Below are 121,896 nucleotides of genomic sequence, written 5' to 3' on the forward strand. Positions count from 1 at the left end.
CCGAAGTTTTGAGGAGATGAATTGGGTCGGGGGATCCCGGTGAGTTGTACTGCTGGAGACTGAGACTGTAGCATTTGAGTCCCTGGACATTCATTCCCGTAATGGCGCCTCTTCCGTTAGCCCTGGAGGGGAGTGCACAGACTTAGCTGGAAAGAACTTGTCAGGAGTGCGTCTTTCAGTCGTTATCTAAGATGGGAGATCCTAGCGCCAAGTCTCTATTCCTAAACCAGAAGCAATCCAGCTTCTTCCCGCTGTGTTTCCAAAGGCTTCACGGGTGGGGCTACTTTCCATGCGGTTCTCTGCTCCACCGTGTGTCCCGCGTCCTCCTCTAATGAGCACCTGAGCCCTTTTCTGCCTTCTTCCCGCCCTGCCCCTCTTTCTTGGGAGGGGTTTCTTTTAGGTCAATATATAATCTTGGCATGAATTTGCGAAGTATTATGGAAGAGGACATTCCTTGAGGCCCTTAAATACATTGATGGGGGTGGGCACTATCAACCATAAAAATCCAATATAGTTTGTTTTAAAGTGAGGTAAAATAAATAGTTTTTACTTTAATAACTTACAGAGAATTTACAATGTACTTTGTATTTAGGAGTAATCACATAAAACATAATGGGTTGGCAATTTAGTTTTATATAACCTATTCATTGCTATTGACCTTGGAGTCCATTAGGATGGAAATCATGTGGGCCTATAATTTCATTTGATCAAATTCCTTGATGAAAAAAATTGTTTTGATTGAAACTCTAAGCCATTAAATACAATTTTTTTCACAAGTAGACCCAGGAGAGTGGTATATGGTTAGAATATAACACATTTAAATTCTAACGAATTTGTAAGAGGAAAGACAATTTTTGTATTCACCAAATATTGTAACTGTGCTCAATAATTTTAGCAGGCACATTTATCCTGTTGAAGAATATGTTAGCATTTTATTTTAGAAACTTATCTTGATTATTCCTGGCTAGTGTTCTACCATCAAACTTCCACTTTGGAGAAAAGTGAAAATTCATTTACAGGCTTCACAAGATTTAGTTGATATATGATTATAATTTCATACAATTTGATTATAATATTTTCTAAAATGTGAATATTAAATGAGTTATGAAGTCATTTTACAAATGCTTAAGCATTTAATGTGTTACATTTTAAGCATGAAAATGTAAAAGTGCTATTCTTATTCTGTTATATATCTCAAACTTCTGGTTATTCAGGGAGTAATATTTTAGATGCTATTGGGAGGATGTAAAAGCAGTAAACCACAGGAAACGTGTAGTCAAAGACTGTGTTTCTCAAAGTGAGGTAGTGCTGTACCTGGAGGTATTAGGTACCAGGGGGCTTAAGAAACCACAGAAGAAACATGACACATCTCCTTGGAGCATCAGATCTCCTCGGAGATCAGAGAAAAATATATTTTAAAATTTAAACTAACATGGATACATTATAGAGAAAAATACAAAACTCTTGTGAAATTTTAAGATACAATATGTAATTTAAAATAAATTTTCTTGTGTATGGTGGGGGTGCAGGGGGGTGAATGGGCTCCTTAGGGTCAAACTGCAGATTTGTAATGAAAAGATGAGTACCTCCACTTTCTACTATAACAGTTGGCAAGATTAGTTGATCATGGCATCTGATCATGAGACCCTAAAGGGCCTCAGAATCCCAGACAATGCTTAGTAATCACTAGCAGCTGATTGGAGCTACTATAGAATAGAAATTTAATTCTTATCCCAGACCATCCTGGAGTACTTGTTTCTTCCCCTCTGATGTTAGGATGATTTTGTGGTTGAAAATTTTGGGAACTGTTAGGAACTTAAAATATAGACAAGTGAAATAACTGGAGAACATTTACAGAGTCCCCTCAGAACAACTGCTCCCTTATAACATTCAACATTAAGTATTCAACAAGTATGTTTTTACATGCCTACATGTTTAGGACATTGTTAAGCTGTATGGGGGGATTCAGAAGTGAAAAGATATAATTTTGGCTCACAAAAAGAATATATGGTAGAATGGTGAGATTAGAATTAGGTAAATGACTCTAATACTAGATAAATAGCACTTAATATATAACAAGCACTGTTCTAAGTGCTTTTTGTATATTATTAGCTCATTTACTCTTAACAAGAACCCTATGAGGTATGTACAGATGTTATCCCTATTTTACTGGTGGGGAAACCATTAACGTTAAATGACTCACCCAAGGTCACCTAGCTAATCAGTGACAGAGGATTAGAGAACAATGTGCTTAACCACTACACAGTGCTATATAGAAACATGTGTATTGTAAAAGTGGCCTGTGGATAAATAAAGGGCTGCGGATATTTAGAGAATTGAGAAACAGGAAATTATGTTAAGCCTTGAAGGATAGCAGAACAAACACCACAGAGAAGCAATGAAATACAGGTTCTTAAAAGTTGAAAAGGATGTGAGATAAATAATTGATCAAGTTGGAGACCTAACCTTTAGGAAGAGTTCTTAGAAGAGATGGATTGGGAGGGGAGGTATTAAAGAACTTGAAAGGATTATTTTGCAGACAGTGTGTGGGGGGGTCTGCATAAGGACACGAAAACACTTAAGGGACTATACATTTTTGTCAAGGGAATGAATGAAGCAGGCTGTAGCAAGTTTACATTTTGGTCATAACAACTTGATTGTATACATTAAACTGAAGGAGAGTATTCTTGTATATTATAGGAACCTGATGTATGTTAAGTTTAATTACAGAATCATCTAATAGGAGCATCTTTATAGTTCCAAAGGTCTCTACAGTTTTTCTTGGCATTTGACTTTTTGCTGCTCTTCGGTTTAGGGACTCTACCAGTTATACATAAAATGTCTTTTGTGAGGGAAAGGGCTAGGGAAGAAGTAAGCTTCCCTTATTTTTCTTTTTAAATTACTTAACTTGGTTTGCCTTTAGTGTTATGGTTTGTGGACATCTTTGCAAGATGTCATAACATTTCATTTCAAACAAAGTCTCATTTAGGGTAAAGATATTTGATCTAAGCTGAAACTAATTTATACATCTCTGATAGCAGTTCCCAATCTACTGTCCCTGAAACTTGCTAATCAGTGATAATGTCAGGTTTTTCAATTTAAGGACTGTTCTAAAATTATATTCCTCTTACTTTTTTTGATTTTAAAGTGCCTCTCCCCCTTTAAGTCCTCTCTTGACAAAATTAAAATATCAGTAATTTGTCAGTCTTACCAATTAAAAAAATTATTTTTATTTGGGAATCATTGACCTAGAACTCTAATTTTTGTTTTATACTTTTTACAAGTCACCGCTGAGACCCTGTATTTTCCTAGTCAGGTTAAGGTGTAAATTTGAGAGAGGTCAGGTATAAGCACTGATTTTTTAAAATTTGGAAAAGGTTCTCTTTTATTTTACTTATTTATTGATTGGTGACTTGTTTCACCAAATTCATAGCCACCTCAGAAATGAGGGTGGTAGGATAGAGGAGAGGAAGTAGAATATAAAGATGTAACCAGTCTTTGGGCCAGAATATGCTATTCAGAATGAGATCACCTTTTTATAACTTAGATTGAAGAATGTGACCAGTGTCATAAGAAAGACACAGATTAAAATCTTGTTTAAATTTAGGTGAGGTAGAGGTTTGCATTTGTAAATGTAGGCCTAAAATGTTCACCTGTGCAAAACATTTGTTGAATGCTATGCACCAGGTGCTGTGCCAGGTCGAGGTACAAAATGACCGAAATTTAGTCTCTTTCTGATAGATTTATAGTTTATCGGGGGGAGGGGGAATATGACATGCTATTAAGCTTGAAAATGTTTAAGATCAGAGGCCAAAAAATGTGGTTTAAAAAATAGATACTGTGAATAATAGTAGAACATAGGATAGTTTTAGATAGGGTTTGGCAAATCAGAAACAAGTATGAAAGAAAGTTCAGATGGAGAAAGACAAAGAAGAAAATAAACATTACATAAGTAATTGGAGATAAGATTATATATTTAAATATTTTTAAATGTGTGTGGTATTTGCTTGACAGGTTGAAAGACAGACTGAGAAGTTGAAATTTGATCTGTTATTGAGGACTCATTCAAATTTAGAAGTAATGCAATGAAAGTGGTATTTTATGACTATTTGTGATATTAGTGGTGTGTAGGTTGGAATATAGCAGGGAAAGACTCCAAGATAGGAATACTAGTTAGGATTCTGCTTGGGGGAGGAGGGGGAAACAACTAATACTAATTTTTCATTTTCTGATATGACTGTATATTCTCCAAATCAAATCAATACCAGTGCTAACTCATTTTAGGTACTGTGGGCTATGTGAATTTGGGTTAATTACTAAACCTCTGTACAGGGGCAGATCCATGTTGTAAGGAGCCCTCTTTATGGAAAAAGAATACAAAATTGTGACTACAAAATTATGTACAGGGCTTGGAAAGGGCATGCATATTCAGGTGAAGTGCCCTGAAGCTTAAGCTTTACAATAAATTGTCTTCACAGTAAATTAGCCTCTGTCTCTATACATCTCTTTCTTCATCTGTTAAATGGGGATAATACTTAAATGTACAGTGAACATCATCTCAGTTGCTTGGGACAGTCATGGTTTATGCCTGTGGTCCTGGTGGCATGCCCAGTTCAGCTTTGGTCTTGGAGTTTTTTTGTTTTGTTTTGGTTTTATTTTTTATTTTTATTTTTTTAAAATAGATACATGTCAAAGATTTTATTTAACCAATTTTTATCTCATTCATTATTTTTTTTTTTTGCATGTGTCCATCATAAATTTTTTTTTTTAAACATCTTTATTGAAGTATAATTGCCTTACAATGGTGTGTTAGCTTCTGCTTTATAACAAAGTGAATCAGTTATACATATACAATATGTTCCCATATCTCTTCCCTCTTGCATCTCCCTCCCTCCCACCCTCCCCATCCCACCCCTCTAGGTGGTCACAAAGCACCGAGCTGATCTCCCTGTGCTATGCGGCTGCTTCCCACTAGCTATCTATTTTACATTTGGTAGTGTATATATGTCCATGACACTCTCTCACCCTGTCACATCTCACCCCACCCCCTCCCCATATCCTCAAGTCCATTCTCTAGTAGGTCTGTGTCTTTATTCCCGTCTTGCCACTAGGTTCTTCATGGCCTTTTTTTTTTTTTTTCCCTTAGATTCCGTATATATGTGTTAGCATACTGTATTTGTTTTTCTCTTTCTGACTTACTTCACTCTGTATGACAGACTCTAACTCCATCCACCTCATTACAAATACCTCCATTTCATTTCTTTTTATGGCTGAGTAATATTCCATTGTATATATGTGCCACATCTTCTTTATCCATTCATCTGTCGATGGACATTTAGGTTGCTTCCATGTCCTGGCTATTGTAAATAGTGCTGCAATGAACATTTTGGTACATGACTCTTTTTGAACTATGGTTTTCTCAGGGTATATGCCCAGTAGTGGGATTGCTGGGTCGTATGGTAGTTCTAGTTGTAGTTTTTTAAGGAACCTCCATACTGTTCTCCATAGTGGCCGTATCAATTTTTAATTGAAGTATAGTTAATTTACAATGTTGTGTTAGTTTCTGGTGTACAGCAAAGTGATGATTCAGTTACACACATATATATACACACACACATATTCTTTTTCATATTCTTTTCCATTGTGGTTTATTATAGGATATTGAATATAGTTCCCTGTGCTATACAGTAGGACCTTGCTGTTTATTTTATCAGCACTTGCTGATAAAAATTAAATGTGCTGGGACATGAGCAGCTTGGGGCAACTAACTTGCTGCATTGGGTGGGAAGTATTTAATGCTGCTATCCTTGCTGGCCGCTTGTTGTACCAGCTAGTTGTGCCATTGCATGCTAAGGTCGGAGAGATTTGTCCAGCCACCATGGCTGGGGTTGGGAAATTTTAGATTAGGTGTCAGTGAAATATCTATAAGGAATTGGGGCCTTTCAGTCCTGTGATAGAACATACAAAGAGTAGTAGGACTGTTGCTGCTATAGTGGTTTTGCCAACAATTATTTTCTTTTTTTCTATTTTTTGGTAATGCTTTTGTAATCTTTTTGGCAGCAGGGAGCTTAGATAAAGAAAAATAAATACTTAATGATAAATTAAGTTCTGATATTTTGTTTTTCAGTTAAGCTGATGTGAATCTGTAACTTGTGTACAAGATGTGTGCCAACATTTATCATCTCTCATGGTTATGTCATTGACCACATGAAAATCTGAAGCCACAAACCTACTGAAAAGCATCAGGATTTACTTTCAGATATAGTAGTTATTTTAAGGCGATTATAGCTGCAGACAGTAATTTGACACAAGGAACTGAAAAACATTAAAGATAAAATTACTTCTGCAGTAATAATATGAATACAAATTTGATGTATCATAGCATCATGGGTAAAACAGGGTTCTTACTAAATTATGTACCTATGTAGCCAAGATATACCTGGAATTGGTTGTGGTTTACATATATTTCATAGTTGCATCCAAAGAGGCTTTATATTTTACCAAACAGAAGCTGCAGTTGTCACAGTTTCAAACAATTTTATATATGCACAGTTAATGTAACTGAATTACAGTGTTTTTGAGACAATACTAATGTTGAATACAAAAAGAATACTTCGGCATATCATTAAAAGCTTTCTCTCTTTGCTGCCTTTCCTTAATTGAATTTCATGAACATTTGAGTCCTTTAAGAATTACTTTATAAATCAGTCTGTTTGTCCTACATTGTTATTGAACATTTTTATAAGCAAGTCCTCTAAATTTTGATGACATTTTGTTCAAAAACAGTTGGAAATTTTTATTCAAAGTAGTCCCTAAATGGAGGGAAAAAACCAACTTTTGAAGGTTTTAGTGAATTATAATTATTGAAAATAATGTTTTTAAAACTTAATTGTGAATAGCCTAAAATATACACCTATGTTGAGGTATCATTCACATTCTAAAATCTCTTCCACTGTGTGACTCAAGAGATGGCGGCTCATGCTTATCATTACAGCCTGTAACTGTGAAACATTGTTTTCTGTGTGAAAATACTATAAGAATTCAGTCTCTTAAGAACTTACTTTTAATTAGCCTCTGTATTCTGAGTATTAGATGGATTTCTGCCTGTTGATTTGCCAATTTTTTTTCACAATACTTTACCTTTTGTAATTCATACATCTAAAAACTTTTTTCTTGTATTACAAGAGAAGAATTTATTTAAAGCTATAATATTCTAAAATATATCATTACTATTCTTAACACATCAGGTAGACCTGCTTTAGTTTTGTGGAAAGCCAACGTAAGTACTTTTTCTAGGCTAGTTACTGCCCTGAATCTTAGTAAGTCTGCTAGCTAACAGTGCTAGATTATGATGTTTTCGGTTAATATTAATTTCGGTGTAACACGAACCATAAAATATTATTTTTCATTTTTTAGTTTTTGCTCTATTAATTTTATTTACATTTTCCACTTTTAATTACATGTAAGGTATTATAAAATTTTAACAATCTAGAAACAGTTTCTCTTGCATGGTATCATGCCACTGAAAAAAATAAACTAAGCAGCAAACTAAAAAGCAAAACAAAATAAAAGAAACAAAAAAGAACAATTTAAGACTAACTGACAATTAAGGCATAAGACACCCGTAGTTTTTAATCCCTAATGTAGTTTCAATATATCCTGCATATTCCATGTAAAATGTACTTCAGTATTCTTTTTGATATTACTTTGACAGCCTTATTACTTTTGTCTTTTTTTTTTGAAAGAAAGTATTTCTTTAACATTTCCTTTAAATCTTTTCCTATTAGAAAGAATTGCAAGGGGCAGAATGCCTTGATACATTTCTGTAGTCAGCATGGTTCATTTTTTTTTTTTAATATCTTTATTGGGGTATAATTGCTTTACAATGGTATGTTAGTTTCTGCTGTATAACAAAGTGAATCAGCTATACATATACATATATCCCCATATCTCCTCCCTCTTGCCTCTCCCTCCCACCCTCCCTATCCCAGCCCTCCCTGTGTTACGCAACTGCTTCCCACTAGTTATCTGTCTTACATTTGGTAGTGTATATATGCCCATGCCACTCTCTCACTATGTCCCATCTTACCCTTCCCCCTCCCCATGTCCTCAAGTCCATTCTCTGTGTCTGCGTCTTTATTCCTGTCCTGCCCCTAGGTTCTGCAGAAACTTTTTTTTTTTTAACATTCCATACATCTGTGTCAACATGTGGTATTTGTTTTTCTCTTTCTGACTTCACTCTATATGACAGTCTCTAGGTCCATCCACCTCACTACAAATAACTCAACTTTGTTTCTTTTTATGACTGAGTAATATTCCATTGTATATATGTGCCACATCTTCTTTATCCATTCATCTGTCGATGGACACTTAGGTTGCTTCCATGTCCTAGCTATTGAAAATAGAGCTACAATGAATATTGAGGTACATGACACTTTTTGAATTATGGTTTTCTCAGGGTGTATGCCCAGTAGTGGGATTGCTGGGTAGTATGGTAGTTATATTTTTAGTTTTTTAAGGAACCTCCATACTGTTCTCCATAGTGGTTGTATCAATTTACATTCCTACCCACAGTGCAAGAGTGTTCCCTTTTCTCCACACCCTCTCCAGCATTTGTTGTTTGTGGATTTTTTGTTAATGGCCATTCTGACTGGTGTGAGTTGATACCTCATTACAGTTTTGATTTGTATTTCTCTAATGATTAGTGATGTTGAACATCCTTTCATGTGTTTGTTGGCAATCTGTATATCTTCTTTGGAGAAATGTCTATTTAGGTCTTCTGCCCATTTTTGGATTGGGTTGTTTGTTTTTTTGATACTGAGCTGCATGAGCTGGTTGTAAATTTAGGAGATTAATCCTTTGTCAGTTGCTTCATTTACAAATATTTTCTCCCATTCTGAGGGTTGTCTTTTCATCTTATGGTTTCCTTTGCTGTGCAAAAGATTTTAAGTTTCATTAGGTTCCATTTGTTTATTTTTGTTTTTATTTCCATTTCTCTAGGAGGTGGGTCAAAAAGGATCTTGCTGGGATTTATGTCATAGAGTGTTCTGCCTATGTTTTCCTCTAAGAGTTTTATCATGTCTGGCCTTACATTTAGGTCTTTAATCCATTTTGAGTTTATTTTTGTGTATGGTGTTAGGGAGTGTTCTAATTTCATACTTTTACATGTACCTGTCCAGTTTTCCCAGCACCACTTATTGAAGAGGCTGTCTTTTCTCCATTGTATATGCTTGCCTCCTATATCAAAGATAAGGTGACCATATGTGCGTGTGTTTATCTCCGGGCTTTCTATCCTGTTCCATTGATCTATATTTCTGTTTTTGTGCCAGTACCATACTGTCTTGATTACTATAGCTTTGTAGTATTGTCTGAAGCCAGAGAGTATGATTTTTCCAGCTCTGTTTTTCTTTCTCAAGATTGCTTTCGCTATTGGGAATCTTTTGTGTTTCCATACAAACTGTGAATTTTTTTGTTCTAGTTTTGAGAAAAATGCCATTGGTAGTTTGAGATGGATTGCACTGAATCTGTAGATTGCTTTGGGTAGTATAGTCATTTTCACAATGTTGATTCTTCCAATCCAAGGACATGGTATATCTCTCCATCTATTTGTATCATCTTTAATTTTTTTCATCAGTGTCATAGTTTTCTGCATACAGGTCTTTTGTCTCCTTAGGTAGATTTATTCCTAGGTATTTGATTCTTTTTGTTGCAATGGTAAATGGGAGTGTTTCCTTAATTTCTCTTTCAGATTTTTCATCATGAGTGTATAGGAATGTGAGAGATTTCTGTGCATTAATTTTGTATCCTGCTACTTTACCAAATTCACTGATTAGTCCTATTAATTTTCTGGTAGCATCATTAGGATTCTCTATGTAGAGTATCATGTCATCTGAAAACAGTGACAGTTTTACTTCTTCTTTTCTGATTTGGATTCCTTTTATTTCTTTTTCTTCTCTGATTGCTGTGGCTAAAACTTCCAAAACTATGTTGAATAATAGTGGTGAGAGTGGGCAACCTTGTCTTGTTCCTGTTCTTAGTGGAAATGGTTTCAGTTTTTCACCATTGAGAATGATGTTGGCTGTGGGTTTGTCATATATGGCCTTTATTATGTTGAGGTAAGTTCCCTTATGCCTACGTTCTGGAGGGTTTTTATCATAAATGGGTGTTGAATTTTGTCGAAAGCTTTATCTGCATCTGTTGAGATGATCATATGGTTTTTCTCCTTCAATTTGTTAATATTTTGTATCACAGTGATTGATTGCATGTATTGAAGAATCCTTGCATTCCTGGGATAAACCCCACTTGATCATGGTGTATGATCCTTTTAATGTGTTGTTGGATTCTGTTTGCTAGTATTTTGTTGAGGATTTTTGCATCTATGTTCATCAGTGATATTGGCTTGTAGTTTTCTTTCTTTGTGACATCTTTGTCTGGTTTTGGTATTAGGGTGATGGTGGCCTTGTAGAATGAGTTGGGGAGTGTTCCTCCCTCTGCTATATTTTGGAAGAGTTTTGAGAAGGATCGGTGTTAGCTCTCTTGTAAATGTTTGATAGAATTTGCCTGTGAATCCATCTGGTCCTGGGCTTTTGTTCATTGGAAGATCTTTAATCACAGTTTCAATTTCATTCCTTGTGATTAGTCTGTTTATATTTTGTATTTTTCCTGGTTCAGGTTGTGCTTTTCTAAGAATTTCTCCACTTTTTCCAGGTTGTCCATTTAATTGGCATATAGTTGCTTATAGTAATCTCTCATGATCTTTTGTATTTCTGCAGTGTCAGTTGTTACTCCTCCTTTTTGATTTCCAATTCTTTTGATTTGAGTCTTATCTCTTTTTTTCTTGATGAGTCTGGCTATGGTTTATCAATTTTGTTTATCTTCTCCAAGAACCAGCTTTTGGTTTTATTGATCTTTGCTATTGTTTCCTTCATTTCTTTTTCATTTATTTCTGATCTGATTTTTATGATTTCTTTCCTTCTGCTAACTTTGGGGTTTTTTTGTTCTTCTTTCTCTAATTGCTTTAGGTGTAAGGTTAGGTTGTTTATTTGAGATGTTTCTTGTTTCTTGAGGTAGGATTGTATTGCTATAAACCTTTCTCTTAGAACTGCTTTTGCTGCATCCCATAGGTTTGGGGCTATCGTGTTTTCATTGTCATTTGTTTCTAGGTATTTTTTGATTTCCTGTTTGATTTCTTCAGTGAACTCTTGTTTATTTAGTAGTGTATTGTTTAGCCTCCATTTGTTTGTATTTTTTACTGTTTTTTTCCTGTAATTGATATCTACTCTTATAGTGTTGTGGTCAGAAAAGATACTTGATATGATTTCAATTTTCTTAAATTTACCAAGGTTAGATTTGTCACCCAGGATATGATCTATCCTGGAGAAAGTTCCGTGAGCCCTTGAGAAGAAAGTGTATTCTGTTGTTTTTGGATGGAATGTCCTGTAAATATCAATTAAGTCCATCTTGTTTAATGTGTCATTTAAAGCTTGTGTTTCCTTATTTATTTTCATTTTGGATGATCTGTCCATAGGTGAAAGTGGGATGTCAAAGTCCCCTACTATTATTGTGTTACTGTTGATTTCCCGTTTTATGGCTGTTAGCATTTGCCTTCTGTATTGAGGTGTTCCTATGTTGGGTGCATAAATATTTAAAATTGTTATATCTTCTTCTTGGATTGATCCCTTGATCATTATGTAGTGTCCTTCTTTGTCTCTTGAAATAGTCTTTTTTTCTTTCTTCAATTTTATTTTTTTAAAAATCTATATTGGAATATAATTGCTTTACAATGGTTTGTTAGTTTCTGCTTTATAACACCGTGAATCAGCTATACATTTACATATATACCCATATCTCCTCCCTCTTGTGTCTCCCTCCCACCCTCCCCATCCCACCTCTTGTAATCGTCTTTATTTTAAAGTCTATTTTTTCTGATATGAGAATTGCTACTCCAGCTTTCTTTTGATTTCCATTTGCATGGAATATATCTTTCCATCCTCTCACTTTCAGTCTGTATGTGTCCCTAGGTCTGAAGTGGGTCTGTTGTACACAGTATACATACGGGTTTTGTTTTTGTATTCATTCTACCAGTCTTTGTCTTTTGCTTTGAGCATTTAATCCATTTACATTTAAGGTAGTTACCAATATGTATGTTCCTATTATCATTTTCTTAATTGTTTTGGGTTTGTTTTTGAAGGTCTTTTCCTTCTCTTGTGTTTCCTGCCTAGAGAAGCTCCTTTAGCATTTGTTGTAAAGCTGCTTTGGTGGTGCTGAATTCTCTCAGCTTTTGCTTGTCTGTAAAGCTTTTAATTTCTCCTTCGAATCTGAATGAGATCCTTGCTGGGTAGAGTAATCTTGGTTGTAGGTTTTCCTCTTTCATCACTTTAAATATGTCCTGCCACTCCCTTCTGGCTTGCAGAGTTTCTGCTGAAAGATCAGCTGTTAGCCCTATGGAGATTCCCTTGTATATTATTTGTTGCTTTTCCCCTACTGCTTTTAATATTTTTTCTTTGTTTTAATTTTTGATAGTTTGATTAAAATTGTCTTGGCATGTTTCTCCTTGAATTTATCCTGTATGGGACTCTCTGCACTTCCTGACTTGATTGACAATTTCCTTTCCCATATTAGGGAAGTTTTCAACTGTAATCTCTTCAAATATTTTCTCAGTCCCTTATTTTTTTCCTCTTCTTCTTCTGGGGCCCCTATAATTTGAATGTTGGTGCGTTTAATGTTGTCCCAGAGGTCTCTGAGACTGTCCTCAATTCTTTTCATTGTTTTTTCTTTATTCTGCTCTGCAGTAGTTATTTCTACTATTTTATCTTCTAGGTCACTTATACATTCCTCTGCCTCAGTTATTCCGCTATTGTTTCCTTCTAGAGATTTTTGATTTCATTTATTGTGTTGTTCATCATTGTTTGTGTGCTCTTTAGTTCTTCTTGGCCCTTGTTAAATGTGTCTTGTATTTTCTCCATTCTATTTCCAGGATTTTGGATCATCTTTACTATCATTACTCTGAATTATTTTTCAGGTAGATTGCCTATTTCCTCTTCATTTGTTTGTTCTGGTGGGTTATTACCTTGCTTCTTCATCTGCTGTGTATTTCTCTGTCTTCTCATTTTGCTTAACTTACTGTGTCTGGGATCTCCTTTTCACAGGCTGAAGGTTCATATTTCCCGTTATTTTTGGTGTCTGCCTCCAGTGGGTAAGGTTTTTTCATTGTGTTGTGTAGGCTTCCTGGTGGAGGGGACTGGTGCCTGTGTTCTGGTCGATGAGGCTGGATCTTGTCTTTCTGGTGGGCAGGACCACGTCCGGTGGTGTGTTATGGGGTGTTTGTGAACTTACTATGATTTTAGGCAGCCTCTCTGCTAATGAATGGGGTTGTGTTCCTGTCTTACTAGTTGTTTGACATAGGGTGTCCAGCACTGTAGCTTGCTGGTCGTTGAGTGGAGCTGGGTCTTAGCATAGAGATGGGGATCTACGGGAAAGCTCTTGCCATTTGATATTATGTGGGGCCGGGAGGTCTCTGGTGGACCAATGTCCTGAACTCGGGTCTCCCACCAAAGAGGCTCAGGCCTGACACCCGGCCAGAGCACCAAGACCCTGTCAGCCATACAGTTCTGAAGAAAAAGGAGAAAAAAAGAAAGAAAGAAAGAAAAAAATAAATAAAATAACATAATTTTAAAATATATGTTATTGAAGAGTAAAAGAAATAGAAAAGTAATTAAAAAAAAGAAAGAAAAAAGCAGAGGGCAACCAAACCAAAAAACAAATCTACCAATGATAACAAGCGCTAAAAACTATACAAAAAAAAAAAAAAAGGATAGACAGAACCCTAGGACAAATGGTAAAAGCAAAGCTATACAGACAAAATCACACAAAGAAGCATATGCATACACACTCACAAAAAGAGGAAAAGGAAAAAACATATATGCATTTATATATATTAAAAAAAAGGGAAGAGAACAACCAAATCAATAAACAAATCTACCGATGATAATAAGCTCTAAATAATAAATTAAGATAAATATAAAATCAGAAACAAATTTGATGCAGAAAGCAAACCCCAAGTCTACAGTTGCTCCCAAAGTTCACCACCTCAATTTTGGGATGATTTGTTATGTATTCAGGTATTACGCAGATGCAGGGTACATCAAGTTGATTGTGGAGATTTAATCCACTGCTACTGAGGCTGCTGGGAGAAATTTCCCTTTCTCTTCTTTGTTCTCACAGCTCCTGGTGTTCAGCTTTGGATTTGGCCCCGCCTCTGTGTGTAGGTTGCCTGAGGGCATCTGTTCCCTGCCCAGACAGGACAAGGTTAAAGTAGCAGCTGATTAGGGGGCTCTGGCTCACTCAGGCTGGGGGAATGGTAGAGTACGGAATGCGGGGTGAGCCTGTGGCAGGCAGAGGCCGGCGTAACGTTGCAACAGCCTGAAGCACGTCATGTGTTCTCCCGAGGATGTTGTCCCTGGATAACAGGACCCTGGCAGTGGCAGGCTGCACAGGCTCCCAGGAGGGGAGGTGTGGATAGTGACCTGTGCTTGCACACAGGCTTCTTGGTGGCTACAGCAGTACCGTTAGTGTTTCATGCCTGTCCCTGGTGTCTGCGCTGATAACTGTGCCTCACACCCATCTCAGGAGCTCGTTTAGGCGGTACTCTGAATCCCCCCTCCTTGTGCACCCTGAAACAATGGTCTCTTGCCTCTTAGGCAGGTCCAGACTTTTTCCCGGGCTCCCTTCTGGCTAGCTGTGGCACACTAGCCCCTTTCAGGCTGTGTTCACGCAGCCAACCCCAGTCCTTTCCCTGGGATCTGACCTCCAAAGCCTGAGCCTCATCTCCCAGCCCCTACCCGCCCTGGCAGGTGAGCAGACAAGCCTCTCAGGTTGGTGAGTGCTGGTTAGCACTGATCCTCTGTGTGGGAATCTCTGCACTTTGCCCTCTGCACTCCTGTTGCTGCGCTCTCCTCTGTGGCTCCGAAGCTTCCCCCCACCCACTCCCCACCCCTGTCTCCACCAGTGAAGGGGCTTTCTAGTGTGTGGAAACTTTTCCTCCTTCACAGCTCCCTCCCAGAGGTGTAGGTCCTGTACCTATTCTTTTGTTTCTGTTTTTTCTTTTTTCTTTTGCCCTACCCAGGTATGTGGGGAGTTTCTTGCCTTTTGGGAAGTCTGAGGTCTTCTGCAGGCATTCAGTAGGTGTTCTGTAGGAGTTATTCCACGTGTAGATGTATTTCTGATGTATTTGTGGGGAGGAAGCTGATCTCCACGTCTTACTCCTCCGCCATCTTGAAGGTCCCTCCCAGCATGGTTTTATTTCTTTCTGTATCTGTCTCTCTCTGCCCCTCCCTCACTCTCTCCCTTACTGTTTCCCCCTTTTTTCCCTACCTTCCCTCAATTAACCTTTTTTACACCTCTCTGTTTTACTTTATTCTTTTTGCTTAACAAAAAATAATGTAACAAATATCTATATTCTTTCTTCATATAATTGGTAACTTGTAGTGTTTTATGAAGAGGTTATGACCTACTGATTTTCTTTTTAGTATGTAGCTATAATGGCAACTAATAGTGTTCATTCAGGCGTTCATTGTAAGAGATGGTTACAGTATGTGACTTTAAAAATCCATTTTCTAGAATGAAATAATAATTGTTAAAAGGATGAGCCTCATTCCCATTTCCCCACTCCCAATTCTCTGGTAGTTAAAATTTCAAGGCAATATTAGAAAAACTCTTAAAGTTATTTTTTATAAAGTACATATAAATTTCATGAAGAAACTGGCATTTGAACGGGGTCTTGAAGGTCCTGAAAGTTTTGAATAAAAAAATGTGGTGGAAGAAGTATCTATATATGAAGAAGAGTAGTATATATTTTATTTTTTTAAACATCTTTACTGGAGTATAATTGCTTTACAATGTGTTAGTTTCTGCTGTATAACAAAGTGAATCAGTTATATGTATACATATATCCCCGTATCCCCTCCCTCTTGCTTCTCCCTCCTACCCTCTCTATCCCACCCCTCTAGGTGGTCACAAAGCACCAAGCTGATCTCCCTGTGCTATGCAGCAGCTTCCCACTAGCTATCTATTTTACATTTGGTAGTGTATATATGTCAGTGCTACTCTCTCACTTTGTCCCAGCTTACCCTTCCCTGCCGAGTCCTCAAGTCCATTCTATGCATCTGTGTCTTTATTCCTGTCTTGCCCCTAGGTTCTTCAGAACCATTTTTTTTTTAGATTCCATATATATGTGTTAGCATATGGCATTTGTTTTTCCCTTTCTGACTTAGAGAAGCATATATCTTAATTTGGTTGGGTGTTGGAATACATGAAGTGGAAGAATGGAAAACAAGGTTGAAATCTTAGTGATGGACAGGCTATGGAAGTCCTGTCCCTAAGTAATAATCAGTGCTGCATTTTATTGTGCTTACCATTATAGTAAAATATATTGGAGAATATTTGCATAAAATCCAGGAGACTTTAAAATATAAGTATGGTAGTTAGGTACATATTTAATATTGCAGTAGTCAAAGTAGCTAATGACTTCTGGGGATTCATATTTTATATATGGCAGGGTGTTTTAATTATGTGGACTTTTTCTTTTTTGTTAGATATAAAATTCCACGTAGTTTCCCCCATTATTTAGGGGTATTGTTCTCCCATTTTTTCTATCTTTATTTTTCTCTAGCTTTATTGAGTTAATAATTGACAAATATAAGATATTTAAAGTGCACAACATGATGATTTCATATATGTGAACATTGTGAAAGTAATCCCCTCGTCAAGTTAATAACTATATCCATCACCTCACAGATTTTTTTTTGAATTTTATTTTATTTATTTTTTATACAGCAGGTTCTTATTAGTTATCTATTTTGTACATGTTAGTGTGTATATGTCAATTGTCAATCCCAATCTCCCAATTCATCCCACCACCACCAACACCCCCCACCACCTTCCCCCCTTGATGTACATACGTTTGTTCTCTACATCTGTGTATCTATTTCTGCCCTGCAAGCCAGTTCATCTGTACCACTTTTCTATATTCCACATATATTCATTAATATACGATATTTGTTTTTTATATTTTTGCCTTAATTCACTCTGTATGACAGTCTCTAGATCCATCCACGTCTCTACAAATGACCCAATTTCGTTCCTTATTATGGTTGAATAATATTCCATTGTATATATGTACCACATCTTCTTTATCCATTCATCTGTCAGTGGGCATTTAGGTTGGTTCCATGACCTGGCTATTGTAAACAGTGCTTCAGTGAACATTCGGTGCACGTGTCTTTCTGAATTATGGTTTATTTTGGGTATATGCCCAGTAGTAGGATTGCTGGATCATATGGTAGTTCTATTTTTAGTTTTTTAAGGAAACTCCATACTGTTCTCCATAGTGGCTGTATCAACTTATATTCCCACCAACAGTGCAAGAGGGTTCCATTTTCTCCACACCCTCTCCAGCATTTGTTGTTTGTAGATTTTCTGATGATGCCCATTCTAACTGGTGTGACGTGATTCCTCATTGTAGTTTTGATTTGCATTTCTTTAATAATTAGTGATGTTGAGCAGCTTTTCATGTGCCAGTTGCCCATCTGTATGTCTTCTTTGGAAAAATATCTGTTTAGGTCTTCTGCCCATTTTTTGATTGGGTTGTTTCTTTTTTTAATATTGAGCTGCATGAGCTATTTATATATTTTGGAGACTAATCCTTTGACCGTTGCTTCGTTTCCAAATATTTTCTCCCATTCTGAGGGTTGTCTTTTCGTCTTGTTTGTAGTTTCCTTTGGTTTGCAAAAGCTTTCAAGTTTCATTAGGTCCCATTTGTTAATTTTTGTTTTTATTTCCATTATTCTAGGAGGTGGATCAAAAAAGATCTTGCTGTGATTTATGTCAAAGGGTGTTCTTCCTATGTTTTCCTCTAAGAGTTTTATAGTGTCCGGTCTTACATTTAGGTCTTTAATCCATTTTAAGTTTATTTTTGTGTATGGTGTTAGGGAGTGTTCTAATTTCATTCTTTTACAGGTAGCTGTCCAGTTTTCCCAGCACCACTTATTGAAGAGGCTGTCTTTTCTCCATTGTATATCCTTGCCTCCTTTGTCAAAGATTAGTTGACCATAGGTGTGTGGGTTTATCTCTGGGCTTTCTATCCTGTTCCATTGATCTATATTTCTTCTTTTGTGCCAGTACCATATTGGCCTGATTACTGTAGCTTTGTAGTATAGTCTGAATCAGGGAGTCTGATTCCTCCAGCTCCGTTTTTTTCCCTCAAGACTTCATTGGCTATTCGGGTCTTTTGTGTCTCCATACAAATTTTAAGATTTTTTGTTCCAGTTCTGTAAAAAATGCCACTGGTAATTTGATAGGGATTGCATTGAATTTGTAGATTGTTTTGGGTAGTATAGTCATTTTCACAATATTGATTCTTCCAGTCCGTGAACATGGTATATCTCTCCATCTGTTTGTGTCATCTTTGATTTCTTTCATTAGTGTCTTATAGTTTTCTGCATACAGGTCTTTTGTCTCCCTAGGTAAGTTTATTCCTAGGTATTTTATTCTTTTTTTTGCAATGGTGAATGGGATTGTTTCCTTAATTTCTCTTTCTGATCTTTTGTTGTTAGTGTATAGGAATTCAAATGATTTCTGTGCATTAATTTTGTACCCTGCAAATTTACCAAATTCATTGATTAGCTCTAGAAGTTTTCTGGTGACATCTTTGGGATTCTCTATGTGTAGAATCATGTCATGTGCAAACAGTGACAGTTTTACTTCTTCCTTTCCAATTTGTATTCCTTTTATTTCTTTTTTTTCTCTGATTGCCATGGCTAAGACTTCCAAAACTATGTTGAATAATAGTGGACATCCTTGTCTTGTTCCAGATCTTAGTGGAAATGCTTTAGTTTTTCACCTTTGAGAACGATGTTTGCTGTTGGTTTGTGGTATATGACATTTATTATGTTGAGGTAGGTTCCCTCTCTGCCCACTTTCTGTAGAGTTTTTATCATAAATGGGTGTTGAATTATGTCAAAAGCTTTTTCTGCATCTATTGAGATGATCATACTGGTTTTATTCTTCAATTTGTTAATATGGTGTATCACATTGATTGATTTGCATATATTTAAGAGTCCTTGCATCCCTGTGATAAATCCCACTTGATCGTGCTGTATGATCCTTTTACTGAGTTGTTGTATTCTGTTTGCTAGTATTTTGTTGCAGATTTTTGCATCTATATACATCAGTGATATTGGTCTGTAATTTTCTTTTTTTGTAGTATCTCTGTCTGGTTTTGGTGTCAGGGTGATGGTGGCCTCATAGAATGAGTTTGGGAGTGTTCCTTCCTCTGCAATTTTTGGAAGAGTTTGAGAAGCATGGGTGTTAGCTATTCTCTAAAAGTTTGATAGAATTCACATTTGAAGCCACCTGGTCCTGGACTTTTGTTTGCTGGAAGATTTGTAATCACAGTTTCAATTTCATTACTTGTGATTGGTCTGTTCATATTTTCTATTTCTTCCTCATTCAGTCTTGGAAGGTTATACCTTTCTAAGAACTTGTCCATTTTTCCAGGTTGTCCATTTTATTGGCATAAAGTTGCTTGTAGTAGTCTCTTATGATGCTTTGTATTTCTGCAGTGTCCATTGTAACTTCTCCTTTTTCATTTCTAATTTTATTGATTTGAGTCTTCTCTCTCTTTTACTTGATGAGTCTGGCTAAAGGTTTATCAAGTTTATTTATCTTCTCAAAGAACCAGCTTTTAGTTTTATTGATCTTTGCTGTTGTTTACTTTGTTTCTATTTCATTTATTTCTGCTCTGATCTTTATGATTTCTTTCCTTCTGCTAACTTTGGGTTTTGTTTGTTCTTTCTCTAGTTCCTTTAGGTGTAAGGTTAGATTGTTTACTTGAGATTTTTCTTGTTTCTTGAGGTAGTCTTGTATTGCTATAAACTTCCCTCTTAGGACTGCTTTTGCTGCATCCCATAGGTTTTGGATCGTCATATTTCTGGTGTAATTTGTCTCTAGGTATTTTCTGATGTCCTCTGATTTCTTCAGTGATCTCTTGGTTATTTAGTAATGTATTGTTTAGCCTCCATGTGTTCGTGTTTTTTCAGTTTTTTTCCCTGTAATTGATTTCTAATCTCCTAGCGTTGTGGTCAGAAAAGATGCTTGATATGATTTCAAATTTCTTAGATTTACCGAGGCTTGATTTGTGACCCAAGATGTGATCTATCCTGGAGAATGTTCTGTGTGCACTTGAGAAGAAAGTGTAATTTGCTGTGTTCGGATGGAATGTCCTATAAATATCGATTAAAGCTATCTGGTCTATTGTGTCATTTAAAGCTTGTGTTTCCATATTAATTTTCTGTCTGGATGATCTGTCCATTGGTATAAATGAGGTGTTATAGTCCCCTACTATTATTGTGTTACTGTCGATTTCCTCTTTTATAGCTGTTAGCATTTGCCTTATGTATTGAGGCGCTGCTATGTTGGGTGCATATATGTTTATAATTGTTTTATTTTCTTCTTGGATTGATCCCTTGATCATTATGTAGTGTTCTTCCTTGTCTCTTGTAACATTCTTTATTTTAAAGTCTATTTTATCTGATATGAGTATAGCTATTCCAGATTTCTTTTGATTTCCATTTCTGTGGAATATCTTTTTCCATCCCCTCACTTTCAGTCTGTATGTGTCCCTAGGTCTGAAGTGGATCTCTTGTAGACAGCATATATGTGAGTCTTGTTTTTGTATCCATTCAGTGAGCCTGTGTCTTTTGGTTGGAGCATTTAATCCATTCATGTTTAAGGTAATTATTGATATGTATGTTCCTATTACCATTTTCTTAATTTTTGGGGGTTTGTATTTGTAGGTCCTTTTCTTCTCTTGTGTTTCCCACTGATAGAAGTTCCTTTAGCATTTGTTGTAGAGCTGGTTTGGTGGTGCTGAATTCTCTTAACTTTTGCTTGTCTGTAAAACCTTTGATTTCTCCATCGAATCTTAATGAGATCCTTGCAGGGTAGGGTATTCTTGGTTGTAGTTTCTTCCCTTTCATCACTTTAAGTATATGATGCCACTCCCTTCTGGCTTGTAGAGTTTCTGCTGAGAAATCAGCTGTTAACCTTTTGGGGGTTCCCTTGTATGTTATTTGTCCTTTTTCCTTTATTCCTTTCAATAATTTTTCTTTGTCTTTAATTTTTCTCAATTTGATTACTGTGTGTCTCAGCATGTTTTTCCTTGGTTTATCCTGTATGGGACTCACTGTGCTTCCTGGACTTGGTTGGCTACTTCCTTTCCCCTGTTCGGGAAGTTTTTGACTATAATCTTTTCAAATATTTTCTCAGGTCCTTTCTCTCTCTCTTCTCTTTCTGGGACCTCTATAATGTGAATGTTGTTATGTTTAATGTTGTCCCAGAGGTCTCTTAGGCTGTCTTCATTTCTTTTCATTCTTTTTCTGTTTCGTGGCAGTGAATTCCACCATTCTGTCTTCCAGGTCATTTATCTGTTTTTCTGCCTCAGTTATTCTGCTATTGATTCCTTCTAGTGTATTTTTCATTTCAATTATTGTATTGTTCATTTCTGTTTGTTAATTCTTTAATTCTTCTAGGTGTTTGTTCTGTAATTCTTCTAGGTCTTTGTTAAACATTTCTTGCATCATCTCAATCTTTGCCTCCATTTTTTTTCTGAGGTCCTGGATCATCTTTACGATCATTATTCTGAATTCTTTTTCTGGAAGGGTGCCTATCTCCACTTCTTTTAGTTGTTTTTCTGGGGTTTTATCTTGTTCCTTTATTTGGTACATAGTCCTTCGCATTTTCATTTTGTCTATCTTTCTGTGAATGTGGTTTTCCTTCCACAGCCTGCAGAATTGTAGTTCTTCTTGCTTCTGCTATCTGCCGTCTGGTGGATGAGGCTATGTAAGAGGCTTGTGCAAGCTTCCTGATGGGAGGGACTGGTGGTGGGTAGAGCTGGCTGTTGCTCTGGTGGGCAGAGCTCAGTAAAACTTTAATCTGCTTGTCTGCTGTTGGGTGTGGCTGGGTTCCTACCCTGTTGGTTGTTTGGCCTGAGGCAACCCAGCAATGGAGCCTACCCGGCTCTTTGGTGGGGTTAACTGCAGACTGTGGGAGGGCTCATGCTAAGGAGTACTTCCCAGAACTTCTGCTGCCAGTGTCCTTGTCCCCACGGTGAGCCACAGTCACCCCCCCGCCTCTGCAGGAGACCCTCCAACACTAGCAGGTAGGTCTGGTTCAGTCTCCTATGGGGTCACTGTTCCTTCTCCTGGGTCCCGATGCGCACACTACTTTGTGTGTGCCCTCCAAGAGTGGAATCTCTGTTTTCCCCAGTCCTGTCAGAGTCATACAATCAAATCCCACTAGCCTTCAAAGTCTGATTCTCTAGGAATTCCTCCTCCCGTTGCTGGACCCCCAGGTTGGGAAGCCTGACATGTGGCTCAGAACCTTCACTCCAGTTGGTGGACTTCTGTGGTATAAGTGTTCTCCAGTTTGTGAGTCACCCACCCAGCAGTTATGGGATTTGATTTTATTGTGATTGTGCCCCTCCTACCATCTCATTGCAGCTTCTTCTTTGTCTTTGGATGTGGGGTATCTTTTTTGGTGAGTTCCAGTGTCTTCCTGTCTATGATTGTTCAGCAGTTAGTTGTTCTGTTCTCGCAAGAAGGAGTGAGCACATGTCCTTCTAATCTGCCATCTTAAACCAAACTCTTTTTTTTTTTTTTTTTTGGTGAAAGCATTTAAGTTCTCCTCTCTTAGCAAATTTCAGTTATACAGTACAATGTTATCAACTATAGTTACCATGGTATACAATAGATCCTCAGACTGTAGTCATCTTGTAACTGAAAATCTGTACCATTTTTACAGAGCTTTCCCTATTTCCCCCACCCTTCAGCAACCACTTTTCTATTCTCTGTTTCTGAGTTTGAACTTTTTGTTTAGATTCCACATATAAGTGTTACCATGTGGTATTTGTCTTTCTCTGGATCATTTTACTTATGATAATGCTCTCCAAGTTCATCCATATGATTGCAAATGACATGATTTCATTCTTTTTAAAAGCTGAATGACTTTCCATTGTGTATATATGTACCACATTTTCTTGATCCATTCTTTCATTGATGAACACTTAGGTTGTTTTTGTATCTTGGCTATAGTTAATAATGCTGCTATGAACATGTGACTAGAGCTATCACTTTGAGATATGGATTTCTCTTTGGATATACACCCAGAAGTGGTATTGCTGGATCATGTGGTAGTTCTATTTTTAATTTCTTGAGGAAACTCCATACTGTTTTCCATAGTGGCTGCATCAATTTACATTCCTACCAACAGTTTACAGGGGTTCCTTTTTCTCCACATCCTCCCCAGCGTTTATCTTTTTTATTTTTGATAAAAGTAGTCCTAACTGGTGTGTGGTGATAAATCATTGTCGTTTTGATTTGCATTTTCTTGATAATTGGTGATATTGAGCACTCTTTCATGTACCTGTTGGCCATTTGTATGTCTTCTTTGGAAAAATGTCTATTTAGGTCCTTTGCCAATCTTTAAGTTGGGTTATTTGGTTTTTTGCTATTGAGTAGTATGAGCTCCTTACATATTTTAGATATTGACCCCTTATCAGATATAAGATTTGCAAATATTTCTTCCCATTCCATAGGTTGCCTTTTCATTTTGTTGATGCTTTCCTTTACTGCGCAGAAGCTTTCTAGTTTGATGTAGTCTTACTTACTGATTTTTGCTTTTGTTCCTTATCCTTTTGGTGCCATATCCAAAAAATCACTACCAACACCAATATCAAGGAGTTTTTTCCTCTGTTTTCTTCCAGGAATCTTATGGTTTTAGGTCTCACATTCCAGTGTTTAATTCATTTTGAGTTAATTTTTGTGTATGGTGTAAAATAGTAGTTTAATTTTATTCTTTTGCACATGGCTGTGCAGTTTTCCCAACACCATTTATTGAAGAGACTATCCTTTCCTTATTGTATATTCTTGATTGTCATAAATTAATTGACCATATGTATGTACGTTTATCTCTGGGCTGTCTATTCTGTTCCATTTGTCTATGTGCCTGTTTTTATGCCAGTACCATACTGTTTGATTACCATAGCTTTGTAATGTTGTTTGAAATCAAGCAGTGTAATGCCTCCAGCTTTGTTCTTTCTCAAGATTGTCTTGGCTATTTGGGGTCTTTTGTGGTTCCATACAAATTTTAGGATTATTCCATTTCTGTAAAAGCTTTCACTGGAATTTTGATGGGGATTGCATTGAATCTGCAGATCACTTTGAGTAGTATGGACATTTAAATGATATTAATTATTACAGTCCATGAGCACTGAATATCTTCCGCTTTAGCTGTGTTTTTTGTAATTTCTGTCATCAGTGTCTAATAGTTTTTAGTATACACATGTTTCATCTCCTTGGTTAAATTTATTAAGTATTTTATTCTCTTTGCTGCCATTGTAAATGGGATTGTTTTCTTAATTTTTCTTTCTGATAGATCGTTGTTAATGCATAGAAATACAAGTGATTTTTGTACATTGATATTGTATCCTGAAACATTACTGAATTTTTTAGTTGTAACAGTTTTTGGTGGAATCTTTAGGGTTTTCTATCTATAATATCATGTTATCTGCAAATAAAGACAATTTTACTTGTTCCTTTCTATTTTGGATGCCTTTTATTTCTTTTTCTTGCCCAACTGCTCTGGCTAGTATTTCCTTACTGTGTTGAATGAAAGTGGTGAGATTGGGTGCCCTTGTTCCTGATCTTAGAGGAAAAGGTTTTAGTGTTTCACCATTGAATATTAGCTGTGGGTTGGAGTGGTAGATATGGAGTCCAAACCCTTTGCTCCTCAGGGAGAAGCTAGGAGTTGGGGGTTCTCTCCCAACTGTATGACAATGTGCTAGCATAGGGTTTATGGTAACAGTGTGTCTCAGCCTTTCCTATTCATTTTAATGTGGAAATTTTATCATTTGTCCAATGTGAAGGAGTCACTCACCTAGTTTCTGGATCTCTTTCATAGGGAATACTCCAAGTATAGCTGTACATTGGGTGTGTCTGTGCAAAGAGGGAAGCTTAGGAACTTCTTATATTGCCACTGTAAGGGAGCAAAATCTTCCACCCCAAAATGTCTCTTTGGCATGCGGATTATTTCAAGCTGAAAACATTCTAGGCCCAAAAGACTCAGGAAGAAACATTGACCTTCCTCCTAACTGCCTAAAAGAATTCAGATAGACGACCTGTTCCCAGAAGAGAGCTATCATCAGAGATATCTACAAATATCGCCTAGGTGTGGTGTGGGAAAATTGGCAGGACCTACAGATCAGAGTCCACTCTGTGTCCCATTGTCTGCATGGCCCAGCAAACATTTATGTACCAAACATTTGCTTTTCCATCTCCATATGAATGGCCTTTCTCCCCTTTGAAGTCCCAAACCACTACTCACAACATCCTCTTTTGTCTTTAGCTGAAGATGGTATTAAAGGTGAGAACTTTAGCCATTTTGGTGAGTTACTCAGTTTTCCTGGATCTCTGTCATGTATACATGTTATTAAACTTTTGTTTGGTTTCCTCCTGTTAACGTGTCTCATGTCAATTTAATTCTTAGACCAGTTATAAGACCCTGGAAGGGCAGAGGAAAATTTCTTCTTCTCTGACACAATCTTGGTTAACCCTTGGGGGCAAAAACTAACTTTGCTCTCTTATTTTAATGTTAATCTAAGCAAAACCATTAGAAGAAACTATTAGGAATATATATATATATATACTTCCAACATGCACACACATAAATATATACATACAAATCCATACCTGACATAGCCAACTAAAAAAATCACTTATTTTTTAAGATTTTTAGAAATTTCATATAATGTCTGAAACATTTATATTAACACATTTCCATACATATTTCCATACAAATACAAATATAAGATTTTTAGAAATTTCATGTAATGTCTGAAACATTTATATTAACATATTTCCATACAAATAACCCAATGAAAGTTTAGTATTAGTTGTTTTGTTTGTTTGTTTTTTTATACTGCAGGTTCTTATTAGGCATCAATTTTATACACATCAGTGTATACATGTCAATCCCAATCGCCCAATTCAGCACACCACCATCCCCACCCCACCACAGTTTTCCCCCCTTGGTGTCCATATGTCCATTCTCTACATCTGCGTCTCAACTTCTGCCCTGCAAACCAGCTCATCTGTACCATTTTTCTAGGTTCCACATACATGCATTAATATACGATATTTGTTTTTCTCTTTCTGACTTACTTCACTCTGTATGACAGTCTCTAGATCCATCCACTTCTCAACAAATGACTCAGTTTCGTTCCTTTTTATGGCTGAGTAATATTCCATTGTATATATGTACCACCTCTTCTTTATCCATTCGTCTGTTGATGGGCATTTAGGTTGCTTCCATGACCTGGCTATTGTAAATAGTGCTGAAATGAACATTCGGGTGCATGTGTCTTTTTGAATTACGGTTTTCTCTGGGTATATGCCCAGTAGTGGGATTGCTGGGTCATATGGTAATTCTATTTTTAGTTTTTTAAGGAACCTCCATATTGTTCTCCATAGTGGCTGTATCAATTTACATTCCCACCAAAAGTGCAAGAGGGTTCCCTTTTCTCCACACCCTCTCCAGCATTTGTTGTTTGTAGATTTTCTGATGATGCCCATTCTAACAGGAGTGAGGTGATACCTCATTGTAGTTTTGATTTGCATTTCTCTAATAATTAGTGATGTTGAGCATCTTCTCATGTGCTTCATGGCCGTCTGTATGTCTTCTTTGGAGAAATGTCTATTTAGGTCTTCTGCCCATTTTTGGATTGGGGTGTTCGTTTCTTTAATATTGAGCTGAATGAGCTGTTTATATATTTTGGAGATTAATCCTTTGTCCATTGATTCGTTTGCAAATACTTTCTCCCATTCTGAGGGTTGTCTTTTCATCTTGTTTATGGTTTCCTTTGCTGTGTAAAAGCTTTGAAGTTTCATTAGGTCCCATTTGTTTATTTTTGTTTTTATTTCCATTACTCTAGGAGGTGGATCAAAAAAGATCTTGCTGTGATTTATGTCAAAGAGTGTTCTTCCTATGTTTTCCTCTAAGAGTTTTATAGTGTCCAGTCTTATATTTAGGTCTCTAATCCATTTTGAGTTTATTTTTGTGTATGGTGTTAGGGAGTATTCTAATTTCATTCTTTTACATGTAGCTGTCCAGTTTTCCCAGCACCACTTATTGAAGAGACTGTCTTTTCTCCATTGTATATCTTTGCCTCCTTTATCATAGATTAGTTGACCATAGGTGCATGGGTTAATCTCTGGGCTTTCTATCTTGTTCCATTGATCTATGTTTCTGTTTTTCTGCCAGTACCATATTGTCTTGATTACTGTAGCTTTGTAGTATAGTCTGAAGTCAGGGAGTCTGATTCCTCCAGCTCCATTTTTTTCCCTCAAGACTGCTTTGGCTATTCGGGGTCTTTTGTGTCTCCATACAAATTTTAAGATGATTTGTTCTAGCTCCATAAAAACTGCCATTGGTAATTTGATAGGGATTGCATTGAATCTGTAGATTGCTTTGGGTAGTATACTCATTTTCACAATGTTGATTCTTCCAATCCAAGAACATGGTATATCTCTCCATCTGTTGGTATCATCTTTAATTTCTTTCATCAGTGTCTTATAGTTTTCTGCATACAGGTCTTTTGTCTCCCTAGGTAGGTTTATTCCTAGGTATTTTATTCTTTTTGTTGCAATGGTAAATGGGAGTGTTTCCATAATTTCTCTTTCAGATTTTTCATCATTAGTGTATAGGAATGCAAGAGATTTCTGTGCATTAATTTTGTATCCTGCAACTTTACCATATTCATTAATTAGCTCTAGCAGTTTTCTGGTGGCAGTTTTAGGATTCTCTATGTATAGTATCATGTCATCCGCAAACAGTGACAGTTTTACTTCTTCTTTTCCAATTTGTATTCCTTTTATTTCTTTTTCTTCTCTGATTGCCGTGGCTAGGACTTCCAGAACTATGTTGAATAATAGTGGTGAGAGTGGACATCCTTGTCTCGTTCCTGATCTTAGAGGAAATGCTTTCAGTTTTTCACCATTGAGAATGATGTTTGCTGTGGGTTTGTCATATATGGCCTTTATTATGTTGAGGTAGGTTCCCTCTATGCCCACTTTCTGGAGAGTTTTTATCATAAATGGGTGTTGAATTTTGTCAAAAGATTTTTCTGCATCTATTGAGATGATCATATGGTTTTTATTCTTCAATTTGTTAATATGGTGTATCACATTGATTGACTTGCGTATATTGAAGAATCCTTGCATCCCTGGGATAAATCCCACTTGATCGTGGTGTATGATCCTTTTAATGTGTTGTTGGATTCTGTTTGCTAGTATTTTGTTGAGGATTTTTGTATCTATATTCATCAGTGATATTGGTCTGTAATTTTCTTTTTTTGTAGTGTCTTTGTCTGGTTTTGGTATCAGGGTGATGGTGGCCTCATAGAATGAGTTTGGGAGTGTTCCTTCCTCTGCAATTTTTTGGAAGAGTTTGAGAAGGATAGGTGTTAGCTCTTCTCTAAATGTTTGATAGAATTCACCTGTGAAGCCATCTGGTCCTGGACTTTTGTTTGTTGGAAGATTTTTAATCACAGTTTCAATTTCATTACTTGTGATTGGTCTGTTCATATTTTCTGTTTCTTCCTGGTTCAGTCTTGGAAGGTTATACCTTTCTAAAAATTTGTCCATTTCTTCCAGGTTGTCCATTTTATTGGCATAAAGTTGCTTGTAGTAGTCTCTTAGGATGCTTTGTATTTCTGCGGTGTCTGTTGTAACTTCTCCTTTTTCATTTCTGATTTTATTGATTTGAGTCCTCTCCCTCTTTTTCTTGATGAGTCTGGCTAATGGCTTATCAATTTTGTTTATCTTCTCAAAGAACCAACTTTTAGTTTTAGTGATCTTTGCTATTGTTTTCTTTGCTTCTATTTCATTTATTTCTGCTCTGATCTTTATGATTTCTTTCCTTCTGCTAACTTTGGGTTTTGTTTGTTCTTCTTTCTCTAGTTCCTTTAGGTGTAAGGTTAGATTGTTTACTTGAGATTTTTCTTGTTTCTTTAGGTAGGCTTGTATAGCTATAAACTTCCCTCTTAGAACTGCTTTCGCTGCATCCCATAGGTTTTGGGTCGTCGTGTTTTCATTGTCATTTGTCTCTAGGTATTTTTTTATTTCCTCTTTGATTTCTTCAGTGATCTCTTGGTTATTTAGTAATGTATTGTTTAGCCTCCATGTGTTTGTGTTTTTTACGTTTTTTTCCCTGTAATTCATTTCTAATCTCATAGCGTTGTGGTCAGAAAAGATGCTTGATATGATTTCAATTTTCTTAAATTTACTGAGGCTTGATTTGTGACCCAAGATGTGATCTATCCTGGAGAATGTTCCGTGCGCACTTGAGAAGAACGTGTAATCTGCTGTTTTTGGATGGAATGTTCTATATATATCAATTAAATCAATCTGGTCTATTGTGTCATTTAAAGCTTCTGTTTCCTTATTTATTTTCATTTTGGATGATCTGTCCATTGGTGTAAGTGAGGTGTTAAAGTCCCCCACTATGATTATGTTACTGTCAATTTCCTCTTTTATAGCTGTTAGCAGTTGCCTTATGTATTGAGGTGCTCCTATGTTGGGTGCATATATATTTATAATTGTTATATCTTCTTCTTGGATTGATCCCTTGATCATTATGTAGTGTCCTTCCTTGTCTCTTGTAACATTCTTTATTTTAAAGTCTATTTTATCTGATATGAGTATTGCTACTCCAGCTTCCTTTTGATTTCCATTTGCATGGAATATCTTTTTCCATCCCCTCACTTTCAGTCTGTATGTGTCCCTAGGTCTAAAGTGGGTCTCTTGTAGACAGCATATATATGGGTCTTGTTTTTGTATCCATTCAGCCAGTCTATGTCTTTTGGTTAGGGCATTTAATCCATTCATGTTTAAGGTAATTATCGATATGTATGTTCCTATGACCATTTTCTTAATTGTTTTGGGTTTGTTTTTGTAGGTCCTTTTCTTCTCTTGTGTTTCCCACTTAGAGAAGTTCCTTTAGCATTTGTTGTAGAGCTGGTTTGGTGGTGCTGAATTCTCTTAGCTTTTGCTTGTCTGTAAAAAAAAAAAATCACTTTTTGATTGTCAACTATTTTAACTTTATTGTACAACATCTCTTTAGTGGACTTTGTACCCTTTGGCAGCCCAAAATCTGAGCACCTTTTCTAAGCCTTAGGTATTTCTCACTTTATGAATTTTGATGATGGGCACACCCCACTTACGTCTATAGAATCTGGAAAAAAAAAAAACAACCCAGATACCTGTTTCAGCCTGTTTTGCTGCTCGTGAATGGGCATATGATCTAAGCTCAGACCTTGATGTACTTGTCCTGTACCTTGAATCAGAGGTTAGTGACCCAAAGAAATAAGACCTACAGGGCACCTATTGTAGTTGCAGGCAGTTGTAGGATCTGCAGCAGCATTGAGTTTTCAGGGTTAGTAATGCCAGTGATACCAGAAGAAGTTGTTGTTCATTGTCCAGGTGTAGAAATGGTGCAGTCAGTGGTGTCCAGTGTTCACCAGTGCCAGCAGTGGTGTCTTTATGAGACTAATCATGGCATAATTTTGACTGTGACCCCACAGCTGCCTCAACTTCCTTGTTCTTGCCAGTTGCCAAATCTGCTTCCTCAGCCCTCTTGGCAGGTCTATTGGCTATCCAATTTCCCCCTTTTTTTTTTATATCAATACTCAAAGAGAATTTACTTATTTTTTATTTTTATTTTTTTTAACATCTTTATTGGAGTATAATTGCTTTACAATGGTGTGTTAGTTTCTGCTTTATAACAAAGTGAATCAGTTATACATATACATATATCCCCACATCTCTTCCCTCTTGTGTCTCCCTCCCTCCCACCCTCCCTATCCCACCCCTCTAGGTGGTCACAAAGCACCGAGCTGATCTCCCTGTGCTATGCGGCTGCTTCCCACTAGCTAGCTATTTTACATTTGGTAGTGTATATATGTCCATGCCACTCTCTCACTTTGTCCCAGCTTACCCTTCCCCCTCCCCAAGTCCTCAAGTCCATTCTCTAGTAGGTCTGCATCTTTCTTCCCGTCTTGCCCCTAGGTTCTTCATGAACTTTTTTTTTTTTAGATTCCATATATAGTGTTAGCAATAAGGTATTTGTTTTTCTCTTTCTGACTTACTTCACTATGTATGACAGTTTCTAGGTCTATCCACCTCACTACAAATAACTCAATTTCATTTCTTTTTATGGTTGAGTAATATTCCATTGTATATATGTGCCACATCTTCTTTATCCATTCGTCTGTCGATGGACACTTAGGTTGCTTCCCTGTCCTGGTTATTGTAAATAGAGCTGCAATGAACATTGTGGTACATGACTCTTTTTGAATAATTGTTTTCTCAGGGTATATGCCCAGTAGCAGGATTGCTGGGTCGTATGGTAGTTCTATTTTTAGTTTTTTAAGGAACCTCCATACTGTTCTCTATAGTGGCTGTATCAATTTACATTTCCACCAACAATGCAACAGGATTCCCTTTTCTCCACACACTCTCCAGCACTTATTGTTTGTAGATTTTTTGATGATGGCCATTCTGACCGGTGTGAGATGATATCTTATTGTAGTTTTATCCAATTTCCTTTTAATTTATTTTCTGTTTAAATTAACCAAAGATGCTTTCATTTCTTTTAACTAAGAATACTAACTGATGCAATATTCTTCTTTAATATAGGTAATTGAAAGTGACTATATCCAGTAAAACATTTAGACATAGAGTACTTACTGTTTACTAGCATTGGGTGCCTTAATAATAGTCTAAAAAGTTCTGTTTAAGAAATTACCTTTGACTTATACATCAGGATCCTTTTTTACTTTCACTGTGGTTTAGTGATTAGTAAGCTGATCTAGCAATTGGTCTTGAATTCCTAATTAATTTTTTCTTAGGCAAATAGGAACAGGGATTATGTAGTACATAGAATTTGGTGAAAGTCATAAGATAATGTCCTGGATAATGGAAAATCAGCCTGGAATAAGTTCAGTTGATTTATGCATATATTAAGACTGTATTTAAACTTTGACTTATCCCTAATTCTGTTGATCTTTATAATGTGGGAACTGCTTATACAATTGATATTTCTTTTTTCTCTTTATAATCTGGATTGTTTAGTGTTATTGCAGCTTCTATCACTTCTTACATTTCTGACTTTGGAAAGTCACTTTTCTCTCTGTGCCAAAGTTTTTTAAGTTTTGAAATGATGGAGAATAAACTAATCCCAAAGGTCCTCTCTAGCCTTAGCATTTAATGAGTTAATGAAGTGTAATTTGTTTCCTTTTTCTTTTGTAAAGTTTGAATGCCAACAGTATACTTATGCTGCATGGAGCAGAATAGATTGGATTTATTGTTCAGTGACCTCAAAATAGTCAATTTAAGACATACTATTGGGAAATATGTTAAAGAACAAGTTCAGTAAGTGGCAGAGGACTTCCCTGGTGGTGCAGTGGTTAAGAATCCACCTGCCAATGCAGGGGACACGGGTATGATCCCTGGTGCAGGAAGATCCCACATGCAACAGAGTAGCTAAGCCCATACGCCACAACTACTGAGCCTGTGCTCTAGAGCCCGTGAGCAACAACTACTGAGCCCGTGTGCCACAACTACTGAAGCCCACCCGCCCTAGAGCCCATGCTCCGCAGCAAGGAAAGCCACCGCAATGAGAAACCTGCGCACCACAATGCAGAGTAGCCCCCGCTCACTGCAAATAGAGAAGAGCCTGCACACAGCAACGAAGACCCAACACAGCCAAAAATAAATAAATTTATTAAAAAAAATAAAGTGTCAGAGTCTGGGGATATTCAGTAACCATCATTCATGTAGTTTATGAAAAGCATTTGGAAAAATGAACAGCTTTGTATATTCACAGTTGGTATACTTGGCAGGCAGTAAAAGGCAGTGGTTAAAAATTTTAAAGCTAGATTTCTTGGATTTGAATCCTGGTTCTACCACTTATTAGCAGTATGACCTTGGGCAAATTACTTAACTTCTCTGTGTCTTAGTTTCTTCATCAGTAAAATGGGGATAAAAATAGAACTTACCTTATAGAGTTGCTATGAAGATTAAATGAGTTTATACATGTAAAGATTCTGGAGTATCTAGAATGGTACAAGATTTATGGTACTCATTATTAGCAATTTTATTTTCATGTTATTATTACATAATCTCATATAGCTAAAATACATTTTGTTATTTTACTTATAATTCTTGCACAAATCTTGAATTTGAGAGCATAGTTTCATGTATATCCAAAAGATATATTGTGTAGATCTGACTATATTATCAATGTTTTATAGCGTTCTGCTATTATTAATAGAGCAAATATTTTATAACTGTTAAATACCACATTACCATTGGGTTTCAGTGCAGTTTTTGGCACAAAGATTATGTGGTTTGAAGCACATCCATAATGAATACCTGTTTTTTAAAGAAGTTGTGAGGTTTCAGGTACACATAGCTGATATATTAAGGTAACTGAAGTTGCTCTAATAATAAACTTAACATTTCCTTAGATCCTATATAGATTTTGATCTTCTCTCTATTCCATGTTGATTTCAGTAGAATATTGAAATACAAAGAAAGGCAAAGAAAATAGCAGTGTTGACCAAGAATATTGCTATCAGATGAGAATGTTTCAGTGATACATTCTTTCCAGTGCATTTATTTCTCTACTTATCTTGTTTTTTATAACAGGTTTATTTTATGCTTAATTATTCATCATAGGTCTAGAGTCTTTTTTATTAGTTCTTGTATTTTCTATCTGGGAAAATTTTGTGAAGCAGTATATATACTTTACAAATAATTTAAGAACATTTTCACAGTTGTCACTACACTTTTAGATTTTAATTCCAAGTCTTCAATTCAGCTAAAATGGCAATTATTTTAGAGACTATTTCTTTAATCATTATATGTTTTATCATGCTTCCCTTTTCAGGACCAGAGTTCTGATCAAGCAGGAAAGGAGAAAGCAAAAGGTAAAGAAAATATATTTTTATTGTGTCTCATAGCCTTATGAGAACAGTGATCTTTTGGAGCAGTTTTCCAAGGTTAATAAATTCACCTGAGTGAAACTGGAAGACCATCTTTCTTTAGTCTTTTTCCTTCTTGTAGATAGCTTAATTAGCTACCCATTTTGCTCAGGCAGAGAGTTAAGGATCATGATGATTCTTGTTGTCATCTAGTTCCAGTATATCCCAAGTCTGATCACTTCTCACTAACTGTACTGTTAGCCTCCTGATCCACATCGTTATTGCCCAGAGTACTATAATGCCCAGAGTACTATTTATTGCCCAGAGTACTATAATGACCTTATAACCTATTTCCTACCTTTTTTAGTGTTTTTTTTTAAATTATTACATTGATTGTATTACATAGTAAAGTTGAGCATGTATATGCCTTGCAACTGAGCAGTATATATCCCAGAGAAACTTCCACAAGTGTACTTTATGTACATGCTTGTTTGAATCGTTGTTGTTAAGTAGCAAACAAAAAAAAAAGAAAGAGAGAAGGAGAAAGAGAGGAAGAAGAAGGACAGGGTACAGGGGAGAGAAAAGGGAGCACCCAAACATTCAGGAGCAGTAGAACGGTTAAGCAAATTGTGGCCTACCCAGGTAATGGTATAGCCATGAAATGTATCATCAGAATGTAATTAATGTAGATGAATCTCAAAAACAGAACGTTGAGCAAGCGAAGCAGCTCACAGATGAATACAAGCAGTGAGATTCCATTTACAAAAAGTTCCAAAACAGTAAAAATATGTTCAAAGGTGGTAAAATTTAAAGAAAAGCAAGGGAGTGATTATGATGTAAGCAGGATATTTGTTAACTCAGTGAAATGATACCTTATTGTAAGTTTAACTTGTATTTTCTTGATTACTAATGAAGCTGCCTATCTTTTCATTCAGGTTTTCTGTTTTTTGGGGGTTTTTTTAACATCTTTATTGGAGTCTAATTGCTTTACAATGGTGTATTAGTTTCTGTTTTATAACAAAGTGAATCAGCTATACATATATCCCCATATCTCTTCCCTCTTGTGTCTCCAGGTTTTCTGTTTCATGAGGTGCTTTTCCAAGTATTTAAAATTTTTTTTCTTTGGGTTCTTTGTCTTTTTCTTATTGTGTCTTTATACATTTAGGAATTCTTTGTCAGTTATATGTGTACTCCGTAGCTTTTATTTTTACTTTCTTAATGATATCTTTGAAGGAAAGTTCTTACTTATAATGTCATTGAATTTATCAAAAATTTTTTCTGCTTTTTCTTTTACTCTTTTGTATTCTATTCTTCACACAGCAGTTAGTATGATTCTTTTTAAAGCACAAACCAGAATTTATCATTTCCCTGCTTAAAAGCCTCAATTATTTTTCATTGCTTTTAGAATAAATCTGATTTAAACATATCTAAAAGGACCTGAAGATTCTGCATCCAGCCTGCTTCTCTGACCTTATTTTTTACTACTCGCCCTATTGTTCATTGTATTTCAACCACACTGAGCTTCCTTCTGCCACTCTTCTTCCCTTTCTCTGGAATATTCTCCCTTGAGATAGTTTTATGTCTGGCTTGTCAATCTTGGGTCTCAGCTAAAGTATCTCTTAGACTGGCTTTCTCTGATCACTACATCTAAATAGCTCCCCACCCTCCAGTTACTCTCTCTTCAGTACTCTCTCTTATTCATCACTCTTTTCAAAGTCTGGTATTTTCTTATATATTTCTTGAGTCTGTTCTCTTCCCCCACCCCCTATTAACATATATTCATAAAAAAGGGATCTTATCACTTTTATTCATTCTGTATCTCCTGTGCCTAGAATTGTGTGTAACATAGGCACTCAATAACTAAATAATCTATGAATGTAATCTGTACCCAGACTATTTTTCAAAAACTAATCTAACTCTATTTGGATCATTCTTTTGAATATTTATAAGAAAGAAAAAGACTCACGGCCCTTTCCCAAAGTGTTGATCTCTAGTCATGTCACTTTCTTATTCTTTGAAAATTTCATACCTTCCTTTGTCTCCTCAAGCTTCTCTTCCCCAACCCTGTTCTTTATCCCTTCATACTCATTAGATGACCTTTTCTCATATTTCAAAGGAGATAGAAACTATCAGATGAGAATTATCTGAAATTTCTATCACCAGTTCTATAAATCATCTTATATCTTCAGCCATCTTCTCTTTCCTTCCTGTAACTAAGGAAGTAGTTTCCTTTTGTCAAGGTCTCTCTATCTGTGATCTGGATTCCATTTACTTCTGCTTTCTCAGGGACTTCACTGCATCAATTACTTCACCCCTTTCTTGTATCTTCAACCATTCTGGGTCAACTGGAGGTTTTGCATCGATATCATACATACTCAATTCTCTCCTGTTGAAACAAGTAAAAGCTCTCTCTGGATCCTTTCCCTTTTCTGCTATGGCCCATCCCTCTTATCTCCCATTCGCTTCTCAGTACACTCCACTATACAGCTCTTGCTAATGCTGAAATTGAACTTCATGTTGTTCAATTCCAAGGATGTTTTTCAGTCCAACCTACTTTAGTATGTCATTATCTCCTGCAGTTTGCCATTACCTCCATATTTTCTTTTTGTAGGTGTGTGAGATATAAACAAACCATTCAACACTTCATAAAGTGGACAGTCTCCATTTGGAGAACTGCACACCCCCTTTATCTCGAAACAAGCTTACCTTGCTTTCTTCAACACATTGTCCAGATTCTATTCCTGTCTCTCTAGCTGCTTCTTTTAAACGGCTATTATCAAGTTAAAAATTGATTATTTCCTGAGGTTTTCTAACTATCTTCTAATTATTTTCTATTTGTCTCTACCAAATGAAACTTGATAGAAAAATTGAGCCTAACCTTGTCAAGTAAATCAGTCACATACCTTTGTTCTTTCTGGGAACACAAAGATTAGAGGTTATCATGATATCTAGAGTATGAGGATCCATTCTCTTCAGCACAGTGTCCCCTGAAATAAAGACTTACTTGCTTTGTAGATAGTCATTGTACTGTTCTTCCTTATTCCTAGAACCTTATATTTCTATACTCTGGCTTACTCTTGACTCATCCATCTACCTTAGAAATAATTTCATAAGAAACCTTCCCTCTCCTTCTCTGCCTGACCTCCCACCACCTACCCATAGGTTGACTACCCTTTTGGGGTAGATCCTATAATATCTCCTATCACATTGTGTTGTAGTTATTTGTGTCATTGTCTCTCTCACCATAGTCTTATTCATCACAAAGTATACTGCCTTAAGAAATAACATCTTAATTCTAAAATATTATCAATTATAAGATCCATAGTCAGTTTTTTCAAGGGGAAAAAATATTTACATCCTGAAGGTACTGTCATTTCATTGCTGAACCATAGTGTGATCTTTTCTAAGACATTTAAGTCCAATTTGGGATTGCAAATCACTGAAACAAATTATAAACAAATATGTTTATTGTTAATTTTGCATAACAACATGACATTTACTTTGTTGCTTGAGAACTGGTAAGTTTCTTACAATTCTTACAAGATTTTTACAATCTTAAGTCTAAGTCTACAGTATAAAAGTCTATTATAATTAATGGTATTCTGAAAGGTTAATGTGAAAGAGCTTTAATTTCTTGGAAAAGCGATACTTCCTCTTTAGTTTTTTTGCCATCTTGGACCTTCCTCATTTTTGATATCTCACATTTATAATAACGTTTATGGCAGTGTATTATGAATTATTAATTTAAGAGAAGATGTTTTCACAATTTGTTATAGTGTTAGTACATAGTAGTTGCTCAATAAATAAATTTTAAACAAATAAATGCCTTTGAACTTGGTAAATTAAGGATATAATCTGAAAGAAAAGAATGAAGATAAGGAAGAATAATTAAGTTCAAACAACCAAGAAGAAAATAAATGCTGGATGAAAAAAGATAATTATGTACAAGTCTGGTTTAAAAAAAAAAATGTAGTCATGGAGGTATAACAAAGGGAATTAAATTGCCTTTGGCTGCAGATTATTTCTCACATAGCTGCTTTCCCCCCCCCCCCCTTCTCATCTCAGTTGACTTTTAATGGCACCCAGCTGAGAATATCTTTAAGGATTTTTATATCTATAGAATAGCACACTTTGTAGAAAAACAAATTTTTAGCCTGTCAGATTTGTTTTATCAGATTTTTTAAAACTTTCTACATTCAGATAATTTTTGATACCTGTGAATGGCTTTATAAAGTTCTGTTTTAAAAGTATTACATTTAACAAAAGAAAGATAAGAGGCTGTGAAATTTAGACTCTTTAGGCAAACTGCAAGTTATCATGATTGATTTTAATTTGTAAACATATAAAGTGTGTGTCACAAGAATATAAAAATATCAAGTCAATTATTTGATTGTATTATTGCTTTTTATTATTTTTGATTCTGCCTGAAACCATATAGTTGCTGCAATAACTTTTTATTTATAATTACTTTAGGAATATTTTGAAAAGAAAAGGTTAAAATCAAAAATGGAATTACTGGGAGTTTCATCCCCTGTCAAAAATTCTACTGTCAGTTTAGACCTCCTTAACCTGTATATGGTAAATCAGATATCTTGCCAGAAGAAAACACCTGGTAAGTAAGTTTTTCTAATACCATTTTGTTTTGATTCTGATGTGATTATAAGATTTAGTTCTCTAATAAGTGTAATATTAGAACTCAAAGGATGTGGAAAGTAAACTAATTTTAAAACTTGGTTGCCTGGTTAAATAAGATTTGTTAATTTTTGCTTAAAATCTGTTGTTTAATCCATTTACTTTTATTTTTAGGTTAAGTGTTATATAAAATTAATTTTATAAGGTATAGTTAGACTTATTACAGTGCAGCTGTTTCAGTTATTACATTATTCTGTCTAGGCAAATAGTTATCAAAGTTTAGCTAAAGAGCAGGAAATAAATGTATTTACTATCTTATACTATTTAGAGAATTTGTTTGAAAGGAAGAGCTGAAAGGATTTTTGTCTCAATGATCAGTTTCCTATCTCGCAATATGAATAATTTCTTAGGCATTCCTGGGGTATTAACTATGGTAGTCTTATAATTCAAAATAAAGTTCCTTTTGGCATGCACTTTGATTCTTTAAGTAAATAAAAAGTTTAATCAGAGTATTTTTTTCCTCTCTGAAGGGAACTTGTGTCTGATATTTAATTTTTTAAAATAAATGCTAAAATGAGAGCTTAAAGAAGTAAGAGAGTTCATAAATGATGGATAGAAATTGATCATACTGTTTAGTATCCCCTCTTTTCCTTTCTCTGCCGTTTTTGTTTCTCCCTCCACAGATGGCAGTTTACACAAGTAAAAAACTTCTACTGTAGTAAAAGTAAATACGTTTTTCATGGACTTTGTGAATAAAAGCTTTTGTTGTAAATCTGTTTGTTGAATTTACCTTTTATTTTCTTCACATATAATACAGTGTTATCAACTATAGTCACCACATTTTACACTAGATCTTCAGACCTTAATCATCATACAGCTCAAAGTTTGTGCCCTTTTACCAACCTCTCCCTATTTCCCCTACTCTCCAATCCCCAGCCCCTGGAAACCACTTTTCTACTCTGTGTTTCTATGAGTTTGACATTTTTTTTTTAAGATTCTACATGTAAGTGATACCATGCCATAGTTGTCTTTCTCTGTCTGGCTTATTTCACTTAGCATAATGTCTTCAAGGTCCATTCATGTTGTCACAAATGGCAGGATTTTCTTCTTTCTCAGGGCTGAAGAATATTTTATTTTATGTATATACCACATCTTCTTTATCCATTCATCCATTGACAGACATTTAGGTTGTTTCTATATCTTGGCTATTATGAATAATGCTTCAGTGAACATGGGAGTGCAGATATGTCTTCGAGATCCTTTTTTCATTTCATTTGGCTATATATCCTGGAAGGGGGATTGCTGAATCATGTGGTAGTTCTACTTTTAACTTTTTGAGGAACCTCCATTCTGTTCTCCATAGTGGCCGCACCAATTTATATTCCCACCAACAGTGCACAAGGGTTCCCTTTTCTCCACATTCTTGTTAACACTTGTTATCTCTTCTCTTTTTGGTAATAGTCCTTCTGACAGGTATGAGAAGATGTGTCTTATTGTGGTTTTGATTTGCATTTCCCTGATGATTAGTGATGTTGAGCACCTGTTGGCCATTTGTATGTCTTCTTTGGAAAAATGTCTATTCAGGTCCTCTGCCCATTTTTAAATTAGATTGTGTATTTTTTTGCTAATGAGTTATGTGAGTTCTTTATATATGGTGGATATTAACCCCTTATTAGATACATGATTTGCAAATATTTTCTCCCATTCCATAGGTTGCCTTTTCATTTTGTTGATGGTTTCTTTTGCTGTGCAGTAGCTTTTTAGTTTATTGTGGTCTCACTTGTTTATATTTGCTTTAGTTGCTTTTGTTTTGGTGTCAAATCCAAAAAATCATTGCCAAGATGGATGTCAAGGAGCTTACCCTTTATGTTTTCTTCTAGGAGGTTTATGGTTTCAAGTCTTATAATTTTTACTTTTTTTTTTTTTGGCCACACTGTGTGGCATGCAGGATCTTAGTTCCCAGACCAGGGATCGAACCCTTGCCCCCTGCATTGGGAGTGCGGAGTCTTAACCACTGGAACACCAGAGAGGTCCCTCGGGTCTTATAATTAAGGCTTTAATCCATTTTGAGTTGATTTTTGTGTATGGTGTAAGATAAGGTTCCAGTTTTGTTCTCTTGCATGTGCTGTCCGATGATGAATTTATCTTTATGTATTTTCTTTCTCCCTTACTTTCTTTTCACTTATGCATTCAACATATGTTTACTGAATACCTACCATAAGTATTGTGTTGGATGCTGGGAATAGAATAGAAAGTGACAAGGTCGGGACACGATACCCCAAAATATGGCACCTTGGCATTTTGAATATTTTAAGCTGAAGGAATTTGAGAAGCAGCATGTGCAGGAAGGATTCTCATGTGAGAGGTACCCTATACCTGGAAGAAAGGAGCATCTTTATCTCCAAGACAGAGGGGCACTGAGAGGAATCTAAATGAACAGGACTGCTGTTTCCCCCAGTTTACTACACTTTGCTCATACCCTTTTTTTGTCCTGTCACATTCTTCATGACTTTCCATTGTTCATCAAACCTAGCATTCAAATGCTCAGGTTTAAACACTTCTTTGGGTCTTCATTTTCTTTTGAAGTTTTCTATGTAAAACCTATATTAAATAAGTTTGTATGCTTTCCTCTTGTTAATCCCTGTTTTGTTACAGGGGCCCCAGCTGGGAGTTTAGAAAGGTAGAGGATAGAGATATTTTTACTCTCCTACAAAAGCAAGATTTTATTAGTGAGGACTCATGGCTGCAAACAACAGACATTTAAAAATATATACTTATTTAATGTTATGAACTGAATGTTTGTGTCCCCCCCCCCACTCCAAACTCATATGTTGAAATCTTAATACCTAATGTGATGGTTCAGGAGGGACATTTAGTAGGTGATAATGTCATGAGGATGGAGCCCTCATAGATAGCATTGTACCCTTATTAAAGAGACCCCAGAGAGCTCTCTCTCCCTTTCTACCATCTGAAGGCACAGTGAGAAGATGGCTGTCTGTGAAACAGGAAGCAGGCCCTCACCAGACACCACATCTGCCAGTGCCTTGATCTTGGACTTCGCAGCCTCCAGACTGAGAAATAAATTTCTGTTGTTTATAATCCACCCAGACTATGGTATTCTGTTACAGCAGCCTTGAATGGACCAAGCCACTTAACTAAAAGGAAGGGCTGTGGTGCAGCTGGGCCTCAGAGACTGCTTAAATCAGGGACTTGAATACAGCCAAGATTCTTTCTCACTTCAGATATTAGCTTCATTCTCTCAGACTGTCTTCATCATTGAGGCTTAAAACATTACCTTAAAAAACTAATATTGCTCATCTCTCCTAGTTTTGCTACCAGGGAAATACTGAGGTTTGTTTCTCTGGTTCTGAACTTTAAAAAATTCCACTGGAGGGATGTTGCCTTGCCCTACTGGTGCCAGGGCCCAGCACTGGAACAATTACTTATTTTTTTAACTTTTTATTTTATACTGGAGTATAGCCAATTAACAATGTTGTGATAGTTTCAGGTGCACAGCAAAGCGACTCAAACCTACATACACATATATCCATTCTCCCCCAGGCTCCCGTCCCATCCACGCTGCCATGGAACAATTACTTATAACCAGAGGGAACAATTATTAATTCTTCTTGGGTCAGATGGGTACCCATTATTTTTTCCAGAAAGGCAGGGTTTTATAACATAGAAAGTCTCCACTAGAACTACATAGTTGGTGCATGTGTAAAAGCATTTCACAGAAGAGTTGTCAAAAGTACTGAACAGACAAAATAGAGACTTCTTCTATAAAGAGAGACAAGGATTCTGCTCTATAAAGTTTAAAAATCTAGTGAGAGAAATAGAGTTAATCAAGTACTACAAACTATGGTAAGTGCTATAATAGAGGACTTATATAGCGCTATGGGAATGTATCAGACAACATCTGATATAGTCTGGGGGTCAGGGAAGTCTTGGAGGAAGAAAAAAATAGAAGTGAATAAGTAGAGCCCCTTTCAGGAGGAATATATAAGATGATGAAGAAAAAGAGATGATTTGACTTACTATGATAGTATTGTAATGACTTCTAGCATATATATCAATAGAATATAGGTGGTTTCAGTAAATTTCTAAAATGTACATTTATTTAATGAACATGGTATATCAAACAATGCTTTTAAAAGATTTTATTATTCTTATAATTTTTTATAAATTGTAATTGTAATTTTTTTCATTATAGAAACTGTGAGAAAACCAATCCACGTGAATATGAATAGAGACATAAAAATGCCTCTAAGAAAGCATGATATAGAACTTCCAATGTCGCCTCACTGTGTACCGTCTAACCTCTGCATTGATGATGTAGAAAACAAGTAGGTTTTAGCTAAGTTATATATTATTAGGTATTTAAATGGATTACTATCAACACTCTTTTATTCATTGGAAAATGTACAAAGGATTTATCCTTCTAAGCTTCAGTTTTTATTTGTTCGGCTGTTATAATATTATTAAACTATTAAGACCTTTATCAAATGACCAAATGTCCACGCTAAGTTTTTTGTACACAATTTCACTTTCTTTATCATAAAAATGTCTCTCTTGTAATAATATAATTTTTAGAAAACTCAGTAATATTATGACCCTGGAATGAAGAGAGTTACTTAGAATTCCATATGTTTTCAAGTATTTGTGTAGAACCGTATGAATTTTAAGTAGATATAAAAAGATGGTCAATTTTATTGCCAGCTATATTTTTAACCTTAAAATTTTATTTTTGTTAGTATATACTCTCAAAGACTAAGCAGCAAGGAAGAATTTGATCCAGTTCAGGTGAGGTTTTTTTTTAATTTTATTAATTATTTTGACAATTGTGACATGCCACTAAATGATATAAATTTTTCAAATACTGGAGAAAATTATAGTCCTTAAAATTATTCTTTTAAAAGTTTTTAACGTAAGGAACCTATACCTTAAGAATATTTTAACTGATTGCTTATGAGAAACAATTTGAAGTTCTGGTAAGGTAGACTAGGCCTACGTGTGCATAACATTTGATTCTGCTTGTTACTGACAAACTGCAAAGGATAATTCATTTGGAGATTCCTACTTTGGGTTCATGTGATCATCGAGCAATTCATCTCTTCAAACATAGTGATCAGATTGTTTTATTTTACATCAAATTGTGATTTTCAATATTCACATTGTTCCTAAGATTATTTTTTAAAGTATTGCAAATGATTATTTTTTAGCAAATAAATTATTTTTAATTTAAACATTTTTATTTTTTTAAATTGAAGTGTAGTTGATTTGCATGTCATGTTAGTTTCAGGTGTACAGCACAGTGATTCAGTTATATATATATATGTATATATGTGTATATATATATATATATTCTCTTTCAGATTCTTTTCCCTCATAGGTTATTACAAAATATTGAGTGTATTTTTCTGTGCTATACAGTAGGACTTGTTTATTATTCATTCTGTATATACTAGTGTTTATACATTAATTCCAACTTCTTAATTTATCCCCCCCTCCCTTTCCACTTTGGTAACTGTAAGTTTGTTTTCTATGTCTGTGGGCCTATTTCTGTTTTGTAGATAAGTTCATTTGTATCTTTTTTTTTAAAATTCCACATATAAGCTATATCTTATGATATTTGTCTCTCTCTGTCTGACTTCACTTAGTCTGGTAATCTCTAGGTCTATCCATGTTGCTGCAAAAGACATTATTTCATTCTTTTTTATGGCTGAGTAATATTCCATTGTAACTATAAACCACATCTTCTTTATCCATTCATCTATTGGTAGACGTTTAGGTTGCTTCCACATCTTAGCTATTGTAAATAGTGCTGCAAAGAACGTTTGGGTGCATGTAGCTTTTCGAATTATGGTTTTCCCCAGATATATGCCCAGGAGTAGGATTGCAGGATCATATGGTAGCTCTATTTTTAGTTTTTAAGGAACCTTCATACTATTCTCCAAAGTGGCTGTACCAATTTACATTCCCACCAACAGTGTGTAGGAGGGTTCCCTTTTCTCCACACCCTCTCCAGCATTTATTGTTTGTAGACTTTTTAATGGCCATTCTGACCAGTGTTGGGGTGATGCCTCATTGTAGTTTTGATTTTCATTTCTCAAATAATTAGCAATGTTGAGCATCTTTTCATGTGTCTTTTGTCTACCTGTATGTCTTCTTTGGAGAAGTGTCTATTTAGATCTACTACGCAGTTTTTGATAGGTTATTTGTTTTTTTGCTATTGAGCTGTATGAACTGTTTGTATATTTTGGAAATTAATCCCTTGTCAGTCGCATCACTTGCAAATATTTTCTCCCATTCTGTAGGTTGTCTTTTGATTTTTTTATGGTTTCCTTTGCTGCAAAAGCATTTAAGTTTAATTAGATCCCATTTGTTTATTTTTGTTTTTATTTCCATTATTCCAAGAGATGGATCCAAAAAGATATCACTGTGATTTATGTCAAAGAGTGTTCTGCCTATGTTTTCCTCTAGGAGTTTTATAGTATCCAATCTTACATTTAGGTCTTTAATCCATTTTGAGTTTATTTTTTACATTGTATTAGAGAATGTTCTAATTTCATTCTTTTACATGTAGCTATCCAGGTTCCCCAGCACCACTTATTGAAGAGACTGTCTTTTCTCCCTTTGTCATAGATTAATTAGCCATAGGTGCCTGGGCTTTCTATCCTGTTCCATTGATCTATATGTCTGTTTTTGTGCCAGTACCATATGTTTTGATTACTGTAGCTTTGTAGTCTGAAGTCAGGGAGCCTGATTACTCCAGCTCTGTTTTTCTTTCTCTAGATTGCTTTGGCAATTTGGGGTCTTTTGTGTTTCCATACAAATTTTTAAAAATTTTGTTCTAATTCTGTGAAAAATTCCATTGGTAATTTGGTAGGGATGACGTTGAATCTGTAGATTACCTTGGACAGTGCAGTCATTTTAACAACATTAATTCTTCCAATCCAGGAACACGGTGTATCTTTCCAACTGTTTGTGTCACCTTCAGTTTCTTTCATCAGTGTCTTATAGTTTTCAGAGTACAGGTCTTTTGCCTCCTTAGGTCGGTTTATTCCTAGATATTTTAATCTTTGTGATGTGATGGTAAATGGGATTGTTTCCTTAATTTCTCTTTCTGATCTTTCATTGTTAGCATATAGAAATGGAACAGATTTCTATGTATTAATTTTGTATCCTGCAGCTTTACCGAATTCACTGATGAGCTCTAGTAGTTTTCTGGTAGCATCTTTAGAATTTTCTATGTATATTGTCATGTCATGTGCAGTGACAGTTTTACTTCCTGTTTTCCAGTTTGGATTCCTTTTATTTCTTTTTCTTCTATGATTGCCATGGCTAGGACTTCTAAAACTGTGTTGAATAAATATCATATGATATAGCTTATGTTTGGAACTTTAAAAAAAAGACAAACTGTGTCCACAAGAGTGGACATTCTTGTCTTGTTCCTGATCTTAGAGGAAATGCTTTCAGCTTTTCACTGTTGAGTATGATGTTATCTGTGGGTTTGTCATATATGGCCATTATTATGTTGAGGTATGTTCCCTCTATGACCACTTTTTGGAGAGTTTTTATCATAAAGGGATGTTGAATTTTATCAAAAGCTTTTTCTGTATTTGTTAAGATGATCATATGGTTTTTATTCTTCAGTTTGTTAATGTGGTGTATCACGCTGATTAATTTGTGGATATTGAAAAATCCTTGCATCCCTGGTATAAATCCCGCTTGATCATAGTGTATGATCCTTTTAATGTGTTGTTGGATTCGATTTGCCAATATTTTGTTGAGGATTTTTGTATCCAAGTTCATCAGTGATATTGGCCTGTAATTTTCTTTTTTGGAGGTATCTTTGTCTGGTTTCTGTATCAGGGTGATGGTGGCCTCATAGAATGAGTTCGAAGTGTTCCTTTCTCTGCAATTTTTTGGAATGGTTTCGGAAGGGTAGATGTTAACTCTTCTCTAAATATTTGGCAAAATTCTCCTGTTAAGTCATCTGGTCCTGGACTTTTGTTTGTTGGGAGTTTTTAAATCACAGATTAAATTTCAGTACTTATGATTGGTCTGTCATATTTTCTATTTCTTCTTGGTTCAGTCTTGGGAGATTGTATCTGTCTAAGAATTTGTACATTCCTTCTAGGTTGTCCATTTTCTTGGCATATAGTTGTTTGTAGCAGTCTCTTATGGTCCTTTGTATTTCTGTGGTGTTGGTTGTAACTTCTTTTTCATTGCTCATTTTATTGCTTTGGGCGCTCTCCCCTTTTTCTTTATGAGTCTGGCTAAAGGTTTATCAATTTTGTTTAGCTTTTCAAAGGACCAACTTTTAATTCCATTGATCTTTTCTATTGTTTTCTTGGTCTCTATCCCATTTATTTCTGCTCTGATCTTTATGATTTTTTTTCCTTCTACTAACTTTGGGTTTTGTTTGTTCTTCGCTCTGTAGTTGCTTCAGGTGTAAGGTTAGGTTGTTTGAGGTTTTTCTTGTTTTCTGAAGTAAGCTTGTATCACTATACACTTCCCTCTTAGAACTACTTTTAGCAAATAAAATTTTAATCAATTAGAAAATGCACAGATTGTGATTAAAGCTTGAAATATTAAGGTCTAAGGCTATATTATTACCCTTTTTTTCCTTTGAATTGCTAAAGTTATACTAGAGAAAGGTAACAACAGTGATACTAAAATCTCTTGGAAATCTTTTCACCTGTAATGTGGGTTAATGAAACTCAGGTTTCCCGTCTTTAGGAGATGGCATGTAGGAGAATGGGGCTTGAGGATGGAGGGGACCAAATGTGATAAAGGCAAATGAAAAGGAACTCTTAAGTATAATCTTAGTTGATAACCTCTCTTGTCTTAATAAGTCTTGTCCATTACTGATGGGCTTGCCTTTCCTTGGGACTTTTTCTGCAACCCATGACCTTTTTGCACTTCTATTTTCACTTTTATCTTCTCTGGTTTTTACATTTTGACAAATCAAATGATTGTATCTTCTTTCATATAGTCATCACAAGTCATGGACTCATGTAGAATGTTTGAACCTCAATTCAACAGAACAGAAAACTGCAGTTTCACTCCACCATCTTTTTCAGCTGAATTATCTTCCAATAGAAATATTACAGAACTAAATTTCATTCCCAGAATAGCACCTAGTCTTCAGAAAGTTGCATATGAAGAGAAGCAGAATGAACAGGTATCTTTGGATCACGAGTTCTTAGCATTTTGATATTATTATATTTTTATGATATATTCTTTTCTCTTTTTATAGATTTAAAAATATTAGTTGTGAATTGCTATAGATATAGCTAAAATAAGATATAAATAAAGTGTAATAGTTCCTCAAAGGTCAAAAACTTAATTCTCTGCACTGTAGAAGATTATGAATCCAAAAACTGGAGTGTTCTTTAAAAATCTTTGAAAAAAATCATTTTTTATAAAATTGATAGTGAAATTGAAAATCGTTCAGTGTGTTATATAGTAGTATGATTGTAATCACAGTAAATAGCTAGTTGGTGATGTCATGGTGGCCCGGTAGACATGTTATGGAAAGGCTCTTGTGAATAGCAGTACATAATCTCAGTGATATCATAGTAGCCTGTTAAAGTATGAGTTGTGATGGCTTGATTCTTTTTATGATTTGTCAGATTACAACTGGTTATATGCACTTCAATTATAATTATACAAATATATTTATATAGAGATGTATAGTGCTAAAATATTGTTCAATCATTGTGTGCTCTAAAGTAAAAATATGAAAATGTCCAAACTTTAAAATTCTGAAATATATCTGCCATAGAACATACCAAGAAATGACTTTTTATTAAATTTATATAGAGTTTAAAAATAAAATTATTAAAGATTACTAATGTATAATGATAGGAAAATGGTTATATAAACATTGTCTTATTAACAGGAATATTTAGTTTTGAATTTCTCCCATTTTTAGCATGCAGTAGTTTTATGCCATATTTATGTATTTATTATTTTTAAATTAATTTATAATTATAAATTTATAAATTATAGTTATATATCATGCTATATTATAGTTATATATAATATATAACATGATTCAATTTTATTAAAGTATGTTTTCTGTTTTTCAGAAAAGAGAAAATGAAGTATTATGTTTCAGTGATGTGTGTTAGCCTTATTAATTTGAGGACCCAATAATTTTTGAAAGATGCAGTGAAAAACATCCAATTACCCATTCAGTTTGTATTTTACAAGACTAAAACTTGCATCCTAGATCAGCTTATAACTCATCCTTATTCTGTTAAATAGTTTATAGGCAAGAGAATGAAATGCTCTGTAATCTCCTACTTATAGACTGCAGGTTAGTGATTATCTCCAGAGGGGTAAATAATGTTATTCTTAATAGGACAGAAGAGAAAAAGAGAGTTTAATGTCCCTGTCCAAGGCATATTGTCACATTGTGACCTTTTAATGAAGTATTTAATAGTTTATTTGGAGAGATTTCAAGAAAAGTGAGAAGAATTAAAATGAAATTATATGATACAAAAGAAAATGAGTTGAAAAAACATGTTAGAAGAAAAAGTGGTCTGGGGCTCACTTCTCACTTCCCTAGAGAAGTAGTATTTGAGCCCATATATAATATACCCTTCTCTTTTGATTTGTTTATTTGTTTCTCACTTCAAGGGATGCACCTTTGTCTCTGCACCTCTGTCACTGTCTCTCTGAGGCTGAGATGTGAGATGTATTATCAGACTTTATTTTCAGCTCTCCCTCACTTCAGACCTTTTTTTTTTTTAAGACTTTCAGTATCTCTTTTTGTCTCCCCCTCTTTTTTTCCTGTTTCTGTCACTGATTGTCTTTGGACTTGTCATTTCTATGTTTGATGACTTGTAGATAAATATATACTACAGATATAAACTATTATTGCTGGATAGATTAGTGCTGAGCAAATACAATATCTTATATTTATATGGTACTTTCCACATTAATAAATGGATTATCTCAACTGCTTTTCACAATAGTCTTCCAACACTTTCCCCATTTTGTATTCAATGATATTGGTATTTGGAAATATTAAAGTAGCAGTCTAAAATTACTCAGTAAATGGAAAAACTGAGATAAGTACAGCTGTTTTCTTGGGAGAGATCATGTATTTTTTGTCAGAGAAATTTAACTTTTATTTACTCAATATCCTGGTGTACTGGGTATTTTTTTAATCTTTTTTTTTTAATCTCTGAGAAAATGTTTAGCTCACCATAGCATCAACCCTGTTATTTCAATAATTACTCAAATACTGATATTGCTTTCATTGTTATAACAGTATTTATTTTGTTTTCAATTAGGACACAATTACTTTCTTTTAGACTAAAATAATACATTTTTGTATATATATGTTCACTTAAATGGCATTGTGATAAATAATTTAACTTGTATATATGTACATTTACCACTTTGGCAGGCTCTTCCTTTCTTTTTGCAGCTCAGTAGTGTTGATTATTCTAATTCCTTGGTTTCTAAATTAAATGAAAGTCAAGATGCTTTCAGTCCGTCATATGAAATAGCACAATTTGGACCATTACTTGAAAGATTAAACAGGTAAGCAAAGATGTTGAACATAATAAAGAACCTGTAGCATTCTTTCCTTGAATTATTAATTTGACTTTTAATAGATACAAATATTTTTTGTTAGAAATGTAAGCAGACCTAAATATTACTTCTAGAAAAAAAAACACTATCAGTAAAATGTAGCATTTCACTAAAACACTTGTAAGTAATTATTTTCTAATGTGCACATTTACCTTTCATTTATTTATTTTAAAACATATTTGGGGCCAAGGTGTTTTGTACCTGTTTTATAATCTCCATGAATTACTAGTTTCTTTTGCTGTGTCATAATCATATTAATTTCTTTTTCATATTTATGATAGTTGATCAGTGTCTTATTTTTATTTTCTAGATGTCTGTGTATAAACCCTAGTTATTTGTTTTAAATCCATTGAACTTGTCAAACCAGTTTGAATTACTCTTGGTAATTGTGGTGAGAAACCTTGACTCTGTAATCCTACCCCAGTCTTCTTCATGTTAGTAAACGGCAACACTCACTCAGCTGCTTAAGCCAAAATAAAAATTGTCCTTGATTCCTTCCTTTTCTTCATCTTCCAGTATACATTTCAAAGTATTGTCATTTCTGTATTCTAATAAACTTTAAAATTATATACTTACATTTTCATCTCAAAGGGTTCCATCCCAGTCTAAGCAACCACTGCTTCTTGCCTGGAGAATTGTAATAGCCACAAAACAGTTCTTTTTGTTTTCTCTTTGTCCTGAGATAAATTTTTTTTACAACTTTATTAATGTATAATCAACGTACAACAAAGTGAACTTATCTAAAATGTGCACTTCAGTAAGTTTTGACCTGTGTTAAAAATAATGAACTTATTTATCATCTCCAGTAGTTTCTTGGGCACCTTTGTAATTGCTTCTTCTGGTCACTTCACATCCCTTACTCCAGTCCCAAGACAACTGCTGATCTGCTTTCTGTCACTATTGATTAGTCTTTAAGTGGCATCATACAATATGTTCTCCCTTTTTTTCATTTAGCTTTTTTCACTCGGCATAATTATTTTGAGATTCATCTGTATTGTTTATTGTATGTATCAATAAGTCTGTTTCTTTTTATTGCTGAGTAGTATTCCATTGTATGGACATAGCACAATTTATTCATCTGTTGATGGACATTTGGGTGTTTTTCTCCCAGTTTTGGCCATTCCAAATAAAGCTACTATGAACATTGATGCTGAAATCTTCGTTTGGACATATGCTTTCATTTATTTTGGGTAAATATCTACAAGTGGAATAGCTGGGTCATATGGTAGGTGTATGTTTAACTTTTCAAGAAACTGACAAACTGTTTTCCCAAGTGATCTGTGTCATTTTTACATTCCCATGAGCAATGAGTGAGAGTTCCATTTGCAACACATACTTGACAACACTTGGTACAATCAGTTTTTTTAAATTTACACCATTCTAGTCAACATGTAGTGGTGTCTCATTGGGGTTTTAATTTTGCATTTCCCTAATGACTAATGATGTTGGCATCTTTTCATGTGCTTACTAGCCATTTATGTATCTTTGGTGAAATGCTTACCCTTTTCATTTTCTTAATGGTGTCTTTTTGACACCAAACATTTTTACGAAGGTTTTAATTTTGATGAAATCAAATTTATTAATATTTTTATTTATGAATCATGCATATGGTGTCAAAGTTAACAAATCTTTGCCTAAGACAAGGCCAGGAAGATTGTCTCTTATGTTTTCTTCTGTCTTGTAGTTTTCAATCTAATATTGTTGAGTTAATTTTTATGTATGGTGTGAGGTAAGGATCTAATTTCATCATTTGCATTTGTGGAAAGAGAAGAATAACTTTTCCCCACTGAGTGCTTTGAGACTTTTGTTGAAAATTAATTGACCAAAAATATGGTTTTTTCCCCTGTAATCTCAATTCTGTTTTATTTATCAATCATGTCTATCTTTGTTTGTCACACTGTATACTAAAGCTTTAGTATAAGTTTTGAAATTGGGACTTGTATTAGTCCTCCAATTTGTTCTTCTTTTTCAAAAATGTTTTACCTTGTCTTAGCTCTTTGCATTTTCATATAAGTTTTAGGATCAGCCAGTCAGTTTCTGGGGAAAAAAAGTTTAATTGGATTTTTATAGGGATTGTGTTGAATCTATAGATCAATATGGGAGAAATTTTAACATTTTAACAATAAAATTTAACAATTTTAACAAAGTGATTCTTCCAATCCATGAGCATGAAATGTTTCTCCTAATCGATTTTCTTGTATGTCATAGCAGCTTTATTCTTAATAGCCCCAAACTTGAACTAACCCAGAAGTCCATTAAGAATAGAATATTATATAATATTCATATAATGGAATAGTACACGGAAAAGAAAAAGAATGGACTGCTAATATATGTAATAGCAAGCAAGAACATGAATAAATCTCAACACAAAAAGAGAACCATTGTATAATTCAATTTAAGTGAAGCTCAAAGACAGGCTAAAATAATGTGTAGCAACAGTAATCAGAATGGTGGTTACTTTTCAGAGGTATGGACTTGGAGGGACATGAGAGAGCCTTCCAGTGTGTTTGAAGTGTGGTTTTCTTTCTCTCCAGCTTTAATGACATATAACTGACAAATAAAAATTGTATATATTTAAAATGTTCACTGTGATGATTTAATATACATACACATTTTGAAATGATTACCACAATCAAGCTAATTAACACATCCATCACCTCACATAGTTACCATTATTGTATGTGTGGTAAGACCACTTAAGATCTACTCTGTTAACAAATTTCCAGTGTAAATATAGTATTAAGAACTGTAGTCACCATGCTGTACACTAGATCCCCAGAACTTCTTCATCTTATAACTAGAAATTTGTACCCTTTGACCAATATTTCCCATTTCTCCCACTTCCCAGCCCCTGGCAACCACCATTCTACTCTCTGCATTTTTGAGTTTGGCTTTTTAGATTCTACATATAAGTAAGATCATACAGTATTTGTCTTTCTGTGTCTGACTTTTCACTTAGCAAAATATCCTCCGTGTTCTTTCATGTTGTCACAAATAGAAGGATTTTCTTTTTATGGCTGAATAATATTCCATTGTATTTAATCTTCTTTAATTTTTCTCAGTAATTTACAGTAGTTTTCAGTGTATAAGCCTCATGGTTATATTGTTAAATTTATTCCTACATATTTAATTCTTTTTATGCTGCTGTGATTGGAATTATTTTCTTTTTTTAAGTTTTATTGAAGTATAGTTGATTTATATTGTGTTAATTTCTGCTGTACAGCAAAGTGACTCAGTTATACACACACATACATATATATGTATATATATACACACACACATACATATATATTCTTTTTCATATTCTTTTCCATTATGGTTTATCACAGGATATTGAATATAGTTCCCTGTTCTGTACAGTAGGACCTTGTTGTTTATCCATCCTATATATAATAGTTTGCATCTACTAATCCCAAACTCCCAATCCTTCCCTCCCCCCCAGCACCCCCTTGGCAACCACAAGTCTGTTCTCTATGTCTGTGAGTCTGTTTCTGTTTCATAGATATGTTCATTTGTGTCATATTTTAGATTCCACATATAAGTGATATCATATGGTATGTCTCTCTCTTTCTGACTTACTTCGCTTAGTGTGATAATCTCTAGGTCCATCCATGTTGCTGCAAGTGGCATTATTTTATTCTTTTTTATGGCTGCCTGATATTCCATTATATATATATATCTTAATCCATTCATCCATCAATGGGCATTTAGGTTGTTTCCATGTCTTGGCTATTGTAAATAGTGCTGCTATGAATATAGGGGTGCAGGTATCTTTTTGAATTATATATTTTTCTGGGTATATGCCCAGGAGTGGGATTGCTGGATCATATGGCAACTCTATTTTTAGGTTTTTTGAGGAACCTCCATACTGTTTTCCAGAGTGGCTGTACCAAATTACATTCCTACCAATAGCGTAGGAGGGTTCCCTTTTCTCCACAACCTCTCCAGCATTTATTTGTAGCCTTTTTAATGATGGCCATTCTGACTGGTGTGAGGTTATACTTCATTGTAGTTTTGATTTGCATTTCGCTAAGAATTAGCAATTTTGAGCTAATATTTTCATGTGCCTATCGGCCATATGTATGTCTTCTTTGGAGAATTGTCTATTTAGGTCTTCTGCCTATTTTTTGATTGGGTTATTTTTTTTTTGTTACTGAATTGTAGGAGCTGTTTGTATATTTTGGAAATTAAGCCCTTGTCCGTTGTATCATTTGCAAGTATTTTCTCCTAATACATAGGTTGTCTTTTCATTTTGCTTATGGTTTCCTTTGCTGTGCAAAAGCTTACAAGTTTGATTAGGTCCCATTTGTTTATTTTTGCTTTTATTCCTATTGCCTTGGGAGACTGACCTAAGAAAACGCTGGTACAATTTATGTCAGAGAATGTTTTAACTATGTTCTCTACTAGGAGTTTTACAGTGTCTTGTCTTATATTTAAGTCTTTAAGCCATTTTGAGTTTATTTTTGTGTATGGTGTGAAGGTGTGTTCTAACTTCATTTATTTACATGCAGCTGTCCAAATTTCCCAATACCACTTGCTGAAAAGACTGTCTTTTATTATGTATTCTTGCCTCCTTTGTCAAAGATTAATTGTGCATAAGCATGTGGGTTTATTTCTGGGTTCTCTGTTCTGTTCCATTGATCCGTATGTCTGTTTTTGTGCCAATACCACACTGTTTTGATTACTGTAGCTTTGTAGTATTGTCTGAAGTCTGGGAGGGTCATGCCTCCTGCTCTGTTCATTTTCCTCAGGATTGTTTTGGCAATTCTGGGTCTCCATGGTTCCATATAAATTTTAGGATTATTTGTTCTAGTTTTGTGAAAAATGTCATGGGTAATTTGATAGGGGTCACATTAAATTTGTAGATTGCTTTGGGTAGTGTGGCCATTTTAACAGTATTAATTCTTCCATTCCAAGAACATGGGATATCTTTCCATTTCTTTGCATTACTTTCAAGATTTCCTTTATTAATGTTTTGTGGTTCTCAACATATGTCTTTCACCTCCTTGGTGAGGTTGATTCCTAAGTTTTTTTCTTTTTTTGATGTGATTTTAAAAGGTATTGATTTTTTTACATTCTCTTTCTGATATTTCATTGTTAGTATAAAGAAATTCAACTGATTTCTGTATGTTAATCTTGTATCCTGCTACCTTGGTAAATTTATTTATCAATTCTAGTAGTTTTTGTATGGAGTCTTTAGGGTTTTCTATATATAATATCATGTCATCTGCATATAATGACAATTTTACGTCTTCCCTACCAATTTGAATACCTTTTATTTCTTTTTCTTATCTGATTGCTGTGGCTAGGACTTCCAATAGTATGTTGAAGAGAAGTGATGAGTGTGGACATCCTTGTCTTGTTCCAGATTTTAGCGGGAAGGCTTTCAGCTTTTCACCATTGAGTATTATATTGGCTGTGGGTTTGTCATAAAAATATTTTATTATGTTGAGATATGTTCCTTCTATACCCACTTTCATAAGGGTTTTTATCATTAATGGATGTTGAATTTTATCAGATGCTTTTTCTGAATCTATTGAGATGATCATGTGGTTTTTATCTTTTCTTTGGTTGACGTGGTGTATCACATTGATTAATTTGCATATGTTGAACCATCCTTGTGACCCTGGGATGAATCCAACTAGGTCATGGTGTATGATCTTTTTTATGTGTTGTTGGATTTGGTCTGCTAATGTTTTGTTGAAAATTTTTGCATCTATAGTCATCAAAGACATTGGCCTGTAATTTTCTTTTTACTAAAAAACCAATGGGTCAACGATGAAATCAGGAAGAAATTTTAAAATGCCTTGAGGCAAATGACAATGAAAACACAACCAAACAAAATGTATGGGATGCAGTAAAAGCAGTTCTTAAAGGGAGGTTCCATAGCAGTACAGGTCTTCTTTAAGAAACAAGACAAATGTCAAATAAACAACCTAACCCACCACCTAAAAGGATTAGAAAAAGAAAAACAAACACAACCTAAAGTTAGCAGAAGGAAGCAGATAATAAAAATCAGAGAGGAAATAAATAAAATGAGATTAAAAACAATAGAAAAAAATCAGTGTAACCAAGAGTTGCTTCTTTGAAAGGGTAAACAAAATTGACAAACCTCTGGCCAGGCTCACAAAGAAAAGAGAGAAGACCCAAATAAAGAAAATAAGAAATGAAAGGAGAAATCATAACTGATACCACAGAAATACAAAAATCCATAAGAGATTACTATGAACAATTATATGCCAACAAATTTGACAACCTAGAAGAAATGGACAACTTTCTAGAAACATACAGCTTGCCAAGACTGAGTCAAGAAGAAATAGATAACTTGAACAGACCAATCACTAGAAATGAAATAGAATCTGTAATAAAAAAAACAAAAACAAAGAACAACTCCATTCAAACATAAGTCCAGGACCAGATGGCTTCACAGGTGAATTCTACCAAACATACAAAGAAGAACTTGTACTGATCCTTCTCAAACTCTTCCAAAAGATTGAAGAGGAAGGAACACTCCCAAAGACATTCTGTGAAGCCATCACCATCACTCTGATACCAAAACCAGACAAAGACACTACCAAAAAGAAAATTACAGGCCAATATCTTTGCAATTATTTTGTTAATATTATTTTTGGATTATTCATTGCTTGTATATAGTTATACAATTTTGTATATTGAAATTGTATCCTTTGACCTTGCCGTATTATTAGTTCTACTAGTAGTTTTATGAGTTCTTTAGGATTTTCACCATATTGGATTATGCTGTCTATAAATATAGATATTTTTACCTTTCCCCTTTCAATCTGAATGCCTTTTGCTTTGTTGCCTGACTGCAGTGACTTGAACCTCTAATACAGTGCTGAATAGCAGTGGCAAGAGTGGGCGTGTTTACATTGTTCTGAGTCTTAGGGAAAAAGCATTTAACCTTTCACCATTAAGAATGATATTAGCTTTAGGTTTTTTTGTAAGTGCCCTTTGTCAGTTTGCCCTCTATTCCTAGTTTATTGAAAGTTTTTATCATGGATTTTTGTCAAATGCTCATTCTGTGTCCCTTGAGATTATCATGTAGTTTTTTTTTCTTTATTCTATTAATATATATAATATATTACCTTATTTTCAAATGTTAAACCACCTTGCCTTCCTGCGGTAAAGGCTGCTTAATCATGTTACATAACCCATTTCATAAAATGCTGGATTTATTTTGCTAATTTTTTAATGATTTTTACATCTATACTCATGAGAAATATTGGTCTGAATTTTTCTTTTCTTGTGATGTCTTTGTCTGGCTTTGGTAACAGAGTAATACTCCTGGCTTCATAGAACAAGTTGGAAAGCGTTTCCTCCTCTATTTAATGGAAGAATTTGTGGAGGATTGGTTATTTCTTCTTTAAGTGTTTTTGCACCTTGGCTTTTCTTAGTGGGAAGACTTTTAACTAATAATTCTTTTTATTTTTAGTTGTTATAGGTCTAATCAGATTTTTAAATTTCTTCTTGAGTACTTTGTGTTAATGTGCGTTTTTATAGGAATTCATCCATTTCATCTAAGTTGTATAATTTGTTTGCATAAAGTTGTTCATAGTATTCCCCTGAAGTCCTTTTAATTTCTATAAGGTAAGTGTTGATATCCTTGTTTAACCTGTTTAATTCCAGATCTGTGTCTTTTCTACTTTTTTTCTTGGTCAGTATAACTAAAGATTTGCTAATTTTATTTGCTGTTTTGAGTTTCATCAATTTTCTCTATTTTTTTTCTATTCCATTGATTTCTGCCCTATTGTTTATGATTTTCTTTTTCTACTTACTTTGGATTTAGTTTGGCCTCCTTTTTTTCCTAGTTTCTTAAGGTGTAAGCTTAACTTATTGATTTGATATTTTTCTTCTCTTTTAATATAGACATTTAAAGCTGTAAAGCAGTGCTTAGAGGTCAACCAATGATTAGTTGGAGGTTGTGTTTAAACACCTTGAGCTAATAAGACTTCCTCCTGGGCATAAGACCTTACATTCAGCCAGGTATGAGTGGATACCTCACATTCAGCCAGGATGAGTGTTATTTTTCAAAGACATTTTGAAAGATGTCTTTGAGTGGCATTGTTTCCAACTAGAAGTTTGCTGTCATTCTTATCTTAATATCTGTGTATATATAATATATAATTTTCTTTGTTTTTAAGATTCTTTTATCGTGGATTCTCTACCACAGATTTTTTACGGTGGATTTCTCTCCATTAGGATTAGGATGTTTGTTTTCTATTTCTTGTGTTTGGACTGTGTTGAGCGTCTTGGATCTGTGGACTTCTTACTGTTTTTACAAAATTTGGAAAAAATTCAGTCATTAATTTTTCAAATATTTTTTACATATTTTTTCTGATTGCTCTCTCCTGTATGTGCTCACAGCCTTATACATGTTTGCAGCTTTCCAGACCACCAGGGATGGCTGAGAGTTTATGAAAGCCTATTTGTTTTCTAGATTTCTCCATGAAATTTCTGGATCATTTTTTGCTTTCTCCAAGTATTATTAGATATAACTCTGTTTTTTGTTTTTCAGTGATTGCTTTAGATTTTATAGTATATATTTAATTTATCATGGACTGTCTTCAAGTTATATTATGCCAATTCAAATACAATATGAGACTTAAAATGGTATGCTTCTATTTCTTTCCTTTAGCCTTTGTGTTTGTTGTATTCATACATTTTACTTATATATATGTTATAAATCCATTATTGTTCTTTTTGTTTTAGAGAGAATTAAAAAATAAGTAAGCAATTTTTTATATTTAGTTCAAATTTATCATTTTTGGTGGTCTTCATTATTTTGTGCAGATCTAGATTTACATCTGGTGACATTTTGCTTCTGTTTAAAAGGCTTTCTTTAACATTTTTTATAGTGTGGGTCTGCTGGTGATTAATTCATCTCTTGTATATTTTTAAGTCTTTATTGTTCTCTTCTTTTTGAAAAATGTCTTTGAGTACCATTGTTTCCAACTAGAAGTTTGCTGTCATTCTTATCTTAATATCTGTGTATATATAATGTACAATTTTCTCTGTTTTTAAGATTTTTCATCATGGATTCTCTACCACAGATTTTCTACTGTGGATTTCTCTCCATTAGGATTAGGATGTTTGTTTCCTATTTCTTGTGTTTGGGCTGTGTTGAGCATCTTGGATCTGTGGACTTATTGTTTTTACAAAATTTGGAAAAAATTCAGTCATTAATTTTTCTAATATTTTTTCTGATTCCTCTCCTGTCTTCTTTGGGATCCCAAAAAATATGTAAAGTAGTCCAACTGAAGTTTTGTAACAGTTTGCTGATGCTCTATTTATTTTCCATTTTTTCCCTCTCCTTTCATTTTATATATATTGTTAGACCTTCAAATTCACTAATTGTATCTTCTTTGGTATGTAATACTGGTAAATTTATTCAGTGTATTTTTCATCTCTAGAAGTTTGATTTAACTCTTCTTTTTATTTTCCTTGTATCTATTCAACATGCTCAGTCTTTCCTTTAGCTTCTTGAATATAGGGAACATAGTTAGGATAACTCTTTTAATGTCTTTGTCTATAAATTATATCATTTTGTGTCATTTCTTAGTCTATTTCTAATAACTGATTTTCCTCCTCATTACAGATTGTAACTTTCTGCTTCTTTGCATTCTTGCGAATTTTGTTTAGATTCTATACATTGTGAATTATCTTTTTGGTTTCTGGAAATCTTTTATTCCTATAGATCATCTTAAGCTTTGTTCTGGGATACAGTTTAGTTACTTGGAAGTAGTATGATTTTATTGAGGGTTGCTTTAAACTTTGTTAAGCAGGACCAGATACACCTTCAGTCTATGGTTAATTTGCCCTCTGCTGAGGCTATACTCTTCTGAGTCCTCTCCAATTTCCTTTGAATTACAAGGTTTTCCACTCTGGTTGATGAGAACACAAAATTTTCCCATCCTTGTGTGAGTTCCTGGAATTGTTCCATCTTCTCACGTTGGGTGGTTCTTTTCCCAGCCTTGACTAATTGCTTCATATGTATGTGCTGGTCAGTACTTGGTTAAAGATTTGAGAACTCTGTAGATCTCTGGAGCTTCCTCTTTTTGAAACACCCTCCTTCATGGTACTCTGCCCTGGGAACTCTATTTTCTGTAGTCTCCCTGAACCCCCAGCCCTATTTCCTCAAGAAAGGTAATCTGTGGGCTCTGACTAGGTTTCCCCTCCAAGTATTCAAGTATTCTGTGGCTTGGATACACTCTCAAGGTAGTAAGCTAGGAGCAGTTATAGGGTTCATTTGATTTGTTTTCTCTTTCTCAGGGATCATTATCCTGTTCTACATGATGACCCATGTCTGAAAATCATTGACTCATGTATTTTGTCTAGTTTTTTAATTTGGTCAGTTGGGAAGATAAATCTGGTCCTTTTTGCTTCATTTGGGTAGTCAGAAGACCTGAAATTCATACTCACCCAGCAATCAGACTGATATTTTCCAAGGCAGAAAGCAGTCGATTTTACTTTTGTACTTGGAACCTTTCAATGTTTCTTATTGCTCTTTTCAGAAATAAAGCTCTGCATGATTTTTGGCCCTTTTGTACCTTTTAAGCCTTAAGTCATAAGTTTTCTTTTACTGATTCTAATCTAGCTTTATTCCTCTTCTTTTCATTTCCCAAACATGCTGCAGACCTTGCATTTGTTATTATTCCATTCCCAGGGTGTGCTTACTCCTTTCCTCACATGTCTAACCATTCTGTACTTTTAGCTTATTTATCACTTCCTAATTAGGGACTTTCCTGACCAAACTATCTGAAACAGGACCTCCAACATGTTATTCCATCACGTGATTTTGTAACACTTATAAAGGCACTATAATTATCTTTATCTGTTTAATTCTTTATTTCTTTTATTCATTGTACTTATTAATGGTTAATTATCTTATTTGTTTAATATATTTGTTCACTAGAATATAAGCTGTATTGTCTCCTTACCACATAATAGGCATATATTAAATATCTGTTGAATACTCTTTATTAGATAACAAATTTATCCCTATTTTGGTACATAATTTTCATGAATTTTATATTTATCTATAGGAAAAATTAAATTGTTAAAGAAACTGGATGGATTTGTCTTAATAAGACTTTTAAATTTTTAGCATCATTTCTCTCATTTGTACAAGTAACAATTCTTCCCAACATTTGGTCCCCAACTCAAATGCCACCTGCCTGATTTTTCTCAATCAAAAGAATTTCTTCTTTCTATGTACTATAGTAACAATTTACTGTAGGATAGCACTTTTCACTTTCTAATTTTTTCTTGCCTCTTCTAGACTATTTCTTGTGAGCAATGACTGCACTATACACTTCTGTATTGCCCACATCTTTTGAGTTAGTGATTATCCTGAGTCTGAATGCTTAAGATACCCTTTTAAAATGATGATTTACATTTTGTAGTATGCTTTCTAACTTACTAAGTGCTTTTAAATTTATTTTCTCATTTAGAGTAATAGAAATTTCTCTTTTGTTAATGGTGTATGTTATTGCATTCTATAGGTTATGCCTTTTGGTAATAACAGAGTAGCATTTTTCTGCCCAAAATACCAATAAGACCCATATTGAGAAATAATGTAGGATCATGATCTGTGTGCATTCATGGACAAAACATCTCTCTCTCTCCTTAATACCAAACTGAAATATTTTATCTCTCTGTCCCCAACACATGGCACACTGCCTAGAACAGAGTTAGGTGTACTTGCTCATTAAATATTTAATAAATTAATTATAATAAAATTGGAACTCAATCAGAGTTTCAGCAGTCTATGTTTTTCTAAATTTCCTTGGTACCTCCAATCTCTGGAACAAAACCAACCCCAAGTAAATTTGTAAATAGTCAAAGGCAACAAAATTCATAATACCTTGATTTCTAATTACTTTCCATGATAACTTTGATTCTTTAATACAAGTTGGATATAACTTAGAATTATGATTTATAATAATTTATAATAATTATGCATTAGAAGGGAATTTGCAAGCTATCTTGTCTAACATTTTCATCTAATCCATCTTATCTCTTGGCTTTATTACTTACGTATGCATTTGTAGTTATATTGCTCTTCCTTGGGAACTTCAGAGATAGTTTGTTAGGTTGAGTTCCTTGTTAGGTTGAGATGTATCTGATTTAATGTTCTCATAACAATTTTATTTGACATTTTAACACTAAGGGTAATTATTTTCTCTGAGCAGTCTTCACAGTGTCTTTCTCTGGTTAAATGGAGTGGCATTTAGGTACAGTGTTTGCCTCGGTAATTCTCTAGACGTTATTATGGAAGACATACTATAGATTGGTCATATTTTGTTTTGTTAATAAAACAGTAAATTGAACCACATCCTAGTTTTTCATGTTGCAGTACTAAACTAAGTGTAGATTATTTTTATACTCACTAAGGTATTAGAAGAGGATATTAGACAAATTTCCACACAAAGCAGTATTATTTATTTAAATTTTAAAAATGTAAACATGGTCTACTTAAATGTTAGCAGCTACTCAGTATGTTCTGTAAGAATTTAACTTCACGTGTTTCTAAATGAGAATGCTCTATGCTTTTCTTGCTAAATATGTTTTTATTTATCCTAAAGTCCAGAAAATAGAAATTTCCTTACTAGGAGACCTGCTATAGTTGTAGGTGAATATTGTGGAAGCATGGATGAAAGAAGACAGTCAGACTTCATTACTGAAAAAAATTCATTACAACATATTTGGGGAGAAAATAGAAAAAAGTTTTCTAATGAAGATATGAACCAGCAAACCCCAAGCCTTCTATCAGATAATTGTGTCTCTTTTATTAGTGAAAATATGATCAACTTATTAAACATAGATCAACAGAAGATAAAGAAAACCTTTGACAAGTGTGGTTATGACAGTGCAGTCATTAGTTCTGATAAAAACCATTTCACTGATAGATGCATTAGAAGTACTTTTACAGATCCAGAGTTGACGTCTAGTAATTCTACTTTTAATAAATCAAGTTTTCCAGAAAAGTGTCGACCAAACAAGAATTGTCAGAAAGAGTACAACAATAATGAAAGAAATAATTTTAATACATCTTTTGAGAAGGATTGTTACCCAGCCAGCTCTGATAAAAAAGGTTGGTGTTATAGATGGAAAGTGTAACAATCTATTGGGGCCTTTTGTTTGTTTGTTTTCAGTTTTAATGAATATCCGTATGTGTGTGTGTGTGTGTGTTTGGAGGAGCATGAAATTAAAAATAGAATGACATTCTATTATATGACATTGTGGACCAGTGGCATCCCTCTATATGGGTCATGCTAATAAGCTTCAAATTAAAAAATATAAATTGTCTATGCTAAAGTTTTATTTCAGTGCATACTTTTATTTTTAAAGGAAAATTTGAAAGTGATTACCAAGAGAAGACATCCCAGAAAAAAACCCAGAAATATTCAGTGAACCATATGTAAGTTTTTAGGTAAATTTGGGGAATGCAAATTGGGACCTAATATAATGCATGTTTAAGGATTAAACTGATACAAAGTGAGGTAAGCATAATGCTGTCTGAGGGTGGGCAGACTGGCCTCAAAAATCAATTGTCAGACCTTGGTAATATCACCCTAGTTGAGAGTTTGGTCCTCATATTCACCAGTGCAAAAATATCTTCTTATCTGAATCATAGTGTTAATTAGATTTGAGAAAACTGACTTATGTGTTCAGGAAATTTATTTACCCACCAGAATGTCAATTTATTAATTTACAATAAGAAATAGAAGGGTGACATATATAGGAATGCTTACTGGCATAATTTTCTTAGTGAATATTTTCTGCCTTTTGGCAGCTTGCCATGGGAAGGTTGCTTGGTTAATACAGAATCAGAACAAGGGAGTAATAGAATTCAAATGTTAATGTCATAAACAAGCATATCAACAGTTTGTGGGACTGACATTATAGGAAATTAAAGAAAACTTGTAGTTTCAGAATATGCCTAACTTTCTCAGTAATAATTATGATTTAATCAAATCTTTGTAATTGAAAATCATGAATTAGAATAGATTTTTATTTTGGAAGTACTTTCTTATGGAAATATGTAAAATATCTATTAATACAAAGAATTATTAGATGCCATTTTTATGGCATTGGCACAACAAATTAAAAAATAGATTCACCACTTATTTAATAAAATCAACAACTTAGGTTCTTTGTTGTCAAACCTCCAAATATTCAGAAACTTATGAATGAAAAACAGGATGTTAAAACTTGAATTTTAAAACATATTTTATGAAAGTGATTTAGAACATGGCTTCCAAACCTGTGTGTGTGAAGATCCTCATCACTTGAGGGTTTTTTTTTTCCTAATAAATTTATTTATTTATTTATTTATTTATTTATTTTTGGCTGCATTGGGTCTTCATTGCTGCACGTGGGCTTTCTCTAGTTGCGGTGAGCAGGGGCTTCTCTTCATTGCAGTGCGCAGGCTTCTCATTGTGGTGGCTTCTCTTGTTGCAGAGCATGGGCTCTAGGCATGAGGGCTTCAGTAGTTGTGGCTTGTGGCTCTAAAGTGCAAGCTTAGTAGTTGTGGCGCATGGGCTTAGTTGCTCCGTGGCATGTGGGATATTCCTGGACCAGGGATCGAACCCATGTCCCCTGCATTGGCAGGTGGATTCTTAACCACTGCGCCACCGGAGAAGCCCAAGGGGTGATTTTAAAATACAAAATGTCAAGTTTGACCTACACAAAATAAATAGGCTCCTTAAGATAGAGCTTATGAATCCTTATCTTTTAAAAAACTTCTCTTATAATTCTGATCTTTAACCAACTTTGGGAATCATAATTTAGAACAATAATTTTCAGAGGGAATAAAACACACGCTAATACTTTCTTATTTAAAACCCTTAGGGGTAATATCCCTTTGGAAGAATTGTGTTCTAAGCAATCATGGGACTTTGGAATTGGTGAGGTAAAGTACATCTTACATTATCTTTCCAATTAAGTAAGTTGTATTATCATGTCTTATTTTAGTATTTGAAATTTACTTTAAGGTTAGCTCTTTCTGAAAATTTTCTTTTTAGGGTAACTTTTTTTTAATATATTTTTTTACTCTGGGGAAATTATAGCTTAGATTGAGAAATAAAATTAACAACATTTCAGAAACTGTAATGTGCTTTATTTTAGTCAAACCAATATAGATGCATTTAAAGTTCTTTCTATAAGTCCTATAAAATTTATTCCAAGATGAAATTTCTTTAGGTTTAATTGTGTTACAGGTGAAAATAGTTATATATTTAAGAATACTAAAACATATATAAACATTGGTTACCTAAGTTGTAATCCCTGCTCATAATAAGGGTGTATGATTCAGTCATTCAAAAAACAATACACATTTTTTTCAAGAGCGCATGGGACATTCTCTAGGATAGGACACATACTAGGACACAAAACAATAAACAGTTAAGGAATAAGCACAAAGATGTAAAATATAACGTAAAAAACCCCACAAAATGTAAGAGAAGGGAGTAAAAAATGTAGATATTTTAAAATGTGTTTGAAATTAAATGACTATCAGTTTAAGACATGTACAGTAAGTCCCCTACATATGAACCTTCAAGTTGAGAACTTTCAAAGATGCGAATATGCATTCATGTGTCCAATCACATAAATTAGTTCATGTGTCTGGCATGCATTGTCACATGCATGCGTCTTCTAAAAGTGGTTGTGCTTTTGTGTACTTTACTCTACAGCACTGTATAGAGTATAGTAGTACAGTGTCTTTATTTCAAGCCCAGGATGTCTGGAAGCAAGCGTAAAAGCAGTGGTGATGTAGCTGGTACTGCTAAGAAGCACCAAGCAATAACAATAGAATTGGAAGCCCGAAGAAAGGATGAAGAGAGAAAAGAGGAAGAAGAAGTAACTGAAGAACTAAAGAGATTCACAATGCAGGGAATTTGGTAAGGGGACTTTCTTTATTTGAGGAGGCACTGTTAGTTTTTGAGGCACAGGACCCGAACTTAGTACATGAAAGTTGCAGCAGCCATTCAGAATGCAATCCAGTGCTACTGTGTCATCTATGATGAGAAAAAAAGAGCTACTACCCCCCAGACATCACTGGATCTTTTGTTCAAGAGGGTAGATAGAATTGAATCCAGCAAGGAACCAGAACTTTTGTCATCAACGTCAGGCATGTATAAAATTGCAGCTTGCCCTCCATCTCTCATTGCTGATGATCCTTCAGCTCTACCATCTCCCACCTCCTCTCCCTCCTCCAGTCAGTAATTCTTCTTGCCTGTTCACTCAATGCCAGCCCCTGTATGCCAGCTGTTGTACTGTACTACTGTACTTTTCAAGGTACTGTACTGCAAGATTAAAAATGTTTTCTTTACTTTTGTGTTTGTTGGCTTTTTATGTATTATTTCTGTGAAAAGTATTATAAACCTATTACAGTACAGTACTATATAGCTGATTGTGTTAGTTGGGTACCCAGGCTAACTTTGTTGGACTTACAAACAAATTGGACTTATGAACGCACTCTCAGAACAGAACTCATTCGTATGTAGGGGACTTACTGTAGATATAATTATGGGTCAACATATGTGATCCTCATGGAAACCACAAGTCAAAAGCCTATAATAGCTACACAAAAAGCAAATAGCAAGGAAACCAAGGAATTACTAAAGAAACTCATGAAACCACAATGGTAGAAACAAAAAGAAAAAATGAACAGAGAAGAACTACAGAAACAACTGGAAAACAAGTGATAAAGTGGCAATAAGTACATACCTATCAATAATTACTTTAAATGTCAGTGTTCGATCAAAAGACATAGGGTGGCTGATTGGGTAAAAACCAAGACCCTCAATATGCTGCTTACAGGAGACTCACTTTAGGGCAAAAGACACGTACAGAGTAAAAGTGAGAGGATGGAAAATGATATTTCATGCAAATGGAAACAAAAAGAAAGTGGGAGTAGCAATACTCATATCAGACAAAAGAGACTTCACAACAAAGGATATAACAAAAGACAAAGAAGGGTATTATATAATGATAAAGGGATCAAACAAGAAGAGAATATTATACTTGTTAACATATTTGCACCCAAAACAGGAGCACCTAAATATATAAATCAAATACTAACACTTAAAGGAAGAAAGGGACAATAATACAATAATAGTAGGGGACTTTAACACCTAACTGACATCAATGGACAGATTATCCATACAGAAAATCAATAAAGGAATAGTAGTCTTAAGGACACACTAGACCAGTTAAACTTAGTAGATATCTATAGGACAATACATCCAAAAACAACAGAATACACATTCCTTTCAATTGAACACAGAACATTCTCCAGGATAAATCACATACTAGACCACAAAACAAGCCTCAAAAAATTTAAGAGGGTAGAAATTGCATCAAGCATTTTTTTCAGAACACAACTGTATGAAACTAGAAGTCAACTACAGAAAGAAAAATAGGAAAAGAACAAACACGTGAAGACTAAATGACATGCTACTGAAAAGCAAATGGATCAACAATGAAATCAAAGAGGAAATCAGAAAGTACCTTGAGACAAATAAAAATGGAAACAAAACTTTTCAAAATACATGGGATGTTGCAAAGTCAGTTCTAAGAAGGAAGTTTATAGCGATATAGGACTTCCTCAGGAAACAAGAAAAATCTCAAACAGCCTACCACCTAAAAGAATTAGAAAAAGAAAAACAGATCAAAGTCAGCAGAAGGAAGGAAATAATAAAGATCAGAGAGAAAATAGAGATTTAAAAAATGGAAAAGATCAATTAAACTAAGAGCTGTTTTTCTGAAAAGATAAACAAAATTGATAAACATTTAGCTGGGTTCACCAAGAAGGAAAGAGAGAAGACTGAAATAAAATAAGAAATGAAACAGGAGAAATAAAAACTGAAACCACAGAGATACAAAGAAATTATAAGAGAATTCTCTGAGCAGTTATATGCCAACAAATTGGACAACCTCGAAGAAAGGACAAATTTCTAGAAACATACAGCCTGCCAAGACTGAGTCCAGAAGAAACAACTTTAACAGACCAATCACTAGGAGTGAAATAAAATCTGTAACTTGAAAAACTCCCTACAAAGAAAAGTCCAGGGAAAGATGGCTTCACAGGGGAATTTTACCAAACATATAAAGAAGAACTAATACCTATCCTTCTCAAACTATTCCAAAAAATGGAAGAGTAGGTAACACTCCCAAATTCATTCTACAAGGCCACCATTACACTGATACCAAAACCAGACAAAGACAGTACAGAAAAGAAAATTACAGGCCAAATATTTTAGATGAATATAGACGGCAAAATCCTCAACACAATATTAGCAAGCCAAATCCAACAATATATAAACAGGATCATACATCATAATCAAGTTGGATTCATTCCAGGGTCAAAAAGATGGTTCAACATTTGCAAATCAACCAATGTGGTATATCACATTAGCAAAAGGAAAGATAAAAATCACATGATCTTCTCAATATATGCAGAAAAAGCATTTGATAAAATTCAACATCCATTCATGGTAAAAACTCTCATCAAAGTGGGTATAGAGGGAAAATATTTCAACATAATAAAGCCTATTTGTGACAAACCTATGGCCAATGTCATAGTCAATGGTGAAAAACTGAAAGCCATCTCACTAAATTCAGGAACAAGATAGGGATGTTCACTCTTGCTGCTTTGATTTACCATAGTACTGGAAGCTCTAGCCACAGAAGTCAGACAAGAAAAAGAAATGAAAGTTATCCAAATTGGAAGGAAAGAGGTAAAATGGTCATTAGTTGCAGATGACATGATACTTTATATAGAGAACCCTAAAGTCTCACACAAAAACTACTGGAACTAATAAATGAATGCAGCAAGGTGGCAGGATACAAGAGAAAGTTTTTAAAAATCCCATTTAAAAATCACACCAAAAAGAATAAAATACCTCGGAATAAACTTAAGAAGGTGAGAGACCTATACTCTGAAAGCTATAAAACGTTGATGAAGGAAATTGAACATAATACAAAGAAATGTAAAGATATCACATTTGTGGCTTTGAAGAATTAATATTGTTAAAATGACCATACCACCCAAAGCAATCTACAGATTTCATGTAATCCCTATCAAACACTCATGACATTTCTCACAGGACTAGACCAAATAATCCTAAAATTTATATGGAACCACAGAAGACCCTGAGTTGCCAAAGCAGTCTTGAGAAGAAGAACAAAGCCAGAGGAATTACCCTCTCAGACTTCAGAGAATACAACAAAACTGAAGTATTCAAAATAGCATAGTACTGGCACAAAAACAGACACATAGATAAGTGGAACAGAATAGAGAGCCCAGAAAGAAACCCACAGAACTATGGTAAATTCATCTATGACAGAAGAGGCAAGAATATACAATGGAGAAAAGAGAGTCTCTTCAACAAGTGGTGCTGGCCCAACTAGACAGCTACACATAAAATAATGAGATTAGAATATTTCTTCACACCATATTCAAAAATAAACTCAAAATGTTTAAGACCTAAATGTAAGACATGAAACAATAAAACTCCTGGAAGAGAACATAGGCAGAACACCCTTTGACATAAATTTTAGCAATATTTTGGGAGGTCTGTCTTCTAAGGCAAAAGAAATAAAATCAACAATAAATAAATGGGACCTAATTAAATTTAAAAGCTTTTCCACAGCAAATAAAACCATTGGCAAAACGAAAAGCCAACCAGCAGAATGGGAGAAAATATTTAGATATGATGCAATCAACAAGGGATTAATATCAAAAAATATGTAAACAGCTCATACAACTCAATATCAAAAAAAACCAAATAACCAATCAAAAAATGATCAAAGGGCTTCCCTGGTGGTGCAGTGGTTGAGAATCTGCCTGCCAATGCAGGGGACACGGGTTCGAGCCCTGGTCTGGGAAGATCCCACATGCCACGGAGCGACTAAGCCCGTGAGCCACAATTGCTGAGCCTGCGCATCTGGAGCCTGTGCTCCATCCGCAACAAGAGAGGCCGCGATAGTTAGAGGCCCGCGCACCGCGATGAAGAGTGGCCCCCACTTGCCACAACTGGAGAAAGCCCTCGCACAGAAGCGAAGACCCAACACAGCCATAAATAAATAAATAAATAAATAAATAAAAATTTAAAAAAAAAAAAAAAAAAAAAAAAAATAAACAAAAACCTGAACAGACTTTTTTTCCAAAGAAGACATACAGATGGCCAACAGGCCCATGAAAAGATGCTCAACATCACTAATTATTAGAGAAATGCAAATCAAAACAGCAATGAGATATCACCTCACACCTGTCAGAATGGCTATCATCAAAAAGTCTACAAATAACAAATGTTGGAGAGGATGTGGAGAAAAGGGGACACTTGTACACTGTTGGTGAGAATGTAAATTGGTGCAGCCACTATGGAAAACAGTATGGAAGTTCCTTAAAAAACTAAAAATAGAGTTAACATATGATCCAGCAATCCCACTTTAGTATATATATCAGGAGAAAAAGAAAACACTAATTTGCAAAGTTACATGTGCCCCAATATTTACAGCAGCACTATTTGTACTAGCCAAGACATGGAAGCAACCCTAGTGTCCATCAACAAAGTAATGAATAAAGAAGATGTGGGATATATATATATAAACACACACACACACAGTGGAATATTACTTAGCCATTTGCAGCAATGTTGATGGCCTTATGGCCCTAGAGAATATTATGCTTACTGAAATAAGTCAGGCAGAGAAAGAAAAATAGTGTATGATATCATTTATGTGTAGAATCTAAAACATAATACATATGAATGCATATGCAAAACAGAAATTGACTCACAGATATAGAAAACAAACTTATGGTTACCAGTGGGGATAGGAAAGCAGGAAGGAACAAATTAGGGCTGTGGGGTTAAGAGATACAAACGACTAAGTATAAAATAGATAAGCAACAAGGATGTATTGTATAGCACAGGTAATTAGCACCATTATCTTGTAATAACTTATAACGGAGTATAATCTGCAAAAATACTGAATTACTATGCTGTACACCTAAACTAAATAATATTGTAAATCAACTATAGTTCCATTAAAAATTGCTTTCCAAGATTCTGTTAGATTTCAGTAATTAATACAGTAAATAAAATCAGAATAAACAAAACTGAATTATGTATTAATAATTTTCCTTTTGTTTGCTAATCAGTGAAAATAAATATTGTTTACCATCAAAAAAGAGAGAGAATGAGCTGCTAGAGAGATTTGGGAGTTCTCAAAGAATGGTGTCATAGGAAAGAAAAATGGGAGACATTTTCAAGGAAGGGAATGTGGTCAATAATATTAGATGCTATCCTGTTACTCCTTTAAATAACTCATATTTCCTAGATAAGAATAATATAGATATATCCTCTTAAAGAACGAATCATGAGCAGGTTAGAATCCTTAAAAAACAATCTCTACATCTATGGCAGCTTGAATGTGTCTAGAGCAAGTCAGAAAAGAAAATAAGCTCACTGGTGGAACCTGAAGGGTATGAGGTGCTATGAGTTCTTTAGGTAGAGCAGGCATCAGCTTTTAATTTGTGATGCCTAGACAGGGCTAAAGGCATAGTGGAACCCTGGCTAAAATCTTAAATTTTACAAGAGAGACCAAGGCAGGAGTCACAATAAGAGAGGAAGAAAGGGATTGGAGCAGTAGAGGAGCTGAGCTATACCTGCCTACTGGTTGGGAAACTTCGGGACAGGTAATTCCTACTGAGGCAGAATTAATGAAGAGATAGCAAACAAGCAAACCAAAACCAAAAATCAAACCAAACAAAAACTCCTCTTGCTTGGCAGATAGTAGGGTATGGGTAATTAGGGGTGTTCCAAGATCCTTTTGTTGGATGTGGAATGGAATAGGAAAGAAGAACATCTTGGAGGATATAATAATTTTTTTTTCCGGTTTTCCCAATGAGTTTTATTTGGGCAGACCTGGGGACAGGGAGGGCCTGCATCTAAACGAAGGTGTTGGGCCTCTTAGTGGTGAGGTGTCGCTTGTGCTGGCAACAGAGAACCTGGTAGGGCAGTGGGAACTTGATCTTGGAGTCGTGGAACTGCTTGACTGCTGGTCGACAGCACTTGCTGGCTGCGATCTCTTCTGCTTTTGTGATCTGGATCGAGTGGGCCCAGGCGCGGTGCCAGGCGCCCATGTCTCGGTAGCACTGGGTGACCACACTGGCTGTGGTCAGGTCCCGGTACTCTCAGTGCTGTGGAAGTCATAGCGCAGCCAGAAGCCAAAGTTCTTCACCCGCAGGGGAGATTTCTCCAGCACCTGTCTACAGTAGACAATTTTCCCTGAATACTCTCTCATCTTCTTCAGCTGAGACACAAAGTACCAGAAGCAGGACTTGGCAACATGATTAGGTGCAAAGATTTGCATGCAGTAGAGGGGAGACATGCCTCATTTGGGGGTCCGCAGGCAGCGCCCCACCACCTTGTACTCTGGAAGTGTGCCCGAGGCCTTCATGGTGCTCTATCCGTGCTCGCTGCCACCCTCGAAAAGGAAACTACTTTATTATTTTTATGGAGGTATAATTGACATATAACAGTTATTTAAAGTTTACAACATAGTGATTTGATATGTGTACCCACTGTGAAAAGATCGCCACAGTAAGTCTAGTTAACATGGATCACCACACAGTTACAAGTTCTTTTTCTTTGGATGAGAAATTTTAAGATATACTCTCTAGAAACTTTCAAATATAAAATACAGTATTATTAACTATAGTTGCCATCCTGTACATTACATCCCCAGGACTTATTTATTTTATAATTGGAAGTTTCTACATTTTTACCACCTCCCCTAATATTGCCCATACCCCACCCCCCAACTCTAGCAACCACTAATCTATTCTATTTATGAATTTTTTTTTCAGATTACATGTATAAGTGAGATCATATGGTATTTTTCTTTCTCTGCCTGACTTATTTCACTTAGCATGATGCCCTCAAGGTCCATCCATGTTGTTGCAGTTGGCAGGATTTCCTTACTTTTTATGGCTGAATAGTATTCCATTGTGTGTGTGTGTATGTGTGTGTATATATACACCACATCTTCTTTATTCATCCATTGATGGACACGTAGGTTGTTTCCATGTCTTGGCTATTGTAAGTAATGCTTCAGTGAACATGGTGGTGAGGATAATCTTTTTGAGTTAGTGTCTTCTTTTCCTTGGAAATATACCAGAAGTGGAATTGCTGGATCATATGGTAGTTCTATTTTTAATTTTTTCTTCCAGTTTTATTGAGATATAATTGACATACAGCATGTATGAGTTTAAGGTATACATCATAATGATTTGACTTACATACATCATGAAATGATTAGCACAATAAGTACAGTGAACATCAATCATCTCATATAGATACAAAATTAAAGAAATAGAAAAAAATTCCTTGTGATGAGAACTCAGGATTTACCCTATTTTTAATTTTTTTGAGGAAACCCCATTCAATTTTTCGATAGCAGCTGAACAATTTACATTCCCACCAACAGTGCACCCGGGTTCCCTTTTCTCCACATCCTTGCCAAGGCTTGTTTTTGCTTATGTTTTTGATGCTAGCTATTCTCACAGATGTGGTTTTGATTTGAATTTCCTTGATGATTCATTTTGTTAAGCATCTTTTTCTGTACCTGTTGGTTGCCTGTAGATCTTCTTTGGAAAAATGTCTGTTCAGGTTGTCTGCCCATTTTTTAGTGGGATTGTTGTTTTTTCACTTTGAGTCATATGAGTTATTTATATATTTTGGCTATTAACCCCTTATCAGGTATATGATTTACAAATATTTTCTTCCATTCAGTAGGTTAGATTTTCAATTTTTTGATGGCTTCCTCTTCTGTGAAAAGCTTTTCAGTTCGATGTAGTCCCACTTGTTTATATTTGCTTTAGTTGCCTTTGCTTTTGGTGTCAAATTCAAAAAATCATTGCCAAGATGTATGTCAAAGATTTTGCCACTTGTGTATTTTTCTGGTATTTTGGTTTCAGGTCTTATATTCAAGTCTTTAATCCATTTTGAGTTAATTTTTATGTATGATATAAGATAGGGGTCCATTTTTCATTCTTTTGTGTGTTCAGTTTTCCCAGCACCATTTATTGAAAAGACTGTCCTTTCTCCATTGTATATTCCTGGCTCCTTTGTCATAAATTAATTGACCAAATATGTATGGGTTTATTTCTGGGCTTTCTTTTCTGTTCCATTGGTCTCTGTGTCTGTTTTTATGTCAATGTCATACTGTTTTGATGACTATATCTTTAATATTGAGATTATGAAATATGATGCCTCCAGCTCTGTTCTTTTTTCTCAATATTGTCTTCGCCATTTGGGTTTTGTTGTGGTTCCATACCAATTTTATGATTGTTTTTCTATTTCTGTGAAAAATATCATTGGAATTTTCACAGGGATTGCACTGAATATGCAGATGACTCTGACTAGAATGGGCATTTTAACAATATTAATTATTCCAATCCATTATCATGGACTATCTTCCCATTTATTTGTGTCTTCAGTTTCCTTTATTAATGTCCTATAGTTTATAGTGTACAGGTATTTCACCTCTTTGGTTAAGCTTATTTCTAGGTATTTTATTCTTTTTGATACAATTGTAAATAAGTTTGTCTCCTTAATTTCTTATTCTGATAGTTCATTATTAGTGTATAGAAATGCAACTTCTTTTTGTATATGGTTATGTATCCTTTACCCAAATTTATTTATTGTACAGTGTTTTTGGCAGCAGTGGAATCTTTAGCATTTTCTATATATAATATTATGTTATAAGCAGATAAATATAATTTTAATTGTTCCTTTCAGTTTTGAATGCTTTTTATTTCTTTTTCTTTTCTTTTTCTTGTCCATTGGCTCTAACAAATATTACCAATATTATGTTGAATAAAGTGGTGAGAGTGGGCATCTTTCTCTTGTTCCTGATCTTGGAGAAAAAACTTTCAGCTTTTCATCATTGAATGTGATATTAGCTGTAAGCTTGTCATACATGGCCTTTATTATGTTGAGGTACACTGTCTTTATACCCTTTTGTTACAGATTTTTAGACATAGATGGATGTGAATTTTTGCAAATGCTTTTTCTGCATTCATATCAATGATTATATGATTTTTACCCTTCATTTTGTTAATATGGTATATCTCGTTGACTGATTTGTGTTATGTTGAACCATCCTTATCCTTGGAATAAATCCTACTTGATCATGCTGTATGATTCGTTTAATGTATTGTTGAATTCAGTTTGTTAATATTTTGTTGAGGATTTTTGAATCTATGTTCATCAGGGTTATTGGCCTGTAATTTTCTTTTCTTGTTGTGTTCTTGTCTGGTTTTTGTATCAAGGTAATGCTGGTTTTATAAAAGGAGTTTTGAAGTGTTTCTTCATCTTCTGTTTTTTGGAAGAGTTTGAGAAGGATTTATGTTAACTTTCTTTAAATATTTGGTAGAATTCATCGGTGAAGTCATTGGTCCTAGACTTGTTTGTTGGGAAGTATTTGATTACTGATTTGATCTTCTTACTAACTATCAGTCTGTTCATATTTTCTATTTCTTCATGGATTAGTCTTGTAGGTTGTAGTTTCTAGGAATTTTCCATAAATTCTAGGTTGTCCACTTTGTTGGTGTTCAGAGTACTGTCTTATGATCACTTGTATTTCTGTGGTGTCAGTTATAGTGTCTCCTCTTTCATTTATGATTTTATTATTTGAGTCCTCTCTTTTTTTGTTGCTGTTGGGTCTAAATAAGTTTGTTAATTTTGTTATATCTTTTCCAGAAAGCAGTTCTTAGTTTTATTAATCTTTTGTATTATCTTTTTATTTTCTATTTTATTTATTTCTGCTCTGAAATTTGTTATTTTATTTCATCTACTATCTGTAGGCTCAGTTCGTTCTCTTTCTATTTGAGGTGTAAAGTTACTTTGTTTATTTGAGATCTTTTGTTTATTGATGTAGGCATTTATCACCATGAATTTCCCTTTTAAAACTGTTTTTGCTACATCCCTTAAGTCTTGTTATGTTGTTATTTCCATTTTCATTTGTCTCAACATATTTTTTCTCTTTTGATTTCTTCTTTAACCAGTGATTGTTCAGGAGCATTTTGTTTAATCTCCACATATTTGAATTTTCCAGTTTTCCTCTTGCAATTGATTTCTAGTTTAATACCATTGTAGTTGGAAAACATGCTTGATATTATTTCAGTCTTTAAAAAGAATTTGAGACTTGTTTGTTTTTTGATATTGAGCTCCATGAGCTGTTTGTGTATTTTGGAGATTAATCATTTGTCTGTTGTTTCATTTGCAAATATTTAGTCCCATTCTGAGGGTTGTCATTTCATCTTGTTTATGGTTTCCTTTGCTGTGGAAAAGCTTTTAAGTTTAATTAGGTCCCATTTGTTTATTTTTATTTTTATTTTCATTGCCCTAGGAGGTGGGTCAAAAAAGATCTTTCTGTGATTTATGTCAAAGAGCGTTTTTCCTATGTTTTCCTCTAAGAGTTTTATAGGGTCCAGTCTTACATTTAAGTCTTTAATCTGTTTTGAGTTTATTTTTGTGTATGGTGTTAGGGAGCATTCTAATTTCATTCTTTTACATGTAGCTGTCCAGTTTTCCCAACACAACTAACTGAAGAGGCTGTCTTTTCTCCATTGTATGTTCTTGCCTCCTTTGTCATAAATTAGGTGACTATATGTACATGGGTTTATCTCTGGTCTTTCTATCCTTTGCCATTGATCTATATTTCTGTTTTTGTGCCAGTACCATATTGTCTTGATTACTGTAGCTTTGTAGTATAGTTTGAAGTCAGGGAGCCAAATACCTTCAGCTTCGTTTTTCTTTCTCAAGATTGCTTTGGATATTCAGGGTCTTTTGTGTTTCCACATGAATTGTAAAATTTTTTGTTCTAATTCTGTGAAGAATGCCATTGGTAATTTGATAGAGATTGCATTGAATCTGTAGGTTGCTTTGGGTAGTATAGTCATTTTCACAATATTGAGTCTTGCAATCCAAGAACATGGTATATTTCTCCATCTGTTTATGTCATCTTTGATTTCTTTCATCAGTGTTTTGTAGTTTTCTGAGTACAAGTCTTTCACCTCCTTATGTAGGGTTTTATGTTTTTCTTTTTTTAATAAATTTATTGATTGATTGATTGATTTTTGGAAGCACTGGGTCTTCGTTGCTGTGCATGGGCTTTCTCTAGTTGTGGAGAGTGGGGGCTACTCTTCGTTGAGGTGCGCAGGCTTCTCATTATGGTGGCTTCTCTTGTTGTGGAGCATGGGCTATAGGTGCACAGGCTTCAATAGTTGTGGCACATGGGCTCAGTAGTTGTGGCTCACAGGCTTTGTTGCTCTGCAGCATGTGGGATCTGCCTGGAGCAGGGCTCGAACCCGTGTCCCCTGCATTGGCAGGTGGATTCTTAACCACTGTACCACCAGGGAAGTCTCCCTTAGGTAGGTTTATTCCTAGGTATTTTATTCTTTTTGTTGCAATGTTAAGTGGGATAGTTTCCTTAATTTCTCTTTCTGATTTTTCATTGTTAGTGTATAGGAATGCAAGAGATTTCTGTGCATTTATTTTGTATCCTGCAACCTTACCAAATTCATTGATTAGTTCTAGTAGTTTTCTGGTGGCATCTTTAGGATTTTCTATGTATAGTATCTTATCATCTGCAAACAGTGAAAGTTTTACTTCTTCTTTTCCAATTTGTATTCCTTTAATTTCTTTTTCTTCTCTGATTGCCGTGGCTAGGTCTTCCAAAACTAGTTTGAATAAGAATGGTGAGACTGGACATCCTTGTCTTGTTCCTGATCTTAGTGGAAACACTTTCAGTTGTTTACCATTGAGTATGATGTTTGCTGTGGGTTTGTCATGTATGGCTTGTATTATGTTGAGGTAGGTTCTGTCTATGCCCACTTTCTGGAGAGTTTTTATCATAACTTGGTGTTGAGTTTTGTCAAAAGCTTTTTCTGCATCTATTGAGATGATCATATGTTTTTTTTTAATTTGTTAATATGGTGTATCACACTTGTTGATTTGCATATATTGAAGAATCCTTGCATCCCTGGGATAAATCCCACTTGATCATGGTGTATGATCCTTTTAATATGTTGTTGGATTCTGTTTGCTAGTATTTTGTTCAGGATTTTTGCATCTATGTTCATCAGTGATATTGGTCTGTAATTTTTTTTGTTTGGTATCTTTTTCTGATTTTGGTATCAGGGTGATGGTAGCTTCGTAGAATGAATTTGGGGGTGTTCCTCCCTCTGCAATATTTTGGAAGAGTTTGAGAAGGATAGTTGTTAGGTTTTTTCTAAATGTTTGATAGAATTTGCCTGTGAAGCCATCTGGTCCTGGACTTCTGTTTGTTGGAAGATTTTTAATTACAGTTTCAATTTCATTACTTGTGATAGGTCTGTTTATACTTTCTAATTCTTCCATGTTCAGTCTTGGAAAATTGTAGCTTTCCAAGAATTTGTCCATTTTTTTGTGACTGTCCATTTTCTTGGCATATAGTTGTTTGTAGTAGTCTCTTATAATCCTTTGTAGTTTTCTGGTGCCAGTTGTGATTTCTCCTTTTTTCATTTCTCATTTTATTGATTTGCGACCTCTCCCTTTTTCTCCTGGTGAGTCTGGCCAAGGGTTCAATTGTGTTTATCTTCTCAAAGAACCAGCTTTAGTTTTATTGATCTTTGCTGATGTTTTCTTCGTTTCTATTTCATTTATTTCTGCTCTGATCTTTATGATTTCTTTCCTTCTACTGTCCTGGGTTTTCTTTGTTCTTCTTTCTCTAGTTGCTTTAGGTGTAGGGTAGATTGTTTATTTGAGATTTTTCTTGTTTCTTGAGGTGAAATTGAATTGCTATAAACTTCCCTCTCAGAACTGCTTTTGCTGCATTTCAGAGGTTTTAGGGGACATGTTTTCATTTTCATTTGTTTCTGTGTATTTTTTAATTTCTTCTTTGATTTTTCAGTGATATCTTGGTGATTTCATACTGCACTGTTTAGCCTCCATGTATTTGTGTTTTTTGTAGTCTTTTTCCTGTAATTGATTTCCAGTCTCATAGCATTGTGGTCAGAAAAGATGCTTGATACAATTTCAATTTTCTTAAATTTTCTGAGGCTTGATTTGTGACCCAAGATATGATCTATTCTGGAGAATGTTCCATTTGCACTTGAGAAGAAAGTGTATTCTGCCACTTTTGGGTGGAATGTCTATAAATAATAATTAAACCTATCTAGTTTATTGTGTCATTTAAACCTTGTGTTTCCATATTTATTTTCTCTTTGGATGATCTGTCCATTGGTGTAAGTGGGGTGTTAAAGTCCCCTACTATTATTGTATTACTGTCGATTTCCCCTTTCATGGTTGTTAGCATTTGCCTTATGTATTGTGGTGCTCCTTTGTTGGGTACATAAACATTTATAATTGTTATATCTTTTTCTTGGATTGATCTCTTGATCATTAGGTAATGTCCTTCCTTATCTCTTGTAACAGTCTTTATTTTAAAGACTATGTTATCTGATATGAGTATTGCTACTCCAGCTTTCTTTTTATTTCCCTTTGCATGGAATATCTATTTCCATCCCTTCATTTTCAGTTAGTATGTGTCCCTCGTTCTGAAGTGGGTCTCTTGAAGACAGTATATATATGGGTCTTGTTTTTGTATCCATTCAGCCAGTCTGTATCTTTTGGTTGGGACATTTAATCCATTTACATTCAAGGTTATTATCGATATGTATGTTCCTATTACCATTTTCTTAATTGTTTTGGGTTTGTTTTTGTGGGTCTTTTTCTTCTCTTGTGTTTCCCATCTAGAAAAGTTTCTTTAGCATTTGTTGTAAAGCTGGTTTGGTGGTGCTGAATTCTATTAGCTTTTTCTTGTCTGAAAAGCTTTTGACTTCTCCATTGAATCTGAATGAGATCCTTGCTGGGTGGAGTAATCTTGGTTGTAGGTTTTTCTCTTTCATCACTTTAAGTATATCCTGACACTCCCTCTGGCCTGCAGAGTTTCTGCTGAAAAATCAGCTGATAACCTTATGGGGACTCCTTTGTATGTTATTTTTTGTTTTTCCCTTGCTGCTTTTAATATTTTTTTATTTGAATTTAATTTTTGTTAGATTGATTAATATGTGTCTTGGTGTGTTTGTCCTAGGGTGTATCCTTTATGGGACTCTGTGCTTCCTGGACTTGGGTGACTATTTCCTTTCCCATATTAGGGAAGTTTTCCACCATAATCTCTTCAAATATTTTCTCAGTCCCTTTGTTTTTCTCTTCTTCTTCTGGGACCCCTATAATTCAAATGTTGGTGCGTTTAGTGTTGCCCCAGAGGTCTCTGAGATTATCTTCAATTCTTTTCATTCTTTTTTCATTATTCTGCTCCTTGGCAGTTATTTCCACCATTTTGTCTTCCAGCTCACTTATTTGTTCTTCTGCCTTGGTTATTCATTCCTTCCATTGTATTTTTCATTTCAGTTATTGTGTTGCTCATCTCTGTTTGTTTGTTCTTTAGTTCTTCTAGATCTTTGTTAAACATTTCTTGTGTTTTCTCAATCCGTGCCTCCATTCTATTTCTGAGATTCTGGATCATCTTTACTATCATTACTTTGAACTCTTTTTCAGGTAGATTCCCTATTTTCTCTTCATTTATTGGTCCTGTAAGTTTTTACCTTGCTCCTTCATCTGTGACATATTTTTTTGCCATCTCATTTTTTTTTTCTTTATGGGTGGAATTGTGTTCCTGTCTTAGTGGTTGTTTGGCCTGAGGCTTCCAACAGTGGAGTTTGTAGGCTGTTGAGTAGAGCTGCGTCTTGGTGCAGAGATGAGGACCTCTGGGAGATCTCACTCCAATGAATATTCCCTGGGGTCTGTGGTTCTCTGTTAGTCCAGTGGTTTGGACTCAGAGCTCCCATCACAGGAGCTTCAGCCCAACCCCTGGCTCGTGAACCAAGATCCTTTTAGAGAAATGGTATGCATCCAAATTTTAAGCCTCTCTGTCCAGAAGTTCCTTAACTTCAGACAAGTTCTTTAATCTGGAGAGCCACTTGCCTGCGCTTCCCAGACCCCCTCTCTGTGACCGCCAAACTTCTTTTTCCTCCAGACCCTTTAAACTGCCTCTAGGTATTTTTCTGATTTCCTCTTTCTATTGGTTGTTTAGTAGGATATTGTTTAGCCTCTATGTGTTTGTGTTTTTTTACAGTTTTTTTCTTCTGGTGATTTCTAATCTCATAGTGCTGTGGTCCAGAAAAGATGCTTGATATGATTTCAATTTTTTAAATTTCCTGAGGCTCACTTTGTGGCCCAGTGATCAATCCTGGAGAATGTTTCATGTGCACTTGAGAGGAATGTGTATTCTTCTGCTTTTGGATGGGATGCTCTGTAAATATCAGTTAAGTCCACCTGGTCTAATGTGTCATTTAAGACCTGTGTTTCCTTATTGATTTTCTGTCTGAATGATCTGTCCACTGATGAAATTGGGGTGTTAAAGTCCCCCACTAATATTGTGTTCCTGTCGATTTCTTTATGGCTGTTAATATTTGTCTTATATATTGAGGTACTCTTATTTGGGTGCATATATATTTACAATTGTTGTATCTTCTTCTTGGATTGTTCCCTTGATCATTATGTAATGTCTTTCTTTGTCTCTTGTAAAGTCTTTATTTTAAAGTGTATTTTGTCTGATATGAGTATTGTGACTCCAGCTTTCTTTTGATTTTCATTTGCATGGAACACTTTTTCCATCCCCTAATTTTCAGTCTGTATGTGTCCCTAGATCTGAAGTGGGTCTCTTGTAGACAGAAGATATATGGGTCTTGTTTTCGTATCCATTCAGCCAGTCTCTGTCTTTTGGATGGAGCAATTAATCTGTTTACATTTAAAGTAATTATTGATATATATGTATTTATTGCCATTTTGTTAATTGTTTTGTGTTTGTTTTTGTTAGTCTTTTTTCTTCCCTTCCTCTTTTGTTCTCTTCTCTTGTGATTTGATGGCTAACTTTAGTGTTGTGTTTGGGATGCTTTTTCTGCTTATGTGTGTATCTACTGTAGATTTTCAGTTTGCAGTTACCATGAGGTTTTGATATAGCAGTCTATATATAAGTAAGATTGTTTTAAGTTGCTCGTCTTTTCATTTCAAATGTCTTTTCCAATATCCTGCATTTGTGCTCTCCTCTTCTCACAATTGCTGGTTTTGATACCATATTTTGTACGGATGATTTCCTACATTTACTGTTTTTTTGCCTTTACCAATGAGCTTTTCCATTAGTAATTTTCCCGTTTTTAGTTGTGGCTTATTCTTTTCTGCTTAGAAAAGTTCCTTTAGCATTTGTTGCAAAGCTCATCTGGTGGTGCTGAATTCTCTTAGCTTTTTCTTCTCTGTAAAGCTTTTGATTTCTCCATTGAATCTGAATTAAAGCCTTGCTCAGTAGAATATTCTTGGTTGTAGGTTTTTCCCTTTCATCACTTTAATATATTGTGCCACTCCCTTCTCGCCTGCAGAGTTTCTGCTGAGAAATCAGCTGTTAACCTTATGGGAGTTCCCTTGTATGTTATTTGTTGCTTTTCCCTTGTTGCTTTTAGTATTTTTTCTTTATCTTTAATTTTTGTCAATTTGATTACTGTGTCTCGGCGTATTTCTCCTTGGGTTTATCCTGCCTGGGACTCTCTGTGATTCCTGGACTTGGGTGGCTATTTCCTTTCCCATGTTAAGGAAGTTTTCAACTATAATCTCTTCAAATATTTTCTTGGGTCCTTTCTCTCTCTCTTCTCCTTCTAGGACCCCTATAATACAAATGTTGTTGCATTTAATGTTGTCCCAGAGATCTCTTTGGCAGTCTTCATTTCTTCTCATTCTTTTTTCTTTTTCTGTTCTGCAGCAGTGATTTCCACCATTCTGTCTTCCAAGTCACTTATTCGTTCTTCTGCCTCAGTTATTCTGCTATTGATTCCTTCTAGTCTATTTTTCACTTCAATTATTGTATTGTTCATCTCTGTTTGTTTGTTCTTAATTCTTCTAAGTCTTGTTAAACATTTCTTGAACCTTCTCAATCCTTGCCTCCATTCTTTTTCCAGCATCTTGTATCATCTTCACTATCAGTATTCTGAATTCTTTTTCCAGCAGATTGCCTATCTCCACTTCTCTTAGTTGTTTTTCTGGGGTTTTATCTTGTTCCTTCATCTGGGAGGTATTCCTCTGCCTTCTCATTTTGTCTAACTTTCTGTGATGGTGGTTTCTGTTCCACATGCTGCAGGATTGTAGTTCTTGCTTCTTTCTGTCCTCTGGTGGTTGAGGGTGTGTAAGAGGTTGTGCAGGTTTCCTGATAAAGGGACTCCACTGGTGAGTGGAGCTTGGTCTTGTCCCTCTGGTGGGCAGGGCCATGCTGAAGAAAACTTTAAGCAGCCTGTCTGCTGATGGGTGGGGCTGTGTTCCTGCCCTGTTTGTTGTTTGGCCTGGGGCACCCAACACTTTTGGATGAGGCTAATGGCAGCCTCTGGGAGGGCTTACACTAAATGAATACTCCCCAGAACTGCCACTGCCAGTGGTCTTTGTCCCACAGTGAGCCACAGCCCCCCCCCGCCTCTGCAGGATACCCTCCAATATTAGCAGGTAGGTCTGGCCCTGTCTTTTATGAGGTCACTGCTTTTTTTTTCCCCTGGGTTCTGGTCCACACAGAACCTTCTGTGCCCCTTCAAGAGTGGAGTCTCTGTTTCCTCCTCCAGTCCCATGGATTTCTGTGATCAACCCCACAGGCTTTCAAAGCCAGATTCTCTGGGGGCTCCTCCTCCCATTGCTGGACCCCATGCTGGGAAGACTGACATGGGGCTCAGGACTTTCACTCCTGTGAGAGGGCCTCTGTGGCACAATTGCTCTCCAGTCATGGGTCACCACCTGGCTGGTATGATATTGATCTTATCGTGATTGTGCCCCTCCTAACGTCTCATTGTGGCTTCTGTCTTCTTGTCTTAGGCTTTAGGGTATCTTTTTGGTAGGTTCTAGCATTTTATGTCCATGGTTGTTCAGCAATTATTTGTGATTTTGGTGTTTCCGTAGGAAGGGATGAGTCCACATTCTTCTACTTCACCATCTTGAGCTCAAGATAAAAGCTCTACATTTTTATTTCCCTCCCCCATTTTGTTTTCGATGTCACGTCTTACTTCTTCTTATCTTGTGTATCTATTAACAAGTTACTGTAGTTGTTATTTTTACTACTTTTGTCTTTTAACTTTCATACTAGTATTATAAGTGATTAACAACCCTTACAACATTAGATTATTCTAAAGTTTACATATTTACCTTTACCAGTGAGATTTATACTTTCACATATTTTCCTGTTACTAACTACTGTTATTCTGTTTGTCTTAAAGAAGTTCTTTTAACATTTCTTTTAAAGCCAGTCTAGTGGTGAAAAACTCCTTTAGTTTTTGCCTTTCTGGAAAACTCTTTATCTCTTCTTCTAATCTGAAGAACAAATTTGCCAGGTAGAGTATTGTTGGTTGGTAGTTTTTTTTTTTCTTCCTGCAATTTGAATATATTTTGCCACTCCTTTCTGGACTGCAAAGTTTATGCTGAAAAACCTGCTGAGAGTCTTATGAGGGTTCCCTTATACTTAACAAGTTGTTTTTCTCTTGCTGCTTTTAAGACTGTCTCCTTGTTTTTAACTTTTGGTAAGTTAATTATAATGTGTCCTGGTGAGAGTCTCTTTGGATTCATCTTTTTTGGAACTTTATTGTCTTCTTGGATCTGGAGGTATGTTTCCTTCCCCACGTTAGGGAATTTATTGGCCATAATTTTTTCAAACCAATTTTCTGCCCTTTTTTCTTCTTCTTTTCATTTTTGGACCCCTATAATGTAAATAATGGTCCACTTGATATTGTCCCATAAGTCCCTTATGCTATTTTCACTCTTTTTCATTCCTTTATCTTTTTTGCTACTCTCATTTGATGAATTCCTTTGCCTTATTTTGAGTCTTCTGATCACTTATTCAGCTTAATCTGGTCTCTGTTGAACCTTTCTATTGTATTTTTCGGTTCAGTTATTGTATTATTCAGCTCTGATTTCTGTTTGGTATTTTCTTATATTTTCTGTTTCTTTGTTGAAATTCTCACTTAGCTCATATGCTGATCTCCTGACCTCAGCGAGCAGTTTTATGACTGTTATTTTGTAAGGTATACGCTAAATTGCTAATCTGCATTTCATTAAGGTCTTCTTCTGAGGCTTTATCTTTTTCTTTCGTCTGGAAAATATTCTTCCATTTCTTCATTTTCCTTGACACTCTTTGTTGGTTTTTATGCATTAGAGAAAACAGCTACCTCTCCTAGTCTTGAAGGAGTGGCCACATGCAGGGGATGATCACTATGTTTCGACCTCACCCTAGGTCTTTGTTGTCTCTCAAACCTTTGTGATTGTCCAAGCAACCTAGTTCATTTTTAGTGGCTCCCAGTTGAGGGTGTGCCAAAACCACCAGGTTCCTAAAGGGGAAGATCTCAGTCAAAACATAGATTTAGTCTGATTGGAAGCTGGACCCTCAGCAAACAGCTTTTAAAGTACACAAATATACCTCTTCCATGAGAAAACTTTCAGATGGGAATTTCTTTCTGCTCCCTCTGCTCTGAGACCTGATGTGATAGCCAGTTGAGAACTGTTTCTTTGTTTGCTACCATCCCATTGAACCTGTGAAAATAAGCGCTGCTGACCACCAGAGCCAGGCTGTCAAGGGATGTGTCCTTTGGGCAGCAGCCTCAAAAGTCAGGGTGCCAGATGTCTGCACAAACTCTTTTCTGGGAGATACCAATGTCAACTGAAAAGAATGCACAACCTAAAAATTGAGAATTATGTTTTATTCAGCAGGCATACTGAGGACTTAAGCCCAGGGGACAGCCTCTCAGATAGCTCTGAGGAACTGTTCCTTAGAGGTAAAGGAAGAGCCAGGATATATAGGAGTTTTTGCAAAAACAAACAACAAACAAACAGATTGTCAGAACATCAAAGGATTACTGTTAACTAAAGAAAAACCAGACATCTCAAGTTAATAATATAGCACTTTTCTATGTGTGGGAAGATGCAAGTATCTGGGCTCATTGAAATCATTCCTTTGATATGCACCTTAACTGTCTAGGTCCAGTATCCTGTTTTCTCCATCCTGAATCCCTCAGGGTGCACCTGTGGGTGCAGGGGGTTGGGGAGGCTGCAGTAGCTGATGGCTTGATGGCTGTAACATCCTTTGTTTACTGATTTAACAAGTGACATTCTTTGTGACAACCTAGAATAAGACAGAGGGAAAGGGCAAAGATGGCACCTGCTGGTCTCTGTGGTCTTTGAAAATTATTTCAGTCTGTCTCTAAATGTGTGTCAAATAAGAAGCCTGTTCCTGAGGCTGAAGATTTAAGATAAGCAAATAAGCCTCTCTCACGGAAACATTCGGGGTATGTTTCAGTCTGCTACCTCTGTGCTGTGCCCTGGGGGAATAACTGGTTAAGAATTCTTTCTCCATTTGTTATAGTGCTATAGAACCTACAGATGTAAGACCCATTGGCTACCAGAGCAAGGCAAACAAGGGGTGGAGACCACAAAAACTGGGGCACAGATGTGTGTACAGGCTCATCTCTGGGAACAAGGCAGAGAGAGAGCATGAAGATAGTGCCTAGACTCTGAGGTCTCTGGAGAGGATTACAGTCTGCTCTTAGATATGAGTTTAATTAGAAGCCTTCTGTTCAGGCCACATCTATGAAGTTAAACTAATAGGCTTCTTTCACAGAAAGATTGGGTATGTCAGTGGGCTACTTCTGCTCTAGGCCCTGGGGAGTAGTCTTGTGGAGCTTGTGCAAACACTTTGAGAACTGTTTCTCAGTTTCCTATAGTCTTGTGGATCTCATGGACAAAGGCTTCACTGGCTTTCAAATCTTGATGTTTGGGAGGCTCATCTCTCAGTTGCAGGTCTTAGAAGTTCAGGAACCAAATATAAGGTTCGAACCATTAGTTCTTCATGGAGAAACTTGTAGTAAGTTCCTTCCTGATTGTGGGTTGCTGCACCTGGAGTGGGGATTATGATGTTTTAGCATAATCTGAGATTGAGTCTGTCCTACCTGTCCTACCTACTTCAATGTGGGTTTTTTCTAATTTGGCCAATGTATGGGAGGCTCTTGGCTAGTTGAGGTTTTTTTTTGGGGGGGGGGTTCTTTTAGAAGAAATTGTCCTGTGTGTAGCTGTAGATTAAGTGTGTCCATGGGAGAAGGTGAGTTCAGGATCCCTCTACATTGCCATCTTTAACTGCAACTTATTTAATTTTAAAATAGTAGAGGAATACAGTTTAAATATGATAGTTTAAAATGGGAGGATAATCACTAGAGAAATGCAGACACATGGAAGAACTTCAGAATGCAAAAGGGTGGGGATGTCACACTAGGAAACCTGATCAAGGTGGGAAAAAATGAGAACACTTCTACATAAACAATAAATGTAAAATGTAAGGAATGAATGAATCCTGCTTAGCAATATATTAAATTTTATTAGAGGGCTGGTGTTTCTTATCAAGATTAGAGGAATATCAAATTGAGGAGACGAATATCTCTACATATTTTTCAAGAAACATGTAGAACATAATAATAAAGGTTGAAAATAAAAAGATAGCAAAAGATATATATATATAAAGAAAATATATAGTATTAGGGACAGTATAAATGCAATAAATGCCCATTTAGAGAAGAGAAGAAGAGAATATAGAAAGTTATTGATCCATACCAATAATGAAATCCTGCTGAGCAGGCATTGTGAAGGCTTGCTGAACCTACAGAATGGGGGAAATTCCTTGAATAATTCAGTTTTTTTTTCTATTTGGACTGCTCTTTTTCTGTTTTTCTCTCTCAAAAGATCTGAAGTTGGCATTGTAGTATATGTCTACCTTGGGGTCTATGTAGCTTTCTCAGCTTGTGGGTTCCTGGTACAAGTTTGAGACTTGAATGTTTTAAGGATTGAGCATACAATACTTTTTTTTTATATATACAGCAGGTTCTTATTAGTCATCCATTTTATACACATCAGTGTATACATGTCAATCCCAATCTCCTAATTCATCACACCACCACCCCCACCCCCTGCTGCTTTCCCCTTTTGGTGACCATACGTTTGTTCTCTACATCTGTGTCTAAATTTCTGCCCTGCAAACCGGTTCACCTGTACCATTTTTCTAGGATCCACATATATGCGTTAATATACAATATTTGTTTTTCTCTTTCTGACTTACTTCACTCTATATGACAGTCTCTAGATGCATCCACATCCCTACAAATGACCCAATTTCGTTACTTTTTATGGCTGACTAATATTCCATTGTATATATGTACCACATCTTCTTTATCCATTCGTCTGTTGATGGGCATTTAGGTTGCTTCCATGACCTGGCTATTGTAAATAGTGCTGCAATGAACACTGGGATGCATGTGTCTTTTTGAGTGATGGTTTTCTCAGGGTATATGCCTAGTAGTAAGATTGCTGGGTCATATGGTAGTTCTCTTTTTAGTTTCGTAAGGAACCTCCATACTGTTCTCCATAGTGGCTATATCAATTTACATTCCCCAACAACAGTGCAAGAGAGTTCCCCTTTTCTCCACCACCCTCTCCAGCATTTGTTGTTTGTAGATTTTCTGCTGATGCCCATTCTAACTGGTGTGAGGTGATACCTCATTGTAGCTTTGATTTGCATTTCTCTAATAATCAGTGATGTGAACAGCTTTTATGTGCTTCTTGGCCAATCTGTATGTCTTCTTTGGAGAAATGTCTATTTAGGTCTTCTGCCCATTTTTTGATTGGGTTGTTTGTTTTTTTTAATATTGAGTTGCATGAGCTGTTTGTATATTTTGGAGATAATCCTTTGTCCGTTGATCGTTGCAAATATTTTCTTCCCATTCTGATGGTTGTCTTTTCGTCTTGTTTGTAGTTTTCCTTTGCTTTGCAAAAGCTTTGAGGTTTCATTAGGTCCCATTTGTTTATTTTTGTTTTATTTCCATTACTCTAGGAGGTGGATCAAGATCTTGCTGTGATTATGTCAAAGTGTGTTCTTCCTATGTTTCCTCTAAGAGTTTTATAGTGCTCCAGTCTTACATTAGTCTCAAATCCATTTTGAGTTTATTTTTGTGTATGGTGTTAGGGAGTGTTCTAATTTCATTCTTTTACATGTAGCTGTCCAGTTTTCCCAGCACCACTTATTGAAGAGACTGTCTTTTCTTCATTGTATATCCTTGCCTCCTTTGTCATAGATTAATTGACCATAGGTGGGTGGGTTTATCTCTGGGCTTTCTATCCGTTCCTTGATCTATATTTCTGTTTTTGTGTCAGTACCATGTTGTCTTGATTACTGTAGCTTTATAGTATAGTCTGAAGTCAGGGAGTCTGATTCTCCAGCTCCATTTTTTTTCCCTCAAGACCTCTTTGGCTATTCGGGGTCTTTTGTGTCTCCATACAAATTTTAAGATTTTTTGTTCTAGTTCTTTAAAAAATGCATATTGGTAATTTGATAAGGATTGCATTGATCTGTAGATTGCTTTGGGGTAGTATAGTCATTTTCCACAATATTGATTCTTCCAATCCAAGAACATGGTATATCTCTCCATCTGTTGGTATCATCTTTAATTTAATTTCAACAATGTTTATAGTTTCTGCATACAGGTCTTTTGTCTCCCTAGGTAGGTTTATTCCTAGGTATTTTATTCCTTTTGTGCAATGGTAAATGGGAGGTTTCCTTAATTTCCCTTTCAGATTTTTCATCATTAGTGTATAGGAATGCAAGAGATTTCTGTGCATTAATTTGTATCCTGCAACTTTACCTAATTCATTGATTAGCTCTCTAGTAGTTTTCTGGTGGCATCTTTAGGATTCTCTATGTATAGTATCATGTCATCTGCAAAACAGTGACAGTTTTACTTCCTCTTTCCAATTGTACTCCTTTTTATTTCTTTTTCTTCTCTGATTGCCGTGGCTAGGACTTCCAAAACTATATTGAATAGTGGTGAGAGTGGACATCCTTGTCTTGTTCCTGATCTTAGAGGAAATGCTTTCAGTTTTTCACAGTTGAGAATGATGTTTGCTGTGGGTTTGTTTTCTGATTTGGATTCCTTTTCTTTCTTTTTCCTCTCTGATTGCTGTGGCTGAAACTTCCAAAACTATGTTGAATAATAGTGGTGAGTGTGGGCAACCTTGTCTTGTTCCTGATCTTAGAAGAAATGGTTTCAGTTTTTCACCATTGAGAACAATGTTGGCTGTGAGTTTGTCATATATGGCCTTTATTATGTTGAGGTAGGTTCCCTCTAGGCCCACTTTCTGGAGAGTTTTTATCATAAATGGGTATTGAATTTTGTCAAAAGCTTTTTCTGCATCTATTGAGATGATCATATGGTTTTTATTCTTCCATTTGTTAATATGGTGTATCACATTGATTCATTTGCATATATTAAAGAATTCTTGCATCCCTGGGATAAATCCCACTTGATCATGGTGCATGATACTTTTAATGTGTTGTTGGATTCTGTTTGCTAGTATTTTTTGAGGATTTTTGCGTCTATATTCATCAGTGATACTGGTCTGTAATTTTGGTTTTTTTTTGTAGTATCTTTGTCTGGTTTTGGTATCAGGGTGATGGTGGCCTCATAGAGTGAGTTTGGGAGTGTTCCTTCCTCTGCAGTTTTTTGGAAGAGTTTGAGACGGATGTGTATTAGCTCTTCTCTAAATGTTTGATAGAATTCACCTGTGAAGCCATCTGGTCCTGGGCTTTTGTTTGTTGTAAGATTTTTAATCACCGTTTCAATTTCATTACTTGTGATTGGTCAGTTCATATTTTCTGTTTCTTCCTGGTTCAGTCGTGGAAGGTTATACCTTTCTAAGAATTTGTCCATTTCTTCCAGGTTGTCCACTTTATTGGCATAGAGTTGCTTGTAGTAGTCTCTTAGGATGCTTTGTATTTTTGTGGTGTCTCTTGTAACTTCTCCTTTTTCATTTCTAATTTTATTGATTTGAGTCCTCTCCCTCTATTTCTTGATGAATCTGGCTAATGGTTTGTCAAATTTATCTTCTCAAAGAACCACATTTTAGTTTTATTGATCTTTGCTATTGTTTTCTTTGTTTCTATTTCATTTATTTCTCCTCTGATCTTTATGATTTCTTTCCTTCTGCTAACTTTGGGTTTTGTTTGTTCTTTTTTCTCTAGTTCCTTTAGGTGTAAGGTTAGATTGTTTATTTGAGATCTTTCTTGTTTCTTGAGGTAGGCTTGTATAGCTATAAGCTTCCCCCTTAGAACTGCTTTTTCTTCATCCCATGGGTTTTTGGGTCGTCGTGTTTTCATTGTCATTTGTCTCTAGGTATTTTTTGATTTCCTCTTTGAGTTCTTCAGTGATCTCTTGGTTATTTAGTAGTGTATTGTTTAGCCTCCATGTGTTTGTGTTTTTTACGGTTTTTCCCCTGTAATTCATTTCTAATCTCGTAGCGTTTTGGTCAGAAAAGATGCTTGATATGATTTCAATTTTCTTAAGTTTACTGAGCCTTGATTTGTGACTCAAGATGTGATCTATCCTGGAGAATGCTCTGTGCACACTTGAGAAGAAAGTGTAATCTGCTGTTTTGGGATAGAATGTCCTATAAATATCAGTTAAATCCATCTGTTCTATTGTGTCATGTAAAGCTTGTGTTTCCTTATTAATTTTCTCTTTGGATTATGTGTCCATTGGTGTAAGTGAGGTGTTAAAGTCCCCCACTATTATTCTGTTACTGTCGATTTCATCTTTCATAGCTGTTAGCAGTTGCCTTATCTTCTTCTTGGATGGATCCCTTGATCTTTATGTAGTGTCCTTCCTTGTCTCTTGTAACATTATTTATTTTAAAGTCTATTTTGTCTGATATGAGTATTGCTACTCCCGCTTTCTTTTGATTTCCATTTGCAGGGAATATCTTTTTCCATCCTCTCAGTTTCAGTCTGAATGTGTCCCTAGGTCTGAAGTGGGTCTCTTGTAGACAGCATAAATATGGTTGTTGTTTTTGTATCCATTCAGCGAGCCTGTGTCTTTTGGTTGAAACATTTAATCCATTCCCGTTTAAGGTAATTATCAATATGTAAGTTCCTATTACCATTTTCTTAATTGTTTTGGGTTTGTTTTTGTAGGTCCTTTTCTTCTCTTGTGTTTTCCACTTAGAGAAGTTCCTTTAGCATTTGTTGTAGAGCTGATTTGGTGTTGCTGAATTCTGTTAGCTTTTGCTTGTCTGTAAAGCTTTTGATTTCCCCATCAAATCTGAATGAGGTCCTTGCCGGGTAGAGTAATCTTGGTTGTAGGTTCTTCCCTTTCATCACTTTAAATATATGATGCCACTCCCTTCTGGCTTGTAGAGTTTCTGCTGAGAAATCAGCTGTTAACCTTATGGGAGCTCCCTTGTATGTTATTTGTCCTTTTTCCCTTGCTGCTTTCAATACCTTGTCTTTAATTTTTGCCACTTTGATTACTATGTGTCTCCGTGTGTTTCTCCTTGGGTTTTTCCTGTATGGGACTCTCTACACTTCCTGGACCTGGGTGGCTATTTCCTTTCCCATGTTAGGGAAGTTTTCAACTATAATCTCTTCAAATATTTTCTCTGGTCCTTTCTCTCTCTCTTCTCCTTCTGGGACCCCTATAATGCGAATGCTTTTGAGTTTATTGTTGTCTCAGAGGTCCCTTAGGCTGTCCTCATTTCTTTTCATTCTTTTTTCTTTATTCTGTTCCTCAGCAGTGAATTCCACCATTCTGTCTTCCAGGTCACTTATCCCTTCTTCTGCCTCAGTTATTCTGCTTTTGATTCCTTCTAGCGTATTTTCCATTTCAGTTATTGTATTGTTCATTTCTGTTTGTTTGTTCTTTAATTCTTCTAGATCTTTGTTAAGCATTTCTTGCATCTTCTTGATCTTTGCCTCCATTCTTTTTCTGAACTCATGGATCATCTTCACTATCATTATTCTGAATTATTTTCCTGGAAGGTTGCCTATCTCCACTTCATTTTGTTGTTTTTCTGGGGTTTTATCTTGTTCCTTCATCCGGTACATAGCCCTCTGCCTTTTCATCTTGTCTATCTTTCTGTGAATGTGGTTTTTGTTCCCCAGGCTGCAGGATTGTAGTTCTTCTTGCTTCTGCTGTCTGCCCTCTGAACATACAATACTTTTTAAATGGTTGAATAATGGGGTTGGAGAAGAGGCTCTGCTCTATAAAGTTATTCAGGACCCCTAGCTGGTAGGGACTCTGCTGTCTTTTAACTGGTAGCTTTCCATGTTTGCACTGTATGTTGATATCAGAGGGAAAAGGAAGTGGAGGATTATGCAGAAAATTTTTATAGACCAAGACTGGTAGTGATCTGCACCGTATTTGCCAATGACCAGAACTTAAACCACTTGTTCAAACCAGCTGCAAGGGAGGCTAGGAAATGTAGTTTAGCTGTATGCCTAAGAGGAAGGGGAAACAGGTTTGATTGAGCAGCCAGACAGTTTCTCTTTTATACTACCTATCTATCTAAAAAACTATATCCCACCAACAGAGAATATTTATTTTCTATGAATCCGTGGTACATTTATAAACATAATTCATATATAATAATAAGCCATAAAGAAACTCTAAGATATTTATCTATGGAGAGATTCATAGCCACATTCTCTAGTAAAAAATCATTAAAGTTGTAATCAACAGCAACAACGAAAGTGTTTAACCTCCCTTACCTTCTTGGAAATTAAGAAACGCTGTGGGTTTAACAAAGAAAAAGAAAAAAAAGAAAAAAATCGAAAGAAAATGCAAATTACATAGAAATTGATGAAAATCAAAGCCAGTGGTGTGTTATACAGAAAATGTATACCTCTAAGAGCTTTTATTATTTAGAAAACCTGAAAGTAAATGAACTGATCTCCAACTTAAGAAATTAGAAAGAGAATAGCAGAATAGATTTTCAGATTGCTTTAATATCTTTGTCTTTTTTCAACTACATTTGCTAAGGTTACCTGAAGCCTTTCCTTTTTTCAATAATTTATTTCTTGGTAAATGTCTATTCTGTTGCTTGCTGTTTCTAAACCAATTTAAATTTTATTTCATTTTATTGTTCATCACAGGCAAATTTTTCTTTGTGATTTTAAAATCAACTTAGTGGAATTAAAGTAATATGAAAGAAGAATGCTATAAGATGAATTGGTGTGGTTAAAAAGGAACTATAAGTAGGTATTATTTTATATACTTTGGAGTTGTTAAAATTTTGTTTTTCTTCTAGATTCTGATGGAAGAAGGAGGAATGTGTTCTTTAAAAGGCAGGATAACATCTACTAAGAAAACCGGTCAGTATAACTATAAGTGAATTTTATTCTTTTAAAAAACAACATTTTAACAGAAATTAGTTAAATTTTAAGGTTTTTTTAGAGTTTTACAAGCAAATATATTTTATAAGTATCTTAGAATATATTAATAATGCAATTGGCTCTTTAAAATTAATTTTATCTTCTATAAAATGTTATACATGATGAATATATATAATATATATGTACAACTTACTGAATAATAAACAGATACCTTTGTACTTAGTTTGTATAGTAGTTTAAGAAATAATACATAATTAGTACTTTTGAATATCTTCCCAATTCCATTGCCTATCCTGCCCCCTAGTGGTAACTCTTTTCCTGAATTTGTTTTTTGTGATAACACATATAGACTTTTCCAATTGCTTGATTTTGAGCTTTCTGCCACAAATTGAGTCAAACTCTATACATTTTTCTGCAACTTACTTTTTGTTCACCCAGTAATATGTTTTGAGGTTCAATCACCCTGACACTTGTGACTCTAATACAGTTCATCATTTGTTTTCTCCTATATAGCCTTCTATTGTGTGAATGTAGCACAATCTATGTATGCATCTTCTGACAAAGATTATTTGAGTTGTTTGTAATATTTTGCTATGATAAACAATGCTACTTTGACAATTTTTGACATTTCTCCTGGCACACATGTATAAAAGTTTCTTCTAGGATATAATTCTAGAAGTAGAATTGGCTAGTTCATATGATATGCACTCTTCTAACTCTTCTTCTAATGCAAAATTGTTTTCCAAAGTAGATGTGCCAGTTTAAACTCCCACTAGCAATAGGTAAAGAGTCTTAGCTGTTACATATTCTCAGTAACACTGGGTCAGCTTTTTATCATTGTTGGCAATGTGATATCTCATTGTAATTTCAATTTATATTTCCCATTATTGATTAGGCTCATTGGCCACCCATATTTCATCTGTGAAATGTCTTTCATGTCTATTGTCCATGTTTCTTTTAGGAAGTTTGGCTTTCTTTATGGGATGTGTCTTTTGTATATCTATGTCCTTTATACCTTTTATATATCCTAGATTCAAATTGCTTGTAGACTCCTGTGTAGCAGATATTTCATATTTGAGTAGCAGATATTTCATATTTGAGTGGTCTTTTTATTCTATATTTTCTTTTTATTGACAGTACTTTCTGGCACTTTTTAGATATTTTGTGATAGAATGATTCTTCAGCATATCTAGTCTGTTGGGATACCTAGAAATCTTTATGGACTTTTTCCATTTTTACTTAATTTAATTTTTTTAATATGTAAAGCATCAATTTGGTTTCTATCCCTCTCCTGTCTGCCCTATTTCCTTCTGCCTCATATGAGTAGCTATTTTTTGTTGGTTTACTGTTTATCATTCCAGTGGACTTTTTTTCTAAATAAAGCCTGATGTGTATAAATGCACATATATGTGTGTCTTAGTTCCCTGCCCTTTTCACTCTAAATGTAATGTAGGATATTTTATTTAATACAGTATATTTTATAGATTAATTAAATGGATTTATTTAATAAATTTTCTGTAGATTTCCTCATATTAGTAGTGGACATTTATTCATCCTTTATTTATGCCCATTTAGTAGTTCATTATGTGTATGATCTATAGTTTACTCAGTCAGTGCCCTGTTGGTGGACATTTAGGTTGTTTCAAGTATCTCTTTCTTACAAACAATGTGCAGTGAACAACTTTGAGCACATATTTCTTAATTGTGGAGGTACATTTTCAGGGTAATTTCTAGAAGTGGGATTGCTGAATCAAAGAAGAGATACATTGTGGGTTTTTTTTTTTTGATAGTTATTTGCCAAAATTTGATTTTCATAGAAATTGCCAAATTCCCCATTGCATCATTTTGTAATCCTACCAGAAATGTGCTTTTTATTCCACAGCCTCACCAACAGGGATTGTGGTCAAACTTAGGAATTTTTGTGAATCTTATAAAGATATATAGATAGAAGTTTCAGTTTGCACTTCTTTTTCTATGAGTGCAGTTGAGCATCTTTTAAAAATGTGTAATGGCTATTTGTGATTTTTTTTCTGTGAACTCTCCATTCATGTCCTTAGACCCATTGAGTTTTTACATATTTTTCTTGATATTTAAGAGCTCTTTATATATTAATATTAAAGAGATTTAGGTCTTTGTAATGTGTCACAAATATTTTCTCCTAGTTATTAATTTTTGATTTGTTTTGTCTGTTTTTACTATGCTTATGGTGTCTCCTGCTTTGCAAAAGGCTTAACATTTTTTATGTAGCTAATATTATCAATCTTTTCTTTTATACCTTTGGATTTAATTAGAAAGACTCTTTACACTCCCTGGTTACAAATGAATTCACTTATATTTTCTTCTAGTGTTAGTATGATTTTATATTTTTGCACTTAGAGTTTATCCTGATTTAGGAGTTTATCCTGATTCAAGTTTTTAAAAATGCATCTTTTCCCTAGGAATTTGTAATACTACCTTTTTATGTATCAGCTTTCCATATATACTTCAGTCTGTTCTGGGGCTTTCTTTACCATTCCATTGATCTTTCCTAATCTTCATGTGCTAATATCACATTACTTTTATTATGATTACTTTATGCTATGTTTAATTTCTAAGAGTTACACCTCCCTTTACACTTTTTAAAGAATTTTTCTGGCTATTTTTGATTAATTTTACATGTAAACTTTAAAATCAACTTGTGTAACTTCAAGGAAATGGTTATTTTTTTCGGGGGCGCACACTGCTTGGCATGTGGGATCTTAGTTCCCTGACCAGGGATCAAACCTGTGCCCCCTCCAGTGGAAGCACGGAGTCTTAACCACTGGATACCGGGGAAGTCCCGCCAAGGAAATGTTCCAATTTTTATTAGAAAAGTACTAAATGTATACATTAATTAAGTGTGAATTGTCATCCTAATGATGTTGAGTAGCCCTATATAAGAATAAGGATGCCTTTTTATTAATTCAGTCTAATTTTATATCTTTAATAGTTGGTTAAAACGCCTTTATGCACTTTAATGTTTTCCTGAAGCAGATTCTGCATGTCCTTTATTAGATTTAGCTATAGGTACTTTTCGTTGTTTTTGTTGCTACTTTAGTGTGAATGTACACCCCATGTTTCTACATTAGGTAAGAGTCTGGATTTTGGACTTAGGCACCTGTGTGTTGATTGTTTTGTTGAGAGTTTTTTTAGAGGTGATTTTGAGGCAATTAGTAATTTGGGGAAGAGTGATTATTGGCATCTGTGGAAATGATTATTATCTTTCCCTCATATATCTTTTTTTCTACCCCAAAACACATAACATAAAATTCACCCTTCCAACAATTTCAAAGGGTACAGTATACCTCTCCTTCCCCCCAGCCTCTGACAACCACTATTCTGTTTCTATGAGTTTGAATGTAAGTGTAATCATACAATATACAAATATTGTATGTAATCATACAATATTTATCTTTTTGTGACATTTCACTTAACGTAATGTCTTCAAGGTTCATCCATGTTGTAGCATACAACAGGATTTCCTTCTTTTATAATGCTGAATAATACTCCATAATATGTGTAAACCACATTTTCTGTATCCATTCTTTTGTCAATAGACATTTAGGTTGCTTCCACCTCTTGGCTATTATAATTCTGCAATGAACATGGGTGTGCAAATATCTCTTCAAGATTCTGTTTTCAATTCTTTTGGATATATCCCTAGAAATGGGATTGCTGGATCATATGGAAGTTCTGTTTTTAAATTTTTGAAGAACAATTCATACTGTTTTCCGTATCAGCTACACCATTCAACATTCCCACGAATAGTGCACCAGGGTTCCAACTCCTCCAAATCAGTGCCAACACATTATTTTCTGTTTTTTGTTTTCAATAAGTAGCCATCTTAATGGGTGTGAGGTGATATCTCATTGTGGTGTAGATCTTTTAAAATGGTGAATCTTGCTAATGGATTTTGTGATATGGACCATTCTAGCATTCCTAAAATAAATCCAACCAAGTCATGATGAATTATGATTAAGTTTGCTATTCTATTTAATTTTTAATTTTTTTTGTTTTTTAATTTTAAATTTAAAAGTTTTAATGCTTATATACAATTTTTGCATTGATCCTATAAGTGAGATCCGCCTATAATATGTATGTGTGTGTGTATGTGCATGTGTAATCTTTCTCAGATTTGAAATTAGTGTTATGTCAGATTCACAAAAAATTTTTTAAGTTCATACACATAAAAATTAAGGCTATTTGAAAGCTTTCTTGAAATTTGAATCACTTGCCTCTTCAACGCAGTCCCACTGTTTTATTGCAGATCCTCATCACTTCATGACTTGATTATTGAGTTAATCTCCCTAACAATCTGCTTTCATATAGTTTCACCCTTCTTTAATTAATCCCAATAGATGCCTTGGTAGACAGTCTAAAATTAATTTTGTATTAAAGTGCACCTCTACACTGTTCTTTTCCCCCATCCCATATGCTATTTTTCATCTTGTCTTTTGGGAAATTGTTTATTCATCTTCCAAAACCCATTCTTTATCTTGTGCTTTCTCTATTACTCTTCACTAAATCTTTTTTCCCTAGAGCTCATCACACTTAGGTCTGTACCACTTTTGTACCTTCTATGACTTCTATTGTTGGGCCTAATTTTGTGACTATTTTTAAAAAATAAATGTATGTCTTTTTCTCCATCTCAAGAGTCTGAATACTTTGAGCTTTATGGCCACATATTCCTAAAAACTACTAAGTGACTTACATAAGGTAATTACTCAATAAGTGTTGAATTTACATTTTAATCTACATATCCTTTCTTACACTGTTAGAGGTAAGACATTCATTTAACAGACATTTGTCTTCTCTACTAATAACTATGGGTTTACTATACTTATGAACTGAATGAACCTTGTTGTTGGGGAATGCCCTTAGATCATGTTGTTAGTAAAATCCTACTGTTCACTTTTCTTTTCTCTGCTTTCCACTGTTGAGGAGAACCTGCTTTGTGAGGGTATAAATTCCTTCTAGAATGATGAACTAAGGTAACTGAATTTACCTAAGAAGTTCTCTCTACCTCTCAGCTGACTGATGGTTAGATTCTGTTACAGAAGGCATCAGATCTGATCTGAGGTATGAATAGTAGTCATGGTCTGTTATGTATGGGAGGACATGTGATTTAATATGTGTTTGTTGCACCACATTCCATTACCTTTTCTTTTTCTTTTTTTTTTTTTTGGATAGCAAATTCATTTCACAAACAGAGGAATGGTTGAAGCTACTGTTGATCTATAGTATTTATGCATTCTAGGGAGTCATGACCTACTTTTCAGGCCCTTTTTTAAACTTTACTTGTAATCATAAGAGAACACATTAGGCAGATAATGAAAGAATAACATACTGGATGCTTTGAGTTGAGTTTTTTTACATACAGCTTTTTAAAAAATAAATTTAACAGTGTCACAGTCACCATCAAATTTCAATAGATTATATATCTTTTATATTATTTTTAATTCATAATGGCTTTAAAATTCTATAGTTATGAAATCATATTAAAGGTTAAATACAGTTTTGATTGTGTGATAAAACTTCATTTACTCAATTAGCAAATATCTGGTACCTTAACTTGACTTATTTCTCCTTCCTTTAAATTATTTGCTCATAAAAAATGGTTTATTGTATTGGAAAAAATCAATTCAATTTCCTCTGTTCTCCTTTCTTCCCTTACATTACGTACCCTCATTTTACTTGTAGATACACATCTTTTACATGTAGAATAATTCCATAATACCCTGTCAAAAATGCAAGCTGCCACATATCCAAAATTTTAACTTTAAAATGCTTTGTAGTATGTTAGCTAAACTTATTTACCAGCAGCTATCTTCTGCCTATGTACATATTAATAGGTACCATTCTTCACAAATTAAAATCTTTATTTTCAGATCTTGATTCTTCACAGAGTAGTCAGTCTACCAGTTGCTCCCAAGGCCAGCAGATAGTTGTTTCAGTTCTAGTTCAGAGATGGTAAGTTATGCTCTTTTTTTTTTTTGCTTGTTAATATATTCTATACTAATTTAGAATGATTTGTATTTCTCATAGTTTACCTTTTCATTCTGAAAAAAATAGTTGAGATGATAGTGAAAATAAATGTAAATGTAAACAAAAATGTGAAAATATTAAAAATGTAAGAAGAATGTAAATTAAAATGTAAGTGAGCATCATTCATTCATATTTATGAGATGATGAATATGTTCATTGTTATTTACAAAACCCACTCTTATTGAGATGTATGTGTATATGATAAATGCATTCTTCTTTAAAAGAGTTTTTAAAAGAACCCATTCACAATAATTGAAAACCTAAAACAACCAATAATACACACAAAAAGAAAGTCTCAAGACTTATGTGAAGAAAACTATAAAATATTATAATCTGAATAATTGGAGTGACATGTTTAATGCTGAGTGGGAACTGTAATCTGAATAATTGGAATGGCATATTCTGAGAGAGTTTCTCACAAATCACATGTTTAAATGGAATTCTCCACTAATTCTTCCATCTTCATTTCATCTACCTTTGTCTCTAGCTCGCCGTCCAAACTGCTCTTGCTGAGGAAGGACAACCAATGACCTCTAATGATGCCAAATTCATTGGACAATTTTCAGTTTTTATTTTACAAGAATTTCTAACATATTAGTAGAAATTATTATTTTCTTTTCTTGAAACATTTTCTTTGCTTTTGTGATACACACTATCTTAGTTCCCTGCATACCTCTCTGAATGCTACTTTATGCCTTTGCCTACTTCTCTCCCACCTTTCCTGTATATAAATGTTGTAATGTTTAGGGTTTGCTTCAGGAGCCTTTTCTTCTCTAACCTACACTCCAAACTCTAGATGATGTTACATACTCCATTGATTTTTTATACTATTACCTGGTTGATGACAATTCTCAACTTTATGCCTTTAGCTTAGATCCTTAATTAGGTGTCCAATTTCTTATTGGATATCTTCTTGGATATTTCACAAAAAACTGAACACTCCTGATCTCCCCATATCAGTTTTTCTGATAGTTCCCATATTAGTAGATACCTTTTCTATCCACTCAGTTGTTCATGCCAGAAACTTTAGTTTGGCATTTCTTTCTGTCTCATCTGCCTTCCTTAACCATATTCATTTCATCACTTGATCCAATCAATTCTAACCTCCAAAATAATTGCATATTTATCTACTTCTCACCTAGGGTACTAGGTGTCAGTACCCTAATCTAAGGTACCATCATCTTGTTCTTAAACTATTATGGTTGTTGGCCAAGAGATCTCTCTACTTCCACTCTTGCCCCACTTTTTCTCTAGTTAACAGTCATCATGGTCTTTTGAAAACTTAAACTGAATGATGTTATTTCTATGTTTATTCAATGGATTCCTGTTTTACTTTAGATTCTAAACTGCTTTCAGTAGTGACAGGCCATGTGTGATCTAGCCCCTGGCTACATCTCCAACTTCTAGTATTCCTCTCTCACCACACTTTACACATACTGACATTCCACTTCCTTAGCTTATTAAGTCTCTTTTCTGCTTCAGCACATTTATATATTCTGTTTCTTACCTTACTGTTATTCATCCTTTAGGTCTCAGCTTAAATATGTCACTTCTTTTGAAAACCCCTCCTTGGCTTTTCAATTTAAATTAGGCCCCTTAGTTATGCTCTTGAAGTGCTTCCTGCTTGCTCTTCATAATGCTTTTTTCAACTTGTAATTACATATGCTTGTGTGTAATTATTTGATTAACATCATTTCCACACATAAGAGTGTGTGCTGTAGAGAGCAGCAAATATGTCTGCTTCACTCACATTGCAGGTGCTGAGTATTTATTTCTTGAATAAATAAATATACTGATCCTATTTCTCTAATTTATGCCCAGCAGTTTTAATGCTGTTCTTGGGCTTACTTTTCCTGTTTAGTGCCAGTCAGCTGAGGCCTATATCTCATTTTAGGTTTTTTTATGTTAACTTTCCTTTTATTTTTAGCTAGAATAATCAATACTTCTATATATGATTTTTATTAAAACAGTATTTTGGTTAGTTCAGTAATTAAAAGATAAATTTTTCTTGAAGTTGAAAAATTCAAGCTACTAAATTGAAACCTAGACCTATTAAGAGTTCTTAAAATTTGATTTTTTATATAACAGTTTTGATATTTATTGCTGTTTAACCTTTCTTTTGTCTATTTGATCTCCTGTTAGCTGATACCATTCTTAATGAATCTTTTTTGAGACTGAGCCCGTGAAAGATACAATATAGATATTTTTTGACTTTATGACTCAATGAGTGAATATTAAAACAAATTATATGTGTTAGCTTTTTCTTTCAAAGTTATACTTCTACTTTACTCTTTTTAAGTAGTTGAAGAGTATATGTTGTATTTCATTTCCTCTCTGTGAAAAGGTAGTAGGGTGATGTCACCTATGAGTATGAAGACTAATAATAGACAAAAATCTTCTCTTTTTGTGCTTTTGCATCTTTAATATAAGGATTATTATTATCGTTCATGCTATTTTAAAATCCATAACCTTGATTTAAAAAAAAATTAAAAATCTAGGTTGATTTGCCACCTGCCAAAGTCTCTTCTTTTTTTGAAATTTTCTATAATGTGAATTTTAAGAATGTCTGCTTTGAAGTGATTAAATGATTTTTTTTAAATTTAAGCATCATTAACAGCAAAATTACTAAATTCCTTTTAGCCATCTGAAGATGAAGATCAAATTGAAGGTTCAAATAGGAGATCCATCAACCAAAGAAAATAACTACTAATTTTTATTTAGAAAGCATGGAGAAACTTCCATGTGATAGGATTATTAAAACAATGCCAAATTCCATAACAAAATGAGAATTTTAACCAGTTCTCAATGAATAGTAATATAGATCAGTTTCCACAGTCTCAGTGTAATTCAGCACATATATTGCAAAACATAACCAATAATAATTGCATTCTACAGGTTGCAAGGTGTGATGCATGGATACAAACGGAGAGTGGACCTGTAATGGAAGAAAAATTAGATGCTGCCATACAATGTGATATAATTTCAAAATGTAAATGTAGAAAAGATGTTGTCTTCTTTTTGTAACGTAGAAAGGTGCAATGAAAATATTAAGGCAGATACCACTGGAGGGCAGGAAATCCTTAAAAACAACTAATATTCTAAAACCTCAGCCTGAGATTTTGCATTTGGTTTAATGTTTAGAATTTTATTAACATAATAAAGAAAGAATATTTTCATAGCTAAGCAACTAAGTGGAAGTATTCAGAAGATGTATTTTTTAATTTAATAATATTAATTTATGCTTTAATTTCCCATAGGTATTTTTAATAGCTTTAGTATGTCAAAGTTTTTTAGAAAATAATATGTATGTAAATTTACTATCTATCATTCTTATGGTGACTATTCATTACATTATGATATGCTGCTGTTTATGGATTAAAAATATGTTTAATTACTTCCTTCTTTGTTGCATTTATTTTAAAATTTAGTGCTGTTGCATCTTTTGGCAAAAATGTTCTCTCCCAAGAGCTTAAGACAGAAAATAATACTAAATAATACTAAATATGTTTTATAACTTAATTATAAGAATTTTCTTAGCTATTTCTCTTATTATACCATCATTAAAAATTCTGGCACTAATTTTTAGATAAAGTATTTTTTTCTAATTTGGAGAACATTTTTTCTTGGTGCTTATATTAATTCAGAGGAATGGGTTTTCTCTTCAAGATTAAAAAAAAAGTTTTAATGCTTTGTAAAAGAATTGATCAACCTTGGAAAATAATTTATGTTTACTAATTTTAATATTACATAAGATTTTCATAAATATTGCATCAGAATTTCTCATTTGTAAAATATAGGCTTTGTTTCTAACATAACACTTATTTTTTTTTTTGTCAAGATTTTAAATGTTCACACTAGTCATTTTAGAAAATGGACATTTGTATGGGTATATTACAAAGTGACCAGCAGGGGGCATTCTGATATCTAACTGTAACAAAAATAAAATTGTTAGGAGTTTCTGTTAAAGGATGATTAGATGCTGCATTTTTACATGTACACATATCACTCAATAGTTTGTTTTACAGAGGTGATCTGAAACATAACAATTTAGAAACACCAATAGCTAATATTTAAACAGTAGCAATCTTTAGGTTTTTAGCTAGTTTTAGGAAGCTCTCTTTGCTGCCTCAGAGAGAGCACAATGAACTCTAAAATAATTTTTTTAAAGTAGGGTAATCATCTCATGAAAGGGTAATATAATTACCTGATGTACACTGATAGTTTTTCAAAAGGCCAGATTTTCTTCCTGATATTCAATAAAAAGTATTCCATAGTGGATTGATTGTCCTGAGCATTGCTTTGTAAAATATGACGTATTGTAGTAATGAAGACCTATATATGGAAAAGAAGACTATACTGGTTATACTAGAATAAGATTGAGCTTTGAATCTTGGGTTGTTTCAAATATCATGTAAACTGATTTTTTTCCCCAAATACAAATCAAAGTCTAGCAGTTATTAAAAGCACATTCATTACAAAAGTTCACACCTAGTTACATTTTTATCAATATCGTAATGTGGCAGTTAAGATTAGTAAGGTAAAGAAAAATATAGGGGCTATTTAGTGTAATGACTGCACACAATGATAGCAGGGTAAGGTTTAGTGTAGTAAAGAATTTAAACTTGCCCCAAAAGAGATCTGGTTTTTTACCCTTGACTTCTGGGAGTTAATCTTTAAGCTCTAGGAATGTCATTCCTGATTGAAGTGTCTTTGTTTGCCTAGGGGCCTTGTGCCAAGCCAGATAGTTAACAGTGTGATTTAGGATGGGACTTTGAGTCAAGCAATATCAGCTCAACTTCCTAAGGGGTCAGAAACTGAAATCAGCCATGTGGGCTGTCAGTCATGCCACTGTGATAGAGCCAGAGTAAAGGCTCTGGACACCAAGGCTCAGGTGAGCTTCCCTGGTTGGCAGTCCTGTGTGTTGTCACACATTGATACCAGGAAAATAACACTGTCCATGACTTGTAGAAGACTGGAAGCTCTGTATTACTTTCTTAGACTCTGTACTAAGTGCCTCTTACCTGGGCTGATTTTAATGTCTCCTTTCCTTGTAATAAACTGTAACTGTGAATATAACAGCTTTCAGTGAGTTCTGAGTCCTTCCAACAAATTATCAAATCTGAAGGTGCTCTTGGAACCCCTGAATTTTTATGGACTGTTCCTTAACATTGTAGTTGCTAACTCTTTAGGGAAATAAATATTTGGATAGGAAAGTGAGTACAGATTTACAAAATAAAGAGGACATATCTTATATAACAGAATAGATTATAACATACTTCTCAAAATACTAGTTTAGAGTTTCTCTTGGTGAAACAATTTAATGAAAAAAATTAACTGAGGTAAACATAGCTTTCTTCCATATTTGCAATTTAAGGTTTATAGAACAAAGTAATCCTAGCTAAGTTTCATCCAAATGAAACAAAATGGAAAACTTAATGATTCTGCACACACTTATAATATAAACTGTCAATCACAGTGACTTCAAATAAAATACTGTACATCCAATAATGGCTATTGTGTATAATCGATCTGGAGTTTGTGTTTAACAGTTTGTGAAAAGCTGCCACCTGAAATAATATGAAGCTATATTTAGGGGTAGTCTCATGTAATTTACTTTTACAGCACATCGTAATTGTAAGTTATTTGTGTAATTTCTTGTTTAATGTTTATTTTCCCCATGACACCATATATAGCAGTATGGCAAATGTCAGTACTCTGTTCACATTACCTTGGCACTTTCCATTTCAATACATGCCAACCTGATTTCCAACTGCCAGCACATTTGACTCATTCCCTGAGGGGTTTCTCCTGGCTGCAGATACCTGTTTGGCCTATGTGCAGGCAGGCAGGAAGTACCAGGGTATTAATACTGTCTGAAAGTGGTCTTTTTAGAGCAATGACTGATGGTAGATGGTGAATAAACACCCCAGTTCCCTTGCCTCTTGAGCAGGATAATGTCCTCAGAAGTGTGTTCTACACCACTGCTTAAGGTGTGATCCACTGACTTGTAACATCAACATCACCATTGCTTGAGAGTTGGTTAGAAATGCAAATTCTTAGAATCCACTCTAAAATTACTGTATCAAAATCTCTTGGAGTGGGGCCAAAGAATCTGTGCTTAAATAGGTGATGTTTATACATTGTAAAGTTGGAGAAACACTGTTCTTCCAGAGTTCTTCAGAAGTATTATGCTTCAGTTGCTTTCAATGGTAACTTGCTTGATAGTAAGCCCTTTGTTAGCTTCCTTCTTTTCCTGTCTCACTTCTTCAATTCCATACCAGTGTTTCTTGAGATCACACCCCAAACATATTACATGCACTTAAATTCTTGGCTTATGATTTGCTTCTGAGGTAATCCATACTGACAAGTTAGGGACCATGACAAATAGCTGAATGAATCATCTTTATTGGTGTCACTCAAATGTTAACATTAATAATTTTCTGGTTTTACAATTCTCTTGTACCAGTTTTCTATTTCTGCCACCTGCTGAAAACTCAGTAAATGGGACTAGAAGCATATAGACACAAGTGAAGAGAGAATTAGTGAAGTGAAATATTCATCATAATAAATTATCCAGATGCAGGAGCGAAGAAGAAATAGAAAATATGAAAGAGAGTAGTTAAACAGTAACAAGGATATAATGGAAACTCCAACATATGTTTAATTGAAGTATCAATAGTAGAGGAGAGAAATGGGATTTTGAAGAGATAATGGCTGAGAATTTTCCAGAATTCATCAATCACATTAATCCACAATTCAAGGAGGCCAACAGATTCCAAGTAGCATAAATAATGTGACATCCATGTCTAGACCCAGCATAATGAAATGGCAAACCTCAAAGACAAAGAAGATGTTGAAAGCAACTGGAGAGAAAATGATGACCTTCCTAGAAGGATGACAACACTGTTAGGTTATTTTTAAAAGCAATAATGAATGCCAAAAGACTGTAAAAATACCATCCAAATCCTGATAGAAAAATAACAAGTCACTTTAGAATTGGGTTTCCAGCCCTACAGATCTAGCACTATTTGACACCACCATACTAGCCAATACTAGTATGAAGGACCCAATTTTGTAGGCTACAGCAATTTATATTTAAGCTTTTTGAATACAGGCAGTGCTTTCTCTTTGTGGAAAAAGTTTCTAATTTTTTCAGTTTGGTTTTTAACCCATATGCACAATTTTTCCACTGCTTCTATTTTTTTAGGCCCTCTTCTTATTGACTGTGCAACACTTGAAGTTGTTCCAGCGATGGACTTTATTTATCTTTTCAGTGTTTTCTCTGATGGTCTGCAATGTATATTCCTTTATGCCTGTTGCTGAGGAGCTACCACATGTTCTCTCATTCCTTTAAAATTACTTTATTATTTCAAACTTCTCTTTAATACTTAAAGCTTTACTTTTACATGCACTGCTTGGCCTTTTTGAATCAAGATATTTAGATCTGTTTTGAATGTTGATATCTATATCTATCTGTTTATATAGATATCCACAAATATGAAAACTTAAAAGATAACACAGTGAATTAAGGTAACTGCTAAGTTTTAATGGATGTGTGTTCATTTTGTGTATACCTCTATGGTTCAGTTCAAATGGGTGCAGTTTTCTGCATTCACCTAGTGTTTCTTGTGGATGCAATTGAATATCAGTCAGTGCAAACTTCACATCATGCTCCCCAGGACCTGGGTCCTGGGTCCACCCACCCATGGGCCAGCACTACTCCCAGGACATCCTGGGCCCTGGCCTGCCTACCAGCAGGTTGACACCAGCTCCAAGACACTTTGGAACCCTCAGCAATGCACACCAGGATCCAGCCCCAATCACAAGTGAGCCAACACCAGCTTTAGGATACCCTGGACCCTGAAGCCAGCCATGTCAGGAGCCAGTCCCCCCTACCAGCAGATTGATACTAGATCCAGGAACCCCAGCTTCACAACCACCCCAGAACTTGACTCCACCTACCAATAGGCCAACATTAGCCCTGGGACCCCCTGAGGCTCCACAGCCAGCCATCTCATGACCTCGCCCCACTCACCAGTGGCCAGCAGCCTCTGCACAAGACAGGTTCTGGCCACCAACTGGACCAGGAACCAACCAAAACTGCTAGATAGTCCATAGTAGTCAGTCCACCACCACAGAAGGACACATGCAGCCTACCTAGGGGGCACCCCAGAGCATATAACTCTAGTCACCAGAGGGGAGTGCACTTCTGGGCTCCATAGGATATCTCCTACATAAAGACACTTCTCCAAGATCAGGAAATATGACCAACCTAACAAATATATGGAAATAAAAACAGAGAATTAGGCAAAATGAGGGAACAGAGGAATATGCTCCAAAAGAAGAAACAATGTAAAACCCCAGGAGAGGTAAACTAAGTGAAGTGGAGATAAGCAACCTACCCGATAAAGGGTTCAAGGGAATGACTGTAAAGATGTGCAGAAACTCAGGAGAACATTGGATGAACAGAATAAGAATTTAGAAATCTTCAACAAAGAGAAAATACAAAGAAGAACCAAAGAGAGGTCAAGAAAATAATAACTGAAATTTCAAAATACACTGGAAGGAACAAATAGTAGATTAGATGATACAGAGGAACGGATCAGTGAACTGGAAAACAGAATAGTGGAAATGATTGAAGTTGAACAGAAAAAAGAATAAAAAGAAATGAGGACAGTTTACTACCATTCACATTATAAGGCGGTCTCAGAAGGAGAAGAGAGAGAGTAGGGGCAGAGGACATATTTGAAGACATAAAAGATGAAAATGTCCCTAAGCTGGAAGAGAAAACAAACATCCAGGTTAAGAAAGCACAGAGTGTCCCATACAGGATCAAGCCAAAGAGTACCAGACCAAGGCACATTGCAGTTAAAATGTCAGAAATTAAAGAGGGAGTATTAAAAAGCAACAAGGGAAAAGCAACAAGTTACATAAAAGGAAACTCTCATAAAGCTATCTGCTGACTTTTAAGAAGAAATTCTGCAGGTGAGAAGGGACTGGTACAATATATTTAATGAGATGAAAGGCAAAAAGCTACAACCAAGAATACACACCCAGCAAGACTTTCATTCAGATTTGATACAGAGATAAAGAGTTTCATGGACAAACAAAAGCTAAAAGAGTTCGGCACCACCAAACCAGTTTTACAACAAATGTTAAAGGGACTTCTCTAATTGAAAAAGAAAAGGCCACAACTAGAAACAGGAAAATTACAAAAGAAAAAATCTCATTGGTAAAGGCAATGTATAGTAAAGGCAGTAAATCAACCACATATAAGCTAGTAAGGTTAAAAGACAAATGTAGTCAAATCAAATATATATCCACAATAACTAGTTAAGGTATACACAAAAGAAAAAGATGTAAAATATGAGGTCAAAACCAATAAATGTTGTGGGAGGATAAAAATACAGTGTTGTTAAAATTCATTTGAACTTGAGAGATCAGAAACTTAAAATAATGTATACCTCATGACAATTACATTACAAACCAAAAATCTATAATGATAAATACACACAAAATAGAAAGGAATCCAAACATAACACTAAAGATAGTCATCTAATCATAAAGAAGAGACAAAAGAACAAAAAATAACTACAAAACAACCCCAAACAATTAACAAAATGGCAATCAGTACATATATATCAATAATTACTACAAATTTATATGAACAATATGCTCCAATCCCAATATATAGACTGGCTGAATGGATACAAAAACAAGACCCATATATATGCTGCTTATAAGAGACTGACTTTAGATCTAAAGCTACACACAGACTGAAACTGAAAGGATGGAAAAAGATATTCCATGAAAATGGAAATCAAAAGAAAGCTGGTGCATCAATACTTATATCGACAAAATAGACTTTAAAACAAAGACTGTAACAAGAGACAAAGAAGGACATTGCATAATGATAAAGGGATTGATCCAAGAAGAAGATATAACAATTGCAAATATATATGCACCCAACAGAGGACCACCTAGATACATAAAGCAAATATTAACAGACATAAAGAGAGGAATTGACAGTAACACAATAATAGTAAGGGACTTTAACAGCCCACTTACATCAACGGACAGATCATCTAGACAGAAAATCAACAAGGAAGCACTGGCCTTAAATGACCCATTAAGACCATATGAATTTAATAGATGATAGATAAGTAGATTATAGATATAGATAGAACATTCCATCCAAAAGCAGCAGATTACACATTCTTTTCACGTGCATGTTGAAAATTCTCCAGGATATGTCACATGCTAGACCACAAAACCAGTCTCAGTAAATTTAAGAAAATTGAGACAATATCAAGCAACTTTTCTAACCACAACACTATGAGACTAGAAATCAACTACAAGAAAAAAATCTGCAAAAAACACAAACACATGGAGGCTAAACAATAAGCTACTAAACCAATGGATCACTGAAGAAATGAAAGAATAAATAAAAGAATATGGGAGACATATGAAAATGAAAACACAATGGTCCAAAATCTATGGGACACAGCAAAGGTGGTTCTAAGGGAGAAATTTATAAATAGTGATACAAACCTACCTCAAGAAACAAAAAATCTCAATAGAAAATCTAACTTTATACCCAAAGGAACTAGAAAAAGAAGAACAAGTGAAACCTAAAGTTAGTAGAATGAAAGAAAGAAATCATAAATATCAGAGCAGAAATAAATAAAATAGAGAGTAAAAAATAGAAAAGATCAATGAATCTAAGAGCTGGGGAATACCAAGCATACAAATAACTTATGCATATTTTGGTCAAACAATTCCAAAAAATTGAAGAGGAGAGAACAGTCCCAAATTCATTTTATGAAGCCACCATCACCCTGATACTAAAACCAGAAAAAGACACTGCCAAAAAAAAATTATAGGCCAATATCTTTGATGAATATAGATGAAAAATTCTTAACAAAATATTAGCAAACCAAATCCAAGAATACTTAGAAAAAGATCTTACACCATGACTAAGTTGGATTCATTCCAGGGTCACAAGAACGGTTTGACATAAAAAAATCAATGTGATACACCACATTAACAAAAACATGATCATCTCAATAGACTCAGAAAAAAAATTTTTTGATAAAATTCAACATCCATTTATGATAAAAATTCTCACTAAAGTGGGTATAGAGGGGACATACCTCAACATAATAAAAGCCATCTACAGCAAACCACAGTGAACATAATTTAATGGTGAAAAGCTGATAGCCTTCCGACTAAATTCAGTAGCAAGACTAAGATGCCCACTGTCACCATTTCTATTCAACATAGTATTGGAAGTCCTATCCATAGCAGCCTAACAAGAAAAAGAAATAAAAGGTATTCTAAATTGGAAGGGAAGGGGTAAAAACTGTCACTCTTGCAGTTGACATGGTACTCTATATAGAGAACCCTAAAGTCTCCACACAAAAAGCTAATAAATCATTCATCAAGGTAGCAGGATACAAGATTAATATAAATAAATCTGTTCCATTTCTTTTCACTAACAATACAATATCCAAAAGAGAACGTACAAAATAATTCCATTTAAAATCCCATCAAAAAAATAAAATAAAATACCTAGGAGTAACTTAACCAGAAGAGGTGAAAGTCCTATACCACTAAGCACTATATAACATTGATAAAGGAAACTGAAGATAATTAAAAGGAAATGGAAAGATATCCTGTTCTCTTGGATTGGAAGAATGAATATTGTTAATAAATGCCATACTACCCAAAGCAATCTACAGATTTAATGTGATCCCTATGACGTTTTTCACAGAACTAGGACAAATAATCCTAAAATTTCTTTGGAACCACAGAAAGACCCAGAATTGCCAAAGCAATCCTGAGAAGAAGAACAAAGCTGGCGGCATAAACCTCCCAGACTTCAGACAATACTACAAAGCTTCAGTAATCAAAGCAGCATGGTACTTGGCACAAAAACAGACGTATGATCAATGAAGCAGAATACAGAGCCCAGAGATAAAATCCACGCACCTATGGTCAATTAATCTACAACAAAGTAGGCAAGAATATGCAATGGATAAGACCAGTCTCTTTAACAAGTTGTTCTCAGAAAGCTGGAAAGCTACATGTCAATCAATGAAATTAGAAAACTCTTTCCACAATATGCATAAAAAAACTAATGTGGCTTAAAGACCTAAATATGAGACATGACACCATAAAACTTCTAGAAGGGAACGTAGGCAAAATATTCTCTGACATTAATCGTAGCAGTATTTTCTTAGATCAGACTCCCATGGCAAAAGAAATAAAAGCAAAAATAAACAAATGGGACCAAATCAAACTTAAAAGCTTTTGAACAGCAAAGGAAACTATCAACAAAACAAAAAGACAATCTATGAAGTGGAAGTAAATATTTGCAGATGTTGTGACTGACAAGGCATTATATCCAAAATATAAAATAACTTATACAACTCAATATCGAGAAAACAAACAACACTATCAAAAAAATGGGAAGGAGACCTGAATAGACATTTCTGCAAAGAAGACATACAGATATCCAACAGGCATGTGAAAAGATGCTCAACATTGCAAATCAAAACCACAGTGAGATATCACCTCACATCTGTCAGAATGGCTATCATCAGAAAGTCTACAAATAACAAATGTTGGAGAGGATGTGGAAAAAAGGGAACCCTTATACACTGTTGGTGGGAATATAAATTTGGTGCAGCCACTGTGGAAAAATAGTAGGGGAGTTCCTCAAAAAACTTAGAACTACCGTATGATCCAGCAATTTCACTCCTGGGTATATATCTGAAGAAAACGAAAACACTAAGTTGAAAAGATATATACACCCCAATGTTCATAGAAATACTATTTACAACAGCCAAGAAATGGATGCAACCTAAGTATCCATCAACAGGTGAATGGGTAAAGAAGATGTGAGATATATAGATATAGATATAGATATAGATATAGATATATAGATATATATAGATATACACCCCAATACAATGGAATACTACTCAGCCATAAGAAAGAATGAAAATTTGCCATTTGAAACAACATGAATGGACCTGGAAGGTATTATGCTTAGTGAAATAAGTCAGATAGAGAAAAGACAAATACTGTATATATTTTATATGTGGAATCTAAAATTAAAACTAATGAATATAACAAAAAGAAACAGACTCTCAGATATAGAGAACAAACTAGTGGTTGCTAGCAGGGAGAGGGAAGGAGGGAGGGGCAAGATGGGACAGAGGATTAAGAGGTTATAAACTACCATGTATAAAATAAATAAGCTACAAGGATACATTGTATAGCACAGGGAATGTAGCCAATACTCTATAATATATAAACTATGAATGGGTGTAATCTATAAAAATTTTTGGATCACTATGTTATACTCTTGAAACTAACAAATATTATAAATCACCTATACTCAATAAAAGAAATAAATTTAAACTGTCATTTGCCTAACAGTTATTGAAAAAAATAATTTAAAAATGGGCAAAGCACCTGAAGACATTTTCTTCAAGGAAAACATACAGATGGCCAACAAACACATTAAAAGATCCTTGACATACAGAATGGTCATCATCAAAAAATCTGCAAACAATAAATGCTGGAGAGGGTGTGGAGAAAAGGGAACCCTCCTACACAGTTGCTGGGAGTGTAAATTGGTGTAGCCACTATGGAAAACAGTATGGAGGTTCCTCAAAAAACTAAAAATATAGTTGCTGTATTATCCAGCAATCCCACTCCTCAGCATATATCCCAAGAAAACCATAAAACTATAATGCAAAAATATACATGCCTCCCAATGTTCATTGCAGCACTATTTACAATAGCCAAGACATGGAAACAACCTAAATATCCATAGACAGATGAATGGATAAAGAAGATGTGATACATATATACAATGGAATACTACTCAGCCATAAAAAAGAATGAAATAATGCCATTTGCAGCAACATAAATGGACCTAGAGATGATCATATTAAGTGAAGTAAGTCAGAAAGAGAAAGACAAATGCCATATGATATCACTTATATGTAACATCTAAAATATGACACAAATGAACTTATCTATGAAAAGGAAACACTCACAGACATAGAGAACAGACTTCTGGTTGCCAAGGGGGTTGGGGGTGCAGAATGGGTGGATTGGGAGTTTGGGATTAACAGATGCAAGCTACTATATAAAGAATGGATGAACAACAAGGTGCTACTGTATAGCACAGGGAATTCAGTATTCTGTGATAAACTATAATGGAAAAGAATATGAAAAAGAATATATATATATATACATATATATGTATGTATAACTGAATCATTTTGATGCACAGTAGAAATTAACACATTGTAAATCAACTATACTTCTATAAAATAAATTTTTTAAAAAGATGATTGACATCACTAATCATTCTGGCAATGCAAATCAAAACCACATGCTATCTCCTCAAACATGGCATAGTGGCTATTATAAAGTAGATAACAAACAGCAAGCATTGGAAAATTGTGGAAAAAAAAGGAACACCTGTGCACTATCAATGGGAATGTAAATTGTGCAGCCACTCTGGAAAATAGTATGGAGATTCCTCAAAAAAAATTAAAACTAGAACGACCATAAAATCTAGCTATTTCACTCCTGGTTATTTAGCTGAAGAAAATGAGAACACTAATTAGAAAAGATGTATGTACACCTGTGTTCTTTGCAGCATTACTTACAATAGCCAAGATATGAAAGCAAACTTAGTGCCCACCAATAGATGGATCTATATAGAAGACGTGATATATACATACAATGGAATATTACCAGCCATAAAAAAGAATGAAATCTCACCATTTGTGACAGCATAGATGGACCTGGAGCATATTATGCTAAGTGAAATAAGTCAGACAGAGAAAGACAAATAATGTATGATTTCATTTGTATGTGGGATCCAAAAAACAAATGAACAAATGTAACAAAACAACAGAGAAGAAACACATGATTGCCAGAGGGGAAGTGGGTGCAGGGAGGAGAGAAACAGGTGATGGAGATTAACAGGTAGAAAATTCCAGGTGCAAAATATGAGTCATATGTATGAAATGTACAGATGGGGAAGATTCAATAAGTATGTAATATCTTTGTATGGTGACCTATTGTAATTTGACTTATCATGATGATCATCTTGAAATATATAGAAATATTAAATCATTATGTTATGTAACGGGGAACAAACAAACTCATAGAAAAGAGATCAGCTTTATGGCGACCAGAGACTGGGGTTGTGGGGAGAGGGACTTGGATGAAGGCAGTTAAAAGGTACAAACCTCCAATTATAAGATAAAAAAGTACCAGGGATGTAACATACAACATGATAAATATAAGTAACACTGTTGTATGTTACATATGAAAGTTAAGAGAGTAAATCCAAAGAGCTTTCATCACATGGAAAATTTTTTCTATTTCTTTAATTTTGTATCTATATGAGATGATGGATGTTCACTAAACTTATTGTGTTAATCATTTCATGAGGTCTGTAAGTCATATCATATGCTGTACTCCTTAAACTTATGTAGTGTTGTATGTCAGTTATATCTCCATAAAACTGGAAGAAAAAAAAAAGAAATTCATGTCATTCTCAAATTGTCCCCTAATATATCACATGGGAACAAATTTGCCTTGTCAAAACAATTGTTGTAGCAAAATTGACTCTATTTTCCCCCAGACAGAAGGGTCTTTTTATTTTCTTAATGGTGTCTTTTGAAGAACAAACGTTTTAAATGTTAATAAAATCTAATTTATCTTTTTCAAAAAATCATGGTCACTAAAATTCTCTTCTGTGTTTCTTTCTAGAAGTTTTATATTTTAAGTTCTTACATTTACGTTTATAATTCATTGCCAGCTAAATTTTTTGGTATAAGATAATGTTGTAAGGGTTTTGTTGGTGTTGTTGTTTGTATATAGATAGACATTCAATTGCTCCAGTAGCATTTTTTCAAAAGACAATTTTCCCCTGTTGAATTGACTTTACAACCTTGTCAAAAATTACTTGACCGACGGGCTTCCCTGGTGGAGCAGTGGTTGAGAATCTGCCTGCCAATGCAGGGGACACGGGTTCGAGCCCTGGTCTGGGAAGATCCCACATGCCGCGGAGCAACTGGGCCCATGAGCCACAATTACTGAGCCTGCGCGTCTGGAGCCTGTGCTCCGCAATAACAGAGGCCGCGATAGTGAGAGGCCCGCGCACTGCGATGAAGAGTGGCCCCCGCTTGCCACAACTAGAGAAAGCCCTCGCACAGAAACGAGACCCAACACCAGCCAAAAATAAAAATAAAATAAAAATAAATTCAACAAAAATTAATTGACCGAAATCACCTTGAGGGGGCACCTTCAAGATGGCAGAGGAGTAAGACGTGGAGATCACCTTCGTCCCCACAAATACATCAAAAATAACATCTACATGTGGAACAGCTCCTACAGAACACCTACTGAATGCTGGCAGAAGACCTCAGACTTCTCAAAAGGCAAGAAAACTCCCCATGTACCTGGGTAGGGCAAAATAAAAAAAGGAAAAACAGAGACAAAAGAATAGGGATGGGACTGCACCTCGGGGAGGGAGCTGTGAAGGAGGAAAAGTTTCCACACACTAGGAAGCCCCTTCACTGGTGGAAATTGGGGGTGGGTGGGGGGAAAGCTTCAGAGCCACGTTGGAGAGCACAGCAACAGGGGTGCAGAGGGCAAAGTGGAGAGATTCCTGCACAGAGGATCAGTGCTGACCAGCACTCACCAGCCTGAGAGGCTTGTTCTGCTCACCTGCCGGGGTGGGTGGGGGCTGGGAGCTGAGGCTCAGGCTTCAGAGGTCAGATCCCAGGGAGAGGACTGGGGTTGGCTACGTGAACACAGCCTGAAGGGGGCTAGTGCACCACAGCTAGCTGGGAGGGAGTCCAGGAAAACGTCTGGACCTGCCTAAGAGGCAACAGACCATAATTCAGGGTGCGCGAGGAGAGGGGATTCAGAGAACTGCCTAAATGAGTTCCAGAGACGGGCGTGAGCTGCGGCTATCAGCGCGGACACCAGAGATGGGCATGAAATGCTAAGGCTGCTGTTGCAGCCACGAAGAAGCCTGTGTACAAGCACAGGTCACTCTCCACACCTCCCCTCCCAGGAGCCTGTGCAGCCCGCCACTGCCAGGATCCCGTGATCCAGGGACAACTTCTCCAGGAGAACACACAGTGCGCCTCAGGCTGTTTCAACATCACACTGGCCTCTGCCACCTGTAGCCTCACCCCGCATTCTGTACCCCTCCCTCCCCCGAACTTGAGTGACCCAGAGACCCTTAATAAGCTGCTATATTAACCCCATCCTGTCTGGGGTGGAACAGACGCCCTCAGGCGACCTACATGCAGAGGCAGGGCCAAATCCAAAGCTGAACCCAGGAGCTGTGCGAACAAAGAAGAGAAAGGGAACTTTCTCCCAGCAGCCTCAGGAGCAGCGGATTAAATCTCCACAATCAACTTGATGTACCCTGCATCTCTGAAATACCTGAATAGACAACGAACCATCCCAAAATTGAGGTGGTGGACTTTGGGAGCAACTGTAGACTTGGGGTTTGCTTTCCTGCATCTAATTTGTTTCTGGTTTTTTATTTTTTATCATACTTTAGTAGTTAGAGCTTATTATCATTGGTAGATTTGTTTATTGATCTGGTGCTCTCTTCCTTTTTTTATTTTTATATATATATATATATTTTCTTTTTTTTCCTTTTTCTCTTTTTGTGAGTATGTGTATGCTTCTTTGTGTGATTTTGTCTGTATATAGCTTTTCCTTTTCCATTTGTCCTAGGGTTCTGACTGTCCGTTTTTTGTTTTTGACTATAGTTTTTTAGGAGCTTGTTATCATGGAGGATTTGTTTCTTGGTTTGGTTGCTCTCTTCTTTCTTTCATTCTTTCATTTTTTTTCTTACTTTTTATTTTTAGTAATTTTTTTCAATTTTAATAACTTTATTTTATATTATTTTTATTCTTTCTTTTCTCCCTTTTCTTCTGAGCTGTTTGGCTGACAGGGTCTTGGTGCTCTGGCCAGGTGTCAGGTTTGAGCTGCTGAGGTAGGAGAGCTGAGTTCAGCACATTGGTCCACTGGAGACCTCCAGCACCAGTATATCAAACAGCAAAAACTATCCCAGCAATCTCCATCTCAACACTAAGACAAAACTCCACTCAATGAGCCAAGCTACAGTGCTGGACACCCTATGGCAAACAACTAGCAAGACAGGAACACAAACCCACCCATTAGCAGAGAGGCTGCCTAAAATCATAGTAAGTTCACAGACACCCCAAAACTCACCACTGGACATGGTCCTGCCCACCAGAAAGACAAGATCCAGCCTCATCCACTAGAACACAGGTACTAGTCCCTTCCACCAGGAAGCCTACACAACCCACGGAACAAACCTTACCCACTTGAGCAGACACCAAAAACAATGGGAATTACAAACCTGCAGCCAACAAAATGGAGACCTCAAACACAGTAAGTTAAGCAAAATGAGAAGACAGAGAAATACACAGCAGATGAAGAAGCAAGGTAATAACCCACCAGAACAAACAAATGAAGAGGAAATAGGCAGTCTATGTGAAAAAGAGTTCAGAGTAATGGTAGAAAAGATGTTATAAAATTTTGGAAATACAATGAAGAAAATACAAGAAACGTTTAACAAGGACCTAGAAGAACTAAAGAGCAAGCAAACAATGATGAACAACACAATAAATGAAATAAAAATTCTCTAGAAGGAATCAATAGCAGAATAACTGAGGCAGAAGAACGGATAAGTTGACTTGGAAGATAAAAGAGTGGAAATAGCTACTGCAGAGCAGAATAAAGAAAAAAGAATGAAAAGAATTGAGGACAATTTCAGACCTCTGGGACAACATTAAACACAAAAACATTCAAATTATAGGGATCCAAGAAGAAGAGAAAAAAACTGGAACTGAGAAAATATTTGAAGAGATTATACTTGAAAACTTCCCTAATATGGGTAAGGAAATAATCAAGTCCAGGAAACGCACAGAGTCCCATACAGGATAAATCCAAGGAGAAACACTCCAAGAACGTATTAATCAAACTATCAAAAATTTAATACAAAGAAAAAATAATAAAAAGCAAGCAAGGGAAAGCAACAAGTAACATACAAGGGAATCCCCATAAGATAAACAGCTGATCTTTCAGCAGAAACTCTGCAAGCCAGAAGGGAGTGGCAGGATATACTTAAGTGATGAAAGGGAAAAAAACTACAACCAAGATTACTCTACCAAGCAAGGATCACATTCAGATTCAATGCAGAAATTAAAACATTTACAGATAAGCAAAAGCTAAGAGATTTCCGCACCACCAAATCAGGTTTACAACATATGCTAAAAGAACTTCTCTAGGCAGGAAACACAAGAGAAGGAAAAGACTTACAATAAGAAATCAAAAACAATTAACAAAGTGGTAATAGGAACATACATATCGATAATTACCTTAAAAATAAATGTAGTAAGTGCTCCGACCAAAAGACATAGAATGGCTGAATGGATACAAAAACAAGGCCTGTATATATGCTGTCTACAAGTGACCCACTTCAGACCTAGGGACACATACAGATTGAAAGTGAGTGGATGGAAAAAGATACTCCATGCAAATGGAAATCAAAAGAAAGCTGGAGTAGCAATTCTCATATCAGACAAAATAGACTTTACAATAAAGACTATTACAAGAAACAAAGAAGGACATTACATAATGAACAAAGGATCAAGCCAAGAAGAAGTTATAATAATTGTAAATATTTACGCACCCAACATAGGAGCACCTCAATACATAAGGCAAATGCTAAGAATCATAAAAGGGGAAATGGACAGCAACACAATCATAGTAGGGGACTTTAACACCCCACTTTCACCAATGGACAGATCACCCAAAATGAAAATAAATAAGGAAACACAAGCTTTACATGATACATTAAACAAGATGGACTTAATTGATATTTATAGGACATTCCATCCAAAAAAAAGCAGATTACCCTTCTCAAGTGCTCATGGAACAGTCTCCAGGATAGAACATATCTTGGTCACAAACCAAGCCTTGGTAAATTTAAGAAAATTGAAATCATACCAAGTATCTTTTCTGACGACAACTCTATGAGACTAGATATCAATTACAGGAAAAAAATCTGTAAAAAATATAAACACACATGGAGGCTAAACAATACAATACTTAATAACTAAAGAGATCACTGAAGAAATCAAAGAGGAAATCAAAAATACCTAGAAACAAATGACAATGAAAACATGATGGCCCAAAACCTATGGGATGCAAAAAAAAGCAGTTCTAAGATGGAAGTTTATATCAATACAATCCTACCTCAAGAAACAAGAATCATCTCAAATAAACAACCTAACCTTACACCTAAAGCAATTACAGAAAGAAGAACAACAAAAAACAAACCCAAGTTAGCAGAAGGAAAGAAATCATAAAAATCAGATCAGAATAAATGAAGAAGAAATGAAGGAAATGATAGCAAGGATCAGTAAAACTAAAAGCTGGTTCTTTGAGAAGATAAACAAAATTGATAACCATTAGCCAGACTCATCAATAAAAAAAGGGATAAGACTCAAATCAACAGAATTGGAAATGAAACAGAGAAGTAACAACTGACACTGCAGAAATAAAAAGGATAATGAGAGAGTACTGCAAGCAACTACATGCCAATAAAATGGACAACCTGGAAAAATGGACAAATTCTTAGAAAAGCACAGCCTTCTGAGACTGAACCAGGAAGAAACAGAAATATAAAAAGAACAATCACAAGCACTGAAATTGAAACTGTGATTAAAAATCTTCCAACAAACAAAAGCCATGGACGAGATGGCTTCACAGGTGAATTCTATCAAACATTTAGAGAAGAGCTAACACCTATCCTTCTCAAACTCTTCCAAAATATAGCAGAGGGAGGAACGCTCCCAAACTCATTCTATGAGGCCACCATCACCCTGATACCAAAACCAGACAAAGATGTCACAAAGAAAGAAAACTGCAGGCCAATTTCACTGATGAACATAGATGGAAAAATCCTCAACAAAATACTAGCAAACAGAATCCAACAGCACATTTAAAGGATCATACACCATGATCAAGTGGGGTTTATCCCA

At 35.0% G+C, this 121,896-nt stretch overlaps 1 protein-coding gene and 1 pseudogene across 1 annotated transcript; one reads left to right on the top strand and one right to left on the bottom strand.

The window, feature by feature from the left end:
* The first annotated feature begins 30,550 nt into the window (after positions 1–30,550).
* C10H12orf40 (chromosome 10 C12orf40 homolog) lies at positions 30,551–103,853 on the top strand. The gene is given in 17 exon segments (XM_036866019.1): positions 30,551–30,747; positions 34,060–34,099; positions 38,567–38,705; positions 42,939–43,071; positions 43,480–43,528; positions 47,727–47,915; positions 50,175–50,290; positions 62,947–63,455; positions 63,713–63,782; positions 65,216–65,276; positions 94,612–94,675; positions 100,603–100,635; positions 100,638–100,684; positions 103,400–103,448; positions 103,451–103,517; positions 103,519–103,768; positions 103,770–103,853. Coding segments are annotated over 17 exon segments (2,097 nt in total).
* Positions 72,321–72,832, bottom strand: LOC118901949 (annotated as a pseudogene).
* Positions 103,854–121,896: the final 18,043 nt, after the last annotated feature.

Source organism: Balaenoptera musculus, chromosome 10 (assembly GCF_009873245.2).
Source record: "Balaenoptera musculus isolate JJ_BM4_2016_0621 chromosome 10, mBalMus1.pri.v3, whole genome shotgun sequence".
Taxonomy (NCBI): domain Eukaryota; kingdom Metazoa; phylum Chordata; class Mammalia; order Artiodactyla; family Balaenopteridae; genus Balaenoptera; species Balaenoptera musculus.